Source organism: Acomys russatus, chromosome 28, assembly GCF_903995435.1.
Source record: "Acomys russatus chromosome 28, mAcoRus1.1, whole genome shotgun sequence".
NCBI classification, from domain to species: Eukaryota; Metazoa; Chordata; class Mammalia; order Rodentia; family Muridae; genus Acomys; species Acomys russatus.
The window spans coordinates 30,109,116-30,231,011 of record NC_067164.1 but is presented as its reverse complement, the minus strand read 5'-3'; the positions used below and the strand labels follow the sequence as shown (position 1 = coordinate 30,231,011).

The window sequence follows — 121,896 nt, the reverse complement described above, 5'->3', positions numbered from 1 at the left end:
GCCACCACACCCAGCTTTTAATGTAGAAGCTTTAAAATAGGCTGTGACTCCACGATCCCTCTAGGGTTGAGTTGCCTGGAGTGAAAAACTGTTTAGCAAGCTAGACATTTGAGTAAGCCCGGAGGAAGGCAGACAGGCAGATTAGCCCGTCTCCTTTCCGTCTGCCTGCCCCGTGGGTAGAAGCGATGACACCATTTCTTTTCCTTCTCAATCATTTTCTGGTCTAGCGTTCCCTCCCCCTGAGTCTTAAGTGAGGTGGCACAGAAGCAGCGGTCCCAGCCCTGAGGGTGATTGCTACCTTGCTGTTTCTAGCCCAAGTTTAGGCTCAGAGGAACTCTCTCAGAGCTGTTTGCGGAGGAGGGGAGGAAAGAGTTTAGGCATAACCTGGGTCTTCTCGTTAAAAAACAAAACAAAACAAAACAACAACAAATCTTTTAAAAGAACCCTGTGCCTTAAAGCTTCACCGCATCTTCCCAATCAAGTTCTCTTACAAGGAAATTAGCAGCATTTAAGTCAACCGGTCACACCAAGGTGAAAACGACCCTCAGGTAATCCGAAGCAAAGAAAATGTGGCATTAAAAAAAAAAAAAAAAAGCTGATTGCAAGGATTATTTTTTCCCAAAGAGAAACTTGTGGAGTGTTTTTTTTTTTTTTTTTTTTTTGGTGTGTGTGTGTGTTGGTGAATAGTGTTCTAATCTACTTGCCCCCAAGATTTGACTCGTCCCTTGTAGGTGACCCTGTGGAAGGCGAAATTTACGAGGTACATTTAACTAAAAGTACTGGATTGTTCGGTGATTACTGAATTTGTCTTCTAAAATCTCAACTGTTTTAGGCATTCACATCTGGCATGCGCCTTGGCCACAGGGAGGCGCGGGAAAGCCTTATGACCGAAGTTCAAAAGAGCAACCAGAAAGGATGTTTTCTTTCGAATGAGCACAGCCCCAGTTGCTCTTTTCCCCACCCACCTCTACTAATTTATAACGGCCCGGGAGGGACAGGCTGTACGCCTGTGCGTCGTCCACCGAGGACGAGCCGGATGGGGAGAGCGGAAAAGTTTTCCCTTATATTCCCGCCCTCTCCAAAACTTCGGCTCCAGTAGTAGGGGGGCGGAGGGGGAAGGGTCACTGAGGAATCTGTAATTCTTGGAAGGATGGTGAAGCACTCCTGAGCACACTTGAATCGGACTTCCCCCGAAACTTGCTCACAGGCAGGAGGGGCGTGGCCAGGCGGACAAGGGCGGGGCCCCACCTGCGCGCGCGGAGCTGGGCAGGGCTCTGCCCCAGCGGCGGATGGGGCGGGGCCTGGGCGGAGCCTTGCCGGCCAGGGGGCGGGGACTGTGGTAGGACTGGGCTTGGCGGGACCGTGGCTGGCCGGGGCGGGGTTAACTGGTGGGGGGCGGGGTCGTGGCGCACCGGGGCGGGGAGGCGCCCAGCGAGGGCAGAGGAGGCTGCGGGAGGGGACCAGACGGCGGCTTGAGCGGCGGCCGCAGCTGCAGCAGGACGGCCGGCCAGCGGCTTGGGGCCGCGCGCCGGGAACCTCACCGGGCGGGCGGGCGCCGCACCCCGGCTTGGCCGCCTGTGCCCCGGGAAGGCCCCCTGCTCGCCACGGGACCAGCAGCATGAGCAGCGGCTACAGCAGCCTCGAGGAGGACGCGGAGGACTTTTTCTTCACCGCCAGGACCTCCTTCTTCAGGAGAGCGCCTCCGGGCAAGTCCCGTTCGGGTCAGCCGGTGAGTGGCGTGCTCGGGGGGTTCCTGGCTCCACGTGTCTGCGCCGGCGCTGGGTTATGCTCGCCGGCGGGCGAGAGTGGCCTTTGCACTTTCGTATCCTGATAGGTGCTTGAAGCCTGTGCAGTGGGCGTGGGGAGCCTGCGGCGAGGGAAGGAGGTGGAAGGGCGCGGTGCCAGATGGCCTGGGCCGCCCCGCTTGGGGACGCGGGCTGCAGGAGCAGCTCCGGGCGCCGGAGGTCCTGGGGCCACTCGGGATGGCCCCTGCGGCAGCCCTTCAGGGGCAACGGCCAGGTCCCCGCGCCGTCCTGGCTGCAGTTTGCTCGATGGCCGTGAGTGGCTTGAGGGCACGCAGTGGCTTGGAATGACCGAGCAGCCCCTAGTTAGGGCAACCTGGGGGGTCGGCGCGGGGGTGGGCCGGGGAAGGGCCCGGGCTATCGTTCGCGTTCACTAAAATCAGAGTTGCAGGACTAGGGTTTCCATCAGGTCCGGCTTTGCGGGTGCTGCGGACGTTGTAGGTAGACTTAACTCCAGCAGGCTGAGCTTTACGCCGGTTTTTTCCTTTTTTGGAGGAAGGGTGCCGTGGGAAGCGTGGCTTGGGAAAAGACAGAACAGGAACTTGTGCCAGTTTCGCAGATCGTCATAGTGATTATTATTTTTTTTTTAGGGAAGTCTTCCAAACGGGGCACATAGGCCCGATTTGTGAGGTCGACTCTTGAACCCGTGGCCTTTTGGCCCTGGAAGCCGCTCCAGGGAGCCTGGGCAGCCTAGGCACACTCTCATCGGATTTAGGGGCATGTAACTTGTTGCTTCTAAAACACAGCAGGCACCTTCGGAGGTTTCTCTCAGCTCTGGAGATGGGAAAAAACAAAAAACAAAAAACAAAAAAAAAACAACAAGAAGAGAAACCAATCGTTCAGGGGCCAAGTTATGGGGGTTTTGGTAGAGAGGAACTCAGCTCAGGTTGTCCTTGCCAACCCTTTTAATAGGCCACTTTAAAAAAAAAAAATTTCTTTATGAGATTTGAGAGTTCTGGTCTTTTTGGCTTATTAAATTTCCAAACTAGAGGGAGGAGGAGGAGGGTGATGAAAGACAAGAATGAAGTCAAGTACCCTTATTCCTAACAACAGCTAATCCCCTACGAAGGGCTGCAGGTGGGTGGTATCTGGTTTTATCCTCAGATTTATGCTTGCTCTGCTTCCTAGGCGAACTTTTATTTTCAGTAGAATGTGCTAATGGATGAATTTGGAAGTGAGAGATACTCCCTACCAAGCCCTCCTCTGTGGTTTGAGGGATGGCATTTTTTTGTGCCTTTTCCACCTTGTTGTTTTTCCTCATTGTCGGTCTTTACTACCCTTCACCACTCTGCAGTTTCTTCCTTCCATTACCTGGTAAAGAGCTTGAGCTAGTTTGGAATGTATTCCAGAGATGTCTAGTAGTTTCCAGAAAAACCAGGGGGGCTTTTGAATTCCCCCAGGTGTGAGATTTTCCTCCACACTGGGCCAGCCAGATGTTGTGGTTGAAGTGAAGTTAAAGAATCCTTCCATAGGGCAGTGGTGGCGCACGCCTTTAATCCCAGCACTCGGGAGGCAGAGGCAGGCGGATCGCTGTGAGTTCAAGGCCAGCCTGGTCTACAAAGTGAGTCCAGGGCAGCCAGGGCTATACAGAGAGACCCTGTCTCGAAAAACTAAAGAACAAAACAAAACAAAACAAACAAACAAAAAAACCCCAAAAAAACAAAAAAGAAGAAGAAGAAGAAGAATCCTTCCATGGTTTGAAAAAGCTGAAACTGTAGTTTGGGGATGCAGATCAGTAAGTAGAAGGCTTGCCTAGTATTCACTGCATAGTGTGGGTGGTTGTATTCATAGTAGTGTGTGTGTGTGTGTGTGTGTGTGTGTGTGTATGTGTGTGTAGGCAGGAGGATCAGCAATTCAAGGTCATCATCCAACACCCCCGCTCCATCCGCGCTCACATGAACTTTGTGCAGCATTTCTCGTTAGGTTTATATACATGTAGAGAGTCTAGATTATATGACTTCACTTATACAGCGGGTGTGTGCGTGTGTGCCTGTACCATGTGTATGTACATGTTTGTATGTGCTGTGTAATATTGCTCATTTGAGCACAGACATGAGTACAGAAGACTTGTGTTGAGAATTAGGGCAGTAAGAGCCACTCCTGGGTTGAGCAGTTCACTGTGTATTTTGGAGCTCTTGTTGCCTGTTGATTCCTTTGGCGTAGCACATGCAAGGTGCTAAGTTGTAGGAGTTTGTCAGTTAAAGAAAGGGTTCTTGGGGGCTGGCAAGATGGTTCAGAGGTTAAGAGCACTGGCTGTTCTTCCAAAGGTCCTGTGTTCAAGTCTCAGCAACCACAGGGTGGCTCATAACCATCTATAATGAGATCTGGTGCTCACTTCTGGTGTGTAGGCACATGCAGGCGGAATTCTGTATAAATTATAAATAAATACATCTTTAAAAAAAAAAAAGAAAAGAAAGGGTTCTCGGCGGAAGGAGACTCTGTTGCCTGAATTTATGTATTTATTTATCTACCTATTTATTTTTGAGACAAGAGCTCTCTATCTAGCCTTAGCTGTCCAGGCTGGCCTCGAACTCACAGAGACCCGCCTTGTCTTTGCTTCCTTTTCTTGCTTGCCTGTGCCGTCACTCCTGTCTGAACCCTGAATTTCAGTAGGCATTTTGTCTTATTTACAGAAGTGACTGTATCTTAAGTTCCTGATTGCGTATTTGTGAATAAGGAAGTGAAGCCTGAAAAGCGATGCACTCTGGTAGAACATTGGGTTGGGTCAGATAACACTTCTTCACTTTAATATGCTTATGATAGGAGGTAAGACAAACACCATCCCCACCACCCCCAGACAGGGTTTCTCTGTGTAGCCTTGGCTGTCCTGGACTCACTTTGTAGACCAGGCTGGTCACGAACTCACAGCAATCCACCTGCCTCTGCCTCCGAGTGCTGGGATCTTACACAGTGCTTCTACCTCTCTCCAGAAAGATGGAGAGAGCCAGATCTTTTCTGGGTAACAGTGATTTTCTTTTCCTCTCCCTTACATTGTACCACCTGCTGGAAAAGCTAGGAAGTATGGTTTCTGGGATTCTTGCAAGTATTCAAAGAAACCAAAAAGTCTCCGGTGAATACAGGATGAAGAGAAGGGGATGTGCTGGGGGTTAGACACCATCTTTCTTCTCTTCCAGGCAAGGAAACATGATCCAAATGCTTTTCATCCCTGATGATTTAAAAAAAAGAGACATAAAGAGGATGGTGTCCTTTTCTCGTTTTGTTTTGCACCGTTAGTTTAAAAAGGAAAAGAGCTGAAGACCTGTCAGAAGAGTGTATAAATAAATAAGTAAATAAATAAATAATTTTAAATTTAATTTTTTGAGTTTTCTTCTTTCTTTCTTTTTTCTTTTTCTTTTTTTTCGAGACAGGGTTTCTCTGTGTAGCCTTGGCTGTCCTGGGATTGCTTTGTAGACCAGGCTGTCCTCGAACTCACAGCGATCCGCCTGCCTCTGCTGGAATTAAAGGTGTGCGCCACCACCCGGCTAATAAATACATTTTTAAAAAGTCCTTTTAGAGGATGTTACTGCTGTGTCCTCAGGCCTGAACCAGCGCTCAACTCTGCCATTGCTCAGTGAAAACTGGCTGAACGAATGACTGCTTTTCTGGCTTACTGATACTCAGTCTCTCACCGCTTTCACGTGTGTTCGCCCTCAGGGTTCTCCCTGGAGCCCTCTGAAGCCCTGATGTTAGCACAGGAGAGGCTTGCTGGGTGGCTGTTTAAGGCCCCGTCTGTGCTGAGAAGCAGGGCTGGAGCTTGGCCCTTGTAATTCAGATCCATTTTCTTAGCAAAAGGGTAGCTTAACATGCCATTTTCCCTTGTAAATATGGATGTGTATATATTAAGAGTTTCTTAAAAATCTTGACTTTCTTGCACATGATGTCATTATAATGCTAAGTTCGTGTTTGCAGATTCACAAATACTTCAGAGGATCCACCTGTTCTTAGTTTTAAGCAGAACCAGAAATGCCCACAGTTCTGTAGTTACTAAAATCAAACTGCCTAAAAGTGTCGGATGCAATCATGGCCTAAAACTATTAATATAAAGCTGGGCAGTGGTGGCACACGCCTTTAATCCCAGCACTCAGGAGGCAGAGGCAGGCGGATCGCTGTGAGTTCGAGGCCAGCCTGCTCTACAGAGTGAGTCCAGGACAGCCAAGGCTACACAGAGAAACCCTCTCTCGAAAAACCAAAACCAAAGCCGGGCGTGGTGGCGCACGCCTTTAATCCCAGCACTCGGGAGGCAGAGGCAGGCGAATCGCTGTGAGTTCGAGGCCAGCCTGGTCTACAAAGTGAGTCCAGGATGGCCAAGGCTACACAGAGAGACCCTGTCTCGAAAAACCAAAAAAAAAAAAAAAAAAAAAAAAAAAAAAAAAAAAAAAAAACCAAAACCAACCAAACAAACAAACAAAAAACAAAAACAACAAAAAAAGAAAACTGTTAATATAATCTGCTAAACTTAGATGTGGCTCCCCCCCCCCCAAACTGTATGCGGCTAAGGATGACCTTAAACTTGATCCTCCTGTGTCTCTACCTGAGTACTGAGATCACGCCCAGTATTCTGGGGTGCTGGGGATCAAATCCTAGGGCACTCACGGTACACAGTAGGCAGTCACTCTGCGGACTGAGCGTCATCCTAGCCCACGTCTTCCCTTCCAGCGGAGGGCACCTCCTTTCTTCCAAAGCTTACATTAGTGACTAGAATAAGGGACACTGTTTCTGCTTTGGGAGTGGAATGGCCCAGCTTCTCCAGAAAAAGTATTTGTTAAAGTTAGCCTGCAATATGCCACACAAGCCTTCAGTTTGCCTTTTGTGTTGACTCCTTGTGACTATCTGGCTATGCTTTATTAGATCACTTAAAAGTAATGTGTTACACTCTCACATTTTTTTTATTATTATTATTTAGAATTTTATGTGTATGGGTGCTTTTCCTGCTACATGTATGTCTGCATTATGTATATACAGGGCCCATGGAGGTCAGAAGAAGGAATTGGGTTTCCTGGAGCCGCCGTGTGGGTGCTGGGAACTGAACCTGGCTCCTCTGGAAGAGCAGCCACAGCTCGTAGCCTCTGAGCCATCTCTGGCCCCTGTACTCCCTTTATTAATGTTTTGGAGGTTGTTCACTTGGGCAAAAGAACAGTGGTTTGCGATATCAGCAGTATTTTAGCTATACCAATTTTAGCCATATATAGCCGAATACAAGTATTTTCCACCAGCAGCTCTACTTTTGTAAATTATTTTATTTTATGTGTATGGGCATTTTGATTGCAGGTGTCTGTTTACTACCCATATTCCTGATGCCTACAGAGGCCAGAGGAAGGTGTCAGAGTCCCTGGAACTGGAGTTAGAGACAGTTGTGAGCTGCCATGTGGGTGCTGAGAATTGAACCTGGGTCCTCAGGAAGAGCATCCAGTCTTCTTAACCATGGAGGCAGCCCTCAGCAACAGTTTTGCTTGGCTAATCCATTTGCAATGCACATCTTGCCTGCATGACTGTTCTTACAGTCTTAATCCATGGGGCTTTTGTGATTGTGTCAGCAGGACTCACAAAGGCATATTTCTCTGACTGAATTTCAAAAAGAAGTCAGTCCCCAGCCTTCCACAACCATGGCTGAGCAGTGTACTCTGCTGTGTTTCTTCTTTTGGCAAACATAGAATATTTGGAATTGTTTGGGAGCAGTGACAAAAAAAAAAAAAGAAAAAAAGACTAAAGATAACTAATAATGCGGTTATTCTTTTTAGACTTCCTTTGGCAGCCAATGCCTGTCATACTGTGACCATTATTTTTCTAGTAGGAAAAAAAAAAAAGTGAGGCTGCTCCTCCTCCTTCTTAGTGGGGTCTGATCTCCAGCTCTCAGCCCTCAATGTCAGCAGTGGGCTTTCTCCTCCCTCTGTGGATTAAAGGCCACACTTGGAGGCTTGAAGGCCATTAGCCAGCCTTTGGGCCCCTTTTCAGAGCCATAGTGGAAAACTAGAGTAGTGTGTATGGTTGGCACAGTTTAGCTCTTTGCAAGGAATTGTATACACCTAGCGGCGGCGGCGGCGGCGGCGGCGGCAGTGCTGGCCGCCTCCTCCTCCTCCTCTTTTTGTTGTTGTTGTTTGTTTTTTTTTTTTTTTTTGAGACAGAGTTTCTCTGTGTAGCCTTGGCTATCCTGGCCTCACTCTGTAGACCAGGATAGCCTCAAACTCACAGAGATCTGAGGTTTTAAAGGAACAAACAAATGAAAATGAATTTTGGCTTGGGGTTAGGACAGAATTTCCTATTTTTTTTTTCTGAGACAACCCTAACTAAACATTTGCCATTTAGCACGACTGTGAGCTCCCGAATTGGCATTCAGTTGTTCCCAGCATTGATGAATATAAAATCAAATATCATGAAAAATATTTTTGTTTTTGTTTTTTGTTTTTCGAGACAGGGCTTCTCTGTGTAACAGCCCTGGCTGTCCTGGACTCGCTTTGTGGACAAGGCTGGCTTCGAACTCACAGAGATCTATTTGCCTCTGCCTCCAGAGTGCTGGGATTAAAGGCGTGCGCCACCATGCCCGGCTCATGAAAAATGTTGAAGATGCTGTGCTGACATCAGACATTCAGTCAAGATTTGGTGTGTTGTGTATAAATAGACACACAAAGCTGTCTCATTTGCCTTTGTCCTTGTAGTAAAAATCTTATGTGTGTGCACGTGTGCGCGCGCACACACCTCGCCCCAAACAATTGCTGTAAAATAAGTTCCCTTAAAACAATTTTTATATGAGTTTATTTTGTGCGAGTGCACTCAAATGTGCATTTAGATCTTGGTACTCAGGTGGAGGCCACAGGACACCCTGTGGGAGTTGGTCTGAGTTGGTTTCATTTCCACATGTGGGTCCTGGAGGTCCACCTCACACCATTCATTGGCTTGGTGGCAAGTGCCTTTGCCTGCTGAGCCATCTCACACACTTTGAAACTGGTCCTTCAGAGCTCAGGCTGGCCTGAAACTCAGCAGAACTACAGTGTAGAGTCCCTAAGCGATTTGTCATGAGTGTTGTTTGGTTTCATGTGCCTATTTTACATACTCATAATCCTGCGGTCAAGTTGAAATTTCTTCTGGAGAAAAGGGAGCTTGATTGGAAAAAGGTTTAAGAAGTGCTGATAGTAATAATGTGTGTCAGAGTTAGCTGGAAGCTCTCCTCCTCCATGTCACCTGTGGCAACCATGCCCCTCTCTGTTCCATGTGTTAGGCGGTTCGTTTTCTGAGGCAGGGCCTCACTGTGCTGTCAGGCTGCTTATGAAGTGGTCTTGCCTCGGCCTTCTCAGTGGCTGGGACCATAGGCACACACCGCATCTTGCTTGTAACTTGCTTGTTTTAAGAAAGCTAATCATGAGTTCGAGGCCAGCCTGGTCTACAAAGAGAGTTCCAAGACAGCCAGGGCTATTACACAGAGAAACCCTGCCTTGAAAAAAACAAAACAAAAAAGAAAGCTAACTACTGCTTTGTATATTTATTCATTTTGTGAGTAATTTATTCAGTCACTCTAAGGGTAGAAAACTGTAATCAGAGTTGATCGAACCTCTGGTTAACCAGCCCAAATATAAACCAAAGTAAACAGCATCCTTTGTTTATCCTAGCCCCCCCTGCTCCTCTTTCCCTTCCTCCCTCCCTCCCTCTCTCCCTTCCTGTGTGTGTGTGTTCGTGCGCACATGTGTGTGTTTTAAGACTTAAGTCTCTTGAAGCATGTGCTGATCACCAACTTGCTATGTAAGTGAGGATCACTTTGAGTGTCTGATCTTCAGCCTCTACAGACCAAGTGCTGTAATTACAAGCACATATCACCACACCCTAATGGGGTCTGGCAAACACTGTCTAAACCGAGTTTTAGCTCCAGCTTGGTATTTTTCATTTTTCACAGTCTAGTTAACTCTGGCTTGGCTGCCAGGAGCTGATGACATGGCTTTTATTTTAGTTACTATTTGTTTTCCTCCCGGTCCTGGTGCTTGAACAGAGGACTTGGTGCTAGGAGAACGTTCTATCAGTGAGTTACACCCCAAGTCCTTTTTATTTGTTTGTTCCTGCCTGGTCTGGTATTTGCTAGGTAGACCAGACTGGACTCCAACTCCCTGATATCTGCCTGCGTCTGGCTCTCAAGTGCTGGCTGGCATTAATGGTGTGTCCTAGCATGCACAGTTACATTGTCTTTTAAATGGAGAAAGTCAGCTGTGCTCTTGACTAGAGGGTGTTAGAGCCTGTGGTACATGACTGAAACTTGAAATGTATGTGAAAAGTCATCTAAACTGGCTCTTAAAAGCAAGTGACCCAGCCGCGTGTGGTGGCGCACGCCTGTAATCCCAGCACTCAGGAGGCAGAGGCAGGCAGATCGCTGTGAGTTTGAGGCCAGCCTGGTCTACAGAGTGAGTCCAGGACAGCCAAGGCTAACACAGAGAGACCTTGTCTCAAAAAACAAAAAACAAAACAAACAAACAAACAAAAAAGCAAGTGACCCTTCCATTGTTGGGCTGTACAGCACATTGGTGTCTTGTAGTTACCAAACCCTTGAAATGTGGCTGGCCTGAATTGAGGTGGACTGTACATTAAAAAAAAAAAAAAAAAAAATCCCCACTACATTTTAAAGACTTAACTATAAAAGAAAGAGTACAAGACACATCACAGTAGTTGAAAAAAATACATTGAAATGTTAAAATAGGAGTGTGAAATATGTTACATGCTCTCTTGGCATCATTCCTCATCTGCAGGAAGCATGTGCATTGGACTACCCCTGAAGGAAACCATAGAGCGCTGCATTCGACTTACATGTCCTGGGTGTGGACTGCGACACAATGTTTATAGAAATGACAACACTAGGCATATTGGCCAAAGTTAACTTTACCTATTTTTTTTTTAAACTTTATTTTAAAACATTTTACATTTATTTTTGTTTTTAAAGGTTGTTTTTGGAGACGGTCTTCTCTCTGTGTAGACCAGGCTGGCCCTTGAAACCACAGAGATATGCCTGTGTCTGGCTCCAGAGTTCTGGGAGCCGAAGATGTGTGCCACTGTGCCCAACCTACATTTATTTGTGTGTGTGCATGTGTGTGTGTCTGTGTGTGAACACAGATGCCACTGTGCAAGCTCGTCTGTGTCAGTTCTTACCATGTGAGTGAGTCTCGGGGATCCAAGTCACATCCTCATGCTTGGCTGCAGGTGCTTTTATCGGCTAAGCCATCTCACACTGTCCTCACCTATTTATTTTTTAAACACCGGGAAAGTTTAATGGTGTGCCTATGGCTTGCATTATATTGGGTTGGATAGGGTTGCACACTAAAGCAGAGTTTAAATCTTCATCTTCTTGGTGGCTGGGGGTGGGGTGCCCGCCAGGCATGCTGGGAAGGGTTTTGCCTGTGAAGGGGGCTTACTCACTGCTGTGTGGAATAGTTCCTTCTTGGCCTGCCTTGGGTCATGCATACCAGCATTTTGAGGTTATTAAGCTTGTGTGCGTGGAAACCCCCTACCCCACCCACTGACCCACCTATCCACCCCCCGCCCCCCGACATGTGAGCTGGTGGGATAAAACTGGCCTAATGGCATACCACATCTAACCCTGTGTTCAGTTTACAGAGAGACTGGGACTCATTATTTCAGGGTATTAGAACAGTGAGCTTAATATGTATTTTATGGACTGTAATTGCTAACTGCTGCTACATGATTCAGCCAGCTAAGAATAATTTATTAATTACACCCTGCAGTACCCGTGCTCTTTCTCCAGTTACTAAACAAAGTGAGATAATGAGAGAAGGGAAAAGGGATACATTTGGAAGTTGGAGACCAGAAGAATGGATGTCTTAGCAGATATTAGCTTGAACAGACTTAGAATGTAATCAACCAAGATTTCACTTGAAATAATGGAGGGTAGGGGAAGGGCAGGGAGGCCAGTAGGAGAGAGAGAGAGAGAGAGAGAGAGAGAGAGAGAGAGAGAGAGAGAGAGAGAGAGGAGAGAGAGAGAAACGGAGAGCTGGGGAGGGTGGCTTTCTAAATTCGTTTCACAAGCATCGACCGCACGCTAGGCTGGGCGGCTTAGGGATTTGGGGTGCACAGATCCTGTTGAGTTTCTGGGCTCAGTCACTGGTCTCCATATTACCATCTAGAGTTTGACAGCTCAGCCAGGTGCTGTCGCCTGGCACTGAATGGGTCCTTTTGTGACACAATTAAGTTAGCCTAATGTTGTCTTCAGGGTCTATCCGTGTTGTAGCACGTGTCTCTTTCCCTCCACTTTCAGGGCGAATAATGCATGCCTGTAGGAGCATGTACATGCCACTTTTCACTTAACTGTTCATTGCGGGGCCCTCGCGTTACTGTAGCCTCCGAATGGACGAGCCGTACAGATGTCAGCGAGAGGCCCTGCTTGCAACTCATTGGCATGCCCACTCAGAAATACTATTACTGGTGTCATTAGGTAATTCAATTTTTGCAATTTTTTTGTTTTGTTTTGTTTCTATGAGACAGTTTTTCTCTGTGTAGCTTTGGCTGTCCTGGACTCACTTTGTACACTAGGCTGGCCTTGAACTCACAGAGATCCAACTGCCTCTGCCTCGAAAGTGCTAGGACTAAAGGTGTGTGCCACCACACTCGGTAGTAATTCAGTTTTTGACTTTTTTTTGGGGCGGGGGGGGAGGAGAATGTTACGCTGACATTTATTTAAGTCCTGCTATTTAAACCTGAAATTTTGGGATGTTGATGATTTTAGCTTTCATTTGATGTTTCTGTTATAGTTTACTAAATAGATGCTATTCTGCATTTATTGGAAAACATGTCTGATCAAATATATATTATAGTAATTTCTACAAAAGAAGTACAAATATTCTTCTTACTTCGGCACTGGGCTTGGGCGCAGGTCATGTATGTATTGGCAGGGGCTATGCCAACGAGCCCCAGCGTTTGGTGATTAGACTTTTATATGCAAGTCATGAACATTTTGAGTGTGAAAGTTCTCCTTTATGGCTTACTCTTTTCTGATGCACAAACATAAGCTGGCACCCAGCATGAGACCAGAGCAGCAAAAGATCCGGTTGTGGCAGCCTGGACCTCCAGTCCTGAGGGGCTGAGGTAGGAGACAGATCCCAAGGAGAGCCTGAGTTGTCGCGCCTTCCTGTCTCCAGCAACTATAGCAATGAAAAGCTCACTGGGCAGTTTATTCTTACTCGATTCCCATTTCTTTAATTAACTTTGACCATTTTTCTGTTTTGGATCGTTTTGTGTGAGCCTGGTTTCACCCATGACCTCTGACCTTTTGTCTGTGAGGCTGGTGAAGTCTGGAGGACTCCAGTTTGGAGCCTGTGGTTCTGGTAGTTCCCAGTTTCTGTGGTCGGCTGAAACTCAGGTGTTTTTTTGTTTTTGTTTTTGTTTTGTTTTGTTTCTTTACTTACCCTGTAGTCCGAGGGACATTCCATGTTTTGGTGCTTTGAAATACTTCAGACTGAGTTGCAGTTTGAGACTCTCGTACTCAGGGCTTCTGGGGTGGCTCTTGTTTTTTTTGTGGTACAGCACAGGCATTGCCCAGAAGCTGAGCCATGGATGCAGAGGGTGGGGGACCAGTCAGCTGTGTGCCCCTCACTAACTACAAGGGGACTTAAGTTTCTATTTGCCTTCAGATTTCAGTAAATACAGGGCCAGTTTGTCAAGCACCTTGGAGGACCCAGGAGAAGCAGATTCTCTTATAACAATGAATAGGGCATTGGGCAAAGGATGGTAGAACAACCGCCCGAAACTTACTCAGCAAAGAGAGGAGACGCAGTTAAATAGGCGTCTGGCATTGCTATCCACTGAAGTTGGTGCCTCTGTAAAAAATTGTTGTTGAGCGATGGTGGTGCACTAAGGAGGCAGTGGCAGGTATATCTCTTGCGTTCAAGGCCAGCCTGATCTACCGAGTTAGTTGGAGGACAGCCAGGGCTCCGCAGAGGAACCCTGTCTCGAAAAACAAACAAACAACAAACAGTTAAAAAGAGTTACTGTTAGCTTTTATGGTAGTCTGCAAGTCAGTCCGTAGTTTCATTTTTGGTAATTTGTCAGCATGGTTGAAGGACTTCCCATGACCAGGATTCAGTTTTGTTTTGTTTTGTTTGGTTTTGGTTTTTTTAGATAGGGCTTCAGTGTGTAGCCCTGGCTGTCCTGCACTCACTTTGTTAGACCAGCCTGGCTTTGAACTCACAGAGATCTGCCTGCCTCTGCCTCTGCCTCCCCAAATTGCTGGGATTACAGGCATGCACCATTGAGCCTGGGTCAAGATTCAGTTTTCAAACAGCTAATCAAAACAAGGGAAACGTTTATGAATAAATTACACAGGACTGGTACCAGTGCCTACGTGAAGTTCAGTTTGCTATGATGATGTGACTGTTGTCAGTGGAGCATCCTGGGAAAATTAAAATGGACTTGATTCTACTGTTTGTGGGATTTCTGTGCAGCTGAGATGAGATGTAAGCCAACTGGGTTTCATTGCTTCACGGTGTCAGCAGAATCAGGTTTCATAGCATGCAAGTAATGAATGCAGGGAAACTGGACCACAGTGAGTAATTTCCTAGCCATGGGAAAATGTAAATATTATGTACATGGTTAAAGAAACAATAACATTACTTTTGTCCGTTTCAGGTCTGGCCCTGTTTGTTTAAACGGGCTTGCTGATTGCTTCTTTTTTTTTTTTTTTTTCCTGGGCAAGTCTTCCTTTAGGGGGAAGGTGCCCTTTGAGAGTTTTCTGAAGTTTGAAGGCGGCTTTCTTGTGTTTCCTCTGACCATCACCAATCACGTTGCACAGTCATTAGCACGAAACTGCCATATTCAGGTTGATACACGGTCTTTGCCAGAAGGTTTTTTTTTGTTCTGGAAGAGCGGCCAAAGCTCTTAGTCACTGAGCCAGTGGCTTTCAACCTGCCCAACACTGCAGCCCTTGAGTACATCTCCTCATGGTGTGGTGACCCCCTTCCCCCACTGCCATAAATTTATTTTGCTGCTACTTCCTAACTGCAGGATTTTGTAGACTGGGCTGGCCTCAAACTTACAGGGATTCGCCAGCTTCCGCCTCCCAGAGTGTTGGGATTACCCGTGAGTGCGACCTCGACTGCGCCCGCGCCGGGCCAGACCCTTCCTTAAATTGGTGGGGAGAATTTGGAGGAAGACTATTTAGGGTAAAAAATACTTTTCAGGGCTGGAGAGATGGCTCAGTGGTTAAGAGCGCCGCCTGCTCTTCCAGAGGTCCTGAGTTCAATTCCCAGCAACCACGTGGTGGTTCACTACCATCTGTAATGTAATCTGATACCCTCTTCTGCAGATAAAGCACTCATATGCAATAAATTAAATAAATAAATCTTTTAAAAAAAGAAAGAAAGAAATACTTTTCAAAAGATAAATAAACTTCAGACTCATTCCTGCCGGAGGGAACCCTGTTTCAGCTTCATTTGTTTGTTTATTTTCTGTATACATGCACACACGTGGTGTTTGTGTGGAGGTCAGAGGACAGCTTAATGGGAGCTAGTTCTTTCTTTTTACCGTATTGGTCCTTGATTTATCTCAGGTCATCAGGCTTTTTAAAAAAAGCTGGGTTTGCATTCGTGGCTCCAGCCTTAATCCCAGCAGAGGCACGTGGGTCTCTGAGTTTAAGGCCAGCCTGGCGTACAGAACAAGTTGCCAGATAGCCAGGGTAACACAGAGAAACCCTGTCTCTAAAGAAACAAAGCGCCGGGCGGTGGTGGCACATGCCTTTAATCCCAGCACTTGGGGGGCAGGTGGATCTCCGTGAGTTCAAGGCCAGCCTGGACTACAGAGCGAGTTCCAGGACAGCCAGAACTGTTACACAGAGAAACCCTGTCTTGGAAAAAAAAGAAGAAGAAAAGAAAAGAAAAAAAGAAAGAAGCAAAGCAAAACCAAATTTAAGCATGGAGCCATGCTGGGGCAGTGGACACAGGAGGGCCTCTAGGGTTTACTGACCAGGCAGTCTAGTCACACTGGTGAGCTCCAGGCTCTGTGGTGTGTGTGTGTGTGTGTGTGTATGTGTGTGTGTGTGAACCTCAATGCCTTGTGCATGCACGCAACTGCTCTACGATTGATCTCCAGTTGGATATATGTTCATAAGTGATGAGTTGACTGTTTGAAGCAGTTATATATGCTAGTCTGACTTTAAGCCAGTCTATGTGTGTGTCCCAGGCAAGCCATCTTTAAGTACATCTTTAAGCGTCATCTATAGACCAATAGCCTGAATAACATTAACAGATGTTATCAGTTGCCATCTCTGAGAGATCCCACAAGGGGTGATGGGTCCCATTTAACTGAGCAGGCCAAATGGGGATCCACTGCAGTCGAGAGAGTCAGAATGGACTGACACAGTCAGCCGAAGGGCGGAAGGTGACAGATAACAGTCTCTTTGGCTGTGCGAACTAAAATAGACAGGGCACCTCAGTGTAGTTGATAAGGGACACTAATTAATCATTCTGGGAGGTTATTGCTGTGTTTCAGCTGCTTGCCGTATCTCAACGGCTTGCCGTATCACCGTGGTGTTTTTGTTTGTTTGTTTGGTTTTTGGTTTTTCAAGACAAGGTTTCTCTGTGTAGCTCTGGCTGTTCTGGACTCTCTTTGTAGACCAGGCTGGCCTCAAACTCACAGAGATCTGCCTGCCTCTGCCTCCTGAGTGCTGGGACTAAAGGTGTGCGCCACCACTGCCCAGCTGTTGGTTGTTTTTTTTTCTTTTTCTTTCTTTCTTTCTTTTTTTTTTTTTTTTTTGAGACGTGGTTTCTCTGTGTAGGCTTGGCTGTCCTGGACTTGCTCTGTAGACCAGGCTGGCCTCAGTCTCACAGAGATCTGCCTGCCTCTGCTTCCCGAGTGCTGGGATTGAAGGGGAGCACCACCACATGTGTATTGGGAGGGGAGTTGTTGTTGCCACCCGTCCAAGCCTGAGGCCTAACATCAAGATGTCACCAGCTTTTTTTCTTACAAGCAGGCCACCCTGACTGAGATATTTGATCATATATGTGCACGCACGCACAGACACACACACACACACACACACACACACACACACGGACATGGTAGTGCACTTGGGAGGCAGAGGCAGGCAAATTTCTGAGTTCGAGGCCAGCCTGATATATACAGTAAGTTCCAGCACAGCCAGGGCTACACAGAGAACCCCTGTCTCAGGGAAAAAAGAAAACAAAAGGAAAAAAAAAAATAAGGAAAAACAAAACAAAATAAAGTGTTGTTTTTGTCACGTAACCATGCCCAGTTTTAAAGTGTGAACCCCCTTTCTTCCCTCCGCCCGCCTGGCCTCCACGTTCTGTTCGCTTTGGTGACAGTTGCGCTTCCTCCTGGAGATTTCCTCTTTCCTGCAGCGAGCCTTGTGCTGATTGTTTGGGGACTTAGTCACCGGCTTCATTCTGGTGTTCATGACATCAGATGAGATGAGATAATGTCCATCAACTGCAAAGGGGGGCCGGAGCCATGTCTGCTGTCCTCAGAATTCTGTCCTAGGCTGTGGCCGCTCAACCCCACCCATAGTGCTGTCTCAGCTGGCTACGTGGCTCACACTCTGCGGGAGCTTGCACAGTTTGAATGGTCTTGCTTACGCCTCAGTGCAGGAGCTGAGGAGGTGCCGCAGCCAGTCGCGGTTCTGTCTGGCTGACCCTGCAGAATTCCTTTCTACTCTGGTGGTGGTTGGTGGTCTGGTGAAAGGGCTCTGATGTTTCCTCTCTACCGTGGCCTCCCTCTCCTTTGAGTTAGTGTTGTTCACCCAAAAAATGGCTGTCTGAAACCGGCCTTATGCTATGAATGCAGTGTTCCACTGGCATGTTTAATATAGAATCTCAATTTTTGCTGTAGTGTTTTTGATGTATTCTAAGGACTCACGGGCACACTTTTTTTTTTTTTTAAAGATTTGTTTACTTCTGTTTTATTTGCGTGGGTGTTCTGCCTGAATGCATGTCTGTACCGTACACATGCCTAGATGCTAGAAGGTGTCAGATCCTTAGAAACTCAGGTTACAGTTGATTCCTATGAGAGATTTAGGAACCTTTAGGAACCTTTGGTGGCACTGAACTGGGTATTCAGCAAAGGTTAACTTTCTCTCTCTTTCTTTCCTTTTTTTTTGTATAGCCCAGCCTGTCCTGGAACTCAAAGAGGTCCACCTGTCTCTGATGATGGGATTAAAGGTGTGTGTATTAGCACTGGTAATTTGTGGCAACTTGGTAGGAGTTTTCACTAAGGTGGTGTTACTCAGGAGGGTGGCTGAGGAACAGGAACTCAGAGACACCTAGGGGAAGCAGAGGGCAGTTATTTATGAGACAGGGTTTCGCTGTGTAGCCCTGGCTGTCCTTGAACTCACTCTGTAGACCAGGCTGGCCACAAGCTCAGAGACCTGCCTGCTTCTGCCTCCCAAGTGCTGGGATTAATCATGTGTGCCACCACAAGACAGCTGGTTTTGAGTTTGTCAGTACCATTTCTGGAATCTTTGGCAGTCCCTTTTATCACGTCTCTTGAGTGTTGGTTTCCTAATCTTTAAAAGAAATGTTCAAAGCGAGGTGATTGAGTGCTGTCTATGAAGTCTCTTGGCTGTGACTCATACAGTTGTCGGGTTGGCATGGCAGGCCTATTCAGAGGGTTACAGAGCAGGTTCTGCCTGTATCTTCTAGTGTAATCTATTGCAAATTTTTAGCCTGTGTATTATTTTGGGGAATGATAAATAGTTTTTGAGAAAGAATTCTCTATTTTGTTTATTTTCATGTGCAAAGTGATTTGAAAATCGGAACACTTGATATCCTAGTTCAAATGTTCATTTGGAGTTGATTTTGTTGTTAATGAAGAAATCTTGGGAGAAAGATGGCATTCGGTGCATTGTTGGTGGTATCAGGGAACTTGCAAACTTAGTTTTATGCCAGGCGGTGGTGGCGCACGCCTTTGCTCCCAGCATCGGGAGGCAGAGGCCAGTCTGGTCTACAAAATGAGTCTAGGACAGCCGAGACTGCACAGAGAAACCCTATTTTGAAAAAACAAAAACAAAAAAAAAAAACCCTTAGTTTTATATCTGTAGATTATCTAGATTGTGCACTTGACAAAGACAGACCAGAACACTGCTTTATAATGCTGTTGTTATGAGTTGCCTTTTGGGGACCCATTCTGGGAAGTACATCACTAGGCATTTTCACCACACATGTTGGGAGTGTACGCATACAACCCTAGATGGTATCTCTCCGTCCTTCGCTCCATATGGCCTCTTGATGCAATACTAGCCGGAATCAAAGAACGCAGATGTGGCATCTGCAGGGCTGTCACTATGGTGAAGCAGCATCCTGTTGCACTGCACACCTTCTGTTTTCTTTTTGCAAGTAGAAGGCGGTACACACTTGAATCATGATGAAAATTATATTTTTAATATATTTGTATTTATATGATACATATTTAATAAATATACAAGCCAGCCACATAGTCATTATTATCAGTGTTCTGTCCCCATGTGTGTGTGTGTGTGTGTGTGTGTGTGTGTGTGTGCGTGCGTGCGTGCGTGCGTGCTCTGTTTTCAGCCACTGGCAGCAGTTCACACAGCACTACTAGTAGAAGTGAAGTGTGTCCTACAGTGTTATGAAGGCTGCTACTTTATTAGACTGTACCGGGTGGGACTGTATTTACAGCGTATGTGGTGCTTGGCCCAGGCACAGAGACAGCCCTATTGGGTTTTGAGCTTGAGTTTTTGGTGCTGGCATTGCCTTTTGTGCGTGCTGAGTGAGCGCGCTAGTGAAGTCTATCCCCGTCCCATTGTATCTGCTTGTTTACCATCTGGTTTGATAGGATCACGCTTGTGCTAGAACCATGGTCGAGAGGAAGAAGTCGGATAAAGGCAGTGAAACAGCGGCTTTTTGTTTTGCTTTTGTTTTTGATGGAGTAATAGTGAGACAGTGGGAATCCATTCTGTAGTTAGGTGGAAGAGAGACGTTTAGGTGGACCCAGACAGTGCATTGGGCTGGACTCCCCGGCCTGTCGAAGTGCTAACTGTCATGGAGCTGGGGGCTGTGTTTTGAGTTTCCCTTTCTTCCTCAAAGGCCCTGACTAATTTATTCCTTGACAAATGGTTAATTTTTTTCTGGAGTGAAAGAAGTGATGATTATGATTGGGGTGGATTTTTTTTCCTTTTTTTTCTTTTCCTTCCGTGAGGGCATTGAAACTGGATGAAGAGAGTCGGAGCGGGTCAGTTCGTTGTTAGTCTTGGTAAGTGAGTGGAGTACATAGAATTATTTCCCTCTTTTCTGAAAGAAGAAATGTTTTGAGAGAGATCCAGGGACTCATGGTGTATTAATTCATTCATTTTTGCTGTCACCAACTTTCATGCAGACAAAAAGAACACCAAACCACATCTGAAATTTTGTTGCAAGAGTTACGGATAGAGAACCAAGAAAGCGCCCAGTGGAGGTACCATGTTGTGTTTAAGAATCCAGTGGGGCCGGGCATGGTGGCGCACACCTTTAATCCCAGCACTCGGGAGGCGGATTGATGTGAGTTCTAGGCCAGCGAGTTCAGGATAGCCAAGGCTACACAGAGAAACCCTGTCTCGGAAAACCAAAACCAAGAGGCTGGGAGGAGTGGGCAAAGAATATGATCAAAATACATGGTGTGAAATTATTGGGGGCTGGAGAGGTGGCTCAGAGGTTAAGAGCACTGGCTGTTCTTCCCGAGGTCCTGAGTTCAATTCCCAGCAACCACATGGTGGCTTACAACCATCTATAATGAGATCTGATGCCTTCTTCTGGCCTGCTGGCTCACAGGCAGTCAGAATACTGTGTAAATAATAAATATATATTAGAAAAAGAAAAAAAGAAATTATTAATTAATAAAACATTATGTTAAAACTTGTGTGTCTTAACACATGAGCACCACACCCAGCCTTCCCCGCCCCGACAAGGCCATGGGTTTTAGGCATGGAGCTCAGGTCCTGGTGACTAAACTGTCTTTCCATGCATGCCCTTATCTCTCCCTCTGTCTTTGTTATCTTTCTTCGACACCTCGGCGTCAAAGGGGCCTGAGAGGTAAAGTCGGCGGGCCTCTAACCCTGCTGTGTAGCTCAGGGGTGACCTTAACTTGCTGACCCTCTTGACTCCACTGCCCACACCCTCCAGACTCTGGGCTTCCTAAAGGGAGGCCACCACATCCTTCTCAAGGTGGCTTATCTTTGGAGGAAAGCGGACTGATTACACAGCCTTTAACTACTTTCTGTTGAATAGGCCATAAAGTCTGCACTTTTCTGCTTCCCTTTTGAAATGTTGTTTCAGGTGTGAAGTGAAAATGTTTAGTAAACAGTGCATTCTTTAAGCCCTTCGGCATTTCCAGCCATGTTGGGCGGCTTAGAGTCCCATAGAGGGGGGCGGGGGGGAATGCAGGTGGTGTCTGAGCTCCTTGCTGCTACTGCTGCCAGCCTGTCTCCCTCCTCTTTGGTTTATCATCTCACTTTCTGGATGTGTGTGTTTCATCCCGCAGGGCGGTGGCCCTGCAGGATTCACAGAAGAGTGTAGTGTCTGCCTCTTGAGCACTCGGCCCACTGGAGGGTCATAGGAAGCCATTGACACCGGCAGTGCCTGTGCTGTGGAGGCGTGGTGAAGGCACCCAGGCCGCTGACCACACAGCAAACACACAGGGCCCTTCGCCTGGCCCGAGACAGGTGTAAATCAGGCCTTTGCCAGGGGCATTGCTGCTTTCTTTCTGAAGAGGATGCACTGAGAGGTGGTGGGTTAGAAAAGCATTAGGCTGGCTGGGTGAAGGAAGGGAAAGGGGCCAGCCAGCCAGGGTGACTGCCACATTGACAGAGGGCAGAGGAAGAGGACTTTATGTTGGGCGCATGGAGCTTGGGCAAGGAGAGGAGCCAGGTAGATACAAGCCGTAGGTTATGGTGAAGTTAGGCTGAGTGGACTAGGCTGAAATGTAGCTGTACTGTTTCTTTCTATAGCTTTGGTTCTCCTCAACCTTAGGTGTGGCCCTTTAATACACTTCTTCACGATGTGGTGACCCCCAACCATAAAGTTGGCTCGTCGCTGCTTCATAGCTATAATTTTGCTGCTGTTATGAATTGTAAATCTCTTATATACAGCTCCTTGGGGGTTCGAGACCCACAGGTTGAGAAACCACTCTTAACATAGCAAAGGTTCCGATGAGATTCCTGGAGCTGTGTTCATAGCTTTACATTGGTAGGCATTCGGAGGAAACCCCTGGGTCTTGAGTTTCCAGAGTTCCCATTTCCATACCAATTACATTCATTGTCATCTGAATGACAATCTGAAAATTATTTGTGTACAACACGAGTGGAAATTACAATGACCATGATGCATGAGGTTCCCCTCAGCGACAAAGAAGTTGGGGATTTCCAAAAAGCTTTGTTGAGGTTAAACGCTGCCTCTAGCCTGGCGTGGTGGCACACACATTTAATCCCAGCACTGGGGAAGCAGAACCAGGCAAATTTCTTCAAGTTCAAGGCCAACCTCGTCTACAAAGTGAGTCCAGGACAGCCAGGCGTCTGCTATACAGAGAAACCCCCTAACTAATAGGTCTTTGAAATTTGTTTCAAGGACTAGCAAATGAAGTTCTGAAGGCTGGTTATATTATATATTGCTGATCGATTCTTTTCCTCTTAGATTTATAAGAAAATTAAAAAAAAAAAACAAACAAACCTGTGTGCATTCCAAAAGCAACCCACTCATCCCCTTACAGGGACCAGTAGCAGCGCCACGTTTAAGCCTTTGATGCACTGTTGTTGAGCAGCGGGCAGGTTGGGTGTTTGCATTTGGTTTTTGGAAGGAAAGCTTCGTGACCAGCTGTGTAACTTTTGTGCACCTGTCGAAAAAGCGTCTGTATGTTTTGAAATGTCTTAAAGTGCCTGGGATGCACACGAGGTTTATGAAAGGCTTAAACGCATTCATTTCTGCAGTGTGTCACATTCATTCCTGCAGTGTGTCTGGGACACAAGGGTTGGAGTGACCCGTGCCAGCGACTCAGAAGTGCCATGTTATGTGCCTGGGGGACAAAGATGTTGTAAACCCAGCCTGTTCCACTTTACTCACTTTCTGTTTTCTCAAAGCAGACACTTTATTAGAGCAGCGGGTTGCAACCGTCCTAATGCTGCGACCTACCAGGACCACAGTCCCTTGTGTTGTGGTGGCCCCAACCATAAAACTATTTTCATCGCTATGTCATAGCTGTAATATTGCTGTTATGCGTTGTAATGTAAATCTGATATGTGACACCTGTGAAAGGGTCATTTCAAACCCCTTGGGGGGGGCCGTGACGCACAGATTGAGAGCCACTGTTGGAGATCATTGCTAGCCCTCTAATTAATTACCTTCCCTCAGCTTGTTTACAGATGATACTGCCATAAACATGTGGGTGTGTCTCCCCGGGAGACTTCAGGTTCTGAGTGGATTGCCTGCTCATAGAGAGGAATCTTCATGTTTGCGGTTTGATAAGTTTTCCTGGTTTCACCTTCAAATCAGCGTTTGGAGATAAATTATTCATATGTCAAAGGCCAGTGAAGTACACCCGGAATTCAGCGCTTGGAGACTGAGGCAGGAGAATCCCACACCCACACATCCTTGGTTGTATAGTGAAACCACATCTCAAAAGAAACGAGAGAGGGGTAGTGAGCTAGTATACTGGTTATTCTTTTAAAGTCCCAAAGGAATTGTGAATATTTGCGTTTAGAGGGGGAGTCGAGGAGGGAACAGATGGTATTTATTGTGTGTAAATGATCTATAGCTTTGACTGTGTAAAGTTCTATTTAATTTAATGATTGTATCTTTTTCTAGGACCTCAGCGAGACCTTAAAGGAAATAACTAAATTGTGTGTCTATGGGATCTTCTTCAAGCTGGTACAGGCACAGGAAACTTAAATAACTTTTTTGTGTGGCATCTAGTCCCTCCCTCCCTTCCTCCTTCCCTCCCTCCTTCCCTCCCTCCCTTACCTGAGCTAGGGCTGGCTAAGAATTTGTTATGTATCTTGGGGGTGACCTTCAACTTCTGATCCTCCTGCCTCCACCTCCTGAGTGCTGAGATCACAGCATGGCGCCGCCGCCCCCTCCTCTTCCTCCTCCTCTTCTTTTTTTGAGACAGGGTTTTTTTGTGTGGCCCTGCTTTGTAGACCAGGTTGGCCTCAAACTCACAGTGATCCACCTGCCTCTGCCTCCTGAGTGCTGAGATTAAAGGTGTGCGCCATCACTGCCCAGCACGCATCATGCTTCTTCATAACTGGTTTTCTGCTGTGCTGGGAATTGAACTCAGGGTTTCATATGTGCTAGGCAAGTACTCTGTAACTGAGCCTTAGGTCCAAACAAAAGTGTTACTTGTTTGTTTGTTTTGTTTGTAGTTTTTTGTGAGGCGGGGTCCTATTATCCCTGGCTACCCTGGAACTTGCCATGTAGCTGAGTACTGCCTGAGCCTGGCTCCCCCCCCCCACCCCAAGAGCACTGGGTTTGCAAGCGTTTTCGGACACCCTCATTTTATGCAGTGCCGGGGTCTAGTGTTGGGTTTCCAACTCAGGGCTTTGTGACTGCTAGGTAGGCACTCTAATAACTGAGCTAGCTACATCCCTGAATTTCTGATTAATTATTTATATATATATATATATTTATTAATTTACTCATATTACATCTCAATTGTTATCCCATCCCTTGTATCCTCCCATTCCTCCCTCTTTCCCCCAGCTTTCTAATTATTTTAAAACCTCCTTTTAAAACTTTTCAAAGTGCTCAAGTAGCAGGCAGAAGGTGCCTGAGATTTCAAGAGCGGCATAAAGCATGAAAAGGCCTTTTTGAAGTTTCCTGGCGCTGGTACCTTCAGCTGAAAAGAGGCTGTGTTTCCTTATCGCGTTCCCTGCCCCAGTCTCCCAGGTGTACTTTGTGGTTTCCAAAGTCCCCGCTGGCCTGGCTTTAGGCCGATGGGACCAGTTTCTTCATAATTCCTCTGCTTCCTTTCTTAGAACATTTATGAAGCTCTTTTCTTCAACAAGGTCCTCAAAACAGTTTTTTTTTGCTGTGCAGTGTAGTCGGCTGTCCAAAGTTTCAGACCTACGGGCAGAAATCGACTTAATTGGCAGAGGTATCTCTGATCTTCTTTCCATTCTGCGATGAAATAACGAGGAGGTAAACACTGATTAAAAAAAGAACTGTGATGGTTTGAAAGGAAATGGCTCCCACAGGCTCACGGGGAGGAGCACTATTAGGAGGTATGGCCTTTTTGAAGGAAGTGTGTTGTTGAGGTTGGGCTTGGGGGGGGGGGGCATGTCTCAGATGCTCAAGCCAGGCCTAGTGTGGCAATTTCTCTTCCTGCAGCCTGTGGATTCAGACAAAGACCTCTCAGCCCCTTCCCCAGCTATGCGTCCTGCCATGATGACACTGGACTAAACCTCTGAACTGTAAGCCAGCCCCACTGAAACGTTGTCCTTCATAAGAGTTGCCGTGATCATGGTGTCTCTCCACAGCAATAGAACAGTGACTAAGACAGAAATTTAAAAAAATTTTTTTGATAATTTCATACATTTATACAGTGTATTTTACATATCCACCCAACTCCTGCCAGCATATTCCCCCACTTTCATGGGACCCCTCTCTCCTTCTCTGTAACCTACTGAGTCAAATTTGTCCAAGTAGGATGTTGACTGGGCAACCTTACTGTCTTCATTTCAGAGCACCCCCCATCCTCTGGCATTTTACGTCCCTTCTGCCTCTTCTGAGATGTTCCCTGAGCCTTGGGTTGGGGTTCAAGTTGGTGTAGATGTACCATTAGGGCTGAACAGTCAGGTACCCTCCGTGTTTTGACCAGTTCTGAGTGCCTGCGTTAACTGCTGTCCACTGCAGAAGGACACTTCCCTGGGCAAGGTCAAGAGCAGCACTGGTCTGCAGGCTCAGGCACATACTTAGAAGGCACTTTAACAGCGTGTCCATTTGAGTAAAGGCACAGCAGGAGGTTGGCCTCTAGCGTTTATGACCTCCAGAGCTTTGGGTTTTGACCAAGGTCATAGGGTCAGACATGATTTCTTTTCTGTGAAGCAGGTCTCTCAGATTCAACCAGAGACAGTTAGTGATTTCACAACGGTCTTGCTACTTACTCCCTTACAGATTCACGGCTTGCCTGGACGGTCAGTTCTGTAGCATTCAGGGTTCGCTATTACAGTTGATGGCTACTTTTGGAAGCTATCCGGTAGGAAGTTTTCAGTTCAGTTCCAGCTTCATTTCTTTGTGTCCTGTAATCAAACTGTGTCGTACTTTCAGCAATAGGGATCAGTTTTTGTCTGTTTTTTTTTTTTTTTTTTGGGGGGGGGGCAAGGTTTCTTTGTGTTAGCCTTGGCTGTCCTGGAACTCACTCCGTAATTCAGGCTGGCCTGGAACTCAAGAGATCCACCTGCCTCTGCCTCATGAGTGCTGGGATTAAAGGCGTGCGCCACAACTGCCTGGCTTTATTTTATTTTTAATTCATTTCATGGTGATGATCTCACCAATAAAAGCATCGCGTGGCTAGAGTAAGGGAACCACGCAAATGCTCACTCAGTTCCAAACCCTGCACATCTCAGTGGTCTTCTGGACCATTACAGAATTGCTGTATGTTGGAGAGGTAGATAGATGATTAGCTTTGGCACATACCATTGGTTTACCAGTATATATGCCCGCAAGCAATGTATGAGAGTCCATCCATTCCCTCCGAGGACTTGCCAATGGTTGTCTTAGATACATGTGTCCCCACCCCTACCAGTCCTGTGCTGGAGAGCAAATCAGGACTCTGCACATTGCACATGCTAGGTAAATGCTCCACCACTGAGCTGTATCTTTTTTTTTTTTTTTTTTTTTTTGGTTTTTCGAGACAGGGTTTCTCTGTGTAGCCTTGGCCATCCTGGACTCACTTTGTAGACCAGGATGGCCTTGAACTCACAGCGATCCGCCTGCCTCTGCCTCCCGAGTGCTGGGATTAAAGGCGTGCGCCACCACACCCGGCTACTGAGCTGTATCTTAAGCCGTGTCTGTGTGTGTGTGTGTGTGTGTGTGTGTGTGTGTGTGTGTGTTTAGGACTTATTTTTAATTATGTTTTTGTGACGGTATACACACAAATGAGTGTGCTGGTGCCTAAGGAGGCCAGAGGCATTAGGTCTGTAGGACCTGGAGCTAGAGGCAGCTCTGAGCCCCCCAGTTTGGGTACCTGGAAACAAACCCATTTTCTGCAAGAGCACTACACTCTCCACTGCTGAGCTGTCTCTCTGGCCTCCCTTGTATGAGTTTTTAGTTCTGGCTTCACATAGGTGCTGGAGGAGGTTGCCCATCAGTATGGCCTGGGCAGGATGAAAATAAATTGCCAACGTATAAGCATAAGGTTCTTTCTACTCAGCTTCGTATTTGTCAGGTCAGTAGTCTCAGGGACGACTGAAAACAAACAAAAACAAAAAATGGGCAGGAAACCAGGCATAGTGGCGCAGGCCTTTAATCCCAGCACTTGGGAGGCAGGTGGATCTCCGTGAGTTTGAGGACAGCCTGGTCTACAGAGCGAGTCTTGGACAGCCAAGACCACACAGAGAAAGCCTGTCTCAAGAAACATAAGCGAAACAAAACAAGAAGAAAAAATGGGCAGAACAAAAAACAAGCACCAGAAGACTACTGTCACCACCCCCCCATCACCCCCCACCACCTCCATCACCCCCCCAACCACCACCTATCACCCCCACCCCCAATCAGGACCCTGCCCACATTTTCTCTTTGAAACAGCCTTGGCTATTAAACTTCTGTCTCATTTTTCTTGTGTGTTCCACACCCCCTTCTAAGAACCATGCTGAGATTTAAACAAAAGGTCACAGTACTTCAAGTTCCTGTTGGAGGTGTTCCTGGTTTTTGCTCCTTTCTGTTTCTTTGTTGAGAAGACCCAGGAAACCTCCTGGAGCGCAGTGATCACAGCAGCAAGGTTTATCAGGAGCCTCCTGGGGCTGTGGGGGTGGGGCAGGCGCTGTGTTAAGTGGTTTCTGTTCTTCTGATTTTGTCCTGACCATCATCGTCTGCCTTCCCATGTGGAAGCCAAAGCTTGGAGGAGCGAAGTGATTGCTCACCCTTATGGCACTGGGGCATAGGAGCTGGCGTTTCAATCTAGATCTGTGACTCAAAGCCTCCCTCCTCAGGACTGTTAATTGTCAACAGTTAATCAAGGTCTAGGGCTGTGGTTCTGCTGGGTTTCCACTGGGCTTGGTGTCCGGCTCTGCATAAAAGTTCCAGGCGATGAGATGTTCAAGGTGAGCCTGGCCTACATGAGACCCCATCTCAGCAGTAAATAGTTTCTGCAATTTATAATTCACTAACCAAGTGTCTTTTTTTTTTTTTTAAATCTGAGCTCACAGCCTGCCCACATTCTGGCCAAAGGTCAGTGAAAACCCCAAGATTGCCCGAGGCTCTTGAGGGCTGTAATCCAAGATAGATGCTTGAAGTAGATGCTTCAAGCCGATGTTAGAAGTGCTTATGGCTGGGCACAGCACTGCAGGTGCAGAGGAGGGCAGCCTCCTCATAAAGAGCTGGTCTCTATAGGACGTACCTGGGCTGTGTGTTGACAAGCACCTCAGATGTGTGCTCTGGACGTTACCCAGAATCCAGTGGCAGTCTGCTCCGAGCTGCAGGTATTTGTGATTGCTGAGTACACGTGGACTTTGTTTCTACTTTTTACCAAAAAACAAAACAAAAAAACAAAAAAACAAAACAAAACCCAAAAACACTTTAATAAGACATTTTTTGTTGTTTTGTTTTTGAGACGCAGTTTCTCTGTGTAGCCCTGGCTGTCCTGGAGCTCGTTCTGTAGACCAGGGTGGCCTCGAACTCACAGAATCCCACCTGCCTCTGCCTGCGTGTGGGTATCTGTACCATATTCGTGCTTGGTGGTCAGAAAGGCCCCAGATACCTTGGAATCGGAGTTACAGATGGTTGTGAACCACCAAGTGCTAGGAATGGAAACTAAGTCCTCTGAAAGAGCAACAAGTGCTTTTAGCTGCTGAGCCATCATCTCTCCAGGCTGAGAGCCATTCCTGTAAATGTGGGAAAATGTCCTCTGTACCCTAGGCTAGCCTTGAGCTCCAGACAGCTCTTCCGACTTAGTTACTTAGATTTGGATTTTTTGATTTTGTTCTTCTAGACAGGGTTTCTCTGTGTAGCCATGGCTGTTCTGGAACTGGCTCTGTAGACCAGGCTGGCCTTGAACTTAGAGAGATCCACCAGTTACTTGGATTTTAAAGGCATTTTGGAAGCAGGATTTGTGACATCGAACAAAAGATTCAAGGAAGCACCAGGGCAGCTTCCCAGCACTTCCTCCTGTCCTGCAGGTGCCCTGTCAGTATGAGCTACTAGTACTGAATAAAATAAGAGCGTTACTTTTTTTTTTTTTTTTTTTAATGTATAGGCAATACAGTTGGCATTTGGGGCACTTAGGTAGCACCCGAGATTGAGACTTAAATGTGCCTTTAGTTGCACTGTGGATTCTTCTGTCTGCTCACCCTTCCACCTGTCCCTGGCTGATTTGATAAGCAAATCTCTTCACCTCCAGGCAGAAGAGGAAGCAATACCTCAAAGGCAGTCCTTCCATGACTGCTAATTTAATTTTGCCTCAAAACCCACCGACTCCTCGCCTGTCCTCAGGACACTGAAGTAAGCAGTCCTTTCTCACCTTGCGAGACTCTTGCAAATGCCTCTCCTGTAGAATAGACTCACTGAAATGATCAGCTGCTGAGCAGTTTTATATTGATTCCTGCTTTTTTTTTTTCTTAAAATAAATCTCACCACTCCTTGGAAAGTCCCCACACTGCTCTTACTTTTGGTTGCGCTGCCCTGTAGCTTCCTGCTTGTCCACGTGACCTTGCTTGTTTGGCCAGATCTCTGCTGCCAGTGCTGCCAATAACACAGACTTTTGTTTTGTTTGTTTTTGATGCTGGGCATGAAGCCCAGACCCTTGCACACACAGGCACCCTACCTCTGAGCCAGCCTAGCTTAGATAGTGTACTGTCTCAAATCAGGGTTTCTATTGCTGTGACCCAGAAGGCCATCGTAGTCCATCCTGGCCCATCATTTGAAGAAGTCAGGACAGGTATTCAAACAGGGCAGGAACCTGGAGGCAAGAGCTGATGCAGAGGCCATGGAGGGGTACTCCTTACTGGCTTGCTCCCCATGGCTTACTCAGCCTGGTTTCTTCTTTTTTTTTTCCCCCAGCCTGGTTTCTTAATAGAACCCAGAACCACCAGCCCAGGGATGGCGTTGATCACTAATTGAGAAAATGACTTACAGCTGGATCGCATGGCGGCCTTTCCTCAGCTGAGGCCCCTTCCTCTCTGATAACTCCAGCTTGTGTCTAGTTGACACAACTCCAGCCAGTACATATATATTTTGTTTTCAAACTAGATCTGTACCATACGTTTTTTTTTTTTAGATTTATTAATTTTATTTGTATGATGTTTGAGTTTCATGTGTATATGTATTCCACTGTGTGCCTACTGCTCACAGAGGCCAGAAGAGGGTGTCAGATCCTCTGGAACTAGAGATACTGATGGTTGTGAGCCACGTGGGTGTTGAGAATGCAACCCAGGTTCTTTCAAAGAACAGCAAGTGCTCTAAACCACTGAGGCAGCTCTCTAGCACCCTTCGTTGTTGTCGTCGTCTTCTTCCTCCTCCTCTTCCTCCTTTTGTGATGGGTTTTATGATGTCAACGCAGCCCTGCTTGGCCTCGAACACCCTATATAGACCAGGCTGGCCTTGAACTCAGAGAAGTCCAGCTGCCTCTGCCTTGCTCATCCCTGATTTGTGACTTTTCTTTTTTTTTTTTTTTTTTTTTGTTTTGTTTTCCGAGACAGGGTCTCTCTGTGTTAGCCCTTGGCTGCCCTGGACTCGCTTTGTAGACCAGGCTGACCTCGAACTCATAGTGATCTGCCTGCCTCTGCCTCCTGAGTTCTGGGAGTAAAGGCGGCGCGGCCCGGCGATTTGTGACTTTCTTAAAGACACTGTTAAACTTCCTGTGTGCCTCCCTCCCCCACCCCAGTGTTTTCTTCTGGCACATTCATAGGGCTTCACATTTGAAAGCAATGCCTAAGGTCTACAATTCCATAGACGCAACGGCATTTGTTTGTTGCTTTGTTTTTACTGGAGACAGATGGGTGATTTGCTAGGCTGGTGTCCAGGCAGCTCCCAGACTCGGAGTGTCTGAGACAAAGGGCGAAGGAGCACTTGTTCCTCCTCCTCCCTTCTTTTCTTCTCACTTCACCTTTGACAGGGTTTCCTCAGTCTGGAATACTATAATGCCATGGTGACTCCAGAAACCATACTCTCACAAGTCCCTAAATGTGTAGAACTCAGATTTCATTTCAGCCTGCAATTTGTGCTGCAGTTGCATTTATATTTAAAGCCTTGGAATTTCTGTTGGTCTGCCAAAAGAAAGGAACCAAGCACAAATGAGAAGGCCTGAACAATGGGATCCTGTCACCGTCAGATCTGGAGGTTGGAATTCAGAGATGGAGCTGCTTCCTCAGGGCAGAAGCAGGATGTGAGGTGGGCCTCGCCCTCGGCTTGTAGCCGAGCATCCTCTCCGTGTGTGCCGTGCCGGAGTTTCTCCTTGTGAGGGCATTAGTCATGGGGTGACTGCTTGTGGTGACGCAGTGGCTTCTGTAAGGACCTGCAATACTAAAGTCCTGGGGAGTGGGGTTTGACATATGGAGGGTGAGGCACGAGCTAATCCATAGTAGGCTCTTTAACAACCAGCCAGTGGCATTTCTACCAAGCACTTGTGTGGGGCGCTGACCACAGATCCTAGTTCAGGTTGACCCTCGGGGATCTCCAGGCTGGTGGAGAGCCATTGTTGATGTGTCTCTTCTTGCATGGAAGGCATGGAGCAAGTCTGTCTTTGGGAAGGAGAATGCTGACCCTAATTGCTCGCCAGCTTGCTGCTGCCTCGGTTCTAAGAGTCGGTGCGGAAGCACACGATGAGTCGTTTCAACGCAGGCACCACAGTCTTGCCTCTGTCCCGATTTTTAATCAAAACTCCTTGCTTAAAGCTGTTTTCTCTCATGAATGGCTGCAGTACGTGAATGTAGCCATTTTCTCTCTTGTTCTCTGCAGTGAGTCCTGTGAGTACTATCCAAACATGTATGTGCTGTGGCGTTCTGGCCATCAGAAAATAACCACACCAAACCCTGACGTAGTGGACCGGCAGTTCTCAACCTGTGTGTGGGTCGAAACCCCTTTGGCAAACCTCTATCTTCAAAATTACAGTTCATAACAGTAGCAAAATTATAGTCGTGAAGTGGCAATGAAAATACTTTTATGGTTGCGGGGGCAGGGGGTCGCCACAGCACCAGGAAGGTTGAGAAGCACTGCAATGGGGTGACAGCCAGGGATCACTTTAGTTCAGACTTGGTTCATAGTTGAAGCTCAGCCTTTTCTCTGATGGGTCACATTGATATAGAGATCTGTAGTGGGTCTCAGATATATGTAATGCTTCTAAGCTCTTAAAGATTATTATTCAGCTCCTTATGAGTAATTTTGCCTTTTTAGAAGAGTGTAATTTCCCGTGGTATTTCTTTTTTGGTTTTTCGAGACAGGGTTTCTCTGTGTAGCCTTGGCCATCCTGGACTCAACTTTGTAGACCAGGCTGGCCTGGAACTCACATCGATCCGCCGGCCTCTGCCTCCCGAGTGCTGGGATTAAAGGCGTGCGCCACCACACCCGGCTCATTTCTTTTTTTTTTTTTTTTTTAAGATTTATTTATTATGTATACAGTGCTCTGCCTGCATGAATGACAGAAGACATTAGATCACATTATAGATGGTCGTGAGCCACCATGTGGTTGCTGGGAATTGAACTCAGGACCTCTGAAAGAGCATACAGTGCTCTTAACCTCTGAGGTATCTCTCTAGCCCCGTTTTTATTTATTTTATTTTTATTTATTTATTTATTTTTGAGACAGGGTTTCTTTGTGTAGCTTTGGCTGTCCTGGACTCCCTTTGTAAACCAGGCTAGCCTCGAACTCATAGTGATCTGCCTGCCTTTTCCTCCCAAATGCTGGGACTAAAGGCGTGCACTACCACACCCAGCCTGTGATATTCTTTGGTAATGGTTTTTATATAAGAGGCAGCAGCATCACAATTCAGTGGGCCAGTAAGCAGGTAAAGGCACTTGCTGCCAAGCCCAACAAACTGAATTTCATTCCCAGGGTCCACGTGGTAGAAGAAGAGAAAGGCTCCTTCAAGTTGTCCTCAACCTATGTGTCTGCCACCACAGTAAATAAATAGATGCCCTTTTTCTGTTACATTGCTAAGTAGATTGGTAATAGCCTACTGCCTGTTGTTCGCAGTGGGAGAAAAGTAGGTCCTCTGAGAGAGCCGGCAGGCACACATCCCTACCCTCAGGCACTGCGAGCCCGTGTCCTGAGAGAAGCCCTCCCTCTCCTGAAATTCACAGCATAGTCACTGTTGCTTCTTGTGAATTTTTATTTGTAGAAAACAAAAACCAAGCTGTGTGCGGCAGGGCCCAGCCCCTGAGAGGCATAGTCACGATGCACTTCACAGGTGTGAGGCCAGCCTCGTGTAAGTAGTGAGTTCCAGGCTGGTCAATGGTACCTGGCAAGAAAAGACCCAGCTTCAGCAAAGAAAAGTAAAACAAATCGCCAATCCCCAATGCTTACTGCTTCTGTCTAGTTAAAAAAGAAAAAGCTGTAATATCTTTTTGATCAGAATTGAAGTTACCCGAATATGCTTCTAACAACACAGAATGCATATTTCTAGAGAAAATCATTTTTGAGGTGGTTGTTGGTACATGCAGGCCTTAAAGTGCCTGCTGGGAAACACTCAGGGATGTGAGAGTATCGACCACTAGATCCTAAAGTTGAAGGTTATACTGACGGGAGAGTGGGCTGTGACCGCTGTGGGCTTAGGGCTTCTTTCTTGGCTGATAAAAATGTAAACCCACCAGGGTGAATAGTCTCAAACTATTGGATCGTATTCTCAAGTGGGTAGTCTTTAGTGTCACGTAACACCTCTGTTAGGAAGGCTTGCTCTGACGGTGGGCACTGGAACCCTTAAACTTAGTTCCAGGCACAGTGAGCCAGCAGCTTTTCCGCCATGATGGACTGCAGCTCCCTCAAATGGAGCCAGGACAAACCCAGCCTTCCTTACCTTGCTTTTGTCAGGACTTTCATTGCAGCAGCAACATGAATTTGTATCTGCGGCTGGTTTCTCTGGTCTTCTCATCTCTCGTTTGCTGGTGTTGGGGAGATGTGAGTGGTCCCAGATCTGTGCAGTGGGGGTTGTTTACACAGATTGAGCCTGCAAGCCCAGAGATGACAAATATAGGGGCCCAGCTGACAGCTCACTCAGGCAAAAAACCGATTAGAGAAAAATGGGCCGCCCTCTTCAGTTGATGGAAAATCCAGGATTTCCTGATGTGGGTGCCTTGATTGTTTCAGGGCCATCAACCAAATAGTTGACTGAAGTAAAATAAGTCTGACAAATGCAACAGCTGCGTGAAAGAAATCCGTCTAGAAAGGATAAGCAAGCATGCAACCAAGTAACCAGAGAAGCCAGACTGATAGAGACAGAAAAGCAGAGCTAGAGATTAGTGGGGACAGTTCTGTTGGGGGTGACAGTTACAGGGATAGATGGTAGCCAGGGTTCCTTAGTGCTACAAAGCTGACCACTTAAGGATGACTCAAAGTGGGCTGGGCCTTGAATCTCAGCACTCAGGAGTCAGAGGCAGGTGATCTCTGTGAGGTTGAGGCCAGCCCAGGCTACATAGTGAGTGAGTTCTAGGCCAACATGGGATACATAGCTAAACTCTGTCTCAAAACACACAAAACAAAGGATGAAATAGTCAGCTCTATATACGTTTAGTCATGATGAAATGACTTGAGGGCTGGAGAGTTGGCTCAGCAGTTAAGGGCACTTACTGCTCCTGCAGAGAACCTGGGTTCTGTTCTCCAGCACCCACGTGGCAACTCACAACAATCTTAAAAAACAAAACACAAACAACAACAAAAAAACCCTCCAGTCCCGGGGAGCTGATGCAGTCTTCTCACTTCCAAGGGCCTCAGGCCCACACACAGTACAAATGCATACGTACATACAGGCAAAACACCCATACGCATAAAATAAAATAAAAAATTAAATATAATATATATTTATATAATATATAATATAGATTTTGTTTTCTGTCCTAAGCTTTCTATTTCCTAATTCAGTAGACACTTGCTCCCCCCACCACGTGGTCATCCAGGACATGTGGTCCTCTGCAAGTCATGAGGCCTGGCCACATCCTCCTCCTCCACAGAGCAGCCTGCTTCCAGTGCCGGGCCTTCTCCGCCATGGTGTGCTGTGCCCTCTGAACCATGGGGCAAAGCTAGCCAGTGCAGAGGTGGAGGCAAATACCTGTTCCCTGAACCTGAAAACAGACACGGATTTTTATATCTGTATTGTTTAAACCATCACCACCATTCAGACATCAGCAATCTATCTTAGGTCGATCAACGGCTCTGGGAGAAGCCCAGACGTGCGCCTCCCCAGCTTTGTTAGGAATACAGAGAGTAAAGCTTGAGAAACTAGCTAAACACTTGGTTGCTTAAAAAGGAACAAGCTGGGGTTTTATGTAAATGGAGAGAGAGGGGGTAGGGGGGAAAGAGAGGGTGTGTGGGGGGGAGAAGCGGAGAGAACTAGCCACAGAGCCCAAGAGTACAGGTACATATGGAGGCCAGAGTCATGGGGTCCCCTGGAGCTGGCATCATTGTGAACTGGGTGCTGGGAACCCATCTTTGGTCTTCTACAAGAGCAGAATGCTTTAACTACCCAGCCATCTCTCCAACCAAATGTCTGTCTGTCTTTCTGTCTGTCTGTCTCTGTCTCTCTCTCTCTCTCTCTCTCTCTCTCTCTCTCTAAGATTTATCTGTTTATTTTATGTATATGAGTGCTCTGTTTTCATGCACACCAGAAGAGGGCATCAGATCCCATTGCAGATGGTTGTGAGCCGCTGTGGGGCTGCTGGGAATTGAACTCAAGATCTCTTGAAGAGCAGCCAGTGCTTTTTAAACAGCTGAACCATCTCTCCAGCCCCCCACCCAGTTTCTTAAGAACAACAACAACAAAAAGAAAGAACTGTAAGAACCACTGGGACTGTGACCCTAGTTTCAAGGACATTCTGTGGCCCCATTAGAGTGTCTGGAGGGAGACCTGGCTCTTCATCTGCTTAATAAATTCTCTGAGGGAGGAGAGAGGTGGTGTGAGGTAAGGGCGAGGATGTGGTATTTTTGGAACTGTTTGAGATACAAAAGAAATTTCCTGATAAGATTAGATTCCTCCCAAGCGAGACTTGGACCCTGTGGTCACCTCTTATCCATGAAAGCACCACACAAGGACAGCTTGGAGGGTGTGGCTCTTAGCTCTTGTCAACTTTGAGATAGTGTCCTGAGGTGGCTCTGAGCGTAAGGAAGGATGGCCTCTTGCGGGCCACTTTGTTTTGGCTTGAGGTTTGTTTTGTTTTGTGATCTTTGACAAGAGGATCATCTTGGCCTGGGGATGTCATTCAGTGGACAGAGTGGTGCCCGGCACTACATGAACTGGGCATGGTGGCACATGCTTATGGCTCCAGCACCGCGAGGCCCACACCCAGGCTTTCAGGCATGTCTTCCGTTCTTCTGAGCAATGCTTTCTCTTAACCTTTGTGCTTATGCCGTATTAAAATGTATAAACAAAAACAAAAAGTCATTCAGGGCTTTTGTCATTTTTTTTTTCCAACCTATTGTGCGGGGGCAGTGGATACCACAATTTAGAATGCAGTAAAATTTGAAAAGGAATTTAGAACGATCAAAAGCTACAAGTTATGAACCCGATATTACTGGAAATAAATGTTTTTTGTTTGTTTTGTTTTGTTTGTTTTTGAGACAGTGTTTCTCTGGGTACTTTGGCTGTCCTGGAACTCACTCTGTAGACCAGGCTAGCCTTGAATTCATAGAAATCCACCTGCCTCCGTCTTGTGAGCACTGGGATTAAAGGCACTAATATGTTTTCTTAATTGACTAAAATATACTCTTATGTAGAAAACATGGAAATAAGTGGGGCAGGGGTGGCTGAAGCTTTTGTTTGAGGCCAGAGCAGGCCTCTGTACCTCTGGGCCGTTGTTTTTCTCTTCCGTCTGCAGTTGAGGTCTCCCGCCTTCTCCCCGAAGCCCACATGGCCCTTCTTTGTGCTTGTCAACCATCCAGTTTTGTCCTCCTCTGTAGGACAGCTCCCTGCTGCAGTGCCTTGCCTGAGCGTGCCCGGACTCTAGTAGATCCAGTGAACCCTTGCTCACAGGCCTTGCATTCAGAGCTTGTTCTCAGCGAGATGGTAGCAGCGGGCAAGCCGATCCTATGGTCTGTCCGTGTGTCAGTGAAATAATTTCTTCGGTAAGATTACCTGCTCACAGCGTAGCAGCTGTCAGAAGGTTTCTCTCCACGGTGTAACTGCCCCCCGACATCTGTTTGTGTCTCCATTCAGAGATTTCTTAAGCCCAAATGCTTGTTCTAGGCGCTAGCATCCAGCTCATAAAAACCCGCGCCACGGGATTCTTTGGAAGAAAGCAGGCAACAAGGAAGTTAAATACAGCTACAAGTGCTTGCTTAACAGGGATGAGGCACTGGGTTCAAGCCCCTCTCCTTCCCATGCATAAGAAATAAAGTGAGAGCCAGCGTTGTAGCTCGGTTTGGTGAGCACTTTCCCAGCACGCGGGAAGTCCTGAGTTAAATTCCTGGCACTTGTTTTTGGGGATATGGATTAACCTGTTAAAATGCTTTGTGTGCCAGCAGGAGGCCTGAGTTGAATTCCCAGCACTCATGTAAAAAGCGGGCTGTGGTGGCATGCACAGACCTGTGACCCCAGCACGGAAGACGGGGAGACAGGAGGGTCAGTAGCGCTGGCCACTGACCAGCCAGTCCAGCTGAACTGCTGAGTTAATGCCAGATTCATCAAGAAGCCCAGTCTCAAAAACAAAGTAGAGAAGTAATCGAGGCAGGCAACACATAAACGCCCGTGCCTACAAGTGTATCCCCCTCACCACGTCTCTCTCTCTCTCTCTCTCTCTCTCTCTCTCTCTCTCTCTCTCTCTCACTCTCTCTCTCTCTCTCTCACTCTCTCTCTCACACACACACACACACACACCCGCCTCCCCCAGACACATACAAACACCCACACAGAAAAAGAGAAGAAATGGCTAAAATGCAGGACACATTAGTATTATCGAAGAAAAAGGTTTAAGTTTCCAACCAGTAATTTTATGCATGTGTGCATATGTGTGTTTTGAGGGAAAGAATGTTAAGTGATTGTAGCTGCCTGGTGTTTTCATGTGAAATGTGTCTTTTAAGTCCCAGATGGGGTCCAGACCTTACCCTTGTGTTGAGTTAAAACTTCCTGTCTGGCCCCTGGCCTGGTGGATCCTGGGCCTTGCCTGATTGGGATTGAGGACCCCAGTGACAAAAGCGTAGGGCTGGAGGGAGAAGCGAGTGTGTGGTCTTCAGATGAAGGGTGCTTAGAATAGCAGCCCCCATAAACTTTAGCCATTATAAGTGTCAGCTCTGTACATCCTGTTATAAAACCCAGGGCTTTACCTGGGGACAAGCGTCCAGCCCTGCAAACAGTTGTTCCTGCAAGTACCAAACTGTGGAGTATACACAGCTGTTGATGCCCTCTGTCCTGTCACCCTGGCACTTTTCAAATTCCCTGTCTTCTCTCTCTACCTACCCTGCCCCTGCAGCCATATAAGAAGACTGTCTTTAAAGCAGGAAACACAGACCTATGACAGAACTCTTGTTGCTCCCTAGGAAATGGGTAGAGGGAAGACACCCTCAGTGTCATTGGCCTCTGAAAGTGTGTGCACAGAGGTGGTCAGGCTATTGAGGAGTGCAGTGGAAATGTCACGCATGCTCACTTGAGGAGTAAGACACAAAGACTCTAGCACAGCGGTTCTCAACCCTCCTAACCCTGTGACCCTCTAGTACCGTTCCTCATGGTGTGGTGACCCCCAACCATAAAATTATTTTCGTTGCTACATCATGACTGTAATTTTGCTACCAATATTAATCGTAGTATAAATATCTGTGTTTTCCACTGGTCTTAGGCGACCCCTGTGAAGGGTCATTTGACCCTTAAAGGGCCGAGCCCCAACAGGTTGAAGACCACTGCTGTAGTGCCTTCTCAGTCTCCAGCTAGATCTTGTTTATAGACTAAATTTGCAGTTTAGGAAGCGTGGAAGCCATCTCAGGCGGTGTGAACTCACTCTATGGTGTTTAATTTTAATTTTAATTTTATTTTATTTTCTGATTTTTCGAGACAGGGTTTCTCTATGCTATCTTGGCTGTCCTGGACTTGCTTTGTAGACGAGGCTGGCCTTGAACTCACAGGGATCCACCTGCCTCTGCCTCCTGAGTGCTGGGTTTAAAGGTGTGCACTATCATGCCTGGCTGGTGTTTAATTTTAAAGAAAATTTTATTTAGTTATTTATTACATATAGAGTGTTTCATCTACACTTCGTATGTGTGCACATCAGAAGAGGACATCAGATCACAAAATAGATGGTTGTGAGCCACCATGTGGTTGCTGAGAATTGAACTCAGAACCTCTGGACGAGCAGCCAGTGCTCTTAACCACTGAACCATCTCTCCAGCCCCTACCGGTGTTTCTTACCTGCTTCTTAGAGGGTTTAGTTTTCTCAGTTTTTGGAACACAGATTCTGCACCATGGGGGTGGGGGTGGTGCGGGGAAGAGAGAGGTCTTCACACTTTGAGACCCTCCCTTGGTGCCGCTACCCATGATCTCACTTGTCTGTACAGTCCCGGACTTCAGCTTAACAGCCATCACTAAGTCTTTTCAATTAACAGGTCCCTTTAAAAATATTTATCCCATAAACCAAGGTTCAGAATTAGCAGGTATGAGGTCCTCGGTGGGGTATGGTAGGTTGTCACCAAATCATCTAAAATCAGTGGGGTGCTGAGGAGCTGAAACCAGAGATGTAGGTAGTTTCTTCCTCGCCTCTCTCACATTTGAAGTGTTTTCTCCCTGCAGCTCACGAGAGGCTTGTAAATGCACATAGTCTGGGCTGGGGCCCGAGTGAGGCTGAGTCTGACCAGTTTAACATCTCTTACAAGTTCACTCTTATTTTTGCTTCATTTTCTTTTCTTCTACAAAGTTTTGCCATGAAGCTCCAGGTAGCCTTGACCTCACCTTGATCCTGTTGCCCCAGCCTCCCCAAGTATTGGCATTAGAGGTATTTGCCACCATGCCCAGCAGCTTCTTGATATTTTGAGAGCCTTTGGTGAGAAGTTGCCCAATTTATAATCTTTTTTTTTTAAATTGTTGGATTTTGAATTTATGTCTCATCATGGTGGTGAAGGCCCATGTGGGTTATCCCTTCCTTTTAACAAGCCCACCCCCCCCACTACCCCCCCCCCCCACAGGAAACCAGGTTTAGAAGCAGGTGTGGCAGCCCGCTCCTTAATCCCAGCTTTCAGGAAGCAGATCACTGCTACATGGGTCTCTGAATTAGAGGCCAGCCTGATCTACATTAGTGAGTCCCAGGACTGTGGAGAGGCCTTGTCTCAAAAAAAAAAAAGAAAGAAAGAAAGAAAGAAAGCCGGTTCAGAGAGATCAAGAGGTGTAGAAGGTGCTGCTGGGATTGCTTTCCCTTGGTCAGGGCAGCCTGAGCTGGAAGTCCTGTGTGTCAGTTTGTGGATTACCTCACTGCCTTGGGAGTGTCTCTCTCTTTCTTGAGGCAGAAGGTCAAGCCTCAGCTGCTTGTTGCTGCTCTACCTAAGGCCGACTGACTGGAATGTTTGCATCCCCAGCCTTCTGAAGAGTTCTCTCTCAGTGGCTCTGTTTACCTGGAGAGTGACTGAATTCCTGCTGAGTCTTAGCTCCCACAGGAGTGGGGTCCAGTTTGTAACCTCTGCTTTGCTGGGAGGAAGGTAGAGAAATCCCAGCAGGCAGTTTGGCCACCAGACACCCTGCACACTCGGGCAGAGACGGTTTGCATCAGCGTCTCTTCTTGAGGACTCTTTTTTTAAAAAAAAAATTATTTATTGTATTTGCGTTGATGTTTTGCCTGCATATATATATCTGTGAGAGGGTGTCGGATCCTCTGGAACTGGAGTTACAGACAGTTGTGAGCTTCCATGTGGGTGAGGGAATTGAACTCAGGACCTCTGGAAGAGCAGCCAGTGCTCTTAACCACTGAGCCATCTCTCCAGCCCCCTTCTTGGGGACTCTTGATGCTAAGTGATGCCGATGTCTCCCTGGCAGCTGGAACCGGCGGGAACCAGCTGGCAGTAGATCTTTGGGATCCGCAATACTCGAGCCATTTGGATGTTATTAAATTGAGTTATAGAATACGAGAGTACCTCTTCACACTGTGTCTGTGCGCCATTCGTTCTTTGAGTGATAAGGAAAGTTATTCATCTCACTGTGTTTTGAGATAAGATCAGAGGCAAGCTAGGCATGATGGCCCAGGCCACCAGGGGAGATGGGAGGATCAGGAGTTCAAGGTCATCATAGGATGCATAAACACGTCAAGGCCAACCTGAGCTACTTGAGGCCCTGTCACAAACAAAACCAACAAAAACAAGAAAGAAAGGAAGGAAAGAAAGAAGGAAGAGTGGAGGTGGGGGGGGGCGGGGGTTGGAGGATGGAGGTCATAGAGGAGCCAGGGTAAGGACCTCAATTCTGTCAGAAGTAGCTGTGAGCACTGCTGAGACACACTAGGAGCCTGGAACATGAGATTTCTACTGGGTGATACTAGGATGTATCTTAGATTTTCTGGGGTCTTATAATGTTGGTGGATTTTCGTTTTTGTGGTGCTGTCTATGCTAGACAGATGCTTTACACCGAGCTGCATACGTCCCAGCTCCAGGCCTCGAACTGGGGATGCGGGGGGTGGGGGCTGTCTCTCAACCTTCCCAGAACCCCTTGCATAGCTAGTGGTACTCATCTACCTCAGTGGCATAAAGAGGAGAAAATTGTGACCAGTATAGCCAGCGTAGCAACAGTGGCCATTGAAAACGGGCTGTGATGCTGTTCTCTCAGACTCACCAACTAGCAGGAGCCAAGGATGAGGGGCAGGCTCTCCGGAACATAATGCCGAGTTGGTGACATGATGCTCTCAGAAGAGCTGGCAGGACTCTGGGCGGTCCAGCCCGACACTCCATGGCTAGTGTGTTTTTCAGAGAGTAGCAGGTGCCGACAAGCCCTTTGGGAGCTGAGCTGTGTGCAGCATCTGTTCCTAGCTCTGGAATTTTCTCTGGCGTCAGCTTTGGCCAGCAGGGGAAGTTTTAGAGGCTTCAGGAGGGCCTCCACCCTGGTTGGGGAATGTTTAAGCCCGTTCTTAGGTGGCACTGTCCTGCTTAACTGATCGCTGTCGCTCATATATGCTCTACATCTCTCCTTGTGTTTTCAAGATAACGCAGTGAGAAAGGGCAACTGCGGCCACCTCCACCCCAGAGCAAACACTTCTGGTGTGCGGCAAAGGGTGGAACCAGTTATGCAGCACAGATTGTTTATTCTGTTTTAGGATGAAAGAAACAAGCCACAAAAAGGAAAACCAGATTTTTTCTTTCTGTAGGTCTTATTTTCTCTTTAACCTCCCTCCCTCCCTCCCTCCCTCCCTCCCTCCCTCCCTCCAGTCTTTCCTTTCTGGACTCTAACTAACATTGTCTTGTACCCAAGCCCAAAGGTATGAAATAGCTTTCTTAGACTTCTCTTCTCCTTTTTACTTTTCCTTTGAACTATTGAGTTCGGTGATGGTTAACTGAAGCAGTCTCTAAAAATAACCTCTAGCAGCATGCCAACTATTTTTTCTTTGTCTAAATTTAGCCCATTTGAGCGGTGTGTTCTGGTTTTGCAAAGCCCTCCATTAGCTGCCCTGGCTACTCACTGAGGGTTTCTGTGTGCCCGCTGACATGTTTGATAATGAAGAAGCCAGTCAACCACTGACCACTGCACAGGGCAGTTTACGGAGGAGCCTCCCCTCCGAGGAACCTCCTGGGTTGATCTGTACCCACCATGGGCTCTGTAGCAGCTGCCCTCACCCGTTTCGTGCCCCCTCCGTGTCCCACAGGAGCCCTTCAGGGCTGAACTCATGATCTCTTCACTGATGTGTGCCTGTGCCTAACACAGCTATTTGCTAAAGTATTTAAGAGCCGAGTAAATATTTGTCTGAGGCCAAAGTCCCGCTCCACTAACTAAGCGGCAGGAAGCAAAATATTATTTGTTGGTGGTGCCTGCAAAGAGATTTGTCTTTTCACATGAAAATTAAGAAATTGAAGGTAGGGAATCAAGAAGGAAGAAGGGAAAGTAGCTCAGCGCTGAGTGGCCCCAGGGGGGCTGCAGTATTGGGGACCCATTTCTGGGTAGGAGGGACAGGGATTGCCATCTGTCTTCTATGTACTGGCTACTTGTAAGACTTATTTTTGTTTCTGAAATAGCATCATTGCAAGAGTTTGTTCCATGCAGTCTCAAGATCACATTTAATTTTGTGGAAGTGGACATACCTGGTTAACAGGGTGGGTTGTTTGTTTGAGACAGGGTCTCTCTGTGTTAGCCTTGGCTGTCCTGGACTTGCTTTGTAGACCAGGCTGGCTTCAAACTCACAGAGATCCCCCTGCCTCTGCCTCCTCCAGTGCTGGGATTAAAGGCGTGCGCCACCATGCCTGGCTTTTCGGTTAACAGTTTGCATCGGTCAACTTCTGGAATCTTGCTTTAGTTGTTTTCCCATGCCCATGTGTTTTCTTCCTGTTGCAGTTTTGGGGTGGGGTCCTAACTTCAGTTTTCATAGCATTTCTGTCTTACAGATTTCATTTTCCTCATGTTGGGCATTCAAGGAGGGTCATATTTTATCCCACTTCCCTGCTGTGCCCAGAAGCAGTTGAGAAGGCAGGAATAAGGTGCGTGGAGAACAGTTGCTTTTGTCTCTGGTGACACTTGGAGCCGGGGGAGAGCCAGGTTTGTCTCCAGACAGGTGGCCTTCCTCAGGCTCATCTGGCTCCTGGAGGTCGGGCTGGGAATGCAGATCAGTGCTAGAGAGCCTGCCTAGCATGTGACCAGTCCTAGGTTCAGTCCTGCTCGCCAAAGTGGGGCAGGAAAATGACACGTGGTGAGTGAGGTTTGGGGGTTTTCCCACTTCATGCAGTCATCTGGTGACAGGTGTTCGGCTTTCCTGGGCTTTTAGAGGCCAGTTGGCAGGTAGAAGGACGTGGCTTTGGAGTTGGCCAGGCCTCACGGTCACAGTCATCCTCTGTAACATCAGCTTTTGTTTGTGCAGAAGTTTATGTACACTGGGGATAAGTGTCCTACGTCAGAGGTTCGTGGTGGGTTACAGGGTGCCACGAATGGCCCGGGCCCCTGCTTGGCACCTCCCAAAGCACACGCCGCGCAGGTGTCACCCAGCCAGCCAACCTAGTGTATCTTCCTCCGCTCAGGGCTCTGGTTGGAGTGTTGTCTAAGGTAGACTGGCACTTGGCCCTTTGCTGCTTTGGTAATTTGGAAGGGAAAGAAAGGAAAAATGTTCCTAAGCAAGTAAAGCTTTAAGGAGAAAGAGTTGTGTATATTTCATGTACCCAGGCCAACCCCATCACCTCTGGGGTTGATTTTGTCGTCAGGGGCTGGAGAGCATGGGCTGCGTGACCCTGAGGAACAAATGTCTTTCATTCTCACACTCTGACTTCTAGGACATTCTTAAGTGCCTGTGTGAAAAGTTTAGTTTTGTTCGCATGTTAGAGGACCCCGTCAACAAGTTCCCGGGGCAGGAAATTGGACAGTTTGAGGGAAAAGGTAGAAAAGACAAGGACCTTCCCACCCTTGCAGAAGGAGTCCAGCCCTGGACAAATGAAGCTCCTTGTGGTCCCTGCCCCAGTGTTTCCTCAGCTTCCACAGCGAGGAAACATCCTGTGTCCTCGGCGACACTTGCGCAGGCGATGATGCCACATGTGAGTTTCCTGTGTTTGCATCTTTGCTGACCCTCCTCAGGTGTCTGCAGCCACTTCCTGTCCTGTCTTGGGCTTGGAGAAAAAGGGCAGTTTTGAAGATAGACCAGAGCTGCTCTGACTTGTACCCTCACTGGTGCGCACAGTCCGTAAACCCGTCTCGTTCCTTTCCAGATCAGCCTTTTATTCCAAGCTGTTTGCCATCCAGGGTGGGGCTGAGCCCCCCTATCTTTGCAGGCTGACCCTCTGGACAGTGGGGGAGGGCCAGCTGCTGATGCCCTGAGCTGAGGAAAGGCGGAGCTGGCTTCCTCCGGGGCTTCCAGCTTCCTGTGCACACCACTGCAGGAGGAAAAGGAGCTGGAGGGTGTGTGAAACCTCAGCCCAGACGAGCCTCCCCCTGCACAGAGACAGTGTAAATTACAAACAAATACTAGTAAAACAAAATACCCAGGCCACCCCTGTTCTAGGGCAGCTGCAGGGCAGCCTGTGTTTATAAACTGTGTGACATTAGGAACCAACTATTATTTTTGGCAATACTTGTGTGTGAGTGTGTGTGCCTGCCTGTGTGAATGTGTGTATTTGTGTGTAAATATGAATATTTGTGTATGAGTGTGTGTATATAGTGTATTTGTGTGTGGTACTATATTTGTGTATTAGTGTGTGTGTGTTCTTGTGTAAATGTATGAGTGTATGTATTAGTGTATTTGTGTATGTGTGTGTATAGAGGCTGGTTAGGCTGTGTGTGTATATATATGTGTGTGTGTTTAGAGGCTGTGTGTGTATATGTGTGTAGAGGCTGGTCAGGCTGTGTGTGTGTGTGTGTGTGTAGAGGCTGGTCAGGCTGTGTGTGTGTATATATATGTGTGTAGAGGCTGGTCAGGCTGTGTGTGTGTGTGTGTGTGTGTGTGTGTGTGTGTAGGCTGGTCAGGCCGTCTTAATTGCATGTTCCCACCTGAGAGCTGTGGTTGCTGTCTCTGTGCAGCTGGCCCTCACTCAGCCTTGCCTAGCTGGTGCCTCTTGTTTATTTCGGGGGACAGTCGGCACATGAAAGGAGAACTCAGTTTTACTGATAAAGTGTTCAGTTGCTTTATGATTATTTTTGTTTCCAAGGCTATTTATTTTTCAATACATGAAAAGCTTCTCACCAGCCCCAGATTTCACTTTTTTCTTCTGATTAAGCCAGCCAGACTCTGAAGAAAGTCTTTCCAAAGTTTGTAATTCTTTTCGATACTTTTTCATGGAAAAAGAGAAAAGTGTGTGTGTGTGTGTGTGTCTGCCTCCACTCTAGATCTCCCCAGATGGAGGCAGACAGTGTTAACATTTGGCATACTTCCGTATTTAGGCACTTCTTTTTAGGTCTCCCTGGCCTGAAGCATGCCAAGTAGCCAAGGAAAACACTGAAGTCCTGGCGCTCCTGGCCCTGCTGGCTGCTGGGATTGAAGGCATGCACCACACACCCGGCTTCTGAGTTTCTAGGGACCGAGCCCAGGGCTGCTTTCATGCTAGGCTGGCACTCTGTCCCCTGTGCTGCTTTCTTTGCAGTGTTCGTAGAGCGCCTTCCCTGGCTTCTCTTTTCCCTTAGAAACTCTTCCATGACCTGTATGGGGACTTCTTAGGTATCTAGTGCCCCCCCGTCCCTCCCGCAAATAGTTTTTCAGTTTTTGAATGAACTCTGGTCATGACCAGGTAGGGATTCGCTAGTAGCCAAGTGTAGCATCGGCACACACGCTCAGATTACCACATGGCAAGATAGCTCAGCCCCCAAAACCCATCGGTGGGTCCCTCTGCTTAGCATGCTCTCCATCAGAGTGCCAAGGGTGTCAGATAGTGCCTGGAAAGTGACAAGATTGACCAGTGGGTGCTCCCCATCCACCGCCCTGCATTTGGAGTCGCTATGCTCGACTTGAGAGACTGTGGAAGAAGAGCTATCAGAAAGGAAAGGGTAGCAAAGCAGGAGTGAGGAATGGAGATGTCCCCTCTTCCTTCATTAAGTGTCAGGAGTCCTCCCTTGCTTTAGGGGGTGCCAGAGGCCTCAAAGACAGTACATCCATGTGGGCTAGGCTTCTAGGTGGGGTTCTCTGAGTGGGGCAGCACTAGGCACTCTTCACTCCTTCTTTGAGCAGCTCTCGTGTCACCCCACCCTCCCGGTCTGGCCAGCTTGTGTCTGACACACTTCTGGGTAGCTTACATCTCTGGATCCTTTACTCCCAGCTGCCACAGAGCAGGAGTCAGAAAGAGAGCACTCACTGTGCCTGGCCCCCGCAGGTGCTGGTACAGCGGCCTGCAGGTACCCTCCAGAGCGCACAGATCTGTGGATGGCAGCACCCTTCTGAGATATGGGCCATGGGGGGCGGGAGGGGGCACGTTTGCTGTGTTTTGCTCCTGGCTCTAGAAGGATTCATGTACTATGTGAGCCATGCCTTTGAAGATGGAGGAACCAATTTACCAAAAGAGCTGTCTTGGGAGGGGTGCAGGATGCTACAGAGGAATAGTCTAACAGGGGATGAGTGGACTGAATTAATGGAAATTAGAGTGATATAAACAGTCTAACCTAAACCTCCTTGTGGTCTCTTCAGACTTTCATACTTGGGCCCTGGGTTCATCTGTAGCCTTATTCATTCTTTTTGGTGCTGTGGTCCTGGGGTGTGTAAGATTAAGCAAGTGCTAAGGATGCTTACATTAGCTTAGCCATGAGGCTGCAGGGGGGAGGAATCGGGGGTGGGGGGCCGTATATAGATCTAAGCCGTAATGGAGGGTCAGTGAGACCCCTGGACACCATCTCCCACTGTTCTGGCCATTGGCATTCAGTTTTGTTCCCTGAAAACTCAGAATTTAAGTTGGAAAAAAGTCTCCTTTTTATGGTAGTAATTTACACTTGTAACAGGAGAAGGAAAGACAACACAGTCCTTTCTCATAAACCTGTCTGAGATAATTTTACTTCGTGTGTACCATATGTATACAGTGCCCTCAGTGGCCAGAAGAGGGTGTCAGGCACCCCTCCCCCCAGAATTGGAGTTACAGATGGTTGTGACCCCCTCCTGTGGACGGTCCGGGAATCCCACGTCTTCTGGAAGAGCAGCTGCTTAACCATGAAACCACCTCTTTAAAACCCCCCCCCCCCCCAGTTTCTGATTCTACTAAGAGGGTTTTTTGTTAATTAAGTGACACCTGGCAAAGTTGCCACACATTTTGTTTGCCAGCCTCTGCCCTTGACTGACTTTTAGATTCCTGCTGGTGGTGGAGGAATGCCACCTGCAGGGTTTCTCAGCTGGTCCCCTCCTGCCTTCCAGGTTGCAGCATTCCTTGCGGGCTGGTCTCCAAATGAGCCGGCTTGATTTCCTTTCTCCGGAACCCTCACCTTTCCACTGACTTTGTGGCAATGTGAGATGTGACCTCTAGGCCCTGACCCCTGTGAAAGTGTCCAGCATCCCTGGGCCGACCTGAGGTGGGCAAAGGGCGGAGGGTGACGCTGGACAGCTCCTGAGCCCTGGTAGTTTTTGGCTGGTGGCATGTGACCACTGGGTGATCCCAGGGCCTTCCTCCAGATTCCCCCCGTGGGACGCTTAATCTGGAATCTGGGGCAACAGGTATGTCACCATCATCTTGTGCCACTCACTTCTTTGCCAGCTTCCAGGGGCTCTTACGTTCATTTTCTCAGCTAATTTTCCTAGTCTCCAGCACAGTTGATTAGGGGAGTGTTGCAGGCAGGTGATCTAGAGTGTTAAATAATGTGAACAGAGACCATAGTTCAGGGCTGTCGTAATCAATAAAGAGGCCTTGAATTGATGTGTTCTTATCAAAACCTCTGGCTCTGGCCTTTGCTGGAGCTCTGAGTTACTTACTGGTTGCTTGGGCAGATTAACTGGACTTCTGTGTGCTCGGCCTCTCTGTCGTCTTAACCTCACTTACCTTAAACCGTGAACAAAGTTAAGCCAGCTGTGAATTGTGTCACCGTTCAGAAATGAATAGCATCTTAACTGACTCCCTTTGAAAACATTTCGACCTGCGATTTCCAAGGCTGAGTGTAATTTGGTATGCGTTAGGGTTGGGACCTCAGACTGGGCACTGCTGGAGCGACGGCTCCACCTCCAAGTTTGTTTTCTGGCTCCAAACAAATGAGTGGCTGGCTGTTTGACGATTGGCATGCAACCCAGTTTTAAAAAGCACAACCATATAGGGTATTAGCGGAGTGGTAACCGGGGCTTTAAAAAATGAGGCCATGGAAGACCCAGATGAAGTTTTTAAAACATGTATCACAAGTGCAATTAATCTTATTAACGTGTTGGGCCTGGGCCTGCTTTCACAGCCCGGGCGTGCCAGGGTATTTTCGGGGCACGCTTTGAAGGGCTCTTATTCTTTGATGCAACTGGACAGCAGTGTATAAAACATTCCATCTGATACTGTAAAGGCCTGTATGCCTTTGCAGGTTTGTTAAATTTTAAGAGTTCAGCAAGAACATCACATCGGTTGATAAGACAGGCAAGGCGATAGATTACAAATGTGGACTTGAAGCCAGGCTTCAGGACGGGCTCTGTTAGAGAGGATAGGGCTTGCCTCCGTTCCAGGACCCAGCTAGTTTGAACACAGTGTTGTCAGAGGAAAAGATTTACGCACACAGTAGAGTAGCTGAGAAGTGGTAGAAAGTACCTTGGGTGCAGAACGGGAGGTGTGTGGTGAAGGCCACACCCATGGGCTGCTGTGGTGGGCGTGACCTCCTGTGTGGGCTTGGCCACAGAGGTGAGTGGCTGGGGAGTTGGCTTGCAGGCTGCTGGGGACCACTGGGTTGGTGACAGGCACGGGCAGGGGTTGTGGTGATATTCTGAGCACACTTGTTCTCATTTCTAGTTCTTTCACTGCATGTAAGAGAACACTGCTGCAACCCATCCTTAGAAAGTAGCTGTTGTTTCATTTTTGAAGTCTGTTTAATTTAATTTTGTGTGTGTGTGTAGGGGGGCGGTTGTTGTGTTTTTCGAGACAGGGCTACACAAGGGAACTTGTTCTGTAGAGCAGGCTGTCCTGGGACTCAGAGATCCACTGCCTGGCAATTTAAAAATTTTTAAATGAGTGGTCTAAAATACCCGCCCATGTCCTCTGGTGTCATTTTGATTGCTAATAAGTAGCCTGGGGCAAAGGATGTTTCAAATTACCAAGTTTGGCTGATGTGTTTCGGGTGTACTGGTAAACCCCCCACTCCTCATTCCCCCAAGAAGGTTAATAAGATACCAGAACTTGGGCCCTTCTGTTGCAGGACAGACGGACACCCTACTCCCGTGGCACCCACACTTCCATCTGCTTCAATTTTCCATTTGCTTTTCTGCCCTGAGGCCACAGTGGTTGTCTTTTGCTGCAGGGATGGCCGGGGGGGGGGGGGGGGTGGGTGGGGCGTGACCGGGGGTATCTAGTGGCGGCATAGGAGAGTGGCGCGCCTACCAGCTGAATTCAGACAAGCGAGACTCCTGAATTCTCACAGGACTGGAAATAGACTGCCAGTTCTCCATCTGGCCACCTAAAACTCTCCCTCCATCTGGCAGGGCAGCAGTCCCAACTTTAGAGTGGCCGGTCAGTATGCCAGGGCCACACAGCAAGAAAAGCGTGGAGTCGCTGGCCCGGGGCACCCGTTCCACACATCAGCTTTTAAGGCCACAGAACACCACCGGGCCTCCTGGAAACCACTGCTCTGAGTCTTCCCCGCAGTCCATGGTGTCTGCCTCAGCCTGAGTGTGTTCACTTTAGCATTCCATTTACATGGTTTTCTCTGTGCTTTTTTTTTTTTTTTTTTTTTTTTTACACGTCTGGCTGTTACTGTCTAAATTTGTACTGCCCAATGGAGCAATTAAAAGAAGCTTGCAATTAGATTCCTCATTTCATGCTTGGAAGGCACATGTGACTCCCGCCCTGCTGTTGGCTGGGCTGTGACATGGCTTCTGGAAAGGAAGCCGGCTAATTACAGTGTGGTCCGAAAAGTTCAGAACCGTAGCGAGGCAGCTGAGGTAAATACAGACCTGTCCCCTCTGGTCCTCCTTAATGTCTGTATTCACTGGGGTGAGCAAGCCATGCTTCTGGTCCGGAGGGCCCTCTCGGGACCCTTCCCCTTTAGCTTCAGCAGCCCTTTCGGCATTCACCCCAGCCCAGGGTCTCCACCTCGCACACCTAACAGACTTGCCGCCAAAGCTGTATACTGCTTGTCAGAGTTTAGAACCCAGTTCAGAAGCATATAGCTTCTGCTTTCAGTGTACTTGGCATTGTGAGGCGTGCCTGTGACCTAGCACTAGACGTGGAGGCAGCCTGTAATACATGGGATTCTGTCTTTAAAAAAAAAAAAAACACAAAACCACCCTTTCCCCACCCCCTTAAAATGTATGTTTGGAGACAGGGTTTCTCTGCTTGTTCTGATCACAAAGATTATTTTGGGGGGGAGCAGGGGAGGGGGGAGTTGAAGCAGGGTCTCTCTATGTAGCCCTGGCTGACCTGGAACTCTATGCAGACCAGGCTGGCTTTGAACTCACAACAGAGATCTGTCTGCCTCTCTCTACTCCTCCTCCTGAGTGCTGGGGTTAAAGGTGTGTGTCACCACCTCCCCCTCCCCCCAAGAGACCTTGTTTCTTGCCTACACGCACGCACGCGCACACTCGCGCTCCAGAACAGCGGCAGGAGGTGCCTCTCCAGAGAATGGCCCTCCCTCGTTTGGTTCCGTGTGTCCAGTTAATGTTTCTTGTGGCTACAACTAGGAATATGATGAGAGCAACTTAAGGGAAGATGGGCTTCTTTCCCACGAGGCTCAAGTGGCCGTGCTCTGTCAATGCTGAGGAACGGGTGGCGCCTACAGTCTCTTGGTCTCTGGTACCCAACAGGAAGCAAGACAAAGGGGGAATGGCAGGTCTATGCTGGCTTATCCCTCAGCCCAATGGGATAGTACTGTCCACACAATCAGCTTGGGCCTCCCCACCTCCATTAAACCTGAAGGCACTGCCATGCACAGAGGCAGAAGTGTGCCTCAGAAATGCCCCAGCTCTTTCTTTCTTTCTTTCTTTCTTTCTTTTTATTTAATTTTCTTTTCGTTTTGTTTTGTTTTGTTTTGAAGACAGGGCTTCTCTATGTAGCCTTGGCTGGCCTAGACTTACTTTGTAGACCATGCTGGCCTTGAACTCACATTGATCCACCTGCCTCTGGGTGTGTGCCACCACACCCGGCTCACCCCAGCTGTTTTCTTAATCCAACCAAGCTGACAACGGAAATGAACCACCACAGCCCCACCGTACACAATGCTTTACTCTGTTGGAGGGACCAGGCCTGGCCGCATCGTGTTTATAGGCGACAGTGCCTGGATTCGGTTCACCTTAACTGGCCCCGGAATCCTGTTTTCAGCCAGGGCTCCAGGAAACGTGCTGTTTAGGGATGGAGAGTGCAAGATACTTTATTCTGTGTGTAATTATGAGTCTGGAGCTTGTTCTGTCTCTGAGCTTTTGGGACATGAGAGACATCTGTAGGCAATAGCCTGTTTTCAAAACTGGAGGTGAAATGAAAAGTAGGAGTTCATGATTTCAGCCTAGTCTGGAGAGAAGGCACTTGGAGGCAGCCTGGTCAGGTTACCCTGTGCTGATGCAGGTTGGACCCATCAGGTGTCCATGAGCTGTGACCGAGAGCCGCGAGGAAGGGCGGTACACTGCTCACTGATTGGCTGGCTTTCCTTATTTCGTTTTTTTTTTCCTTCCAGCTCCCTTGGGAAGAAGATCAGTAGCTTGCTTATCTTTCTTTCCCCTTTTAAATTTTGTTTAATTAATATTTGTGTGTGGGAGGGCTGGAGAGATGGCTCAGTGGGTAAGATCTTCCAGAGATCCTGAGTTCAATTCCCAGCAGCCAGATGGTGGCTCACAACCATCTGTAATAAGATCTGATGCCCTCTTCTGGCCTGCAGCTGTACATTCAGAAAGAGCACTCATATACATAAAATAAGTAAATCTTTAAAACGTAAAAAAAAAAAAAAGTGTGTGTGTGTGTGTGTGTATGTGTGTGTGTGAGATGTGCGATTCATGTATGTACCTGTGTGAATGTGGGTGCACTCCGAAACGGCATGCGTTTGATACAGGGGCCCCACTTGTCTGCTCTGCGGTGTCTGTCCAGGGTCCTGCTTAGCTCTGTCTCCATCTCACCACAGGAGCCCTGGGAGTGTAGATGTGTGCTGCTGTGCCCGACTTTCTATGGGCTCTAGATTCTAACTCAGCACGGCAAGCAGCTTACCCCCCAGGCCATTCCCAAAGCCCCCCATTTTATCAGCCCCAAGACCCTGTCTCACACAGGCGCTCTGCTCATGACCTGTATGCCCTAGTCCTGCCTTCTATCTTAGAGGCCCATGCTGCCAAGAGAAACAGCAGTCAAACATGCGTGAGTAGGTGGGGCTCAAGGAGTAAGGCAAACTCTACCAGGCTGTGCCCAGGATGAGTGGGGAAGGCATGGGCTACAGCTGCCTCCCACAGTTTGTGATGAGCTTGGCACAGTGCTTGGCACCACCGGGCACTAATAAACAATCTTCTAATGAAGGCTGGTACTGTAGCCTGTCTGATGTATAAAATAGGTATTGTTTTTTGCGCATTTCCCAGAGTCGAGGAAGCTGAGGGAGGCGCAGAGAGCTTTCATAACTCTTGGTCACACAGGTAGACTGTGGCAGAGCTGTGATTTGAGAGTTTAAGTGTGGTCATGGAGCCATACGTATTCATGTCCTTGCACCTGTCCTTGGAAGCCACTCATATTCGCTGCTTATGTTTTGAGCTTTTGTTCAGAATTTTTAAATTCTGACGTAGCTTCACAGTTAACCAGGGAAGGACAAGTGACTGTCAGCTCCTCTCAGACTTCAGGAGTCTGTCCTTGGCAACACCTGACTCACGGGCAGGCCTCTGGGAAGCCTTAGGTCTAAGCGCTCTGTGTCTGTGAGGTAGGTGGGTGTGTCTCTTCTGAGAAAGTTCACTGGTGAGAAAACAGCCTAGAAACTCGGCTCCTCCCAGGAAGCAAGGCTGACCCAAATTGTGGTCTTTGGACACACTGGCTGAAATAAATGCCAGAGACGAGTGTAGAGTTAGAATTTTGCATGGCATAGCTCCTTCTGTGGCCTCAGACAAAGATGACTTGTAACCTGCCCAGCAGACGCTCTTGGGTGTGGCACCAGCCCCTCCCTGGCTGCCAAGAGCCATAACCATGCATTATTCACAGGCGGCAGTCCCTGCCCTTCCCTACTCTGCCCTGGAGAGGCCCTGCTTATATATGAGTCTGTGCTGTGCCACGCCTGTCACACCACCCTGTCACACCACCGCCCTATCCTGCCTTTGCTTTTTGCCCCTTCTCCTTCCCATGTCTTTGCCCCTGCCTTTGCTTTTTGCCCCTTCTCCTTCCCATGTCTTTGCCCCTCCTTTGGCCTCCCTCCCGCCTCTACCCCCCTCCCTCCCTCCCTCATTCCTGCAGGGTTGTGAATGTGCGGGGGGCAGGGGGTGGGGTAGGGTGGGGGACTTCTTTCCCAGACTGCCAGACAAGGGAGTCTCTTAAAGGCTTTTTCCAAGGTATGGGAGCTTCACCAGTTTGAACCCTACCTGAAATCTGTGTCATTTGCCCTGCCCCGCCCCATCTGTGCACTCGCAGTTGAAGCACCTGTGTTTGTCAGGCACATTCAACCTGGGCTACACTGAGAATGTGCACCTTGAGACAAGGCCTGTGCTGCTTCAGGGAGTCCCCTGTGTCTCCTACCCCACCCTCCTCAAGCACAAGCCTGTGATCAGTGCATGAGTAGACAACCCCACCCCACCCCCACCCCCCCCCCACCCCCCGCCACGCTCTGGGCTGTCGCTTTCCCAGGATTTACTGTCCAGTTGCTCTTTGGATAATGAAACGCTCAACCCAGAAGGGGTCTTGCAGGCCTTGGGCTCCAACTCTTTCAACGCTTTCTCCTGTTTCCTCGGTTTAATCTCTGAGAAGTAAAGATAGCTCTCCCTCTGTGCTCGGGTGTGGGTTATCTTGGGGACATGGCTCCTTTGATCTTCCTCCTAGTGCCTGTGGGCTTCGGGGCCTAGGGGTGGGTCCTAAGCCTGTGCCCTCCTTCTCTTCTCCTCCTTAGCCCCCCTCCCCCGCCACCCCCGGTGCAGCCCCAAGATACACATGTGCATGTGTGGTGTATGTGCAGTTCGTGGTTTGGGGCCCTTTAGCCTCCTTGGTCCCTTACACAGAGCCGTGGCCCTCCCTTGTTCTTACTGGAGAGAACAGCATCAGATTAGATCTTTGCAGGCAGCACTGTTGTTAGGTCAGGAGCTCTTCAGATACGACCTACTCCAGACTCGTCATTCAGCAGGAAGTGAGCAAACTGACTTAGAAGGCGAACAAGCCCCAAGGCCCAGTGGTGGAGGGAAGAGCAGAGCCTGGATCTTTCTGGAATGCTGTGCTCTTGTCCTACTACCCTGTCACCCCACCCCATGAGTTTGGTGCGTATTTGCAGTGCTGGGGATCAAAGCCAAAGCTGTGTGCATGCCACCACTCAGCTATTTCCCTGGTTCTTTTGTTTTGTTTTGCTTATTAAAGGCAGGGTCTTGCTATGTATGTAGCCTAGGCCGCTGCTTCCTGAGTGCCGAGATTACAGGCATGTGTCACACCAGGCTGTTCCAGCAGGGGTTTCTCAGTTTAACAGAGCCCTGGAACTCACAGAGATCCACTGGCCTCTGCATCCCGAGAGCCTAGGATTAAAGGTGTGCGCCACCACGCCAGGCTATTCAATTTTTATTACACCCTTTTGGAACAGAGAGGTCCCTTTGAACCTGCGTGGTCTCTGTCTGTGGATTCAGCCAACCAATTGCAATCTCTACCATATGTGCATAGAATTTTTTTCTCTTGCCAGCACTCATACAATGTAGTGACATCGTATTAGGAGTGACAAGTACCCTGGAGATGGTTTAAACTGTGTGGGAAGAGATGCCTAAGTTACAGGCAGGTCTTGTGCCATTTTGTATAAGGGACATGAGCAGTTTGGTATCCATCTTGGAGGGGACAATGTCCTTGGCCCTGTCCTCTGCAGGGAAGAGCCCTTGGGCAGTTACTATTTACAAATTGAATGTGTAGACAAGGCCACCTCATTTCCTTGGTCACTTGTGGCCATCGGCTGATTAGTTGTCAACTGGAAGGAACAGAGCAAAGAGGGATGGACTAGATTTTTTTTTTTTAATTTATTTTTATTTTATGTGCACTGTGTGTCTACAGTGTCAGATTTTGGAGTTACAGACAGTTGTGAGCTGCCATGTGGGTGCTGGGAATTGAACCCAGGTCCTCTGGAAGAACAATCAGTGCTCCCAACTGCTGAGCCATCTCTCTCCAGCCCTGGACTAGATTTTTTTTCCTTCTTCTTCTTCTCTCTCTCTCTCTTTTTTTTTTTTTTTTTTTTTTTGAGACCGAGGCTCACTGTGTAGCCCTGGCTGTCCTGGAATTCACTCTGTAGACCAGGCTGGCCTCTGACTCACCTGCCTCTGCCCAGCAAGTGCTGGGATTAAAGGTGTGCTTCACTCTGCGCTTGGGTTACAGGTTTTGTATTTTCCTTGGACTTTTTCCTTTGAAAAATCTTAATCACAGTAACAAGAAAAAGAAGGCTATTTTGCGGGACTACGTTGACGCTTGGTAGTGTCCCTGAGGGGCTTCAGGTGGCCCTGGAGACTGGGACAGGCCAGTGTGGAAACTGAAAATGCAGACACTTAACACACTCATTAGGGGCCTAAGAGCAATTTTATGTTCTGGATGGCATTCCTCCTGTGGGCCGGTTCTGTGGTGGCTGTTCCCCATGTATTTACACCACTGCCACACAGTGGTCACTGCATGGAACAGCAACCTGCCTGTAGAATATCCAGTGGCGAGCGGGGTCACCTCTGGCTGGCTGGAACAGGAATATTTTCATACTTTCTCTTTCCAGTTCACTCCACGAGTTCGAATCTGATTGCACATGTTCTTTGCATTTTTCATATGTTTGCCTCAGAGACCTATTTAGTTTAGTTCAAATGGCATATAAGGGCTGGATTAAGGTGGAACTTGTTCTGGGCCATCCTTGGAAGAGCCGATTAACTTCGGGAACCCCCTCCCCCCTTTGGGTTTTCGAGACAGGGTTTCTCTGTGTAGCCTTGGCTGTCCTGGACCCACTTTGTAGACCAGGCTGGCCTTGAACTCACAGCAATCCACCTGTCTCTGCCTCCTGAGTGCTGGGATTAAAGGCGTACGCCACCACGCCCAGCCCGAGAACCTCTCTTGTTTCTTATCTAGACCACAGAGAGACTAGTAACTCGTTTTCAGGGAGGAGTACATGAGCGTGCACTGGAGGAGATGCTTAGAGGTGGCCAGACAGTTGAATTGGCGAGAGGCCGGGCATTGGTATCAGGCAAGTTAGTTCACTTCCTAGAACTTAGGACCCGGGAGTGAGCTTTATTGAGAATTCATCGTTATCCAGTTAGGTGCCTGGTGTACTTGACTCCCCAGGTGCTACCAGGCACTGTGACACCATGGCTGCACCTGTGCTGTCCTAGGTAGAGTTCCATTGCTGGGATAAGGACACTATGACCAGAAGCAATTTGGGAAGGAAAGGGCTCATTTTGTCTTGTAGTCCATCATCCAGGGAAGTCAGGTCGTGGGAGCTCCAGGCGGGAACCTGAAGGCAAGAACGGATGGCAGAGGCCATGGAGGAGTGCTGCCTACTGGCATGCCCAGCTTGCTCTTGTAGAGCACCCAAGACCACCAGTTGGTGGGTGGCACTGCCCACAGTGAGCTGGGCCCTCCCAGGTCTAGCAAACCAATTGAGAAAATGCACCGTAGGCCTGCCCGAAGCTCAGTGTGGGGGGAGCGTGTTCTCAGTTGACGTCCCTTCTTAAACGGCTTTGCCATGTGTCAAGTTGACATAAAACCAGGTAGCACTGATTGAGGCCTTTAGGCATTACATTACTAAAGGATCACAAAAGAATTTAATCGGTCAGTATGTCCCCTTACAGGTTATGTGGAGAGAAAAGTAAAAGTGGGTGCAGGGAGGAGTAGACAGGTGGTGTGGAGAAGGAGTCTTGTCACTCGTGTCTTGGCATAGGGACTATTTGGAAGGTAAATTACTCTCTGGTACTTGTGCATAGTCTCTCAGGTTGGTGATTACTGCCAGTTACTTAGTACTTCTTACTTGCTGTGCTTTCTGTTAATGTGTACTGTAATGCTGTAAAGACCAAAGCATTAATAAAATGTTCTGAGGAGAGGCTTTGGGCGTGCACTCTTAAATATTGTTTGAAGCCAGATGTGGTGGTTCACATCTTTAATCCCAGGAGGAAGGCAGCCAGGTCTCTTGACTACAGAGGCCACAGCCTACTCTACAGAGCAAACCCCAGGCCAGCCAGGGCCATGTAAGGAGACCCTGCCCCAAAAATAAACATGTAGAGAAACGACCGTCCTTTGAGGTAAAAATGCACAGTAGCAGGCTCCCCGTGGAACAGTATTTTTGCAGAAGGAAAATTTAGCAAGGGCAGATTTGCCGGATAGTCTTAGTGAAGTGCTGTTTTTAGTTGCTGACGGATTGGTTTCCTTTCGCTACCCCTCAGAAGGCCAGTGTGAAGAGTGAGAGGCGCACTTGGAGCACGAGCCTGCTGCACTTGAGTGAGACAGAGCAGTCTGTCAGGGGGAGAACCGCCCAGCTGCTCTCCGTGGAACGCAGATGAAGCCTAGTTTATCTGCATTTCCCGCCCTGAGCTCGTTCACGCGTGACCTTGCTTTGCTTTTCTTCTAGGATGTGGAGAAAGAGAAGGAAACGCACAATTACCTCAGCAAGGAGGAAATCAAAGAGAAAGTTCACAAGTACAATTCAGCCGTCACAGACAAGTTGAAGATGACCTTAGTAAGTTCTCCTTCCTGCTTCATTTGGCTCTCACAAAAAGACAAATGAGGTCAGGGAGATGGCTAGGGGAAAGGGAGGAGTGTGCAAAAAATACAAGCCGGCAGGTTTGATCCCCAAGACTCACGGAAAGGCCAGGTGTGGTGCACATCTGTAATGCCAGCACTCCTACAGAGAAATGGCGTCGGCTAGGAGCTTTCGAGCCTGGAATATATAAAGCAGCAGCAGCAGCAGCAGCAGCAGCAGCAGCAGCAGCAATAGCTTGACTAGGTGGGAGGTGGGAGACTTCTCTGACCTCCCTGAGCATGCTGTGCACAGGGGTGTGTATATTTGAAGGGTTTAGTGGAAGTGGTCATTTAGTATGTGTCCCCATTGCCACTAGGAATAAAGCCAGTCTGTTTTCTTAGTGTCAACTCATTGCTGACCTGTTGTCTCAGAGCCCTTACTTTGATCTTCCTTTTTGTGGAAGATTGGGGATGTCAAGCACAGAGCGCGCGGTGCGCGCGCACGCACACACACACACACACACACCTGGCTGGCATGTGCTGCACAGGACCGTGTCCTCTCTGAGCAGTGCTGACCCATCACAGGAGATGTCGGAGGCTCAAACTTCAGGGCCATCTTGCTCCTTGCTCCGGGACTGGCACGTTTCCCAGGCAACACTTTCCTCCACTGCATCTGCCCTGCAGATCTTGTGTGAGCCCCACACTGAGGTAGCCCCTCTCTGCGCTCTTCGGTGAAGTTACCTTAGAGCCGAGAAAGGAGGAAAGCTCTGTTCGCCTTTCCGTTTGACTTAGAGCCGCTCCTTTCCCTGTCCTGCTGACCTCCTGCTCAGTGTGACCTCTCTTCATTCCTCAGAATTCAAATGGGATTTACACTGGCTTCATCAAGGTGCAGATGGAACTGTACAAACCCTCCCAGGCCCCTCCCAGCCCCGGGAGGCTCCCGCCCAGTGGCGGTGGCTGCGTGAACACGCTTCACATCAGCAGCACAAACACTGTGGGAGAAGTGATCGAGGCCCTGCTCAAGAAGTTCCTGGTGACTGAGAGCCCCGCCAAGTTTGCACTTTATAAGCGGTGTCACAGAGAAGACCAAGGTATGTGCCACACTTAAAGTGAAAATGGTCTGTCTGCTTTGTTTTCTGTCTCCTTTACTCACTTTCAGGAGGACAGCTGATAGAGACCATGTCAGACTGTGTCAAAGCCCAGTGACAGATTGTGGAAGCCACGCTCTCACAGCAGATCTTTATGATGACTGGCTGGTTGTAATTTTGAGTTGAGGAGTGGTAGGTCTGAGGGGCTTGGAGGCATCTATGTAAAAGGAACTTTTATTCACCTGTTTCAATTGTTGTCTCGGAGTCTTACTGCCTTGACCTAGCCTGGCAAGCTTCTAGCCTCTGTACAACCCAACCTACGCCTAGAATGTTTTCAGCATCTGAGACTTACTCCTAAATAAGCTTACAGCCCAAAATGCAGCCATTTTTATAGTCTCTGGGGTCTGTGGATTGTGCCAGCCATGTGGCATAGTCACCCTCTTCACAATTCTGTTCAAGGGTGTCTTTGAAGTCAACTGTGTAGGACACCCACGGGCGGGTGAGGAAAGCCTCCGTGAACCCCCAGATGCTGATGTTCATGGACCTGGCTCCAGGCTCCAAAGTGAGCCCAGTGAAGTAACAGGCTCCTGTGTGGACACATAGCTTTGCCAGCACTGGCCTTCATCTGCAGAGAGCTTAATCACCTTGATAGGACAGTTGCTGTGCTCAGTGACCACGATGCTGCTTCCGGAATCCAGGATGGTATCATAATGTGGTCCTTCTAGCATCTTTGCCCAGGAGTGACCCCCATCATCTGAGAGGTACATGTCTGGGACCATTACTGAGATGGCATCTCCCAGACTACCGTGAGCGATGGCGGTGCGCACCGCGTTGGGCTCTGAGAGTGGGGCTGTCGAACATTCAGCTCCAGGAGATGCTGTAAGAAGCATGGCTTCGGGAGCTGCACCCTTTCTTGGTCTTTGCAGTAGCATCACACTCGCTGTGCTCCAGCTTCCACGGGTGCTCCCACCGTGCTCCCAGGTCCAAAGGGATCACGCTCTGAATAGAGCTGTGCTGCATTGTAGTTCATTAGTGAGGGGACACGGCAGGAACCTGGGGGCAGGAGCTGGTGTAGAGACCATGGAGGGGCCAAGAGAGAAGCCAGATTGAATCAGTCAGCTGGGAGAAGAGTTTGAGCCAGAACAGCTCAGTTGAAGCAGCCAACCCAGAGCTCAGAAAGAACAAGTAAGGGTGAGCTTATTCAGCAGTAAGTCTCAGAGGCTGAAAACATTCTAGGCCTAAGTTAGATTGTATGGAGGCTAGAAGCTTCCAGAGCTAGCCCAGGTTAACTGATAGAGGCAGTAAGCCTCCCAGACAACAACAGAAACAGGCGAATAAAAGTTCCTGTTAACATCTGTCTTCATTGAGCATGTGTGGAGGATTTGTTGGTGTGCACAGAGGGAGAGGGGCAGGTTTGGAAAGGGTGTGGTGGCGATGGTTTTAATGCCCTTTAGGACACAAAAGAGCACATCCGTTGTTGAGGCTTTCAGTAATGCATTTACACATGCTGTGGCGTGACAGATCGAGAAGTGCTTATACAACGCATTCAACTCAGATATGAGGAAGAGTGCGTGGTGTCCTGACCTGGAGTCTGTCTGAACTTATGCCTGTGCCCGTTCCCAGTGGATAGAGAGAATGTCATATTACCTCATGAAATGGGCTGGGATGTCCTGGGTGAGGCGTTTGCATGGAACTTAGTGTCTGTGACTCACTCTCTGTGCTAACTGGGAAGTGTGATAAAGAGCCGTAAGCTACTTATGTTTCTCTAGTTTGTCTCTGGGACAAGCCTAAAGCAGACAGAGAAGAAAATGTACTGACTCTGACATGATGTCAGTGTCCTTTAGCTGCCCAGGGTGACGCACGGCTTCTCCTGAGTGTGTACGTTCGTTAGACACAGGCCTTTCGGAACAGAGAGACAGGCCAGTCAGAATCGCAGCCCTCCTGAAGCCCTGGGCCTCAGCAGCCTGGGGAGGAGTAGCCACCACCAGGAAACCACAGTGCACTTGCATCCGAAGTGCCGAGAGACACAAGGGAAGTCCAATGACACTTTTAGCTTGCTGCTGGACATCAGCTACACAATCTAAAGATCCCCACTTCTCCTCTAAGAGGAGGCACAGAGTCACCACACGCATATTTAATGCAAATTCCTATTTCGTTTTTTTTTTTTTTTTTCTTGGCACTCATTTCCTGTTCCTCAAGATGGGGTGCCTGCCAGGTGGTCTGTACACCATGGAACTGTGGGAGAATGGTGACCTGGCTCCAGACATGGGGCCTGTCCCTGTGCTGTGTCAGGATGAAGAGCGGGGGGCTGTCCTGTGCTCTGTAACATCCTGTCTGTCCCCTTTCCCAGTGTATGCCTGCAAGCTCTCTGACCGCGAGCACCCGCTCTACCTGCGGCTGGTAGCAGGGCCCAGAACCGACTCGCTTAGCTTCGTTCTTCGGGAACATGAAATTGGAGAGGTGAGTGGAGACCTGTTCACGATGGCATCACGCTACACAGAGCAGCCAGCCGGCCTACTCTATTGCTTCAAGGAGGTGGCAGGGCAGAGAACGGGAGAGGTGTGAACCTCCCAAAGTGAAGCCCACGTTAGCTCGCTGTGTAACTCTTAGAACACTATGTTGCTGTGCGCTCTTCAGAGGTTGAGGGCAATAACAGTGTTAACTTGTCCTCATGCGTCGAGCCATTTTCTCCTCTTCCCAGCTCCACGTGACAAGCCAGCTGAGCCGCCCCCACATTCTTAAGAACAGTCTTCAGGCCAGTTTCCTTCTAAAGGGAAGGAAAGGGAAACACAACAAGATGCGCGCCCTAGAATCCCTTCCCCTCTTCAACAAGTCAGATGACTCGGGAGTTCCATTTGCACCAGCCTCCTCTTGCCTCCAGGCAGGAGGTATTGGGGTGTCCAGTGAAGACATGCCTACTGTCTTATAGATCCCCTGTGAGCTTCCCGTGATCCCTGCGCTAACTGTCCAGCTCAGGTCCTTAGACTAGGGACATGTGAAGTGTCCTGAGGGAACAGTCCCTGAGGTTGGGAGGGCAGGCTTGGTGCTCACAAGTCAGGGGCCTAGGCTGTGGCTAAATGGGAACACCGAGTGAGGCAGATCTTCTAATTATTCCTCCTCAGAAGGAGCTAGAACATGGTACTAGCTAGATACTTTCTTTAAGTTACCGTCATCGTCATGTATGTATATGTGTGACAGGTGTTTGCGGGCACCAGTTGATTCCCTTCCGCATGTAGGTGGGTCCCAGGGTTAGATCTCAGGTCACCAGGTTTGCGTAGCAGAATCTTATGATATTCACAGCTTAAAAAAAAAGTTTTGTTTGTTTGTTTTTTAATTACATTTTATTAAGCCAAGTGTGGTGGCGCATACTTTTTATTCCCAGCTCTCTGGAGGCAGAGGCAGGTGGATCTCTGTGAGTTCAAGGCCAGCTTGGCCTATAAAGCGAGTCCAAGATAGCCAAGGCTACACAGAGAAACACTGTCTCAGGAGGTTGGGCGGGGGGGGGGGGGGGGGGGGGGGGGATGTGTGTGTGTGTCTGTGTCTATCTGTCTGTCTGTGTAGTGCCTGCTGTGGGGAGCATGCTGTGAGGGAACTAGAACTCGGCCTCCAGGACAGGAATCAGACTGAGGGCAGTGAGTCTCCCCGAGCTGCCATGCAGGGCAGGTGTGGGCAAGGGAGACACTAAGCAAGGAGTTTGGGTTATTGCAGTCTTGGTCCTGAGCAGGGCTTCCGAGTGGCTCAGTGAAAGCTGTTAACTAAACCCAGCCTTGGGTGGGAAGGGAGGGGAAGCCTTCTCAGGACCCCGAAGGGTGAGCCGGAGATTCCAGGCTAAGCAGAGCAGGGAGGACGTGGCTAAGCTGAGGTACTGAGCTGGGCTAAGTGTCAGGCGTGGGGCTGGGAAGGCAGCGTATTTCTTACACATTCAGTGGGTGCCAACTGCACGCTTTAACAAGGAGTGCTGACCGTGCTGTGTGTGTAGGAGGATGGGGGTACTCAGATGGAGAGTGCAAGGAAGGATGCTGATGCAGGGGTGCGGCAGTGGGTGACAGTGGGAGCTGGGGCAGTCGAATTGGAGAAAGCAGGTGGACTAGATTGTGGGAAGAGGGAGGAAGGCCAGAGTGTGATGACTACAGATCCAAGTGTGGGGAGTGAGTCAGTCTGTCTGTCTGTCTGTCTGTCTGTCTGTCTGTCTGTCTGTCTGTCTGTCTCTCTCTCTCTCTCTCTCTCTCTCTCTCTCTCTCTCTCTCTCAGCATTCTACTTGGCTTGATGTCACATGCTCTTAACACTGGCACTCGGAAGGATCACGAGTTGAAGACCAGACTGTGCAACATAGCAAAACCTTGTGTGTGTGTGTGTGTGAGAGAGAGAGAGAGAGAGAGACAGAGAGAGAGACAGAGTGTTTTGCGGTCAGGGAGGGAGAAGGAACCACACGATCCTGTCTAGACTCTTGAGTTAAACGTACGGGTGCTCCTCTCTGTCGCCCACAGTGGGAAGCCTTCAGCCTCCCCGAGCTGCAGAACTTCTTGCGCATCTTGGACAAGGAAGAGGATGAGCAGCTGCAAGGCCTGAAGCGGCGCTACACAGCCTACAGGCAGAAGCTGGAGGAGGCGCTGGGCGAGGTGTGGAAGCCAGGCTAAGACGGAGGGCTTCCTGCAGGAAAGCACAGCTCGGGACTCATGAAAGAGCAGCGCCGCCTCTCTCCCCGGGCCCGGCCACGCTAGGGTCTTCCGCTTTTCTCTCTAGACTCAGTTCTCAAAGCCTGGTCACTCAGCATCCTGCGCCTCACGGATTGGCCTGGGGACCCCGCAAGCTTGTTTGTTACGGCACGGCGATGTTACCTCTCGCAGGCTGTGAGCCTGTGGTCATAGGCGCGTCCTGGAGTGCTTGGAAGCATGAACTCTGGCTTGACTTTTCCCTGGTCCCTTCTATTTAATGATGTGACTTTGTTAAGCTTCAGGAAGTAATAAGTGCAGTTGAGTTTTAAAGCTTTAACAAGCAATCTCTAAGTACTTGTCCTATGGTGAAACTACCTGCTTGTTTTGGTTCTATGTTAGAACAGTCTGTCCTCATGAACTGAAAGAAACAGCAATGTGGGAACTCTGGGGGACTGAGAAAAGATTTTAGAAGAGTTTGGACCAGAAAGTAAAGAGCATGTTGGGAAGGTCGAGGGAAGGCGAGAGCCTAGGGCTTGGGAAGGGGATGAGCGCGGCTTCTCAGTGAGCCTTCGAGGAGAAAGGTGTATTTGTTTGTAAAGGAGGTAAAAGCATTCAGGGTCAACATTAAGCCTGTTTTAAGATTGCTGGATTTGCTAGTGGTATAACATGGGGTCCCAGCCAAAGAGATAGGAGTGGAGTCCAGAGGGAGGGGGTCCATGACCTGCAGCTGACCTTCAGTGGACAGCCTTGACTGCAGTGGTCCGAGGTAGGTCTTCTGCACCTGGACCTGACCTGTGCATCCCCCCCCGTGCCCCCAGTCCATTGGTGTGGCGTGGATGGTCCCGGGGTGTAGCTTCTCCGTGTAGGTGGGGTCTGACCATTTGTTAATTCCTGTTAAGGTAGTGTATTTTATCCCCAGAGATTGTTTTTGGAGTTGGAGTATGGGTGAGGGCAGCTGTATCCCCTCAACTGTTAGCTAGAAGATGACCAGGGCTCAAGGCAGACTTTGTGACAATCAACTCTCTTCCCTCCTCTCCCGCCCCTCCTTTTCCCTGTCCCCTTCCCCTTGCACGCCTCCTCCCCCCAGTCCCTCTCCAAAGTTGTTCTTATGAAGTAGAGGACAGGGGTGTTGGTTAGAAGCCCAGGCCTACCACATCCTTGCCTCTTAGAGACTTGACTAAGGTCCCCAAGGAAGGAAAGTCCACACCCAGCTGACTGCACAACAGGTGTTCATTATGGAACTATTTTCACAGAAGTGCATGTTCCTTCCAACCAAAAAAGCCATGTGTGCAACAGAAGCCTTCCTGAAGACGGGTGCAGTCGCTTCATTTTCTGACGCAGCTTGCAAATCGGAGAGCAGAGGGAAGCAGGGTGCTGTGTTTCTGGAGGGGCCTAATAGTCGGTCTGTTTCTAGTCTAGATAGATTTTGCTGTTTATAAATTCCCAAGGAATTGTTAACACGGTGACACCTGATGGATTCTTTTGGAAATTCCAAGGTGTCCCCACTCTTGGCCTTTCTATGAACCGTGCCTTTGATGGAGTATCTGCCCCTCTGTGGTGGCTCTCCTGACTTGTCAGAGAAGGTCGCTCCGTGGGAGGCAGGTCCACGTGTGGGTTGTGCTTCACAAGCTCCCGAGACAATCGGATCTTCCAAGCTATTAGGAAGAGTTGGGGGGCGGGAGGGGCGGGGGGGAGGAGTAGAGTTAGCTATAAAATATGAATGCCACACCTTGTTTAATTTTGCATGTGTTTCTTTTTTTTTAGTGCATCAATGAGGTCTAGTGACATTGCCATCCGACACGTTGCCTTTGTTGTTCAGGGAATGCCTTTGTGGCTTTTGTGTGCTGGCTTTACTGTTGAGACTGTGGCTTGGGTTTGTGTATGCCAGCCTCGACCACCTGGTCTTCTAATTGCTCCTCCCCTAAGCTCAGCATTTGTGACAAACACTGTTAGAACCTGTAAGTAGTAGCTGGTGGGTTATCTGTGAATTATTTTATTTTATTTTATTTTACTTGAAGTAGATCGTGTGAAGCAGGCACCTTCCTCTCTATTCATCAAACCTCACTCGCTGTCACATGCACTACATGTTGTCACTCAGAAACTTGACCGTGTTGAAGATCTGCCAGTCTGTGGATCCTGAAAACGGATGCTCTCTCCCAAACACTGGTTAGTTACTACAGCAGCATTTTTAAAGCCTAAAAGAAGAAAAAGAGCCCCAGCGGCCAAAGATCTTTTTTTTTTTTTTCTTTCTCTTTTAACCATTGTTCAGATCCTTCTGTGAAATGAAACAAAGCTTTGCTGTAATACTGTTTTCTCTTCAAAATGTGATGGTACAGGAAGGTGATAAATGAAGGGTGGAGTTGCAGGGGAGCATTTTAAATCTAGAAGTTAAAAGCTATATTTATAATGTTGATGAGTTTAAGTTTTATTTTTATAGGGAAGATTATTTTTTTTTTCTCTCCCCTGAAATTGTATCTGGAATGGCAAATTGTTTCTATGATTAAAAATTGGAAGTTATTAATTGATATTCATTATGTCTTTATTTATGATAACATACATACACACATATGTATATTATATATATATTTTTTTCACAGTTTTGGAACAAACTGTTTTTGGAGAGAAATATACCGTAATTCAGTAATGTTTATAAGGATTTGTTTTTCTCTGGGGAGAGGGCACATCGTTTTTTCCCAAATGTTGTCTTTGTTTCCTTATTCTAGCTCCGTGTCTGCCTGTCCTGAACATTAAAGCATGAGAACTGCTGAAAACCATGCGACACTGGAGTTGTGAAGAGAACCTTGTTGCTGCCATCAGCAGACCAAGCAGTCCTTAGAGACAGACCCTCAGCCACCCTGCCATTCTTTTCCTCCTGGGTTTTTTTGTTTTTTGGTTGTTTTGTTATTCATTTTGCTTTGTTTTTTTTAAACCTGAAATAGGCCACTTTAACAACAGGAAGTGTTTGATTTTAGGTTGTTTTACAAGTGGGATGGAGAGATTTGGTGGGAACAGTGTTCTCCTTATTCAGTGTCCAAGGCTGCAGAACATGGTCTCTCTGTTATGCTGTCCCCTAGAGGCCTTGTTGAAATGAGGGCCAGGCCATGGGAAGAAACTATCCTGGGTAGTTAATTTATTTTTATCTTATTATTTATTTGTTTATTTGGTTTTTTTGAGACACGGTTTCTCTGTGTAACAGTCCTGTCTGTCCTGGACTCACTTTGTAGACCAGGCTGGCCTTGAACTCAAGAGATCTGCCTGCCTCTGCCTCCCGAGTGCTGGCATTAATAGTGTGAGCCACCACGCCTGGCTATTTTATTTTATTTTTTTGCAAAATACTCTCTAAAGGTTCTGGATAGGGGATTGGAGAGATGGCTCAGAGGTTAAGAGCACTGTGTGCTGCTCTTCCGGAGGTCCTGAATTCAATTCCCAGCAACTACATGGTGGCTCATAACCATCTAAACTGAAATCTGATGCCCTCTTCTGGCATGCGGGTGTACATGCAGGCAGAACATTGTATACATAATAAAAGTAAATTTTAAAAAAGAAAGAAGAGGTTCTGGATTGTTACTTCAGACCTCTACCTCTGTCCCCAAGACAAGTCGTAGACATGAGAATTTCTCTTCCTTAAGGCAGGTCCCTGGGCAGCTCTTCCATCTCTTTCTGTCTTGGAGCTGGCCCTACAGGAATCCCCGTTGTGAGTGAGGCTGGAGAGAGAGAGAGAGAGAGAGAGAGAGAGAGAGAGAGAGAGAGAGAGAGAGCACTCTGAAGCGAAGTGTGTAGAATGATTTCTCAGAAGCTCTGAGATCGGTTCCCAGCATCCACACCAGGTGCTCACAACATGTAGGTATACCTCAGCCCCAGGGAGCTCTTAGGCCTCTGTGGCACCTGCACTCTCATGCCACACCCAAACACAGACACACAATTAAAAATAAAAACTTTTGGGTTAAGTTCTATCCCCAGCAGGATGTCAAGAGTAGTGCTACTAATAAAACTAAAAATAACATTTCAAAAGGGTTCCTACCTCTTTAAGAGAGCCTAGGCTGCACAAAGAAAAAACATCGTGAAGAGAAGGGAGGCCCCTGTTGGGCTTCCCCTTGGTCTATCCCATTCCAACATGGCTGTCCAGGCTTCTCTAGATGCTATTTAGTGAAGGTGCCACAACCACCCCATCCTCATCTGGAGGGCTTCCTGGAGAGTGGTGCATCTTGCCCAGTGAATGTCTTCATCTTTATCTAATGTAATAAGCTCCCACATGTGAGTTATTCTAGTAAAAATGAGTCTGAGGAGGGGTTGAGGGAGCCCATGCATAGCCCTATAACCTGGGACTTTTTGTGAGTGTCAAGTGTGCAGTTTGTTTTGGGGCCTGGGCCCTCGGCTGTGGATGGGGGCCTAGTAGAGGCCGTCTTGCTGTTGCTGGCTTTCACTGCATGATTCCCTGTTTGCTGGTGGGGGGCTTCTCCCATCATCCGACTCACCCCATGGGTCAGTGCTGCGAGGGTGTGCTGCACAGAAGGAACAGAACTCTTGAGTTCTGCCTGCCCTGCATTTGGATGCTGCCAGGTGGTCCTGCCCTACTTTGGTGTTTTGTTTTACTGCAAGGCGGAAGTCTCTGTTACAGCCTATGTCCACCAAGTGTTCTCCTTGTACTGGGCCTTAATTTTAAAAGCTGACAGTAGCCTGGCTTGCTGGCTCATGCCTTGAATCCCAGCACTCAGGAGGCAGAAGCAGGTGGATCACTGTGAGTTCGAGGACAGCCAGAGCTACACACAGAAACCCTGTCTCAAAACAAAACAAAACAAAAAGCTGACAGTATGCTAACACATCTGAGGAGCCACCGTGAGATTGGTAGTGTGAAGATTTGCACAAGCCACCGTGAGAGTGACTTGGCAGGCCTGTGACAGCCTGGCTTCTCAGCCATCTCCAAGCTCCAGCGTATTCAGCAAACCGCATTTTCTTTTTTGTTTGTTTTGTTTTTCGAGACAGAGTTTGTCTGTGTAGCCCTAGCTGGCCTGGACTCGCTTCGTAGACCAGGCTGGTCTCGAACTCACAGCCATCCACCTACCTTTGCCTCCTGAGTGCGGGGATTAAACGTGTGTGCCACCACCGCCTGGCAGCAAACTGCATTTTCAAAGAACAAACACCGCATCCCCTCTGATGGGCAGATCATGAAAACTGGCTTCTGGTGGAGCCTTTCCAGGATTTACTTATTGGTGGTGGTTCTTCATTTATGGCTTCATGGAGCAGTTCGCAACCTCTGGGTCACAACCCCCTTGGGAGTCGAACAGTGGTTTCGGGGTCTCATATCCGATATCCTGCATATCATACATTTGCATTATGATTCATAAGGGTAGCAACATTACAGTTAGGAAAGAGCAACAGAAAGGACCTGGTCTTGGGTTTTCCTTTAAGATCTGTTGCCTGGGAGGAGTGGGCGGGGCAGGGCAGGCAGCCAATCCCAGCGTTCCTCTTGCAATTGGTCAGATAATTCCTGGAGCTACCAGGAAAAAAGGTTCAGGAGCAAGCCATACAAGTCACCCACTCTGTGCAGGGGGTTAAACCCACTCAGTCACCTTCAAGACAAGCGTCATCCTTCATAAAGGAGCTAAGTATTTAAGAGTCTGTGGTGTACCGCTTTCTGACGTGAGCCACTACTTGTTTGTTTTGTTTCTGGTTTTTCGAGACAGGGTAAGAAACAAGAAGTGTAGCCTTGGCTATTCTGGATTTGCTTTGTAGACCAGGCTGGCCTCGAACTTAGAGAGATCCACCTGCCTCTGCCTCCCAGGTACTGGGATTAAAAGTGAGTGCCACCACACCTGGCTGAGCCACTACTTGTTTATTTCTGAGTTCTAGAAAGAATCTTGGCCTAAAGCGTTTAATGGGGGTGGGGAGGAAAGCCAGGTGAACGCCTGAAGGGCCAGGTGGAGAGTGTGGCCAGCTGCAGGCCCGCTTCCAGGTTGCGCAGATTAGCAGATTAGTCAGAGGGATGGATTTAGGCTTTGGTTTGGTTTCTGGTCTGGTTTAATCTTGTTTCGCTTTGCTTTTTTTTTTTTGGCAAATTACTTGAGGTTGATCCTAGGGTGACAGGGTCGAGGTGAAATTTGTGATTTAGAACACTGGTTTCCGAGAGACACCCTTGTGAAGACTTCTTTGTTGTGTTTTGTTTTTCAGAGACGTGGTCTCTCTGTGTAGCCCTGGATGTTGTGGGCTCACTCTGTAGACCAGGCTGGCCTTGAATTTACAGGCTTCTGCCTCTGCCTCTGCTTCCCGAGTGCTGGGCTTAAAGGAGTGCACCACTGCCTCCTGGCTCTCAGGTGCCGTTTGATCTTTGGTGCCAGTACAGGGACTCTGCCATATTAAGACGCTCTCAGCCGCACACAGTGGCACTGAACGCCCCGGAAGCCCCCGTCTGTCTCCTTGTTGCTGAGGAAGGTGAGTTGGTGCTTTGAAATGTTCACACTCACACACAGCAGCACCACAGGGAGGGAATTTATTATAGCCAGCCAAGTGTTTTGTTTCCCGTTTGTTGATATCGTTGTTGTGTGTTGAGAGGTGCCACAGCATTTCCACAGCACACCTATGGAGAATCAGTTCTTTTTCCTTCTACCATGTGGGTCCTGGGCATTCAACTCAGGCCATCAGGTTGGTGGCAGGTGCTTTAACCCGCTGAGCCTTCTCCTAGGTCCTTAAGTCTTCTAAAAGGGTGACCTGTATATATCTTACTTAATGTCCTTGTGTCCTGTGATATCTTTATTACTGTGTGTGTTTGGTCTTTTGAGACAGTCTCTGTACATATCCCTTGGCTGAACTGGACTCACTATGTAGACCAGGCTGACTTCGAACTCACAGCAATCCGCCTGCCTCTGCCTCGCGAGTGCTGGGATTAAAGGCGTGCGCCACCATGCCCCGCTGATACCTGTATTCTTATCACCTTGCAGTTTGACTATTTCATCCATATTGGTAAATTCTGTCCTAGACTTGAAAACAAGCTTCAAGTTTCTCCGTGTTATTAACTGAATGGTTTTTTTTTTTCCTTTTAGACAGGGCCTCTGTAGCCCAAACTGGCCTAGAACTTTTAGTGTGGAACAATGGTTAGCCTCCAACTTGTGGGAATCCCGTCTCAACCTCCCAAGACAGATTCCAGAGGGGGCCACCACTCTGCCATCAGCAAGCCTTAGGAAGTACAGCAGTGTTAGGAACTTGGGGTGGGGGGTGATATGGTGGGAGAGCATCAGCTTCCCCCCCCCCCCCACGGGAACAAGGATCCAAGTTCACTATAAACAGTCAGGTGTGGCAGAAAGGAACCCAGGTGCTTTGAGTGACAGCGGAGGAGGCCAGAGAAGTGATTTAGAGCTGAGGTCTTGAGGGGGAGGGCTTAGGAGCAGGATTCAGCGCTTGAGGAGTCAGTTCTGTAAGACGGTGAGGGAGCTGGCTTCTGAGGGTCTTTTGGTAGCAGCCTGTGTATATTAGGGTCTTTCTGGAAGTTTTGCTTTCTGCTGTTCTGAGAAAAGACTAGAGTTCTTTGGCAAGGGAGACATTTAACGTTTGTAGCAACAGTTGCTCCGAGTTGCACTTGGGGTTCTCTGTTTGCTGTTTGTTTGTTTTTCTGTGATGGGAAAGATGGTTCTGAGGAGGCCTCATTGACTGACTGCTTGCCTCCCGTGGTTAAAACCCTGAAGTCCATCCATAGCTCTGAATGTTTGGTGGTCCATTCCTGTAGCCCCGGAACCGGAGAGGCAGGGGCAGGGGATCAGAAGTTCAAGGCCATCCTCAGTTGCACAGTGAGTTCCAGGCCAGCCTGGAATACATGTTGGCTTTTGCCACAGGGCTGGGCTGCTGTGAGGACGCTGTGAGGTAGTGTCTGTGAAGGCCCCTGCACACCGCCCGTCTCGGAATATCGGAGGATACTTGGGTGCTGTTTTCTCAATCCTCAGTTGACACTATAGCTCACCTAGAGACATCCTAGCCATCAGTCACCCAGAGGAGACCTTTCAAAGTAGAAAAGCTGTTGCTTCGGGCTTCAAAATACCTTATCTTTGCACGCTCAACGGCATGTTGCCCCTCAGCATCCCTCAGGCTTTACATTTCATCTTCCTCCTGCCCCCTTTTCTATTGTCTACTTGTTGAGATTTAGACAGTGTTTCCAGAAAGATCTAAGTGAGGAAAGAGCTTCGTGGATGTGGCCTGGGCCATCCTGTGACTGAATAAAAGGAAGCAAAGGGGCTGGGCGAGGGGGCAGAGGACACAACACTGGCAGTGCAAGCGCGAAGGGTGGCGATTGGGCCCGCAGAAACCCTCATGAATGCCAGGTGGGTGTGACAGGTGTCGGTAGTTCAAACCTCAGAGGTCGTCAATGGTCCCCAGAGTCACTACAGAGAGTGGCCTTGATGACACCACAAACTTTGGGTTTGATTGCAAGACTGTCTCAGTGAATGAAGTAATGGTTAGGAATGATCCGCTCACTCTCAATCCCAGCAGAGGCAGGGGCAGGTGGGTCTGTGAGTTCAAGGCCTGCCTGGTCTATGTAGTGATCCAGGTCAGCCAAGACTACACAGTGAGACCTTGTCTCAAATGAGTACCATAAAAGAATAAAGACTCCTGAATCATGGGGTTGGAGAGGTGGCTCAGCAGTTAAGAGCACTGGCCGCTCCTCCAGAGGTCCTGAGGTCAATTCCCAGCAACCACATGGGGGTTCACAACCATCTTTAATGGGATCTGGTGCCCTCTTCTGGTGTGCAGGTGTACATGCAGGCAGAGAACTCATACACACAAATAAGTAAATCTTTCTTTAAAAAAAAAAAGATTCCTGAATCAACCAGTGTCCTGGTGAGCAACTTTGATCTCAGCATTTCTCTGTGTATCTGTAGCTGTACTGGAACTTGCTCTGTAGACCAAGCCTCAAACTTTGAGAGCTGCCTCCTTCTAACCTTTGGACTTTCAGATGCACGAATGGGTATGCGTGTGTATATAGGCATACACATGTTCCCCCACACATGCAAAAACATGCATGTGTACTCACACATACACACACACACACACACACACACACACACACACGTGTGAGGGGGTGATGATAAAAACAAAATTCTGTTGAATACCTGCACCTCTTTTTCTTCAATTCCTGACCATGAATGCAGCGTGGCCAGCTGCCTCGTATTGTGTTTTCCCCAACAGGCCGGACTGTATCCTTTTTCCTTTTTTCTGGTTTTTCAAGACAGTTTCTCTGTGTAGCTCTAGCTGTCCTGGAACTCAGAGATCTGCTTACCTCTGCCTCTCCGGTGCTGGGATCAAAGGCACGTGCCACCACTGCCTGGCTTTCATTCTTCTTTTCTTTTTAAATGTTATTTTTATTTTATGGTCTTGGGGTTTTGCAGCCTGTATGTCTGTGTGAGGGTGTCAGAAGCCCTGGTACTGGAGTTACAGACAGGTGTGAGGTGACCTGTGGGGGCTGGGAACTGAACTGCGGTCCTCTGGAGAATAACCTGTGCTCTTTTTTTTTTCCCCCCCCTTCAAGACAGGGTTTCTCTGTGTAGCCTTGGCTGTCCCGGACTCCCTTTGTAAACCAAACCAGGCTGGCCTTGAACTCACAGCGATCCATCTGCTTCTGCCTCCCGAGTGCTGGAATTAAAAGTGTGAACTACCACGCCCGGCCTTGTTTTTGGTTTTTTGAGACAGGGATTCTTTGTGTAGCCTTGGCTGTCCTGGACTCCCTTTGTAGACCAGGCTGGCCTCGAACTCACAAAAATCCACCTGCCTCTGCCTCTCCACCCCCTGCCCCAGTGCTGGGATTAAAGGTGTGTGCAACCATTCCCGGCAAAAATGAATCTTTAAAAAGCACTAACATAAGGTAATGCTTGGGTGGTGGGCATGCGGTTCCTGCACTTTCACCCATGACTGGCTCTCTCCCAGCATTTCCCTTTGAACGCTAGTGTTTCCTCTTCTGTTTCTGCCCCCTTCAATTTTGACTTAGAGAATTTTTGGTCTTGGCATTACGTGGTTGTGGAGGCATAGCAAGGCGTGTGAACTAGAGGGAATCGGGTCTGTGGAGTGGCCACTGCCAAGTGTCTCGTTTGTATTTTAAACATTCATGCTCACAGAGGGAAATTGATTTCAGCACAGAACACTCTGTAGGGCGATTGGCTGATTTACAGCTTTCCCTGTGCTCCCCATAGAGGCAGTTACAGAGCATGCTCTTTCCTGACAACTTAGAATCGATGTGTCCAAGCACCGGGCCTCCAGGCTGTCATCACTGCAAAGCACGAGTGGTGGTGGGGGGGGAGGAGGTGGGGAGTGCTGAGTGGGCCAGACCACGGGCCACAGCTGGAGGCCTCTGCCTTTGTTATTCTCCAGTGTTTCCATGCCTGTGGACTCCCACCCTGTCCCTAAGTGGGGCATGGAGGCTCACACCTGTCACCCTCACACTCCTGATGCTGAAGCAGAAGTGTGGCTTCAAGGCTAGCCTGGGCTACACGGCGAAGGCCTGCCTCGATAACACTCAGGAATGATCACAACAATGAAAGTGGGTTCCCGCAGTTGGTGGATTCCTTGAGGCCAGACATTATCTTTGGCGACCTTTGCATCTCTCCTAGCTGTGGGACACCAGGTGGGGGGAAAGGGGGGGGGAGGAGTCTTCCTAGATAGCTGTGGCAACAGCTGCTTGGGCAGCTTGGAGCTGAAGGGTCCTCTCCAGGCACACCCAGTTCCAGACTGTGACCTGTCCTGCTGTAGTCTTCAATGTTGGCCTCTGGCTGGGGTGGTGCTTTTGCTTTGGGGTGCTTTGCAGGGAGGACACAGGGAGACCGCATCATGAGCCGGAAGCTTCTTTCTTCTTATACTGTGTGGAGGATTCACTACAACGTGGGCTTCTTTATGGCAGCAACCGGGAGAGTGCAGTAGAAGGCTAATGGCTGCCTCGGGAGGTGATTCAATCTTGGAGAATCCAAGGTGTCGTATTGACTGGGGACCTGACCTGGGAGATGCCAGAGATGGGGTACAAAGCAGCTTAGGGGCATAAGCAGAACAGAGTCAACACACATCTGAGGTGCTTTCCCAGCTCCCGGTGGGGGCAGGGGAGGAATTGCTGACAGGTGCCTGAGAATGCAAGGCGGGACTCTTGTGACAGCTTTTGGGAACTATAGAAACACTAGAGAGAAGGGTTGACTGCCAGCCAGGGATCGAATGAACATATTTTCCAACATGTGCTGAGTACATTTTTAGCAACTGTTTCACTAAGACGCGTCTACTCTTTTTAGTGACAGTAGGGGGGGGGGGACTCGTGTTTATTTATATTCTTGGGTGCTGGGGATTGAATTTAGGGTTTGGTGACTAGTGAGTGAGTGGGCAAGTGCTACCACTGAGTGACACTGCCAGTCCTTGGGTTTCTGGCACCAGCTCTCGCTATGTATCGCAGGCTCTTAGAATGCTCTAGCTGTTTGGTTTTCGACTTGAATCCTCTTGCCGCCTGGGAGGTAAGGACTGAAGAGGAAAGACCATAAACTGGCTAAGTCATAAGGCTGGGATTGCGGGTGTGGGTTGCTGAGCCTGGACAATGTGTTTCTGTCCCCTTTGGAGATAGGTTGAACCTATACTACTGGCTGGCTTTGCTCTGCCATAGGCACCTGTAATTAAATAAGCTTTGGCAAAAAGGAGGGAGTAATCCTGCAGATCACAGAACCAGCAGGGTGCAACAGGAAAATGGATTTGAGGCAGGGGCTGTAGCTCAGTGGCAAAACAGGTATTTACAATGTTCAAGAATCCAGTCTTGGTGGCTGGAGAAATGGCTCAGAGGTTAAGAGCACTGTTTGTTCTTCGAAAGGTCATGAGTTAAATTCCCAGCAACCATATAGTGGCTCACAACCATCTATAATGAGTTCTGGTGTGCAGGCACATAAACGGACAGAATACTACGTAAATAATAAGTAAATAAATCTTATTTAAAAGAAAAAAAGAGTTAAGAAAACAAAGAGTCCAGTCTTAGGAACCCTCCTGTCTTTGTTTGGGTTTCTGTTGCTGTGACAAAACACCAAGACCAGGCCAGGCATGGTGGCACACACCTTTAATTCCAGCACTCATGAGGCAGAGGCAGGCAATCTCTGTGAGTTCAAGGCCAGCCTGGTCTTGATAACCCAACCAACCAACCAACCAACCAAAACAAAAACCCCATCAAGACCAAACGCAGCTTGGGGGAGAAAGGCAGGAGCTGGGGTAGGGGCCATGAGGGGTGCTCCTTACTGGCTTGCTCCTCATGGCTTGCTCAGCCTGCATTCTTATACCATTCAGGACCACCCACCTAGGGTTGACACCACTTGCTTATTTATATGCCCAGGACAGTGATACCACCTACAGAGAGCCAGGATCTCTCACATCCATTACCAATCAAGAATGTACCACAGGAGCATAGATAGCTCAGTTGGTAAGGCCTCAAACCTTCAGTCTCAAGGTCCGGGGTTCAAGTTCCCTCTTTTGAGTTTTATAGCCAGGAATGGTGGCTCGCGACTTTAATCCCAGCACTCAGGAGGCAGAGGCAGGTGGATCACTGTGAGTTCAAGGTCAGCTTGCTCTAGAGAACGAGTCCAGGACAGCCAGGACTATATAGAGAAACCCTGTCTGGGACAAAACAAACAACAAAAAAGAATGTACCACAGGCTTACCTACAAGTCAGTCTGTTGCGGGAATTTTCTCAGTTGAAGCTCCCTTTTCCCAAACGACTCTAGCTTGTGTCAAGTCAAAAGTATCCAACACTGCCCTCTCTAACCTGAACCCCAACCCCTACCCACCCCCCTGCAAAAAAAAAAAAGTAAGGACTTAAGGTCCATTAAATTTTTTGTTTTGTTTTGTGACAGAGTTTATGGCCTAGGACTCACTATATGGCCCAGCCTAACCTAGAACTAAGAGTAATCTCCCTGTCTTGGCCTCTCGGGTGTTGGGATTACAGGTGTAATGTCACCATTCCCAACTTTAACCCTGGATCTTTGAAGTCCTGGTTTTTATCTTTACTATTTTACTAACTCGCTCTGTGAGCTCCGGTGAGTTAAGTCGAATCTTGTTGTTTTGAGACAGGGACACTGGCAGGGTTAGACTTGATAATGTAGATCAGGCTGGCCTCAAATGCAGAGCTCCACCTGCTTCTGCCTCTGAATGCTGGGACTAAAGGTGTGCACTACCACACCTGCTCGTGAGTTTTAAAGGTTAAAAAAACTATATATACCTTTTATGTCTCTGTGCTCTGGGACCCTATCACCATCTTTAGAGCTAGGAAGACAGACAGACAGACAGACAGACAGACACGGGAGAGAAAGTGCATGCCACAAGCTCTCAAGTGAACAGCTTGGGTCTCTCGAAGAGGTAAGGGGTTCATGAAATTTTTGCAAAATAGTCTCATGTAGCCGAAGCTGACTTGAATCTGGTTCCCTAGCCAAGACTGGCCTTGAACTCCTGATCCGCCTATGCTACCTGCCAAGTGCTGGGGTTATAGGCATGCACTGCCATGACCAGCTCTAAAGCACTTCCCTTAAAAACAAAGTTCTGCCTTAGAACTCTCATTAAGCTATGGCACGCTAATGCTGCTGCTCATGTTTCATACCCCCCCACTTGCGTGCATATGTGCACATTGGCTGTGGGTCTGTGGGTGCACTGGTGTGTGCACATGCATGCAGAGGCCCAGAGCTCACACTGGGATCCTTGTCAGTTACTCCTCTGTTGAGGCAGGGTCTTTCATTTGGAAGAGTTCACTGGTACTGCTGGGTTAGTTAGCCACCTCATCCTAGGAGTTTCCCACAGCCACATGGCTATAAAGGGATCCAGTCTCATTCTCACATTTGTGCTTTGTCCAAGGGGCCATCCCTCCAGGCCTTTGGTTCACAAAGGGTCTTGCTATGTGGCCAACAATGGCCTTGGCTGGGTCATCTTGAGTGTTAGTATTGTAGCTGTGTTCTGCCCCACTTCTTTTTTTTTTTTTTTCCCCGAGACAGGGTTTCTCTGTGTAGCCTTGGCTGTCCTGGACTTGCTTTGTAGACCAGGCTAGCCTTGAACTCACAGCGATCCACTTGCCTCTGCCTCCCGAGTGCTGGGATTAAAGGCATGCGCCATCAAGCCTGGCTCTTGCCCCATTTCTTAATCATGCCTAGTTATAGTGATTAAGTCACCAGGAGAATTCAGTACAGAGTCATGTTGGGTCCTATGAGCTCCATGGTTTGTGGATCAGACTTCCATGCCCTTAAGTGCCACTGCTGGGAGAAAGGAAGGAGACAGAGCCCTGCAGGGAATCTGGCTCTGAGGGACAGGTACCAAGGCAGTGGGACTACCAGAGTTAGCTCTTCTTTGGAAGTGCCCGTGCTGACCGCTGGTGGCATGCCAGTGAGAACCCACTGAATTTCCTGTTTCCTAAACGATTTGCATGTCCTTGGTGGTTTGTGACCCTGCTGCACCCTTATTTTCCCTTTAGATCAAGGTATCCCCCTCAAGAGTCTGACCCAAAGCTAGGCGGTGGTGGCGCACACCTTTAATCCCAGCACTTTGGAGGCAGAGACAGGTGGATTGCTGTGAGTTTGCGGCCAGCCTGGTCTACAAAGTGAGCCCAGGGCAGCCAAGACGACACCAAGGAACCCTGTCTCGAAAAACAAAAACAAACAAACAAAAAAACCCAAAAAAACGAAGTCTGACCGAAAAGGAAAAGAACTGGCTCTAGTTGTCCTCTTCCCTGCACACAGAGTTTGGCACATGTGTACACACACATACGATCTAGATTAGGACGTATAAAAGCACAGCTGCTCATCTTCATTACTTACCTACACACACCTTTCACCTTAAGTACAGGGTTGGAAAGCCGCTCTTCTGACCACATCACAGTAGCTGTGGATGGCCGCTCCGGCTTCTAGACTCTGTGGGTATGGCAGGGAACGCATCCACCTAGGTGACCACCCCCTTAATTAGCCAGCTGGGAGTTGTTGGGTCAGCGTCAACTATGGTTATCCCAGTCTCACGCCCCCTGAACAGAACAGTCTCTCAGATCTGTTGGCGAATGAGTAACTTGGACGGATGAGGTAAAGAGCGGGCTTGCTATGAAACAATAGGTCGCTCCCATGCTGTGCGCCTCACCTGGGTGTCCCCTCAGTGTGGGATCTTGCCTGACACCCACGGGGGTTGGAGGACAACAACTGACAGGCGTGTGCTACTGGCTAGTCAAGCCCAGGCCCCTAGAAGAGATCTCTCAGTTGTGATTCACTCAAATAGAGTCTCATTTTTAAGGCAGCCAGAAGAGGGCGCTCAATCTCCCGAGGCTGCAGTTACAGGTGGATTGTGAGCCACCGGATGTGGGTGCTGGGAACCAAACCTGGGTCCTTTATGCAAGAGCACTGTGGGCTCTTAACCTCCTAACCATCTCTTCAGGCCCTAACCATCGTTTGCAGATTGTAACCTATCAAATTTTCAACATACAAAGCAGTCCACAATGCCTGGGGCCGGCGATCTAGTTTTCTGGGTTGGGCCAGAGCCACGGTTATTCTCCAGGATCTAGTCTTTCCGTAGCTGACAGCCTCACCACACTGCTTATTTGGTAACGTGGACGGAACCCAGGTCTTTTGAACACATGATGCAATACCCACTGAATGGTAGCCCCAGCCCTTGAGCTAAATGCTTCAACAGCAAAGTAGTTGTGACAGAGACGGTGGAACCTCTAAGCCTAGGAATATTGGGTGTTCAGCCCTTTAAGAAAGTTTTTTGGGGCTGGAGAGAACAGAGGTTAGGAGCACCGGCTGCTTTTCCAGAGGTCCTGAGTTCAATTCCCAGCAACCACATGGTGGCTCACAACCATCTATGATGAGATCTAGTGCCCTCTTCTGGCCTGCAGGTGTACGTGCAGGCAGAGCACTGTATACATCATAGTTTTTTTTAAAGAGAAAAAGTCAGTCTGTTGGCTCTGTCAAGATGTCATTCTTCTTTTAGGCAAATGGGTCGAACACCTGGGTTAACAGCATCGCATGTCAAAGGTGAGTTACTGTATCTACTTAAAAGCTGGCCAAGGAAGCTGTCAATCACTTATCAGGATGCTTTTTCTTTTAAAACATTTTATGTGTATTTGTGTGCAGGCCTATTTGCCTGTGGATGTTAGAAGAGGCATTTGATCCCCTGGGCTGGAGTTACCGATGGTCACTAGCTGTCATGTGGGTGCCAGAAACAGTCTGCAAGAACAGCCACTGAGCCGTCTTCCCAGGCCCCAGGGACTGGTGTGTAAAGCGTTCCAGGTGGAGGCTGTGGTGAGGAAACAGCCAGTCTTCACTGTGGGTTAGTGACTAGCATATTACAGAGCAGCAGGGGGACGGTGTGACCTAGCATTAACTTCAGGCTGCTCCCTAGCACCACAAAGCCGCCAACCCGCCCCCCAGAGCAGCCACCTGCTTACAGCTTGTGAGAACTGCTACTTGTGGACTAAAACAAAGGACACATCCCACTAGAACAGAAATACGTTTTAATACATTGAAAAGTGCAGCAGTGAACAGGGTCCTTTGAAGGGCACTTTCTAAGTGACTGAGATGACAGGGCCAGGGTGGAGTAACTTCTACAACAGCTGATGCTAATAAGAGAGTTTACAAAGTCCATTGAGTGTAAAGTGCTGGTGAACTAAGCCCAGTGCACCCATCCACCCCAGTGGTGATCAGCTGACACCCTCTGCTCTCTCGTGGATTCTGAGCCATCATCTTTCATTAGAAAAGAGAAAGCACTGACCTTAGGTACTCATAAGTTTAAGAATATTTCCCACAGCTACTCTTATTTTATACAAAAAGCCTAGCGCCGACGGGTCGAAAGGTGTCTGCATCAGTACTGTTTGTGGACACTCTACATGTATATGCTACTTTGAGATTAGGTCTGAGTGAGTTTTAAGCTGGAACTCTCATAAGGCAAGATCCCTGCATTCCATACTGGTTTGAGTGGCTCTGGTTTGAAGAGCACTGGCAAGCACGGGCCTGGCCCTCGAAGGAGATGCTGAATTCATGTGAGTACAAAGAACAAGGCCAGCTTCCTGCAGTGTGTCCCTTTCAGGTGGGAGGCAGTGCTGCCGTTTATGACAAACCAAGGTCTACTCACTATGTTCAGGAACTGTGAGGTACAGAGGATCTTATGTCCCATCACCTGCATGTAAGGGTAGAGAGGTAAAAACACTACGGCAGCTGGCTGTATCACTGATTTTGCCCGCTTTCGGGAGCTGGCCATAAAACTGAAGAATATGACATCACAGTCCAAGGCCTGGTAGGAGCTGGTCACTTTTATTTGGGGACAACTATGGTCAACTTGACTAGTGGAGACTGATGGTTAGAATCCAGGTGGAGCGAATGAAGCCAGTACGCACATTCAATTTTGTAACTTTTAGTTTAAAACTCAAGTTTTTCCCTCTAAAGCGGCCACAGTAGGTGTTCATTTCATTGCCTGCTGGCATCTCAGCGTCACCACAGTTGCTGGGGTCACATGAGGTAAAGGATAAACCCCAACATGGCTGCTGGAATCCTGAAAGTGGCTTCTAGCTCTGTCTGATAAGTGCTTAAAGCTAGACAGAGGCTGTAAAGCTGATGCCACCTTCTCTCCCCAAGTAGACCAGGTTAAAAGCCCGGCTCTCCCTTCTTTGCTGTCCTGCCAGCATGCAGCCTTCCATGCAAATGTCAGAGCGGACCTCGTCCACTCTAGACCCATAGTTATTCAAGACTCTGGGAACTAAAGAGCTTACCGGAAGAGGGGGAGAGTGGGATGCAGCAGCTGGTCTTCCCACCAACCCGGACACACTGGGATATTCAGATGAGAATGACAGCTAACTGCAGCCGGTTAAGAGGACTTTGTCTGTGGCACTGACACTTGAGATCCCTCCAGACAGGCACTTGCAAGTGCTGCGCCTCACCTGCTGGTCCAGGAGCCTGATCTGCTCCTCACCGAGGCCCCTTGGTGCTTCCCTCTCCACAGTGCTGCTGAGTGCTTCAGTGGTTTGAGCCACCAAAAAGCTGATGGCTCCGAGAGCCAATACCACAGCCTGCAGATGGATCAGCAGGGCAGCACCTCGGGAGTCCAGGGAACTGGAGCAGAGGATGGGTGACAAGCTGCACATCTACCACACCACGATGAGGTTATAAACATCGTTTCTCTACAGCTCCACAAACAATAGCTCTTTTCAGGACTGTGTGGTTTCTGACAGCGAGAGGCCCAGTCTGAAAAGCTATAGAGGGCTTTAGATTTGGGGGCTGACTACATACCAAAAGGCTTTATCTTTCTGCCCTCAAGTACTGCCATTTATCTGGACAGTTTTACAAATTCAGACTTTACCACGTGGGGATCATCACACACCGTGCCCACCCAATATGAAGGGACATGGTGAGGATGAGGACCTCAGGAGTGCTGGTTGTCATCGGAGGGGAGAGAGAGAGACGGGGTCAGCCACTTCTGACCCGGGGAGCAGATTCACAGTACTGGAAGTCAGTTGAGTGGGTTCTTTTTCAAACAAGACTTGAAACAGCCGGGCCAGAGCTCTCCCAGGCACGGGCTCATGAGAGAAGGGTGTGCAAGGATCCAATTGCAGAAACTGTACACGGTGCTACAGAGGGTGCTTGGAGAACCTTCTCGTTCTGACGCTGCCGTGACTGCTGAACATGAGACGTAGGTCAGACCTGTATCTGAAGAAGGAAAAGAAGGATGTCACATGAACTGCAGCTAGTCATGCAGATGCCAACAGCATGCTCCCCAGCAGAGAGGAACCCTGGAAGAGAGCTGGGGCGGGGGGGGGGGGGGGAGTGGCTGCAATGTAAGTGTGCTTTCAGTAGGTGAGAAGACTTTCCACGCCAGCTGTGAGCTGAGGGAACAAAGTTACCTGTAAAAAGTAGCAGGCGGTTCTTACTCCGCTAGTCTTCTCCTCTCTCTATCCCTCTCCCTCTCTGGGGTACCCCTACCCCCTCTCCTCTCCCCATGTTCACTTAATAAACCTCATATAAAAAAAAGTAGGTTTTTTTTTTTTTTTTTTTTTTAAATGCTGCTACACCGTCCTAGCTGGCCTGGAAACTGCTATGCAGAATGACCAGGCTGTCCTCAAACTCACAAATAGCCCACCTGCCTTCAAGCCCAACACATGGGAGCCCGAGGCTGAGAGGAGAGGCGAGTCCTAGTGTAAAAGCATCAGATGAAGAGCTGACCCTCACTCAACGCTCCAGTCCAGTTCCGAGGTCTCTTCCTCCTTTATAGCTGCTGCCGCTTAAGAACACATGTACCTGGGTCTTGGATGTGTGCTTGAGCCTGGCTCTCGGATGTATACAGCTCAGTCCGAGTTGTAAAGAGCCAGGTGCTGTGGGAGGACTGTGGCCCATCTAGCACAGGAAGTGTGCAATGGACGTGTGCGGCTGGGATCTGACACCATGTGCCTACAGGACCCAGTCCAACAGCCCTATTGCAGAGGATCCTTGAACAAATGTTTGGTGGAAAAGAATAACCTGGGGTGGTAAGTTACAAGCTCCATTGGTGTTCACATGTACAGGCCAACCTGCACACACAACCAGCATCCATCTTATTACACAAGCACCGGGGTGAAAAGACTACTACAGGTTAAACAAAATGCTGGGGGAGAAAAACCATGCTCTGCCTGTTCTTCAGAGGTACCTCTGGGCAAACTGTAAGTCTACTGAATCCCCCGGTGTGACGTGCATGTGTTTGGGCTCTGGAGAGTTGGCAACTGATCCAGATGCCCAGAAGCAGGACAGCACCACAGCCACCTAGCTCCCGAGGCCTCGTGGTGTGGCAGATCGGTGCACCAACAGCTAAGCCTGCTCTGCAGGGTTCCTTCACTCTCCTTCAGGGCTCTAGTTAGTGAGACTCTGCTCTCAGTTCCGAGAGCCAGCCTAGAGTGCATGGCTGAAGCATTATGTCCATTTGGTTTGATAAATCATTGTGAACAAAGTCAACACACTTGAGCTGATGTCTGGGTCGTCACAGGGGAAGTGAAGGCTGGACAGTGAAAGGGACTGACCAGGCTTACTACACTCATTCCATTCAAAAGTTACTTGGTTTAAGCTAGATAAAATGACACTGTCTTTTTATGCAGTTGCAAGACACGGTGGCTCACACCTTTAATCCTAGCAGCACTCAGGAGGGAGAGGCAGCCCGGTTGGTCTACATAACAACTTCTGAGACAGTCGGGGAGACCTGTCTCAAAACAACAAACTTCAGGCTGGGGCTTGACCTGAAGGGTCCCGTGAGGACATAAGTGAGTCCTGTTCTGACAGTGTGGGATCTGTGTTTCTGGCTGTGTGCATACTACATAATTGTCCACACCCCTTCTGCCTGCTCATCCTTGCTCACTCAGAAGTACAGGCGAAGAAGGCCGAGAACGCACACAGCCCCACGTCACTTTGAGAGCTGAAATAATACTCTTTAGGTGACATGCTGATTTGACTTCATAATTTTCAAGCAAAAAAATAATGCCATACTTGTTGCTAATGTGGCTTGACTGCACGGCAGCGGCAGCCAGCGTCTGCACACACAGCACTGTGTAAGCAGGTCCTGATGGGAGGCACGCCATCACGTTCAGCACGCTGAAGAGGTCTCTACTTCAGCCTCTGAGCTCATACCTGTTCTCATTAGTGTCTAACACACTGAATCTCTAAGAAATGAAGCTGTGTGCCCTCAAGCAGCTCGCAGGGCAGGGCAGGGCTAGCCAGAGTTGTCCAGTGCCACCAAGTGGAGGCCTGGGACAGGGATCGGGACTGAGCTTACAGCCACTGGAGGTAGAGAGCAGCTGCTGAGCTTGCAGCCACTGGAGGTAGAGAGCAGCTGCTCTCCCCAGCAACACAAGCTGACACAGCAAGAACACAACATGCCCTCGAGAGAGAAGAGCAAGCCCAGCTCACGCAGAGGGAGCCGCTTCCGGTCATCTGGAGGAGCATGACCCCACAGACGAAGCAGAGTAGCGAGGACAGAAGCCACTTACCCAGGGTCAAAAGCCCCTGGAGTGCGACAGGTTGGTCCGGAACAGGACTGGAGCATCATCAAACGATAGTTCATCTTTCCCAAAAGCTCAGGGTCTATACTCTTAGCAATGTTGGTGATTTGGTCTGGGTCTGCAGTTATATTATAGACTTCTACGAATACCTAGCGGCAAAAAGGGAAGAGGAAAGAAGAAAATGGGTTATATTGAGAATACTCGTAAGGCAATTGCTTCTACATAGAAAGGGAAGGGCTCGTGGGACAGCAAGGCCCATCCATCCAGCATGTGGCGTAAGGCTCCAGGATCCGCACACAGTCACACACTGCCTGTGCTGGGGCTCCCTGGTGTTTCACGTACAGCCCCATGCTGAACTGTGGCTACCTGTCTACCCCACATCGTCAGGAAAGTAAAATGACCCTCTAGAGTAGCGGTTCTCAATTGTGGGTCACTGACCACCAAAGGGGGTCACTTAAGACCATGGGAAAACACATAATTACATTACGATTCATAACAGTAACAAAGTTACAGTCATGAGCAATGAAAATAATTTTATGGTTGGGGTCATCACAGCATGAGGAACTGTATTAAGAGTCACCGCATTAGAAAGGTTGAGAACCACTACCCTAGAGGGTGAGTAAAAGCTGAGACCTTGATGGCCTGGCCTCAGTAGCAAGACAATTTGTGGCCACTCAAGGGAGTGTGGAAGCAATATTTTTGCCTCAGAATCCTGGGATTCAAGCAAGGATAGAGGTAAGAAGTACTCTGATTTCTGGTACAAATAATTCCCTATTTTAAAAAGTAGTTTTGAGATAGTTTGTGCCAATGGGGAAGGCTACAGTATTATTTTTGTTGCTGTTATTGTTTTTTTTTTTTTTTTTTCTTTTTTTTTGAGACAGGGTTTCTCTGTATAGCCTTGGCTGTCCTGGACTTGCTTTGTAGATCAGGTTGGCCTCATAGCGATCCACCTGCCTCTGCTTCCCAAGTGCTGGGATTAAAGGCGTGTACCACCATACCCAGCCTTTATTTGTTTATTTTTGAGACAGGGTTTCTTTGTGTAACAGCCCTGGCTGTTCTAGACTTGCTTTGTCTATCAGGCTGGCTTTGAACTCAAGAGAGTCACCACCTCGGCTTCCTGAGTGCTGGGATTAAAGGTGTGCACCACCACTGCCCGGCCAGTATTATTTCTAAAAGCAGACTGCCTAGAATCAGTAGTTTTCCCTCAAATCACATACTGATCTCCAACTGGGACTCAAACAAAGGGCCAGGATATGGGAGGAAAACCTTGCCTCCAATGGCTTTGAACTGCTGCCCTCAGACTACCGCTCACCTTATTAAATGGGTAACCATGGGAAGGGACAGCTCAGCTTGAGTGACACTTTTCTTGCCCAATGCTATAAGGGAGCGTCCATTTGGAAGAACACAGATGAGCATCTACTGTGTACAGGAGGCAGGTGGCCAGACAGGGCAGGTGAGCGCATGCTGAGCACCAGGCATAAGGCTGCAACCTGGAGTCCACACACCTTCCCAAGGATGGCCCTCCTGGGCCTTTGTCCCCGATCTAATAACAGACAGCAGTGGCTTGTGCTGTGGGCAAGGGGAGCTTCTGGCTGAGTCAGATGCTGTCCAGCTTGCTGGGAAATGCCCCAACTCCTCTCTCTGTAGATGTGCAAACACCTCACTTTTAATTACCAGGGACGGAAACCCACAGACCAGGCAAGTGTCATTCTGAAAAAGTCAAATATGCATTTAAACTGTGGAAGTGGCAAGTAGAGAGGAGTCCATTGAGAAAAATCAGAGTGAAGCTGGCTGCACAGACTGTCTTGTGAACTGCAGGAGACCTTGGGGACTGCAGAGAAAAACGCTCTTCCCTGGGCGGTGCCCTGGATCATCTTAGGACACCAAGCCCAAGCAACCAAACACAGGCGGTAGACACGGCGTGGGGGCTGGGGTAGGGGTGGGGATGTGTCCAGGTACGTGTCTCCCTTACCTCCTGGTCATCAAACTCGCAGTACTGTAGGTTCCACAGAGACGACAGCGTCCTCACGCAAGCATAGGTATTGTTGTAGGCATCCTCACACACACAGTCTGGGAAACATTGCTGGAGGAACATTTTACCAGTTAAATGAGGGCTGCTCTAACATAGTGACCACACAGGTACAGGCTGGCTGACGCCAGACACCAGGGAGGAGGACAAGTAGGTATCAGGTGAGTCACTCTGAAGGAGTGTCTAGGACTGTCATCTCAGCACTACAAAGGACCCGACTCCCATGTCTTCCACAGGCCCTGCTAGTCCGTAGCTGGTTGAACTGTGTGCGTGCACGTGCACATGCGCGCGTGCGCGCGCGCGCGCGCACACACACACACACACGGCTGGACCTTTACTCAGAACACTTTAGTGTCAGGAGAGACAAGGCTCCAGCCCCCAAACCCAGGTCAATGTGGCTGTTACCTCGTACATGACCTGTTTGGCTGCCACCAGTGAGGGCACCTGTGACGGCTAAGGCATAGGGACAGATCCTGTCTCTCCATTTTGACAGAATGCCAAGGAAAATGGTACTGCCACTGGGGAGGTGGACAGTGGGTAAGGTAAGGGGTGAGGGCATGGGCGCGTGACAACAGCACCTGCCGAGTGGTAGCGAAGTGTGGTCCAAGACAAGCTCTACTCACAGACACTCCAGGACTCAGGGAAGGGCAGGTCGGGTCAGTGACGTTGCGGCCTTCTCCTTGATATTCCACCAGGACGTCTGACCTCCAGGTTAGGTTACTGGCCCCTTTCTAGAAAAAAAGGTGAAGGTGGTTTCTGTGAGGCATGGACTGATAAGGGAACTGACGAGGGAAATCTTTCCAGGCTGCCGGAGGGGCCTTCGGGCAGCTCATTCTGTAACTACAGGGAATGGAGAAATGGTTGTGTACAAAAACCGTTTATAGTCTTTCAAGCGGTGGTCAACTGCTGGGATGTGTGATAGTTCCTGTAAGGGCAGCACGCACGCAGGTGACGACAGAAGCTAGAAAACAACAAGTGCAGGTGGCTCCAAGTTCAGATCTGAGTGCAAGTGGTACCCAGCTTAGTGAGGTTCTGCCTGCCCTGGGCAGCATAAAAGACATGCGCTGCGAGTCATTTTTTTTTTTTTAAATATTTATTTTATGTGCACTGGTGTTTTGCCTGCATGTATGTCTGTGTGAGCATGTCATATCTTGGAGCTACAGACAGTTATAAGTTGCCATGTGGGTGCTGGGAATTGAACTCAGGTCCTCTAAAAGAATAGTCAGTGCCCTTAACCACTGAGCCATCTCTCCAGCCCCGGAGTGTGGGTCTTGAGATAAACATACAACTCAACGTATCTCACTTACTCTGTGCTGCACGTTAGATGTGTGGAGGAAGGAGGCAACAGCTGAAACACAAACATTTTAGACAGGCATAGAAATGCTGGCAAAGAAGGCTAGGACAGGAGCAAGTTTGGGATCACAAGCAGATGAACATGGCTGGGTGTTGTGGCGCATGCTTTTAATCCCAGCACTCGGGAGGCAGAGCAGGCGATCACTGTGAGTTCGAAGCCAGCCTGGTCTACAAAGAGAGTCCAGGACAGCCAAGGCTACACAGAGAAACCCTGTCACAAACAAACAAACAAACAAACAAACAGCAGATGAATCCAGGATAGCAGGGAACACGTGTTGGGTGGGTCTTGAACCCCAGAGGAGGAAGGAGGAACAGCTAGGCCAGGGGCCCCTGAACAGCAGGCCAGCTAGGCCAGGGACATGCCTGCAGCACTCGCTGCTTGGAAGGCTGAGGCGCAAGGACTGACCGAGGCCAGCTTACTTGCTGAGCCACACACACATCCAGACATCTTTGAAGAGCAACAGAGGTGGGGGATGGGGAGAGAGGGATGGTTCTGAGTAAGGAACAGCAAGGCTGCTTCAGACATCAGCCAAGGACAGATCTAGGGAAACAGGCCCAGTGGGAAGAGACCCTTATGGAGCTTCCTCAATAGCTTGACGCCTGCCACCTCAAACCTTAGGGACGTTTTTCAGGGCCTCACATGCTAGACCAGCACTGCAGCGGCATGCATGCACAGGAAACTGAGAGGCTCTGCTCCATAGCTGGGTCTCTAAGTGTGCTTCTAGTGTCAGCATAAACTGTGAATGTAAACACCTCAGGTCCTGACTCAAGTGAAAAGCAGTTTACGTGTTAGCAAGCCCATAAGCATCCCTGGTGTCAGTTTGAGACCTGTGCCTCTAAAGACTGAAGCTGGGAGATGTGGAGGGAGTGGGTACTAGCTCGCACAAGGCCTTAAAGGCCAAGAAAGGAACTGAGAGGACTGGACATTGCTGGAAGGTCCATGCCCGTCTACACACAGGCACTGGCCAATCCCAGTCAGAGTCAGGTAGCCACAGACAGGATTCCCCTAGAAGCCTTTAAAAGAGCCTGCGAGCTCCCCCTTGGAGTCGCTGCCATTTTGTATGGTTGGCTGATCTCTGCATGCAGGCTGTTTCTGCAGAACAAATACTCTATTTTTGCACAGTATGTGAGTCTGGGGTCTTCCTTCGGCGATTTTTGGACCCTTACAGAATGAAACAAAGCATTTTTTTCCCCTGAAAAAGGCCTTATGTGTATATTTATGGTGTACCTAATGATCCTCCGCATCTACTCAGCTCTGCAGCCCTGGGTAACATCCCCTCCAAGCCAGGGCTGGTTAGGTCTGGTCCTGAGCTGCCACTGGATGAGGCTAAATCTGGAACTAATAACTCTTCATTGCATCTTAGTTCACTTCAAAGGCCACATGTGACCATCCCACCGGCCTAGTGTGTAAGTGCCTTATATCAACAACCTCAACCACGGTGCACAACAAGAAACGTGCAGAGGTGACTGCACACACACATCCCGATGACTTGTAGCCTGGAACTTACTCATGTGAAGTTAGGAGACACCTGGCTGAGCTACAGATGGGATGCACTTCCAGCCGCAAGGCCCACATCTTACAGGCGATGCAGAAGCCGAGTCTAAGGTTACATGGAAGAGGGACCTAGGGACTTAGGACCCTGACAGAACAAGGAGGCCGGCAGACCCACACAGACAGGCTCAGGTACTCAGCTTGAAGGCAAGACAGCACAACAAGGCGAGGCCCGTGGGTCAGAAGAGATGCCTGAGTACAGAGAAAGCAAGGTTCTTAACTGAAAGAGCAAAGCCATCCTAGATACACAGATGAGCAGGACCCAGGACACAGAACGGTAAAACCTGGAGAAGAAAATGGAGGAGATCTCCAACTTCACACGTACACGTGGTCTATAACTAAGAAACAAACAGGCTGGGGAGACGTCTCAGTAGAAAAGCACTTACCATACAAGCCTGACAATTTACATCCAGATGCCCAGGGGCTACATAGTAGCATAGGCACCCGTAATCCCAGCATCCTCTATAGGAAGATGAGAGGTGGACACAGCAACCCTCATGGGCCAGCCAGGCTGGCGTCCAAGGTGGTACCGAGGCTATCTTGAGGAAGGAGAAAGGTGGGGACCAACACCTGAGAACTGTCCCCTGACCTTGGCATACATGTCCATACCCATGTAAGTAAGTATGCTCCTTCACGCACAAAGAAGGCCAGCCATCAACAGGAATGGCCCGCTCTTCTTTCTCCATATTACAGTACAGGGAAAGATGAGCAACAAGCAGCACAGTTTGGGCAAACACGGATGTTTCACAGGTGAGGACAAAAGAAGCAGAGTCTATCACCAACAACGACACTGTCAAAAATGACATCTAGGCAGTTGGTGAGGTGGTGGCTAGGCAGTGCAGCTCTGTGGCTGGCTCTGCACCACACGTGTCTCCCACCCCGTGCCGCCACGATGCCCAAGAGGAAGGTTAGCGTGGGTGGACTGGCGAAGGTGGAGCCCAAGCACCATTCCTTGAGGCTCTTGGCCAAGCCTGCCTCTGCCAAAGTCGGCGCAAAGCCCAAAAAAAGGGCTTGGGAAAGGATAAATCATCAGACAAACAGTGCAAGCAAAAGGGAAGAGAGGAGCAAAGGCAAACAGGCCGAGTGGCTGACAGCAAGCTACAGCTCTGCCTGCAGAAAACGGAGAGACAGAAAACCAGAGTGCGGCCTCTGAGGGAGAAGAGAAAGAATCCAAGGCCGACTAACTGTCCATCGTGTCTGTCAGTGGTCCCTGACTCCCTTCTTGTACAATCAGGAGGAAATTTTTATCAACTATTTTGTAAATGCGAGGTTTTTAGTAGCTCTACAAACAATTTTAAGGGGTGGGGGAATCCTACCTCATCCCATTTTTAAAGTGTAAATGACTTTTTTCGATTTATTTATTATGTATATAGCACTCTGCCTGCATGTGAACCAGCAGGCCAGAAGAGGGCACTGATCTCATTATAGATGGGTGGGAGCCACCATGAGGTTGCCGGAATTGAACTCAGGACCTCCGGAACAATCTCTCTAGCCAAGTAAATGATTTTTTAAAAGAGGTTGAATCATTTGCTGGTTGTTTACTTTTTGGGACAACCAGAAAATAGGAGGATATTGAATCTGGAGAGACTGTGACTGTCTTGGGGATCGCCATAACATTCTGTAGAGGGGGCTAGTTTTGTATCTTACATCACAGTGTGTACTAAACGGCAATTTGGAATCTCAGTCGTGCATTCATCTCTGGAATATTTTCAGTTAGATCTGATCTCCTGTGTCTAGTAGAACTGTTTTCTAAGAAAACTGCTCCTTGGTCCTTGCCCTGTCAGAACTGTAGCGTCTCTGGCCATGGTTGTCCATTTTCCTAACCCTGTGATAATGTGCTGTGAAAGGTGGAAATTTTGAGTATGTTCTGTTTGTGGCATTAAGACTGTGAGTCAGCGGAACTAAGCATCATGAGCATTTGGTTGTTATGTGAGGTCATCAGGAAAACTTGTCAAATTTGAGGCTGGAATGTCACTGGAGTAAGTTTAGAGAGATAACATGTGGTCCTTCATTTGGGTTCCTGCACACGACGTGTGACTTCAGAGTCTGGGTACTTGTGTTAAGAATTGAAATGTCGGGGCTGGAGAGATGGCTCAGCGATTAAGAGCACTGACTGCTCTTCCAAAGGTCATGAGTTCAATTCCCAGCAACCACATGGTGGCTCACAACCATCTATAATGTGATCTGATGCCCTCCTCTGGCCTGCAGGGGTACATGCAGGTAGAGCTCTGTATACATAATAATAAATAAATAAAATCTTTAAAAAAAAAAAAAAAAAAAAAAAAAAAAAAAGAATTGAAATGTCTGTGTACTCTGCTGCTCGGCCAATAAAAATCTCAGTTGTGAAAGAGTATGTGTAAAACAACAAAAACAAAAACAAAAACAAAAAAAGACATATATACAGCAGCAAGCACTGGGCACGGAGCCCCTTGCTACTACAGAACTGCAGACGAGGACCACAGGGGGATGCCCCTGTGCACCCGCTATGATAAAATAAAACAAGAACCATCTAGTGTCCATGAGGGTGTGAGAAAATCCGAACCCTCACACATGGCTGATGGAAATACGTAACGTGCTAAACAGACTGGTGGGTCTAAAAAATTAAGGTTACCAAGGTGCCCAGAACACTGGCACACAGAGACCTGCAAATGTGTGCATAGTCTCACATACATGTTCACAACAGGGCTACTCAAAAGGAGCCCCAAAGTAGCAAGAATCTCCACATCCAGATGTGACGGACGGACAGATGGAGCCATGTGTCCCCTGGAGGTGGGGAGAGCGTTCTGAGCACTAGAAGTAATGAAATACAGATACAGGCTACCATGCGGCTGACTCCATCTGTATGTCCAGGGTACACAACTCCACAGAGGTAGAAGCGGGATTATGGGCCGCCTGAGGGCCAGAGGAGGCAGCAGTGGAGAGGATGATGGAATGTTCTAAATGACTGAGCTGTCCACACTAGTGAACTGCATGGCATGTGAACTGAGCTGACAAGTGGCTCCCCTTACTGAGAAGTAAATGCACAGTTGAGACCAAACACTGTTTTCCCTCACTCAACTGGCATATATGAAGTTGATAGTGTGCAGAGCAAAGGGAATCCTCATCTTAGTGAGTACGCAGGACACCGGGGACATGGGTGAGAATGCTAAAGCAGTACTGCCCACGTGACAGAGCTAGACCACCACACATAGTACCTGGGAAGAGATGAACAACTAGGCCATGACGCACTCAAGAGTCCATTACAGAGTATCACGTAGCCGAGAACTACATGGATCCATCTTAGAAACAACACTGAGTCTTAAAAATGCCCAGACAGATCCAGTACAATAGTGTGTGTGTGTGTGTGTAATAACTGTCTCTCTTCCTCTTTTTCTTTCTCCTCCTTCCTTCTCCCGTCCTCCCCACAGCCCTTTTGGACCTGGAGACTGAACGCAAGATCTTCAGTGTGCTATGTAAGTACTCTGCTGAGAGCTGTGTGCCCCAGCTGACACTGTAAACTCTCCAACCACACTCAGGTCAGTAATTTAGCTTTAGTTATTTGCCTGTACCTCCATGAATAGTGTGTGAAGCATTTCCATGCCTCAGACCTCGCCAGCGCTCGCCACTGTGCAGATGACACAGGCCTCCTTTACTTCAGCATCTCTGATGGATGCTGAGGTAGCCCTTCTACACTGACCTGGGCCATTCCTAAGTCTTCCCTAAGGTGGCCACTTGCTGCTGCTTGACTTATTTCTATTGGGACGTCAATCTTTACTTGCCTTCAACTACCCTCTTGTATGTAACCTGCAAATGTTTTTTCAGCCTGTTGGTCACTTTAGGTTTGTTCATGGTGACTTTTGTTTGGTTTTCTGGGAGAAGGGAAGAGAATACAGAAGGTACAAGGCGACACATGGGTCAGTCAGTCTCTTCCCTGAGGAAGCCTCTCCCACCACAAGGCCAGAGACAATCCCGTTCTTTGCCTACCAGACACAGTAGCTTTAGCTTTTCCTTCTTTGTCTCCCAGGAATTAACTTCAGAGTTGTGGCTCTATACTCACCAGAATGGGCAGCAGGGACATCCCGTCCATCTGGGTCCTATTCAGGTCATAGCCAGCAAGGTCCAGGATCGTGGGGCCCAAGTCAATATTGGACACAAGCATCTGCATGAGTGAAGAAAACAGTGTGGGACATGGCAGGTCTCACTCTACTTTTCCATCGGACAGACTCTAAGCAACCCACCAGAAGCCTGTTCTCCCACCCCAGTTCCAGACACTCAACTACAACTGAAGACACAAGGCGTATCAGGTGTGTGTGAACGCGTGTGGGATGTTGCGTGTTCATCTTACTCACATGGCTGCTTTCAGACCGTCTGAAACACTTCTGTGATGGCCTCATGACAAATCACTGCTGCATTATCAATTGTTTCCCAACCTGATGCTCACATTTGCTCACTAAATTTAACCTCACGTGCATTACTAACACTTAAAAAAGATTTGTGTTTCTCTTTTATCTGTAAAAATGCCCACATATATATAAACGTGCCACATGCATGAATGCCCAGAGGCCACAAGAGGGTGTCAGATCCCCCTGAACTGGAGTTACAGATGGTTGTGAGCTGCTTGTAGGTGCCAGGAACCAATCCCTGATCCTCTGTGAGAGTCTTTTTTTTTTTTTTTTTTTTTTCAAGACAGGGTTTCTCTGTGTAGCCTTGGCTGTCTTGGACTCGCTTTGTAGACCAGGCTGGCCTCAAACTCAAAGCGATCTGCCTGCCTCTGCCTCCCAAGTGCTGGGTGTTAGGATTCTGTGTCAGTCTGCCTACCTGTTATGTCACTGCTTACTAGTCATGGGGCGTGGCCCTGCCCTGGGCCATATAAAAGACACCCTCCACGTGGAGCTCTCTCTACTTTTCAACCTTCCAGCTCCTCTACCTTTCACTACTTCTCTCCTCTCTCTCTCTCCCTCCCTCTCTCCCTCCCTCCCTCCCTCCCTCCCTCCCTCCCTCCCTGCATGTATGTCTCTAGAGTTGGTTCCTGTATCTCCCTATTAAACCTCTTAAGTGATCTGTTGTGTGGTGAGATTTCATCTGTCTGTACAGCTCCACTGTTCACCTATAACCTCCGCTACTCAGTGTTTTACACTGGGATTAAAGGTCTGTGCCACCATTGTCTGGTGTGACGAGTGTTCTTACCTGATAAACTATTGCTGTAGCCCCACCAATATGCTTTTTCTGTGTATTTGTCTGTCTTAGACAGGGCCTCTGGATGTTAGGTCCTTTCTAAGGACCTAAACCAGCATGGTTTCATTGAAACACAGTGGAGCTGTGTCAGTTCTAATGTAAAAACAACTAAATTTTATTTTTTTAAATGTGCACGGACCTGTGTGTGTGTACACATGTATGTATGTGTGTGTGTGTGTTTCTAATTGGCCTGGGCTCACGGACTGCCTAGGCTGGCTGGTAGCAAGCCTCAGGAGTCTCCAGCGCCAGCCTCCTGCCTCCCCTGTGCTAAAATACAAGCTTTTAAAGGCGGATTCTGAGGAACAAACTCAGGGCCTCATGCTTATGTGACAGCTTAGTCTATAGAGTGAGCTCCATGTCTGAGAAAGCTTGTCTCAAAAAAACAAGTCGAGAAGCCAGGAGTGATAGTGCACGCCTTTGTCCCAGCACTTGGGAGGGAGAGGGAGGAGGATCTCTGGGAGACAGACATCAACTTGGTCTACAAAGTTGAGTTCCAGGACAGCCAGGGCCACATAGTGAGATCCTATGTGGCGAGCTGCTGGGAGCAGTCACAAGCTGGACTGGCAGGTGAGCTTCCTGGAGGCAGCCCACTCATTCCTGCACAGCCGACAAACGGGTATATCTTTGGTTTAGGCAAAGCCCCACGGATTTTGCCTCAGGACTGCTTCTTGTTGCTATGCTGTCTTTCCATGCTTCTCTCTCTCTTTTTTTTAAAAAAAGATTTATTTATTATTATGTATACAGTGTTCTGCCTGCATGTACACCTGCAGGCCAGAAGAGGGCATCAGATCACATTGTAGATGGTTGTGAGCCACCATGTGGTTGCTGGGAATTGAACTCAGGACTTTTGGAAGAACAGGCAGCGCTTTTAACCACTGAGCCATTTCTCCACCATGCTTGTCTCATACATCTGCCACAGCAGAGACCTCGCTGCCTATAGCTCCACGGGTGCTACTCTCTGTGTTGGGCAGATATCCTACAGATGATTTTATAATTCCTGACAATGGCTTCTAATTGACTCAAATAACTTTAACCCCCCCTGCAATATAGCAAAGACTGATAGGAGCTCTGTGAGCCTCCATGCAAATTACACCGAGGAAGGAAACAAGGTTGAAAGAAATTAGTAATCAAGGAAATATATTTGTTCTAGGTTTAGTCCAAGCATAAGGCCCAGGTGTACACTATGATAAGAAAGGCCATATGAATATAGAAAAAAATAAATGGTTATCTATACAAGAAGACACCTGTTAGAAAAACCTTGACATAACCTCTTGCTCTGAACACAGAACATACATTTGGAGTAAGAAAAAGAGAAAACTTCTGCTCTGAACTCATAATGAACATATAGATAAAACCACTGCTTTAAACTTATAACAAAAATATCTAGCTAGCTATAGTTCTAATGAAAGAACTGAAAATGAATAGTCCTACTATAACTCCCTTCTCATATAACAATTGTATCTATTTTTGAACAAGTTAACTTTTTAAATACATATTATAAAAACTCAGGACAGAAATAAAGTTGTTGTTGGTTGATAGTTTTCCTCCATTCACCATCCACCAAATATGCTTGTCTATGTCTTTATGTATGTTTATGAATGATCTGTGGGAGGCTCCTGTGTGGTGTGAATGTATGGTTTTTCTCTTCCTTTCTTCCTTTCTTTTCGCTGCAACCAGAAGCCCCAAATAGCAAGGCTACCAGCATGAGAGTTTAGGAGTTAAAGTATAGCAGCCAGAGTCATCAGCCAGCTCAGAGTTTCTGCCATGACCAGCGGCCCCAAACAGCCTGAAAGTTTTAAGAGTTAAAGCACAGAGAGAACGGCTAGAAGCACCCAGCTCCCAGCCCTGTCAGGCCTAGAGCAAAAGCCTTTCGACCCTCTCTCTCTGCCTCTGCTGTTCCACTTCAGCCATGCTGGACCGTGGATGGAAAGCTTGGGCTTTTCTTCTTCTCCTTCCAGCGAGCAGCTCCTAAGGAACACCATCTGAGGCTGCCCTCTGGCCCATGTGTTACAAAGTCAGTCTCTGAAACTATGGGAGAAACTTACTGTAGGCAGCCAAACAGGAAGATTAAAAAAATCAATTAACTGTCATTTTTAATTAAACACCAAACTAGATGGGCCTATATGAAAAGCAAGAACACATCTTCAAGGCATTGTTCACCAGGGCTCAGGTTTCCTGGTTGCTGGAGAGCCAGGGATACACAACCTGGCTCTGAATCCATTAGCCTGCTCCTGCAGCTGTCATGGACTACCACTGCATGCAGACAATTCTGGGAGCAGCAATCCATATGTCACTGAAAAAGCTCAGCAGAGCTGTCTCTAGAGATTAACAAGACCCACAGATACGGGTCAGTTTCCTTCTTTCAAGACCCCCAGGTGAATTGAGCAGCTTGGCTCACAGGTGGTAAGCCTGGATCTGTGAAGGGAAGAGAAACTCCAGCCTCTGAGGGTTTCATGGGTGCTGGGCAGCCAAAGCAGGGTACAATATAAACTGTAAATACTAAAGCAGTAATAGTGAAAATACCAATTCCTAGTTTTACCAAGACTCACTTGGTACATCAGAGCTGCACGGTGGGAGACTTTCTAACGCCTTTTGCTCAATACCAAGGCCTGTCAATTCCAGGACAAATCAACTCACTAAGACTTGGATTAAGAACCACAAACACACAAGCGTTCCCAGGAGACTTTCTTTCCACAGACATACAATCACTGTGTCTTCTCTAACTTGGCCAGGATTTTTGCCTATGAAGCAGGTGGCTTCAAAATCTGCACTATTATGTCAGGAGACTAGAGACCCTATGTGGATACAGATTACAAGTGAAAAATTCAAGAGAGAATTGTTTACTTGTAAGTCTCATACAAGCTTGTAATTAGCTGTGAAACACAGTCCTGCAGATGACTGAAAACAAGGCGATGTGCTAGAACACATCAGGTTTCCTGACACTTAGGGTCTGATACCAAACAGCCATGTAAGGCTACCCAAGGAGAGGCACCAAAGGGGCCATTTAGCAAAAGAGCTGTGAGCACATTAGAGAGGCTAGCACCAGGAAAGGTGAGCGGCCGCAGTGGATCTGTCCTTAGCGTCCCTGTCTAGGAAGAGGCCAGGGTACCGCCCAGCCACACTTGAGATGAAGGCGGGTGGCTGGAGAGATGCTCAATGGCCAAGAGAAGCGGCTGCTCTTCCAGAGAACTTGAGTGCAGTTCCCAGCATCCACGCTAGGTGGCCTCTAATTCTAGTTCTAGGGCAGTGGTTCTCAATCTTGCTAATGCTGCAACCCTTTAACACAGTTTCTCATGTTGTGGTGACCTTCAATCATAAAATTACTTCGTTGTTACTTTGTAACTGTAATGTTGATGTTGTTATAAATCATAATGTAAACATGTGATATACAGAATATTGGAGGATATGTGACCTACAGGTTGAGAACCGCTGTCGGGGATCCGACACCTTGTTCTGGCCTTTGTGGGTACCTGCACACATACACAGAATGCAAATATAATGTCCTCCCAATCTGAGGACTAGGAAGAGCAAGGCTTGCTCTGTCCAGTCTTAAAGCTAATGGGTGGCCTCGTCACTTCCAATCAGATCTATTTCTTGACTAGGCCAGCTCTGAAATCTTCCCCCTTTTAAAACCTTTTTGAAGATCTGCTACTCCAAAATCTAGATGTGTAGCCAGAGAAAACCAGTCAATCTATGGCATAACAGACAGGCTGTCCCTCCTGAGCAGCGATGGTGGCTCAGTCCATGGGTTAACAGAACCACTGGCTCTAGATGGTGACCACTAACACAATAATGTATTCCCTGATATTCTTTTAAAAAGATTTTTCAAAAATCTCCTATGTGTGCCATACATACATGCCTGCACGTGTATATGTGTACCGTGTACGTGCCTGGTACCAAGGAACCCAAAAGACGGTGTCATCAAACCCCCTGGCACTGAGTTCCAGAAGCATTCAAAGACCCTTAAATGATAGAGGTGCTAGCTGGTGCTACTACAATTCATAACCAACTATTACTTCATAGCTTATATTGAAGAGCTAATTCATGCTTATTTTGTTCCTTTAAGAACTACTCTTTAGGGGGCTGGAGAGGTGGCTCAGTGGTTAAGAGCACCGTCTGCTCTTCCAGAGGCCCTGAGTTCAATTCCCAGCAACCACATGGTGGCTCATAATCATCTATCTTAAGATCTGGTTCCTTCTTCTGGTGTGCCAGGAGTACATGCAGGCACTTCAGAGGCAGAGGCAGGTGGATCCCTGTGAGTTCGAGGTCAGCCTGGTCTACAATACGAGTCCAGGACAGCCAAGGCCACACAGAGAAACCCTGTCTCAAAAACAAAACAAAAAATAAAAACAAAAAAGAAAATATGCTGGCTTTAGTAAGGAAGAGGAAACGCCAGAGAGTGTGCACTGTTGCTGTGTAGACTCAGAAAATAAAATTCTGGAAGTTCACGAAGTGACAAGACTCACAAGCTACTCCCCTTAGGTTTATATAAATAAGCAGCAAGAGGTGGAGGAGAGGGGACTCTTCCATGAAGCTGCTGGCTGGAGAGGGCTCCAGTAAAGTGTCTCTCACGACAACATTCCAGGAATGACTCTCCTGAGCCACCTGTGCTCCCTGAGGAACCCCAATAAACTTACTGGTTCACCTAGCTTTGCCTAGGTGGTGGCATTCCTTTGGTTTGCTGTTAGTGCCCTATTTGGGGTGAATGGAGATTTGCTCACACCCCTAGGAAAGGCCAATCATTTCACAGTCCCGTCCAGCAACAGATACCAGCCAGGAGGGGGTTGGAACCTGCATCTTAATAACAAGCCCTGGGGTTCCTTGGTGGCATTCCTTTGGTTTGCTGTTAGTGCCCTATTTGGGGTGAATGGAGATTTGCTCACACCCCTAGGAAAGGCCAATCATTTCACAGTCCCGTCCAGCAACAGATACCAGCCAGGAGGGGGTTGGAACCTGCATCTTAATAACAAGCCCTGGGGTTCCCACACAGCAAAGCTGGAGGAGTTCCCTTGCAGTGTGGGCCTGCACCAGGTCTTAGCCACCTGAGCTGGGAGGGCGATGAGGAGCAGGTGCTGGGACTCTGTTCTGTGCCCCAGGTCACACAGCACAGGCCGCCATCTTCCTTCACAGTTTCATGGAGAGCGCTCAGTACTTGTCATGGAAGTGTGAGGCTGGAATGCAGGTCTCCCTGCAGCCTGACTGTCATTCCAACCTCAAAAGGTGGACACAGGGGCTCTTCAGAGCCAGGTGGGGAGCAAAAGTAGCTTTATCCATGGGTCTGAGCTTGACTGGCATTCTCCTCAGTGAACGTGGTGGAAGGGTCAAGAATATGGTGCATAGGATGGAGAGATGGCTAAGGACAATAACTGCTCTTCCAGAGGTCCTGAGGTCAATTCCCAGCGACCACTTGGTGGCTCACAACCATGTATAATGTGATCTGGTGCCCTCTTCTGACCTACAGGTGTACATGTAGGCAGAGCACTGTATATATAAGTAAGTAAATCTGAAAAGAATATGGTGGGAGATTTACCAAGGAGGATTACTGATACCACCCTTGGAGCTCCACATACATGCATGGATATGTGCAGGTATAGTCTTATGCATGTACAGCCACACAGAGGAACACCACAGACACACAGACACACACACACACACACACACACACACACACACACACACAGAGGAAAGAAAATCCCACACAATTTCAGATGAGAGTCACTAGTGCTGAAAGTAAATCTTGAAGTATGTGGCAGCAGAACTTGACTCACAGCAAGCAGTGGATAGTCGGGGGAGAAGGGCACTCTTTCTATGGTTCACAGAGGCCTAAGAGCACAAACCGAGCTGCCTTCTTCTCCAGGAGGGATGGCTGCTTTCTTAGCAAGTGCTCCCACACAATGGACCAGCTGCAGTCGGGTACCTACCTTGCTTGTCTGGTTTGGTTTGATCCCAGGCCCTCGAACCAACAGTGGAACTTTGATATCGAACTCATACAGTTGTCTTTTGTCTATTGGCAGAGAGAACTGTCCTGAAACAAGATGCACAGGGTCAACACAGGCCAGGGTGGGCATGCAGCACATACACCATTTGAGACGGTGAAACTAAAACGATGGTGTCTTATTATGTGGAGTGTCTGCGTGTGCGTGTGTGTGTGTGTGTGTGTGTGTGTGTGTGTGTGTGTGTGTGTGTGTGTGTGTGTGTGTGTGAGAGAGAGAGAGAGAGAGAGAGAGAGAGAGAGAGAGAGAGAGAGAGAGAGAGAGAGAGTGTGCCACATGTGTGCATGCCCTTGGAGGCTAGAAGGTGGTGTTGGATCTCCCAGAGCTGAAGTTACAGGCGGTTGTGAGGCACCTGACATGGGTGCTGGGAACTGAACTCAGGTCCTCTAGAAACACTCTACTTAGCCACTGAGCCGTCTCCCTAGCCCCTTAATTCTAGTCTTATAACAGAAAGTTTAAACTGGCCTACGTTTCTTTTCCTGTTCCTGAGCACACATCAGGAACAACAATGAGTTTACTTTCTCTAGATAAGTAACTAAAAGGAACCTGCTCTAAACAGCACACATTGAGCAAAAACGATGTCTGGGAAGGAAAGAAAGACAACTATATACACATTCACACATCTGTGACCTGACCCCAGTGAGTGCTGTTACTCCAAGCGCAGCCAAATAAAGGGAGAAACATGCACTGTTTCTCTGATGCACAAGGCCACGAAGTGAGGAATGACCTTCCTTAGGAATTAATTCCAACAGACACGCTGAGGACAAGGATGGCAACCATTAGCAAAGCTCAGTTTGAGGAAGTTTTAGCAACAACTTTTAAAAAAAAGATTTATTTGGGCTGGAGAGACGGCTAAGAGGTTAAGGGCACTGATTCCTCCTTCAGAGGTCCTGAGTTCAAATCCCAGCAACCACATGGTGGCTCACAACCATCTATAATGTGATATGATGCCCTCTTCTAGCCTGCAGGTGTGCATGCAAACAGAGCACAGTATTCATAATAATAAATAAATCTTTAAAATTTTTAATTTATTTATTATTTATACAGTATTCTGCCTGCATGTGTGCTTGCATGCCAGAAGAAGGTACCAGATCTCATTGTAGATGGTTGCTGGGAATTGAATTGGGGACCTTTGGAAGAACAGACAATGCTCTTAATCTCCGAGCCATCTCTCCAGCCTCTAGCAGCAACTTTCAAAGGGAATCTCAATGACAGGTTCATAGGAAGGGGTCTGGTTAGATTCCATGACCCATCAGTCAACACTGGCACCCCCAGAGTGGCACCCCTAGAGTGGCACCCCCAGACACGGGGGCCTCACAACTTGGTAAGATGGGAAGCACAGCACACAGAGGCTGTGTCAGTCTGCTCAGATGAAAGCAAGCCTTGTGTCAACTCAAGGGGAAATGTGCATACGTGAAAAAAGAAAAACACTTTAGCTACAGGAGGTCCAAGTTAGAAGGACAGAGGCCAAGGGCATGGAGTTCACGCACACTGAGGTTTTCAAGAACCAGAAATACTTCCCAAATTACAAGACCTAGTGATTACGTTGAGCTTGTAGGACAGCTTTGTTTCCCATCTACACAACACATTGCCTAAGTTGCTACCTTCTCACTTTCCCCACGGCTGTCTCTAACACGTCTTAGCTCCTGACTTCCTCAGTGGAAATGCCTTCTAACTGAGGAATCCTGAGGCCAAGACCCTTGGCCTGGCAAGTCCACAGCCGGAAAGAACTAGACTCCTCCCGCACTGGTGAGGGGATGGGGGCAGTGTCGCTCACCTGTGTGGTAACCGTTGTCTGAGGTATAGAAGATGTACGTGTTGTCCAGCTCACCAGTGAAGTCCAATCTCTTCACCAGTTTCTCCACAAGATCATCAACTGAGAGCAGAGTTTGCCACCTGGAAGACACAGGGGGAAACAGGACTTCAGGGACAATGGCCACACAGAAACACTCTTCCCAGGAAAACAAGCAGCAAGTGTTCAGTTCCTTCCCAGACTCTGTCACTGCAAATTCCAGCATACAATAATTACTTCATCAAATCCATTTCCAAAGGAAAAAAATCAGGCTTTTAATAATTGGATAACTTTACTTTTTACAGTTGCTGTATGAGGGTAGAGCTAAATCAGAAAGTTGGTGATTTGGTACAGATTACTACCGATTGGTTCAAATAAGTCTGTGCTGCAATACTGTGTAATGCCAAAACTTGTCTTGACTACTGCCTGTTTTTATAAAGCTTTATTAGCACACAGCAATAGTTCATACTGCTTAAGGCTGCCTTTGTGTTGGGACACATGGCCTGTGATCTTAGAGCATTTACTACTGGTATTATCTGGTCTTACAAAAACTGTTTACTAATGTCTGGTCCAAATTCAATACACTCTAAGAGAATTTTCAAAACAACTTGCAAACATAAAGGAATGTCTGTGTGCTTGTGAGGTGGTAGTGCCACACAGCATCTCCCCCACTGACCTGCCTTCCTATTTGTTCAAGGATAACAGATGGTTCCATCCCGGTCCTCAAAGCCACCCACACTGAGGACAGAGCAGCAGTGCCTACCTCCTTCGGAATGCGTCATCCAAGAACTGTATTGAAGAGTTCGTCATTGGCGTCTTGGCTTGCCTAATTAACCAGTGCTTGTTCTAAAATTCAGAAGAAACAAATAAATGTTAGCACCAAGTCCCCATGAGAGTAAGAGGTTGAGAGTCGGTAAGACAAAGGCCTCACACTTTAGCAAACTATCTAGAAGCCGTAAAGCCTCCGCCTGTGCTCCGACAAGCTGCAGCTTCTCAGAGGGACCCTCCATTCCACCAGCCCCCACTGCCTAACACCTTGATGCTCTTTTGTTAGCAGCAGCGACTGGAGACTCAAGGGAGTGCCTCCAGATGCCACAAGCTAAAGTGAGGTTCAGTTGGTGACTCTGATCCTGTGTCCACTACAGCTACAAACGGGCAAGTGCTGACTGCCCTCTCACATTCTGCCTCTGAGACCCCGTGCTCCACTCATCTGTCTACTCAAGGGACTGCCATGCCTGGAGACAATGCTGCCCCATGAATTTAAAGCTTCAAGTCCTGCTCAGGCTGCACCGGCAGAGATGCAAGCCTGGCTCCCAGCGCCCATACAGGACAGCTCACAGCTGCCTGTAACTCCAGTTCTAGAGGAGGTGAGTCCTCTTCTGGCCTCACTCACTCACTGGCCTCTGCACTCCCATACAAACCTATACCAGAGACACAGATGCACACAAACATTTAAAGTAACAAAAAAAGCCTCCAAGTCCAGTTCTGGAGGGGCCATTTTATTTACATAAAAGCCACACTTTAAGTAACAAAGATACCCTCCTATGCCATCAATTCTTTGTGCATTCATAAGACTCCAAGTGACTACTTTTTTTTTTTTTTTTCACAGTACAGGGTCATGTTCTAGGTGAAAAACCCACAGTCATCTTTTTCTTGGTAACAATTAACATATAAATCAGTGAGCAAAAGCTAAATCAGCAATGTATTAATTAGTATTATACAGAAATTGTGGAATGTCATTAGACTATCAGCCACCCACATCTGTCACCAATGACTCAGCTGTTTCTTTGGCTCCCTGTGCCCCCACTTCACTTACCCCAGACAGGATTTTGCTGAGGCGTAGGCAGGCCTTGGCCTCCCATGTGCTACAATTACAGAGGTGGGTACCACATCCAGGCAGAGGTTTCTTTCTAATGAATTGACCATTACATTTTTAAATTTCTGAAATGGCCAACAGACCATAGAAAGACATTTATTTAGGCTCCTGCTTGAAACCAACAGCTTCAGCCAACTGCTGGCCTTGATTCAGGTCCAAAGTAACTCCTTTTCAAACTGCACTGCTCCAGCTGTTCTTTGGCTAGCAGATTTTACAAATTCTTAAATCCTCGTGATGGAGGTTCACATCTGATCTCACATGACTGGAAAGTCCTCTTGCGGTCACGCATCTAAGCCAAGGTTTTCAATATTACTGCCCCCAGTAACTTCCAGTAACACAAAATTGAGATGAATCTACTAGTTTAAAATCAGCTCCTCAACCTAATTTAACCAGCACACACCTTATGGTGTGGCAGGCAATAGGCCAGATGTTTCTCTCTCTCTATTTTTTTTAAAAAAGATTTATTTATTTATTATCATGTATACAGTGCTCTGCTTGCATGTACTCCTGCAAGCCAGAAGAGGGCGCCATATCACATTACAGATGGTTATGAGCCACCATGTGGTTGCTGGGAACTGAACTCAGGACCTTTGGAAGAGCAGGCAGCGCTCTTAACCACTGAGCCATCTCTCCAGCCCCTTCTCTATATATTTTAATCATTACTGTAACCAAAGGCGTGAGACCTGCCACTTTAGGGAAAACAAAAGGAGGGGTGAGCATGGTGCTTGTTTCACAGCAGAAAACTGATGCTAGTGGTTCTGCCTTCGAGACTCATTCTGTACTACCATAGACACTGTGACTTCCAGGTAAGCCTCGGGCAGTGAGATGTGCTCACACCAGGGAGGTGTAAAACCAAGGCACATGGCACACACCTTAATCCCAGCTATTAGGAGGCACAGGCACGAGGGTCACTGGGAGACAGTGAGCTGAAGGAGAGAACAGTGAGTGGGGATGCTTCTGTTGCTAACAGTGGGACTTCTGTTTGAGGGAGGGAGAAAGGTCCTTCACATGCGGACTAGCGGTTTCAGAAATGTCTGGATAGGATTCCTCCCAGGCATCTGGGGCTCAGGAAGACAGAGAAGGGAGTGGCTTACTAAGTAAACTTAAGAGATGTTAACTGCGGAAGCCATGTGTGGTGGCACTTAATCATGCACCCTGCCACCTCATGTTTCCATCCCACCTCCACACTGCCACCTCTCTTTATGCCTTGGGTCAGTGAGAGTCACCCAGGGCTGCTGCAAGTGCAGATGTCCCTAGAGATGCGTCTCTGCTACTCAAGGACGGAGAAGGCAGGAGACAGATGTGACTACACCAATCGGGGCGGGGTGGGGTTGGGGGTGGTGCCTTTCCTATTCCCTGGAATCTCTTCTCCTGCTCACTGGATGGGTGGCAGAAACTTTTATCTTTGAAAATATTTCTATAATGTGTTTACCAGGGACAGGTGCAATAAACAGTGCCCCCAGGAGAGCTCCAAGGGACCGGCCTTCAGGGCTACAGCTTCCCTGAGTACAGCTTACTGCAGCAGTCAAGAGGAACCTACCGTGCCGTGGATGTTGAAGCTCTTGCCCCTCGGTGCCATGACGTTCGGGAACGCCTTCTGGTACTGCGGTGCGGCTGTCCAAGGTGAGTGGGGTGCTGGAGTGGAGATCATCATGAAGAATGGCTCAGAGTTGGACTTGTAGTCCAGGAAGTCCAGGGAGAGATTGGCCTGACACACACAGAGAGTGGTCATCTCCTAGCCCTGCCTAGCAATTGCTTATCCAATAGGGAAGTTTCTCTTGGTAGACAGAGAGCGCACGCAGGGTCAGTGTGGGTACTGACCTGGGACACATCTTATTTCATGGTCGTGTGCAGCATGCTGCTGGGGTAGTACATTGGATTTGGACCATGCTTAAAGCCTTGAGAAGCCTACCAAGGAAAGCAACTGAGACCTTAACTTTAAAGACCTAGAGATCATGTTCCAGAAACACTAAGAAGCAGTGCACTGTCCATTCTAGTATTAATTTATAGCAATGAGACCATAGAGAATGCTAAGCGGGCCAGGGAGATGGCTTAGCAGGTAAAGGTGCTTGCCGCCAAGCCTCATGAAGCCGTGTCCCCTCCCCAGACCAGCGTGGCGGAAGGAGAATGAACCCCACATTCTTTTGTCATTCTAGCCAATTGATGCCCTCATTTCTCCCCAACACTACTCTAGAGGGTGTCTGTGGTAATACTTTCCACCCACAAGCTCTGCAGCTTCCTGTGGTTGCTCTGAGGCTGCTCAGTAGAGACACTCACACTGCCTCTTCCCTCATTGGAACTGATTATCTCTTCAGGGTTATGCTCAGGCGTTACCCATGCCGCCCCTTTACCCTTCTTATTTATCTAACCGGTCAGCACCTAATGAAGTAGTCAGTGAACGACCAGCAGCAAATGACTGCACGTACATAACCGGCCCCACAGCACATGTGAGACTTCCGGCTGTCAAGGGGGCTGGCTTCTGAGGAACTAGCCTTTGCTCGCTTACCAGGGAACTACTGCTGTACTCTGTACTAGACTGGTGAATAAACAGTCTGAGGAAGGTTTGCAGTAAAAGCATGTCAGGACAGGAGGATTCTAGCTGACTCCAGTAATTTCCACATGCACAGCCTTGCCCACAGAGGCCTGCAAAGGACATCTAAGGAGAGCCTCTCTGAGGCCACCATAGTCACAGACAGAGGCATTTACCTCTGAATTATGAGAACGTGAGACTCGAGTTCAGCTCATGTGAGAGGAAAAACACCCCTCTGTAGGCTTTTAATCAGTTGGAAATAGTCTTTGGCAGACAGATCAAGTCATCATACATTTATGTTTGCCTGTACAAATCAGACTCGGATGCTGTCCAGACAAACTAGTCAAGCGTGAGGGAGGGCCGCAGTGCCTGACTGCTGAGAACTCACCAGAACATCCGTCAGGTAGTCCACACTGTAGCTCTCACCATGCCTCCTCGCCTTCCCGTTGACAGAAAGGGTGTAGTTATAGTATTTAGAATTCTTTTCCTACGTGAAGCAGGGAGGAAGATCTGTGACAAGGTCACCATACAAAGCCCAAGTGTGACCTCCTGCTGGGAATTGTTTAAAGGGTGATAAAACAGAAGAGGGACAACTGCCCAAGTCAACACTGAGCTGGGTTTGAGGGACTTTATTACAGACTAGCAGGGTTGACTAATCTGTGCTGCTTTCAAAGCCAGACATGGCTCAGGAAGACCAAGAAATTATACAGCTCAGGCCACTAATGGCAGGAAAAACACCTGGGATGCAGCGGAGTCAAGAGTCAACAGATTTTCATTAGAGATGAATCATTTGCTGTAGAGCAAACTTGTGTCGGGGTTGGGGCTAAGTCAGAGTATACGCATGCGGCTCTGGGCTGTCCGGTTGTCACTGACGTCAGCAGTCACTTACCAAGGCATACCAGTAATTCCAGCCCAGAGGAACGTGCTCCAGCCCACCTGCATCTGGGGCTCCGTACTGGAAAGACAGCAGAGCAGGGTGTTAGAGCTCTGGAGACACTCCAGACCAGGAAGAAACAGACAGCCGGGAATGCCTTCCCACCGGCGCCTGAACCAGCTGGTCCACAGCTCCCCAAACACATAAACTAACTAAAGAATAAAGAACTCTGTAACCCAAGCCATTTCTTCAGTAGGGGTCAGTCACTATGGTCACTGTGCAAAATCTGGCCTGCAAGATGTTTTGAGTGGCCAGTGTGAAATGTACAGAGCCAGTCCAAAGGAGACTGCCTTGGGAAGTGTGAGCTACACAGACATCAGACTGCAGTGCAGATGCTTTTATTTGAACAGGGCCAGGCATGCTCATTTTTGGGGTGTCCACTGCTGCGTTTCTGCTGTGACAAGCACTGTGCAGCAGCTCTATGACATTCACCATCTGGGTACCACATGGGACCTATTGATGGGGTGAGCGCTGAGCTACGACTGTGTAGTCCAAAGGGCTGCGAACAGCCAAGAGGGTCCCACGGTGGCCTACTGGCCTACTACTTCCGTTGCCCCGGTGAAATCTGCTTTTGAGGCTCAGTTTATCTGGCAGAACAGTTAGAAGAGACAACAGCCCCCTCTCCCCTACGTAACTATAGTTTAGTTAAGGCAGGATGGAATCTCCGAAAACTGGCCCTGTACATGTCAAATTAACTTCAATATGCAAAGCAGTCCAAGTTCCCTTATAACCATCGAATCGCCTCAGCTCCACAACACGGCACCCCCTACTTCTCAGGGTTCTTTCAAAGCGATTCATCTGTGCTCAAACCCACAGGCCGCAGAAGCCCTCAACGACTGGAGGAAGAGGCATGGGAGGTTCGGACCAGGCATGAAGGCCTCTAGCCACCACAGGCAAAGGATGGGGGAAATGCGCGTCTCTTCACCTTGCACCACAGCTCAACTGTCACTAAGAAGCACCCGAACACCCTCAATACATCGCGTCCTTTAAGCACAGATGCTAAGAAAACCAAGACCAAGGTGGTGGTGAACTTAGGGCCATGAGAGCTTGAGTGACAGGCCACAGTGAGGCTCTACACCCCCTCGAGGGCCAGGAGACCAGTATCAACCACCCAGCCATGTTTCCACAGGCTCAGTGCCCATGGGTGCTCTCCTTTTATAACAGTTTCTCCACAGTCTTGTCTCACTTTTAGTCTGTTCTTACTCTGTAGGTCAAAAAATGAGATGTATGTTGAATTGTTCTAACTCAGAAGTGAGTCTAAGAATCCTGAGCAAAGAGACTAAAAACAAAACCTTCCCACCTGATCTGAAGAAGAGGAAATGGAAACAAAGATACTGTGACAGCCACATGACTACAGAGTGGAGTGTCTACTCCAGTGAAAACAGGGATGAGGGGGCCGATGGGAGAGTGCTTAGGATAATTTGTAAATAAATGCTGTGGGGCTGTGTACAAGGAAGGAACTACAGAGCACAGGCACATAATGCGTTTGTCTAATTAATAGGCAAATCAGCAAAACTGCATATAACCAAACCCCTTTAATAGCATGACTTAAATTGATACCAATGAGAAAAACAATTATCAAGAAACATGAATTCACATTTTAAATGCGGTTGTAAGAAAGGAGAAGAATCATTCAACATACCTCATTTAAATACTTCCCAGCAAAAAAGGTTTGGTAACCGCACATTGATTTTAGGATTGCTGGGAAGGTGCTCGGCTCCTGGATCTTCTGCCAGGACTTGCTACTGCAGTTCCCCTCCAAGGTGTTGTTAACGACGTGATGGTTGTGTGGGTACTTTCCAGTCAGGATGCTGGCTCTGCTGGGGCAGCAAAGAGCGCTTGGCACATACTACAGAGAACAGAAGCAAGAAGACAAGGTTCTACTAGAGACTCGGGCAGGAGGGAAAAGGGGGCGCCGATGCCGTCATGGCAGCTTCCGTTTCTCACGGAGCAGAGACCTTTCTTTACACACAGCATACTCCAGAGCAGCTTAAAAGTCATTCATCAGAAACCAACAGCAGATTTTTTTAAAAAGCCAGCAAACAAATTGCTACTTGAGAAAAAGGGACCAAGAAACAGGTGGGAGAGACGAGGTGGAGGTAGTGGAAATGCCGTAACGGAACCCGTTACTTTTGTATGCCGACATAAAAACCGACCACCTGAAGTGCATGCTGGCGTTGTCGTCTCCTCTCAGTGCCTAATGTGTTTTTGCTGATGTTTTTCTGCCCTTCAGGCTGGATTTAACCCTTTTCCCCCTTTTGGTGCTAAGGCGGAAAACTCAGGACCCAGCAGACACTGAGCTAAGCCTCCAGTTCTGCTTGGCATTTTAAACCACTCACGAGGGTGACTGTCTCCTCGCGAACAACACTCACCACCTGCCCTTTTTAAACCAGATGTGTTTGTCCTCTAAAAAATTTTAAAAAGTTTTTGCTTTAAGAAGGTTTTAGTTATTTATGTATACGTGTGTATATGTGCCTTCATGAGTGTCTGTCACCAGTGTGTGGTGCACACATGGAAGCGGGGAGAGGGTGACCCCTCACAGTGGGGCCAGCAGCCTGCTGCCTCAGGACAGCGCCGCCTGTGGTTCTTACAGCGACTGTTCTTCTTTCCTGGCCTAGTGAGCTTCAACTGTTGACTTAGCGCAGCCAAGAGTCACCCGAAAAGAGAGGGACTGTCTGTATCAGACTGACCTGTGGGTCTGTTTGTGGGGGGGCTGTCTTGTTGTTAACTGATACAGGAGGGTCCAAGCTGGTTAAGCACGGGTTCACGAGCTGGCATGGCCAGCAGGCAGTCTTCCGCTATGGTCCCTGATTATGATCTGTGACCAGAAGTGTCTGCCCTAGGCTGCTTCTGGTCAGCATTTTACCACAGCAGAAAGGAAACTAGAACATTTCCCTTTTTGCCCTTTTATAGTCAGTATCACATTATTACTGATCTTTCGTATTTTGTTTTAGTACCCGCTTAGACAATTTCTTCCTTTAAAAATATCACCTTATGGGCTTGATCTCTGGTACTGATGAAAACCAACCAAGCTGGGGCCTGGGTGCCTAACTCAGTGCTGGGGCTTACGTACACCGTCAGTCCCCAAGACCAAGGGAAACACCATCCTGACTGTTCTGACCCAATCGTCATTCTCGATCATATTTAAAGTTTTTTAGTTGGATCTTGAAAAAAAAGTCTTAAAACTTAATTAGGAAAAAAAAAATATTTATTTACATTTTGATTATTCTTTTTTCAAGACGGGTTTCTCTGTGTAGCCTTTGGCTGTCCTGGACTCACTCTGTAGATGAAGCTGGCCTCAAACTCACAGCGATCCACCTGCCTCTGCTTCCCGAGTGCACACCACCACACCTGGCTCTGAGTCCTTCGTCCTAAGTATGATATATGCTACTTGTTTGATACACTAATTTTTAGTAAGGTTGGTGTCACGCACTTGGAATAAACATCTACTTTCCCCCCCTTCAATTACTCCTTCTGGAACAACACTCAATACCGCGTACAACTTACCATGAGCTTACACACACACACACACACACACACACACACACACACACACACACACACACACACTCTCTCTCTCTCTCTCTCTCTCTCTCATGCATGGACATGCACACATGAGCACACACATGTGCACGCACACATCACATATGCCGATTCATGTGACCGCAATAACCTGAGGTGGACATTACTGAACTCATTTAAAGTGGAGACACCAAAAACCAAACAGAGCTGGGAAACAGGCAAATTTTAAAAAGTATTCAAAACTAGGGTCTATGCTTAAATCAAGTACAACACTGTGCTATTATTATTCAATGCATTTTCAGGATAAAGCTACCACACTGTCACGGGGTTGTGTTACGTTCTTATATGAACAGCTAGATTTATTTTGGGCTTCTGATTCCACACATATTGTATGCATGTTTTCAGTACCATGACCTTTGTCAGGGTCAGCTAGCAGACCTTGTGTAACTTTTACTCTGGAACAGTTTACATAGCGTAAGTGCTCTTGGTTTCAACGCTCAAACAGTAAGGATTTCAATAAACTAGTTATGCAGCAGTCTAGCTTAGAAAATGCATACACCTTTACTGCCAGCACTTGGGAGGCAGAGGCAGGCAGGTCTCTGTGCGTTTAAAGCCAGCCTGGTCTACAGAGTGAGCTCTAGGACAGCCAGAGCTACGTCTTGTCTCAAAACAAACCGTTTGTTTAATAAGCAATCGAACAAACACCTCCCCCATAATGACCAGCAATTAATTTATCATTTCAATTACAAGATGAATAAAACTCTTTAGACCAGGTATTTCATGTAATGACAAAAACAAAAATTGCCTACGTCCACCACCCTCGAGCCCAGCCTGAGTGCTTCCTCCCAGGAGGCGCTATGATGTCTAAGGACACTGCAGTGGCTTCTAAACTTACAGCACTGGAGAAAGTCATCCCCTTCTCCCCGATGAGGGCCTTGGTCTTCTTCAGCGGCGTCTACAAGGTAAACAACGCCTTGTTAAACAGTGTCTGGAAACTTACAGCACACAAGTCAGAATCTGTGTTCTGTTGCATCTTAAATGTGTTTTATTTTATGTGTGTGGATGTTCTGCCTGCATGTACACCTGGCACCATGTGCGTGCATGAAGTGCCTGCAGAGGCTGGAAGAGGGTGCTGGACCCTCTGGAAATGAACACAGAGACAGGTGCTGGTGGCAGTGTGGGTGCTGGGAACCGACTCTGGGGCCTCTGCAAGAATGAACGCTCCGCACCTTGCAGGCACCTCCCCAGCCCCTTCTGTTTTATCCTAATCATTTACTTCCAAATGGTCAGCTCTGACAGAAAGCAATAGTTAAGATGAATGATTCTGGAGATGAACCAAACAGGCTGGGTTAGAGTCAGGGCGACCCTGTGCAAGCAGGAAGCGAAAGTTCACAGTTGACAGCGTCGCTCACAGAGCTCTCTTACTCCCTGACAACCTCCACAGGCATGAAATGCTCTGAAAGGAAATTTCTGACCATCAATGGGGAAGTAAGACAACACTTAGATTCTGAAAGCCAGACAACGCCACAAGGCTCACGACTGCTTCCAACCCTACACAGTCAGTGATAGAACCCAGACAAAGAAGGTGTATGTACAAAGACCCTGTCAAACATAAGGATTAGTATTGCAGGGCTGGGGATTGAACCCAGGGCCTTTTGTACCCCAGGCAAGCACTCTTCCACTGAGCTGCAGCTCCAGTTCTATCACTCTGCCTATAGCCTAGCTTTTCATCTTGTGTGGCAGGCAGGTATTTAACTATTAATAAAAGCTATACTGATCTAGTTTCACTTCCCAGACAGCAGAAACCACCATGAGGAGATTCCTGAGGAGGTCCATGATGACCCTTAAATACCTCTGACATGCAAGAGCAGACTGAATACAGTGTTTTTAAAAAATATTTATTGCATATATAGTGCTCTGCCTGCATGTACAACTGCAGGCCAGAAGAGGGTACCAGATCTCATTATAGATGGTTGTGAGTCACCATGTGGTTGCTAGGAATTGAACTCATGACCTTTTGGAAGAGCAGGCAGTGCGCTTAACCTCTGAGCCATCTCTCCAGCCCCTTGAATACAGTTTTAAGTCTGCCTAGCACAGTAATTCCTTAGAGATTGTGCCTCCAAATAGATACGAAGGTTAATAAAGGACTCACTCTCAATGATATGGAAATAACGTTTTCTACTGATTCATAAACCCAAGCTGCTTACAGACTCCAAAGGACAAACCCAACTTGCTCAAGTCAAGCTTTGATGATGCCAGTAGCAGACCCTCAAGAGACGCCAAGGAAGGTCTATGCTAAGCTTCTGAGGCAGCGGCACCAGCTCTCCTGAAAGCATCACAGGTGCCAACCTCAGAAAGTAACAGTGGACTGAAAGCAACCCTGGCCCAGCCAAGAATCCGAGTTACCATGAAGGCAAAGGACAGAACAAATGAGTAAGAAGGTGAAACGCAGCTAGGGCGGTGGTTCTCAACCTGTGGGTCGCGACCCCTTCGGGGGCGTGTATCACATATCAGATACTTACATCACGATTCATAACAGTAGCAAAGTTACTGTTATGAAGTAGCAACAAAAACAATGTTATGGTGGGGGGGGGGGGTCACTACAGCATGAGGAACTGTATTAAAGGGCCACAGTGTTAGGAAGGTGGAGAACCACTCACCTAAAGAATGGGAGGTGAAAGGGATTTGGTCATCAAACTGTCTGATACACATGCAGAGCTACTAGACAGTTTTAGGGTTCCAGAGAGACTATACCGTGTGATGCTAGAAATGTATTCTGTTAAATACATTCTGTGCTGAGCTGGGCAACGGCGGGTTAGAAACAGTCTCTCCCTCGCCATACTGCTTTGGGGCCTGAACAGCCAAAGGTAACCAATGATCTCAGGTAGTGGCAGGTGCTACAAAGAGAACACAGCTGCACAATGTGACACACCTGGTGGGAAGTTGGTAGGCACCTACTTCAGATGAGCAACCAGCACGGCCCTGTAAGGTCACCCCATGCACGGGCCCAGAAGAGGAGTTTACTGGCTGAGTCAGCTGAATAGCCTAGCAGAAAACAGGAAGGAGCTGGTGTGGAAGCAACAGCTCAAGACAGAAGGGGAAGAGCTGGAAGGCAAGGCTTCACGGGGATTTTGATTAGAAGTTTACACTAATAATCTATGCATGGCTGAACAAGTCCCAAGCAAGAGATCAGACTATACTGAAAACACACACCCATGCTAATCCAAAGCGACACTGGCCAGTCAGGTGGAAACCATGTGACGGTATTAAGAAACAGTCATGTTTATTCTCATGAACGAATGTGTAATTTTACCTATCCTATGAAAATTACCTTTTATAAAACCCAAAGGCATCAGTGACTTTCCTGGTCCTAAGGATTAGCACTCCAAAGGTCTCAAAGATTCCTTTAACAATGGAAACCATCTAGTTTTAGGTAAAGCAATGTCATATTTATTCTTTCCCTACATTCCTGACTAAACACCCTTTTCCTAGAGTAAATGATTAAAAACAAAACAAAATAAAACACACCTGTGATTTTGTGTCCATCATGCTATGATTAAGGGGGAGGGAAGAGCCATACCCCATAAAAACTAATAAAAGTAGTCTCTCAGATGATACATGGGACAAATACAGTTAAATGGTAAATGTGAAATAAGATGGAATTAATGATAATTGACAGGGGCTGGAGAGAAGGCGCAACAGAAAACAGCACTGTCTGCTCTTCCAAAGGACCCAGGTTTGATTCCCAGCATGCACACGGCAGCTCACAACCATCCCTATCTCTTGTTCCAGTGGATCTGATGCTCTCTTCTGGCCTCTGTGGAAGCAGGCGTTCACACATGGCTGTACGCACATACATGTAGGCGAAGCACCATATAAATTAAAACAAACAAACAAATCATGGTGCATGCCGGTAATCTCAGTTCCTGGGAGGCAGCAGCGGGAGGATCAGGAGCTCAAGGACATCTTCAGCTACATGGCTAAGTTGAGGCACCCACGACTGTGCTGGATAGCTTTACGTCAACTTGACACAAGCTAAAGTCATCTGAGAGGAGGGAGCTTCAGTTGAGAAGCGACTCCAGAAAACACTAAGAATGTAACATTTATGTAATTCCGGATTATGTCATGGTTCTTCTTGCTGTAGGTAGTTCATTGTATATATGTGCAATAATATAAATGTATATGTAAAAAAAAAAAATTTAATACCCCCCCCCAAATGCCTCCAGATTGCCTGGAGAGATGGCAGAGGTTGAGAGCACTGTCTGCTTGCTCTTCCAGGGGTCCTGAGTTCAATCCTCAGCAACCACATGGTGGCTCACAACCATCCATACTGGAAGCCGATGCCCTCTTATATGGTGTATATGGAGCACTCATACATAAAATAAAATCTTTTTTTTTTTTTTTAAATGTGCCTTCAGAAGACTGGGCTATAAGCAAGCCTGTGTGTAGAATATTTTCTTAATTAGTGACTAATGGGGGAGGGCCCAGTCCATTATGGGTGGGGCCATACCCAGCTGGTGGTCCTGGGTTCTATAAGTAAGCAGGCTGAGCAAGCCAGTAAGCAGCACCCCTGCATGGCCTCTGCCTCCAGGTTCCTGCCCAGTTTGAGTTCCTGCCTTGGCTTCCCTTGATGAACTGTGACTATGGACATGTAAGCCCTGTCCTCCTCAAGTTGCTTTTGGTCATGGTGTTTCATGGCAGCAATAGTATCCTTAACTCGGACATGAACTGTCTTGAAAAAAAGAAAAAAAAGCACATTAAATGAAAACCATGTGCTATCCACCTTTGATCTGAGCCAATGTGGGTGACGTGTGTGTGTGTGTGTGTGTGTGTGTGTGTGTGTGTGTGTGTGTGTAGTCCTGACTGCTTGCTTTGCCAACTATTGCAGCTATCTGAAACACAATTCCTCTCTGTGGTAAAGAAACTACATATATGGTTGTATACATAAATCAAAGAACATGGTTGACCCCCACTGACAACATTCCAGAATGCCACCGAACACTCAGTACCAAGTGCCTGTGTGGCCACAAGCATTCCAGAAAACACGTGGCAAGACAGGGTTACCACAGTGTTCTCCAAAAGCAAATAACCGTTTGCCCTCAGAGCTCTACAACCCACAGTCAACTTACTTAATGACCCCAGTCTTCTCTCTCCTCTTTAAGATAACGACCTTATCTGCAGGCTTCTGTGACTTCAGAAACACAAAGATATAAGAGACCTGACACTCTTCGGGGCAGCCAGGAGGGTCTCAACCATAAATCACTTTATCATCCTATTTGACAATTAGTGTCATGACGTCAGAATTCCCTGAAGTGCCAGGGGCTGCATGCGGCTTTAAAACAAGAAAACACCACTTATTTATTTAGTGTGGGATCCAGGTGCTAGAAGCTTTAAGCCTAACTTGTTCTGGTTTCTCAGGCCAGTACAAATACTTCTTTTGAGAAAGAACCTAGGGCCACAGAGATGGCTTACAGGGTACAAGGAAACTGATGCCAAGCCAGAGTGGCCCCTGCAAGCTGTCCTCTAGAGTCATATTCAGGCTGCTGTGGCAAAGAAGCAAATAGGAAAAGCTCTAGAGGCAAGTAAATTAACACAAAAAGTAAAGACCTTGACTGTATAGAGCCATCAGCTGTGCTAAGTGAACTGGGAACACATTGTGTATCAGTGGTGAATTTTGTTTTCAATGGTAGTATTTAAGGCTTCACCTGTCGAGTACTTTAGGTACTGACGGAGGAGGCATTTTGTTTATTTGTTTTTGTTTTCTGGACAAAATGCTTTTTAAGGACACTTAAAAAAAAAAAAAAGCTTTGAAATCCCAACACATGTGGGACAGAAAATGGATTTTTGTGAGTTCAAGGCTAGCCAGGGCTACATAGTCAGACCTTGTCTCAAAAACAAAACAAAACAAACAAACAAAACAAAACTCCCCCAAACAAACAGGGAAAGAAAGACAGATAGGAAGATAGGTGTTGGAGCAGATGGACATGGAACAGGTGGAGTGAGTGTAAAACCTACAAGGGAAATTAAGTCAAGACTTTTGGTACAAGGGGTGGGGGCTAGTTCTGAGGGAAAGCACCGGCACAGTGTACATGAGGCTTTGGGCACCCCCCCTCCGCCCCCCGCCCCCAGCACGACAGGAAAAGCGGTTCAGTATCATTATTGCTCAGTAAAAACTACAAAGCAACAAGGGGGCTTTGGGTCTGGTAATGCAAACACCTTAAACACCATCTACAAAAGACGGTCCACCGAATACAAAGCACATATTCCCAGCCCAGAAACACACGGCTCTGCTTACCGTGATCACGTGACACACGGAAAGCCCAAAATATTGGCAGTTAGCAAACTGATTTCACAACCCACTGACCCGCTGGGACCAGCAACTTGAAGGACACTGAGCTAGGGTTAATTACCACACAGGAAAAGATAGGACCCTCCTGCTGAGAGGTTTCACAGATGCAGCAATCAGCTGAAAGTAAAAAGAGAACCGAGAGGAGCGAGTAGAGACTTTTTTTTTTTAAGTGAGAGCTTTAGTGCCTTGAGCAAGTCCCTTCAAGCACCACTGAAAGGGGGTTGGTGTACGTGTTCCCAAAGGTCAAATTCCGGAACCTCGAAAGAGCAGAAGTGATTCTGGGAAGGAAAAGTAGTCTTCATGACAACACTCATTAGCTATAACGCGGAGCCCTAACAGTAATACATCAACCAGGTGTTCTATTAGGCTAACTGATTTTTTTTTTTCCCCTTGATGTTTCTTACGCAAAACACACTCTCTCAATAACAGCTCGACAGCCTACAAACCACTTTGGCTCGTATCATCACTTAAGAGCCACCACCGAACCACAAAGGCCGACGACGTCCCAGGTCCTCCGTGAAAAGAGGCGACGAGGCCTCGGCTCTCCCTTAATCCATCACTGGCCTCCACAGGTTAAACCCTGAGCTGTGAGCGTACGCTGCAGCAGTAAGGTCCACGGTGCGGTGCGAGCATGTGGGTGAGCTCGGGAGAGGGAAGCCGAGTCCTGGCCCGTCCAATCTCCCGGAGGAACCGCAGTGACCGCGCACACACACCCACCCAGCGCCAAGGCGGCCAGGACAGGGTCCCGGGAAGGGAGTTACCATGCCGCCGAGCTCCACGTCCTGGTCGTCCGTGAGCAGCAGCAGCACGTTGGGCCTGCGTGCCGCCCCCACGAGCCCCACGCAGCCGCCCAGCAGCAGGAGCAGCAGCAGCGGCAGCATCAACACCGCAGACGGGCGGCGGGGACGGCCCGGCCGGGGCCCGGCTGCGGACAGGAGCCGCATAGCCGCCGCGGGAACCGAGAGCTAAGGACAGGTACCGGGTGCGCACAGGCCGGCTGGGTCAGCCTTTCTCTCCCTAGGCGGGATCACGTGAGCCGGGGGCAGGGGGCGGGGCGCGCCGTCACGTGACGGGCGGCCGGGGGCGGGGCCTGGGGGAGCGGCGGGGAAGCCGAGCGCCGGGCTGCTGGACAGAGCTGGGGGCAGGCGGAGCGTGCCGGCGCCTGGGATCAGGCCTGCTTCTGCTGCTGGAGGAAGGACTGCGGCGACAGATTGGGGATGAAATCAGGAGGGAGTCGGCTCCCCTGTCCTCCAGAGAGAAGCAGCGCATCTGCTGTGTTCATAAGATCAGCTGCCGGCTAAAGTCCGGGCTAGCCCTGGGGGTTAATGGGCAGCTCGGCCAGAGCCCTTTGACTTTTTACCTTCAGAGATTAAAGCCCTCATTTGGCTCAGCTGTTGTTATTTGCACTTTCCTCAGCTGCCATGAATTTCAAACAATTTAGGAATGTCTCTAGTAGTTCTTGATGAATGTTTCAAAATTGGATTACATTTTACTATACATTTATTTTATGTATTTTGCGCACTCATATAATACATTTCGCGGCACATGTGGGTGTGTGGAGGTCAAAGAACAACTTGCTGGAGTCAGTGCTGTCCTTCTATTGAGTGTGACCAGGGAACCGAACTCAGGTGCTCAGACTTGTCTACAGGTGTCCTTAGTAGATATTGCTGAGCCATCTTTGGCGAGTTTTTACAGGATTTTTTTGGAAGCTGTTAGAATGTGCATGACCAATGGCAACCAATCTCGCGTTGAATGATGGGTAAAAAGCCAACTTGCTTTTAGGGATTCCTGTGAGATCAGTGCACAGCATTACCACCTGAGCATTGTTCTGTGCAGAACACGATGTACACTGCCGTTCGCCACTTTGCTATGTATTGGACTTAATGCCTCTGTGGTTTTTGTAAGATTTATGTGTACGAGCGTTTGCCCTCGTGTATGTATGTGTATTGTGCCCGCCTAGCTCCTGGGGAAGTCAAAGAGGGCATCGGATTCCTGGGGCTGGAGTCGCACATGGTTGTGAGGTACCGTCTGGGTCGCTGGGAGTCGGGCCTTCTGCAGAAGTAACTAGTATATGCTCGTAACCACTGAGCCATCTGTTCAGGCAGCTGGACACAATACCTTTTAAGTATATTTTTATTTTGATTAATTTTTCATTAATTGTATAAGGTGTCTCCCCCCCCCTCTATATATATATGGATAAAGTCCAACTTTTAGCTGAAACAGTCCCATGAAATTTTCATTATAGGATAGACACTGCTTTCCCTATAACCTCTGGAATGTAACTCTCTTTCATTCCCACCACAGGGTCTTGTTCTGTAGCCCAGGTTCACTAGGCTGACTTGGAACTGTGACTTAGGCTGGTTTTATTCTCCACAAGTCCGGTCTCAGTCTCCCTGGGGTGCTGGGACTTCCAGGATGATCCACCATCACATGACTGGTTAATAACCTCATAGCCACACCCTAAACCACAGTGGCATGCCCTCCTGCTATGAATGGGCAGGGAGGAAGAAATACGTGCTGACACACACACAGGAGGGCAGCCAGTGCAGGCCTGACTGAAAGGTCTTGGAACCCTGGGAGCCAGGAGTGGTAAGTGGTGTGGGATTCTCTGGCCCATGTTAATGAAGGCACAGGATGAAGAATATGGGCGCTCTAGCAAAGCGTTAGCCAGGCTTTTCTCAAGAAGAACATGCAAGGGGCGCTAGTTGAGACATCATCTCCAATCAGAGAAAGGGACTGACTTTTGGGTTGTTGGGTCTGGTAATACCCCACAGTCATGAGTGAAACTTTGAAGAAGTTTTTCTCTTGTAATAAAAATTTTTTTTTACAAAGTTTGTTTGTTTTCCAAGACAGGGTCTCTCGGTGTAACTCACTCTGTAGACCATACTGGCCTTGAAATCACAGAGATTCGTCTGCTTGGGATTAAAGGTGTATGCCACCACTGACTAGTTTGAATTTAAAATTTAAACAATCATTGGGGAGGGGGGAGATCGTGTGTATGCATGTGCATGTGGCCATCAGAGGACAACTTGAGTTGGTTTTCTCCTCCTGTGGAAGTATCCAATATTGAACTCAGGTTGTAGGCTTGGTGGCAAGTCCCTTTACAATGAGGAGCCATCTTGCCACTTTGCCAGTGTTCTCTTGAATTTTGAGAGATTTTTTTTTTTGTGTGTGTGTGTGTAAGCTACTGATTTGGAGGGTGCATTAGAAGGCAAAGCAAAGGATGAGCACGTAAAAGATGTAACAGGGCTCACTGTGAGGAGGGTGGGAGGTGTTTTCCCAGAGGTGAAAGGCCCTGATCTCCAGGCGCATGCAGGCATAGGGTCACCTGGGTTTAGTAGCAGACCAGAAGGGATGCCACATTCAAATGACAATGCTTAAGCACACCTTTCAGGCAATCAAACTAGCTGCAGGAGACCTC

At 48.2% G+C, this 121,896-nt stretch overlaps 2 protein-coding genes, 1 non-coding gene and 1 pseudogene across 3 annotated transcripts; 2 read left to right on the top strand and 2 right to left on the bottom strand.

The window, feature by feature from the left end:
* The first annotated feature begins 1,521 nt into the window (after nt 1-1,521).
* Rassf3 (Ras association domain family member 3) lies at nt 1,522-64,575 on the top strand. Its single transcript, XM_051170399.1, has 5 exons — nt 1,522-1,729; nt 58,519-58,626; nt 59,482-59,719; nt 62,067-62,176; nt 64,205-64,575. Exons 1-5 carry the CDS (start codon nt 1,619-1,621, stop codon nt 64,352-64,354), a joined length of 717 nt encoding a protein of 238 aa, XP_051026356.1. The 5' UTR covers nt 1,522-1,618; the 3' UTR covers nt 64,355-64,575.
* Nucleotides 64,576-82,146: 17,571 nt separating this feature from the next.
* Gns (glucosamine (N-acetyl)-6-sulfatase) lies at nt 82,147-119,444 on the bottom strand. Its single transcript, XM_051170398.1, has 14 exons — nt 119,237-119,444; nt 113,022-113,081; nt 110,247-110,453; nt 108,560-108,625; nt 108,059-108,157; nt 106,681-106,848; nt 104,028-104,110; nt 103,250-103,368; nt 101,401-101,504; nt 94,302-94,403; nt 87,984-88,091; nt 87,304-87,414; nt 85,320-85,480; nt 82,147-83,019 (listed from the first exon to the last, which is right to left on the bottom strand). The coding sequence occupies exons 1-14, from the start codon at nt 119,417-119,419 to the stop codon at nt 82,941-82,943; spliced, it is 1,650 nt and encodes a 549-aa protein (XP_051026355.1). The 5' UTR covers nt 119,420-119,444; the 3' UTR covers nt 82,147-82,940.
* Nucleotides 91,158-91,449, top strand: LOC127210674 (non-histone chromosomal protein HMG-14-like; annotated as a pseudogene).
* Nucleotides 105,163-105,299, bottom strand: LOC127211121 (small nucleolar RNA SNORA2/SNORA34 family). Its single transcript, XR_007833396.1, has one exon. It is a non-coding gene; the product is annotated as a small nucleolar RNA SNORA2/SNORA34 family (small nucleolar RNA).
* Nucleotides 119,445-121,896: the final 2,452 nt, after the last annotated feature.

Coding starts and splice junctions, on each gene's coding strand:
- Rassf3 (XM_051170399.1), top strand. CDS start 1,619: ATGAGCAGCGGCTACAGCAGCCTCGAGGAGGACGCGGAGGACTTTTTC. Junction 1,730..58,518: donor AGTCCCGTTCGGGTCAGCCG/GTGAGTGGCGTG, acceptor CTTTTCTTCTAG/GATGTGGAGAAAGAGAAGGA. Junction 62,177..64,204: donor GGGAACATGAAATTGGAGAG/GTGAGTGGAGAC, acceptor TGTCGCCCACAG/TGGGAAGCCTTCAGCCTCCC.
- Gns (XM_051170398.1), bottom strand. CDS start 119,419: ATGCGGCTCCTGTCCGCAGCCGGGCCCCGGCCGGGCCGTCCCCGCCGC. Junction 108,158..108,559: donor GGAATTACTGGTATGCCTTG/GTAAGTGACTGC, acceptor TGCTTCACGTAG/GAAAAGAATTCTAAATACTA. Junction 106,849..108,058: donor ACTACCTGACGGATGTTCTG/GTGAGTTCTCAG, acceptor TGTGTGTGTCAG/GCCAATCTCTCCCTGGACTT.